Source organism: Suricata suricatta, chromosome 5 (assembly GCF_006229205.1).
Source record: "Suricata suricatta isolate VVHF042 chromosome 5, meerkat_22Aug2017_6uvM2_HiC, whole genome shotgun sequence".
NCBI classification, from domain to species: Eukaryota; Metazoa; Chordata; class Mammalia; order Carnivora; family Herpestidae; genus Suricata; species Suricata suricatta.
In genome coordinates, this window is record NC_043704.1 from 40,878,754 (window position 1) to 41,008,728 (window position 129,975).

General features: G+C 34.8%; 1 protein-coding gene across 7 annotated transcripts; it reads left to right on the forward strand.

Moving 5' to 3' along the window:
• Window positions 1-20,342: 20,342 nt before the first annotated feature.
• CSNKA2IP (casein kinase 2 subunit alpha' interacting protein) lies at window positions 20,343-121,666 on the forward strand. Of its 7 annotated transcripts, none has more exons than XM_029940659.1 (4): window positions 20,343-20,502; window positions 21,338-21,500; window positions 94,023-94,196; window positions 118,537-121,666. In XM_029940659.1, exon 4 carries the CDS (start codon window positions 118,796-118,798, stop codon window positions 120,953-120,955), a length of 2,160 nt encoding a protein of 719 aa, XP_029796519.1. In that variant the 5' UTR covers window positions 20,343-20,502; window positions 21,338-21,500; window positions 94,023-94,196; window positions 118,537-118,795; the 3' UTR covers window positions 120,956-121,666. The 7 variants fall into 7 exon arrangements, 5 of the variants coding, with proteins under 5 accessions (XP_029796519.1, XP_029796522.1, XP_029796521.1 ...); XM_029940662.1 differs by having other exon boundaries at window positions 21,369-21,500; XM_029940661.1 differs by having other exon boundaries at window positions 20,343-20,498.
• Window positions 121,667-129,975: the final 8,309 nt, after the last annotated feature.

A 129,975-nucleotide genomic window follows, 5' to 3' on the forward strand; every position in this document is an offset into this window, starting at 1 on the left:
GCAGAAAAAAGAGAAAGGAATAGATAAGAGTAGAAAAATTCCGAATGCAATATGTAGGGTTCTGTGTAACCAATGCCACTAATACATCCTTTACGTTAATTATAGGATTTGGAAAGCTCTGGTGTTTTGTTACCCTGATGTAAAGTTAATTCCATTAGAATTTGAAGTTTTCTCTCAGTTTTAGTGGGCTATCAGTTAGATTAGGTCAGTTTACATAATATCCTTTCTTTGCCACCAATTTTACTGACTAAAATAAATTCAATGTAGTATCTGTTACTGACATGGCTCCCATTTGTCACTGGTAAATGCATATTATGTCCCTCTCTGTGACAGTGACTTTATCCACGGCTCCTTGGGGAACCAGAGTATATCACTTACAGTGCTTGGTGAGCTCATAAAGCTATTTATAACGTGTAACACAACCATTAATAGTTTGAATATTTATAACCATACTTAATAGCTATATATCACTGGTCCAACAACAAAAAATACATATGGGAAAAATGGTTTCTTTCTTAAAGGCAAAACTAATATCTTTGCCTTTAATGCACTTGGGAAGAAAACTAGATTTGTGCACAAAACTGGAAATGGCCCTTCAGGAGAGAGAAATGTGTCCTAGGACTTTTGTAGTATATCCTTATGGCATTGTTACTTACCTACACGCTTCATTTTCTGGTTGCTTGTTTTACTTTTCTTACCATCTTGTGTCCAATTAGTTCAGGTTGGCTTAATTTCCCTAATAGACATCCCAGGGTTAACCCATACGAAACCAAAAACTTGAGCCTCACAATCTGAGCTCCACATGAATTTCTCAGATCCATTTAAAATCATCCTTTCCTGGTTGATGACATGTTCCATTCCCTCTGTTTCTCGGGCCTCAGATTATCGAGTCATCCTTCACTCTTGTCTTTCCATCTCTCCCTCTCTGGGTCCTCTAGTGCTAAACATGCTCATCAGCATAAAATGTCTTACAGTTTCAGGAGTTTCACACATGTACTGAAGCTTAGACATTTTATGGACATTAGGTGTACAACTCCTATGTAATGCTGCTCCCACATTTGTAATCACATTATGCTTTATAATGAAAGCTTTTATTGTAAAATGATACAAAATAAAATATGACTTGTTTTCCAACAAATATATCCTACTTTAATAGTTTCTTTCAATCAGTAGAAAAATAATATCTTAATTTGGACTTTTCATTCTCTCTTCAAATATTGGCAGTAAGAAAGTCTTACATAGAAAATGTGTCATGATTGTAGGAAAGTGGATGGACCTTGAGGGTGTCATGCTGAGCGAAGTAAGCCAGGCAGAGAAGGACAGAAACCATATGTTTGCACTCATAGTCTAGCAGGAAAACAAGAGACCTAATGGAGAACCAGGGGGAGCGGAGGAGGGAGAGAGAGTTAGGGAGAGAGAGGGATAAAAAACTTGAGAGACTATTGAATGCTGAGAATGAACTGAGGGTTGAAGGGGTAGGGGGAGGGGGGAAAAGAGGTGGTGATGATGGTGGAGGGCACTTAAGGGGAAGAGCACTGGGCGTTGTATGGAAAACAATTTGACAATAAAATATTATGGGAAAAAAAATAAAAGGTTGCCCTTCAAAAATAAATAAATAAAAAAATAAAGTAAAAAAATAATGTAAAAAAAAAAAAAGAAAATGTGTCATGAAAGAATTTAAGGATCAGATAAAGGACTTCAGATCTGCCTTACCAGATTCTAAGAACTTAGATTTTCATAACATGATCAAAACCAGGGTTGCTATGCCTCACTGAGCTTTAAACATTAACTTAAAATTGCAATATTAAAAGAATGCCACCTATCATGTATACAAGCAAGGCCGAGAGAAACTTGGATTTTTTTTTTCTCGAAGACTCACTGGGAATCTTATTCTTTGGCAAATTAACTAATAGTGATAAAGTAAATTTTCATTATATAATTAGAAATTGCAATGTTATCATACAGTTTGTCAAATGTGAAAAATCCCTGCCTGAGACTCTAAGTTCTTGACCTTAGAATTATAACAAAGTCTACCTATTGCTCTATGAGTCTGCTTGTCATTTTTAAGTTTTTGTTTTTGTTTTTTTTTTGTCATTTTAAGTTTTAAGCAATAGTGAAGGGTGTGGTTTTTACTTGTCTTTATCTATCTCTTTTCTATTCCTTTTATAATATTCTTATTTCTAACAAAATTGTTTTTATTTTAAGCCTTTAAGCTTTAATCATTTGTAAGTGAAAAAATTTTAACTTTTAAGTTAATGATCCCAAATTTAAAGCAATAATTGAAACATTTCAAGTGAAATATTGGCTATTAACCCTTTGAGAATTTACTTGCTATGAACAGAACAAACTGAATTTAGACTCTTCTAGGTGTACTTATGTGTTTTTAGGACAAAGTCGGTAAGTTCTAAAGACATTTTAGTAATAATTAATATAATTTTAGAATATAGCTAACATACTTGGAATTCTTGGAAGAATAGATAGTTTAAGGAATTAACTGATTTTTTGAAAGTCCTATTGAATTAGGAATTTGTAAGAAGCTAAACAACATTTATAGTTTCATAAAATCATTTTGAAACATGAGCAGCAAAGTCAGAATTTGAATTTATAAAATAAATAAAATACAATAAGCTCATTGTATTGTTAAAAATGAAAGAAATATTTCTACATACTTAAAATGACATTAGGGTAGGTGGCTACTATAGAATCATAAACTTCTCAAGATAGAAGGAACTTTAGAGTTTATTTCATTTTAAGTTAAGTTCAATAAACAAGTGTTTAAGAGTTCTCAATATTGATGTAAAAAAATCCAAAAATACTTTTCATTATTACCTGTGCTAGGCACCATCTAGTATAAAAGAAATACATGACACCATTTTATTATAATCACAACAAAGAGGGAGATATGTAAATACTCTGCTACTGTCCTCTTCTCCCTTACCACTGGCCATCACTGCATACATCTGCTAAACCCTGAGAGAGGCCTCAAAATACTTCACAACACATTCATTAAGAAGTCACTTCCTATTTATCTGAGTTGGCTAGCAGGTGAATCTTATTTACCATTTTCTCCCTACAGTACAACTGCCTCCAGATAGCTTATGATCTTGACTGGCTAAGAGTTATGTCTTTTTATTGTTGTTGGAAAGATTTGGCAATATATTTATCGTATAACTTTTTCTTTGGGAAGGACCAGTGTACGGGTGTGAAATATTTCAGCTTTCTTCTTAAACTGGCCTATGTCTTTTGAATAAATCCAAGAATTTATCTTTCATGTTTGAAGACAGTATATCTGATAATTTTCAGGAAGCCTAAAAATTATCAACAATCCTGAAATTCTGAGCATACTTTACCTAGTTCTGGAAATAACACCAATTAACTTCAATTAAAGATATTAAAAGATGAGGGCACATTTAGATATATCCTTAGTAACCAATGTAGCAGCCAGTCCATTGTTAATAAAGATATATATCCTTTTCCTTATTATTACTGTTGCAATTTAAACACAAGCCCTCTAGAAGATCAATATGCTATTAAAAAAAGAATCTAAGAATAAATAGCATGCATATCTTCATTTTAATATTCTTTGCTTTCCTTAACTTGAAGCATAAAAGCCTTTCAGTAACTGATGTTAAATTCTTAAAGTAGACTACATTATCTTGAACCATATATCTATTTCCATATGTCATAAAATGACTAAATTTCTACTAGAATACCAGGAAATATACAAAAGGAGTCAGTAAGTGGTATTTTTTCCTCTAATGCCTTTGAGAGAGATACTGAATTTGATTCTGATTTTTTTAGTGTAAAATGATAAAATAGGAGAAGAAAAATATAATTTACTTATTAAAATAATCATAATTTAGGGTAGACTATGTTAAATTTTCTCAGATTTCAAATACCATATAAACATGTAAAGGCAGATGTTCCATTTCCACTAATATCCATTCATCCATTGAACGAATGTTTTGTGTGTCTTGTTGATGCTAGTTATTCCGTGCTGCAGCAATGAAAACCAAACCAAACCAAATCTCTGTTGGTAAGCAGCCTCTAACTGGCCTCCAGTGAGCTCAGCCTCTTGATATTCACAGTCTTATATAACTACCTTCCTTGAGTGTTTGCTAGACTTAATGATTCATTTGTAATGAACAGAATATGGCAAAAGTAATGAGATGTCATTCCTAAGGTTAGGTTACAGAAAGGCTATGATCTCTGTCTTGCTCATACACACTTGTTCTCTTTCTCTTTTTATCCAGGACCTCACTCTGGGAAAAACAATCTTCTAGATTGTGAGCTGCACCATGGAGAGATTCATGTGACAAGGAACTGATAATTCTGTCTTATAGCCAGTGGGGACCTGAGCTATGCCAGCAGCCATCTTGAGTGAGCCTAGAAGTGCATTTTGAGACTTCCCAAATAGACTGAGCTTGGAAATGGATTCTTCTCCAGTTGAGCCTCAAGTTGACTATAGTCCCTGCCAATACCTTGGTTGTAGTCTTATAGGATACAAGAATCAAAGGTATCCAGCTAAGCTGTGCCCAGATCTCTGACCTACAGAAATGGTAAGATAATAAGTATATATTGTTTTGTGTTGCTAAGCTTTAGTGATAAATATATTAACAGCAATAGATAACTAATAAATCTTCCCTCATTGTTTATATTCAAATGTATATATCTGACATAAGGAGAAAACATTTTAGAGTATGGTGCACGTAAGAACTAATGTGAACAGTATGGGGTTCCTCGAAAGATTAAACACAGAATCACCACAAGACTCAACAATTCCACTTCTGAGTGTCTACTCAAAACAACTGAATACAGGGACTCAAATAGATATTTGTCACACATAGAAACATATTCACCATAGCTGAAAGGTAAAAATAACCCATATGCCCACTGACAGATGAATGGATAAACAAAATGTAGTATATATACACAAAGGAATACTACTCAGCCTTAAAAAGGAAGAAAATTCTGGTATATGCTACAACATCAATAAAACTGGAAGATATTGGACTAAGTGAAATAATCACACAAATACTGTATGACTCCACTTATATGTTTTACCTGAAGTAGTCAAGTTCACAGAGACATAATGATGGCTGTCAGGGCCTGGAAAGAGGGGGATGGGGAATAACTGTCCCGGAGGAATGGAGTTTTAGTTAGGGAAGATGCTAAGAATTCTGGAAATGGGTGATAGTGATGATTGCATGACAATGTGAATGTACTTAATGTCACTGAACTGTAAATAATTAAAATGTTAAATTTTATGTTATCTATGTTTTACCCCAGTAAAAACAACAAAACAAGATCAAACTAACAGAAAAAAATGGAAAAAGAAAGAACTATGAAAAGGAAAACCCTCCCTTCACTCCTATACTTTCCTTAAGCTCAGACAATTGAGGGTGATTGAGTAAATTTCAAAGTGGGGTGTGTTCTAAGTGGGGTGTGTCCTTAAAGTGTGATGGGAATGCTTTTGGTGGTGATGGAAGGCATTGCCCATACTGTTCCACCTCCAGAGAACTGAGAAGGCTGGGAGTTGCTCAAATGCACATGGAAACGGTAAAACCCCATGCAGTTGAAAAAGACCTGGAAGACGTAGAGGGGAAAGATGGCAGTCCAAGCCAGTGTGGACTTTATGGAGCTCGAACAAGAGAAGGTAAGAGAGAGTTATGGAGTGTGTTGTCTCGAAAATACGTGGCAGGGCCTTGATTGGTCACTGATGAGGTGGGGATGTGAGAGCCCAAAGATTATTCCAACTTTTAAAATCCCCTTTGACCACACTCTTAGAGAAGCTTATGTGCATGGGATTTCCAGGGCTAGGCTATCACCACACTTCACGTAAAACTGAATCTTTTTTATCACATAGTCAGTAAAGAGAAGGTAGAATGAGAGTTGAGTGTTTGGGGTCAGACTGAGAATTTATTCAGTCAGAGAACATGTAGATACATATATATCTGAGTACAATATAAGGCCTTTGGCTTTACCCTACAAGTAAGATTTAGAGGACAGAGGTAACCAAAGGATATCAGGCTCCCAGGTGGAAGTTCCCAGCTGTGTCCTTCTACTGCATGGAAAACCAGGTTATGAGTCTGCTCAGCAGATTCTATACTAGGCAAACTCATGGATAGTATTGTTTTCTCTAAGTCTAGAGATGAAAGTCTCCAAATCCTGGGTCCACTTTCCTAGACTCTAGGTTTTTTGGTTTCTTCAATATCAGACTCCAACCAAAAAGTTGTATTATGGCTTATTCTCAGGTCTTTGGCGCCAAGTGTTTTGTTTCTCTGTTGAATTCAGAGCAGTGCAATGACAGTGTAGGAACAGTCTTCTACCGGAGTGCCCAGTGACAGCTCAGTGCGGGCTCAGGGACATTTGAAAACAGTTTGCCAGTGTTCTGAGAGGTAGCTGAGAAGACAAAAAAGTGGGAAATCACGGTGGATAGAGGACTCAAGGTCAGGAGAAGCACATTTCCCTCCCTACCAATGACCTGCCTAGTTTTATAATTTGCACTTCACATTTGGGTGTTATTTATATCATCAAATACTGACAGTTCAATTATTAATAAATGTTTCATTTAGATCATATCAGTATAATTCAGAAGTGAGGTGGATCGTAAATTTGCTATCTTCATCCCTTTATATTATGAAGTATATATTTGATGCTGCAGTTGGCCACAAGGAAACAGATGATTAACAATAAACTTTCCTTCTGAAGTCTGAAATAAAATGGAAGGAAATAGTCATTTGCCTTCTGGCATGATCATCAGGATAATAAAGGTATGTAAAGGGTGCAGAGAAGAAGTGCTTGTGGGGGCAAGAGAATCCGTCTTAGGAAAGGCGAACGTTTGTTAGAGAAAGATTCACCTGTGTAAGTTTTAAAGGCCATAATGGCTTTATTCAGCAATTTACAAGCCTGGCAGTATTCAATCTAGTAGACAGAATGGCACTCCAAAGAGTTGTCCAAGGAGACATGTTTTTACAGAATGAAGTGAGCCGGCACATGGAAGTCCTACTGGACATTTGCTGATTTGTTACTTTCTTTATATGGAGCAAAGAACTGTCTTGGAGCTGGTCAAGTAACTTGTTCTCAGTGGGCAAGTGGTTGACCCAGGCCCCCCTTTTCTAGGAGAGCTCAGCAGTTAAATTTTGGTTTGCTGATATAAGGGCTGAACGCAAGAGCCTCCATTTTGGGTCTAACCTGGCCACGTTAGCATGTTAAACAGTCTTGAATAGGTTCTAGCTCATGGAAAAGCAGGGGAATGTGAAAGATTATGAAGCAAGCAGGCAAATGTTTTAATACTGCTTTCATAGTGAATATGGTTGGCAAGAGTCTGAGATGTGTCAGGAGAGGCAGCTAGAAGCCAGACCCTGTGCTGTGTGCTCCCTGTTGAGTATCCCAGCAGACAATGGAGACATCATCATTGTCATTATCATTATCATCAGTGATATCCTGACAGACAGTGGAGGTATTCTTGATAGAATTAAGATGATCAAAGTTGTATTTTTTTTCGTAGAAGAAAAATGCCCAAAGGAATTGTTTAAGTATAATTTTAAATGGTATCAATTGCATGAATTAGGCAGACCTTCTTCCTCCACTTTCTCTTTCTCTACCAACACATTTTGTAAGGTCTGTTGTGATTACTCACATGTAGATAATTCCCCCACCGTCTCATTCTCTGTTCACTCTACCCCTCACCTGTGAGATAATAAATGATTAGGGTTTAACAGGAGGTAGAAAAGTAAAGCCAAGTAGTTGATTTATTTGTAAATATTTATTTAATATTACTATGTTATTATTTTTTTAATGTTTTTGGAGACCTTTCTATCTGGGAAGCAAAACTGATTATTAGAGTTCCTGGGTTGTTACATTTCCAAACCAGAAAGTAGTAAAAATGCATTCTTTCTTTATTTTCTTCAGCATTTTAAATTCCCCCTCTTACTGTCTCCCTTCTTCCTGAATATTATATGCACTATTCTTTTTATTTTCAGTGATTTTTGAAATACTATCAAGTTAATGATGCTACAGTGAAAGTTTTATTTATGAAAGGACAACCACAAAAAACATACATGAGGAATGTTTCATAGATAATAGAAAAAATTAATTTTTGTCTTCTTAGATTACTTTCTTAAGTATATCTTTAGACAGACTAATTTGGTTCCATTAATTGTATAGTATCTATTGAATTATTTCAAAAATAAGGCACTTATAAAATGGAACATAAGATACAACACTTGTCCTACCATGAAAATTCTGTACTGTAAATGTAAAAGTAATATAATCATCAAAATAAAAATAGCTTGGAATCTTATAGATGAAGCTTTGTTTTATGATGAGCCTGAGACAGATTAGTTGCAACTAAATTATTTTGAAATATTTGATAGGGTCTTCTGTTCTAAGTTTAGCATTGATTCCTAAGAATGTTGTAGATGGAAAATCAGTTTGAAGATTTTTTTTAAAAAAATTACGTGTGGTGCCTGGGTAACTCAGTCAGCTGAGTGTCTGACTTTGGCTTAGGTCATCGTCTTGCAGTTCATCATTATGAGCCCCACCTCAGGCTGCCTGCTGTCAGCACAGAACCCATTTCAGATCCTCTGTCCCCCCCCCCCCACCTGCTCCTCTCCCACTCATGGTCTCTCTCTTTTTCTCAAAGATAAATAAACATTTTTTTAAAAAATCCTCCCTAAGATCCAATGAAAAATATATTGCAAAATCAAGTAGCAAATAGCAACAGAAAAGTGACAAAGACGACACAAAACTAAATTCAAAGGTATATCTGAATTTGTTTCAGATTGAAGTCTAAATCTTTATTTTTCTTTTTTTTTAAAGTTTGTTTGTTTGTTTATCTATTAGAGTTCAAGCTAGAAAAGAGAGGGGGGAGAGAGAGCACCCCAAGTAGGTTCCAGGCTGTCAGTGCAGAGCTGGATGCAGGGCTCAATCTCATGAACCATGAGATCATGACCTGAGGTGAAATCAAGAGATGGACCCTTAACTGACTGAGCCACCCAGGTGCCCCTAAATCTTTCTTTTTCAAGAAACATGTTTTTCTTGCTAGAAACTATAAGTTAGGTAGAACTGTCTCTTTCTCTGTTTTTCTGTTATTCATTCTTTAGGCAATGGATTTTTGGGTGGGTTCTATGTGCAAGTCATAATACATAGGTGCCCTCATAGAGATGACAGTTCAATGAGGGGCACAGACCAGAAAAGAGTAAACCAGAAATGAAATAAGAACTGAGACGTTCTTATTGGATATAGCAATGAGGAGAAAGCCTCGCTGAAAGCTGCTTCAATAAAATGTTAGTCATTGTGTGGGTTGAGGAAAGATGGACAGAGAGATGTTGGAGACTGACTATAGATAACTTTAATCAAACTTGGCTCTGCTGGGTGAAGAAGGATTGGGGGGTGGTGGTTCAATGAGGACTTATCAGTGGGGGGAAGCCTTGTATGTTCAAGATTGAAAGAGAGTTAAGCTTGTTCAAATGCTTACCGGAGGGAATTAGATGACAGGGAGAGGTTGAAGATACTGGACAGACAGTCGCAATATCCGATGACACACTGATGTATGGAAATGAACAATGAAACCCACAGGTTAAAAAGGGTAAGGATTATGTACCATTTCTGAGGTAGGGCATAGACGGAACATCTTTTGGGACTCAGTTTCCAGGTAAGACTTGTTGAGGCAGGTGGTAGGACTTATCTATCACCCTCCTTGCTTCTCTACCCAGATTTCTATAATGTGAGAGGTGGCGAGGCAAAAATAACTGAGGAAAGGGCCATTTTTGTCAGACTCTGCCTCCCTGTCATTTCCCTATAAAAGCTATCATGGCTAGTTCTAAATTAATTACTTAAAAAAGCTCAAAAGCAATAAATCTGGATAAGCCAATAGAATTTTCTTAAGAACCTTCACTATATACTCCAAATTATTTCAGTGAAAACAAAAAGTGAAGTAATACCCTTGTGGATTGATAAAATTTTAGGATGTTAATCTATATATTTTTTCTTACATTCTGTTTTTTTCCCCCTTTTGTTCATTAAGGAGATATTATTTATCAGGATCATCAAAGCAGGCATGGATAGAATGGAAAGGAGATTACAAGTCTGTCTGGATTTAGTTTTCTAAAAACCATGGTCCTTAGAAAAATTTGGAGGGAGAATGGAGTTAAAGGGAAGAAGTATCATGGGTGTAGACAAAATGTTTTGTCTAACATATTGTATTGAAGAGTGATATTTCCTCTCTAGACTAACAAAATTTCTCCATGCTTTATGAGTTCAGGGAAGGAGCTGAGGAGGAAAGATCTGGTCCTAAGATTAGTAACAACCTCTCCTTATATCCAATAGCATTGCTGGTAAGACTATGAGATCTGAGGGTAGAATGGCTTTTTGGTGTCTTGGCAGGGGAGAATATGGGCACGGACAGCTTCAGCAAAGTTTCCTGTGGAGCCTAAGCAAGGCTTAGAAGCAGCAGAGCCATTAGATCTGGCCAGGCCATATAGCAGGAGCAATGGGGAGCTTAGCAGAAACTTGTGGTGACTGAAAATCAGACCAGATGCCAATGTGGCCTCAGATGCCTTGGTACTGATCTGTCTCAAAGTCACTAGAAGAATTCCGTGTGCTGTGATCTTACTGCTCCAGAAGGGGCATTTATTCTCACTTTGGTGAATTTTGAAGGACAGGAAGGGCAAGCCCCACAGGCCTAGGGAGACCTAGTCAGCAAGAAGTAGAGATTGAAAGCTGTAGAGTTGCCTCTTTTCTGAAAACTTTGTGTATCTTTAACCGGTGTATTCATACTGAAGTTTTTCCCCCCCCTCTTTGGGCTCACTTTAATATAGATTTATGATTCACTAGCACAGAAAGTAACCTACACACTGGCTATATGACCACATTTCTGGGTTCCTGCCGTGGAACAAGTGAGTATATAGCTTCCTTATAAAGAATTTAAAAGACTTAGGATACCTGGATACAGTAAAGTTCAATAAAAAAAGAGACTGGTAGTAAATTACCTTTCATTTTAGTTTCAAAGTAAAAGAACTCAGTATTCTATAACTATTTTACATGTCCTTTCTCATTACTCTTATAACAATTAGAGGAGAACAATGATGCTTAAATGGTAAGTAATATTATTTTAAGGTAAATAATTTTTGAAGGTAAGGCAGTTGGGTTCTAGAGTTGCTTTTTGAATGCAGGTTCCTCTCTTTTTTTCTCTCCCTGTATCCTTCTCTTTCTACCTTCCTTCCCTAGTAGGGAGTGTTGATTTTTGACCAACTTACATAATTTACAGATTTGAGCTAATATCTTTTGTTTCTAAAGTAGTAGCTTTGGGCAGATATGCCAATAGTATTACTTTTTTACAAAAACCCCCACAAACTTAGAACACCTTTTGGCATTTGCCTTCAAAATCAGTTCATGTTCCATGTGATAAAAAGAATTTTATTTCATGTCTTGTCATATCATTCATGTCTAACATTGACCCTGGATTGGTCACTGATAATTATGATGTTTGGTCCTGTATACCCAGTGGGTAGTTTAAGAAACTCTTAATGTATAAAAAGACATGGCATCTACATTGACTTTTGAAGAAATGTTATAAGCTCTTGAGGCAATTAAAAAAAGGCTTATAGTGTGAGATCATAGCTGGACCAGATCTTTGTCCAACTTCCTTACTCAGCTCAAAGTTACTTTTAAAGTGGTTTAAGTGTGGTTTAAAGATAACATACAGATTATCACGTTAGAAACACAAAGTTATTCAAGAAAATGTTCACCACAAAGATTCATTTTCCATCTTTACACATTCTTAAGACATTTAATTCCAAGAAGGATATTTAATGTCTACCACTAGAGCTAATGGAACAGTGAAGAGATTTCTACTTAATCCCCCTGAACCAAGGAAAGCTAATTTATAAGGCTTCATATAACAATGAAGATTAAGGATTTTATGAAATCCAGATGGACAAACAATATCTATGTTATGTCTTTAAAAATGTATACCTTTTCTTTAGTATGTTTCAATTTCACTTTATAATATAACTGAAGATTCAAATACTCTGGATTTTAATCATTATTCATTACTATTATTTTTACGATGCAGAAATAGTGCATGTTTTATGCTTCTTGATAGCAGAGTTAAATGTGTTTGTATTGTTTCATATCATTTTAATAGAGAGTCACTTCTAAAATTTTGAAAGTTGTTTATAATGGAATTCCAATTTTCTTATGAATAAGTACTTTTTACTGACCTTACATTAGGAGAAAACCTCTCAATACTGTACAGTTGTCTTATTTTATTAATGAGGAAGCAAGTAGCATGTACTTTTATTCAGAGATGCTAATAGATAACGGTTTTTAAATGTTATAATATTTTTATATCTGTAATATTCCATGTAACATTAATAATTACTCAAGAGTTGACAGATGGAGGGGTGCCTGGGTGATTCAGTTGGCTAGGTGTTCCTCCAACTCTTGATTTCGGCTCAGGTCATGATCTCACACTTCTTGGAGTTGAGCCCCAAGTCAGGTTCTGTGCTGATAGCACAGAGCCTGCTTGAGATTTTTCTCTGTCTCTCTCTGCTCCTCCTCAGCTTGTTTTCTCTCTCTCTCTCTCTCTCTCTCTCTCTCTGTCAAATGAATAAACGACAACAAAAAAGAGATGATAGATGGTTTAAAGTAAACATTTTAAAAAAGGTGCTTAAGAAGTGCTTTTTAAAAAAATATTTTGTTTTGTTTTGTTGTTTGGCTTTTTTTAGGCACAGAGAGAGTATGAGTAGAGGAAGAGGAGAGAGAGAAAGAGAGAGGGGGGGGAATCCGAGGCAGTCTTTACGCTCAGTGAGGAGCTCAGTGTGGGGTTCTATCCCATGACCCTGGGATCATGACCGAGCTGAAATCAAGAGTTGCACGCTCCACCGACTGAACCAGCCGGGTGCCCCGAAAGCGCTTTTAAACATCTTCAGTTTCCTTCTCTGGAGCATGTGGTCATTAACAAAGATTCTTTTTTGCCACATGTAAGAATATATGTTATTGTGGACAGAGCATTATTAGTTTGCTCAGTAGAACACATTATAACCAAAATTGCTTGTGCTCTCCAAAGCTGCCAAAAATTTACAAAAATATAAAAATTCTCATAAAAATATGAATTAAGTCAAATATTTGGGTCATAAAATCTCTATTAAAGTGTGATATGAGATAAAGTATTTTCAGATATCCACATAATATTTAATATTGCCTGGAATTCAATATATATATTTTAAAAGTTCATTTAAAAATATTTTGTTCAATGTTTATCTAATTTGCCTAATTAAGGAATATTCTTCAATAAGGCCTTTATATAGCCCTTGAAATGACACATGGATTTTTTAGCTTTTCACCAAGACTTGCAAACTTTCTGAGGCAATGTTTTATTTTAAGAGTATGTTGATTATAATGTTATTTGAGTAAGCTGTAGAAAATGTGTCTTATTCATCCTGGTGTCCTTAGCACTTAGCACAATAGTCACAGGACTTGGCCTATTTATTCAGTCTATTGAATATAGATGAATGGCAAGTTTTTCTTTATGAAACATATTAAGGATATCTATATCTTTAGTATATTGTATTTTTATTGTTCCAATGAAACATATCTTTTGACTTTCCTAATACAGCTCCACTCATTTAAAACTGCATTAACAAACAACACATAAATCAACAAGTTATTTATTGCTTACATATATGAAAATGAAATAAAAGTCAGTATCTAGGAATTTTGTCTATTTGGGGAGATACTGAATAATGGCATTGCTTAGCGAAGATAAATCTGATTGAAGATAATGAAGCTCTTGAAATTGAGAAGCATGAAATTTAAGCTTAAATCATTGAGGTAGGCAATTGGATACATTTTAGGCCTTAATCAAGGGTTTAAGTGTGATAAACTCAGGATTTAGAATAAATGAGCCTCATTGCACTCTAAAAAAACCCTAAAAGATGATAATGTTGAAGACAGGGATGTCAGTCAGGAGAATATAATTCTTGTGTGAGCTGTTGAGTAGAAATGTGAATTGAGAGAGATGTGCTAGAATATATCTAGCAGGAAATATTGACAAGAAAGGATATAGGCCAAGGAGAAGTTGAATTAGAAATTTCAAGCTGGTCTGACTGACAAATACATTGAATAACTAAGGCATGAAGGGGAGGGGACTGGAAAATTTGATGACTGGTTTTAGGCTCATTAAATTTGAAATGACTATAGGGAATCAAAACATCCACATGGAAATATCTATGTATCTATGTATCTATCTTATTCTATATCATACTATGACAGCTATATTACATATCATACATACTTATATATAATCTAATACCTATTCTAAATATAAATATATTTAATACTTAGCAGTCTATTTAGAAATGTGAATGACAATGCAGAGCAAACTATACAGTTTTGAGCATAGTCAGCAGTGAAGGTGTAGTTGAAGTTATGGTCAGAGAGCATGCTGAGATGAAGAACAGAGTGACTTTGAACCCTGTAAATTAGAAATGAGAGTAGAAGGAACTGCCTGAGAATAAATAGAGTTGAAGAAGAAAAAAAGCACCAGATGAAAGTAGGAGATGTAGAGGGTAAAGAGAATTTCAAGGGAGGAGTTAGAGCAGGCATGTGCAGAAGCCTATTCCTATCAGTGCAGGAGAATAGATTGTTAAATTTGGTGTGTGTGTGGGGAGAGGGGGATTTTATAGGATGATTCTTAAACACAGTGATTAGAAACTAAATTATATAAACTTAATTTAAACAAAATACATTAAGAGCAAAGTTAATCAGTGCAATTTATCACTTTCTCTTATATAATATGTAGTTGTATGGTGGAAATACTGTGCACTTATGTTATGTCCTATTGTCCAACTGCTCCCAACTCAGCATGCAGTGATATCACATTAGTAGCTTGAAATAACAGTGAGGGAGGGTGTGAACCATGAAAATGGCAAGTGCTAAAGTTTAGGCTCAGTTTATAGTTCTGTTGATTATGTAGGCAAAAGATTGGCAAACTAAGTGCCTCAGGCCATCTTCAGCCCATTGCTGGTTTTTATACATAGCTAGACTGTTTGTACATAGTTGGACTAGTATAAATAGTGTAAATTTTATTGGAATACAGGCATACCCTTTTGTTTACATACTGTCTATGGCTGCTTTTGTGTTCCAATAGCAAATAGGAGTAATTATCATAAAGAGCATAAAGCCCAAATAGTCTAAAAATTCAGTATCTAACCCTTACAGAGAAAGTTTTCTATTCCTGGTCTACTCATGAGAAAGTGATGGAAAATATCTGCAAAATGCAAATTAAATTTAAAAGTGTGTTGTGTGTACAGGTGTCACATTGTGAAGACCACAAGAATTTGAGAAGATATTCTTCTAGTATTTGAAAACAGTTATCTGAGTCAGCAAAAAAGTTGCTAACACCTTTGACAGATGTGTGAAGTTTGGACATGTGCTCATTTTTGTTGTACTCAATAACATTAACCAAAATGTCAGCTAACATCCAAATTGGAATTGCACTCATTTGTCCATCTCAGATACAGATTGTCTGTGGATACAAGAGTTTGACAAATATCAACAAAATCCATCGTCTGTGAGAATCAACTGGCTAGATGGAATTTTCAATGAAGAATATTATATGTTTTATTAGTATTTGTAAATTGTATCCTATTATCTTTTATGTTAGTAAAGTTTAAAGTACATAAATACACAAAAGTTAGTAATGTTTATATACACGTGTGCATTACTTTTCATGTAGAGAGCAGGTTGTTAATGATTTCCCAGATGGCACTGTACAACAGTTTTAGGAGCAATGGAGTTTTGGGGGGAAGATAAAAACAGAAAAGAGTGTTACCTTTAATAAGTACTTAATGACTTAGGGCATATTTGTCATCCAGAAACTATGAATCACTTAAAAAATCCTTAGATAGGGCATCTGGGCTCAGTCGGTTAAGCAGTCGGCTTTGGCTCAGGTTATGATCTTGCTGTTTGTGAGTTTGAGTCCCTCATCAGGCTCTGTGCTGACAGCTTGGGGCCTGGAGCCTGCTTCGGTTTCTGTGTCTACCTCTCTCTCTGCCCCTCCCCGCTCACGCTCTGTCTCTCTGTCTTTCAAAAATAAATAAACGGTAAAAAAAATCCTTAGTTAACTGAAAATTTTATTTCTTTCTTCTTTTATGCACTTAGCAAATATTAATTGGTTACCTGCTCAGTACTAAGCCTGTGCTAAGTGATTGATATACTTTCAGGAATTAAGACACTGCTTGTTTTGTGGCATTTATAATCTGATGTAGAATGCAGGTGATAAAGTAATACCTAAATAAGCATATAATTACAAAGCAGACTATAGAACTAGTGAATAATAGAAATGAGATAGATTGACCTTGGTAAGGGGACATCCAGGAGGGTCTTTGAAGAAGTGCTATTTGGGCTGAGGCAAAACCTGGGCTGGAAAGACTGTGCCTGGCAAGGGGAAAAGACTGTACAAATATCCTGAGGACTTAACTTAAAAAAAAATTTACTCCCTTGCAATAAAAAGGTAATCACCTTCAATTGCTTCATTAATTATAAAAGAAACTAAATTTTAAATAATATTACTTAGGATATAGGCCGTTACTTTCCTTTAAAAACCTTAAAGTTAATCATGTGTGGAAGTTAATTTCCCAAGTTTCCTTTTAAAGCTGGTGTGGAATTCTCTGTATGTTTACATATGACCTTCATTAAGGGTAAGAATTTCTTCATTTAGATTTTGTCTTTATTTGATGCTAATTTGTTATGTCGGGTTGTTTCTCAATACTTTATGTCAAAGGAATATCATTCATTTTCTTTCTTTACTTATGTGTTCCTGAATCTCTAAACATATTTGGGCTCAGGCAGACAAGCATTCACACTCTTATCCAGTTTGAACTTTTTCTTAATTCATCAAACCTCAGAGGTAACATATGATCCTTAGTTTCTTGAAAACACTGGTTAAGTCCAGCCTTACTGTGGGAATATGCCTTGTGAGAAAAGATTAATTGCGTTCTTCTCATTATCCTTTGTTTGTTTCACTACATGATCATTTTTTTTTAACCAAAGTCTGAGTCAGGTATAATAAGTTCTTCAAGTGATAAAGATTAGAACTAATATTTGTGAATATTTTGAAGTGTAGCTTGAATTATCCTCCTTACCACCATTTACTTCCTTCTCTGCCTGACCTAATTCCCTTACACTTGAAGTACTTTGATTTCCTTTTCTTGGGCCTTGAGACCCTTCATTCCAATGTACGCATCCAGAAATTAGTCAGTGAATATTATCATTGGAGGATTGGAAGAAAAAAATGAAAGGCAGCAAATCCTTGGCTTTTAAACTCAAACTTCACTTCCTATGCAAGAAGGAAGTAAGAAAGAAGAATATTTGTTATCCAGTTCAGAAGTCCCTTCACTCCTCCCAGGAGCTCCTCTGAACCGTAGAAGGGAATAGAACAGACAAGAAAGCAAGAGAGCTTAGTGCTGGGCTCATGCTCTGCTTCTGTTTTCTACCCAAGGTTATTTCAAAACAGGGTAAGTGGGTATTGATAACTGTGGATATCAAAAAGTAGAGGAGGCTAGTTCTGGGGTATCAGCAGGCACTATTCTTATAATACTTCCTATATTGACCAGGGTGTGAACCTGATGGCTTTTTGTGTTATCTAAGACAATAAACTCTTGATAAAGATTGAGGGATTTTGTGACTTCAGAGAAGCATGGGAAAGTAGCTCTTCCCCCCCCACCCCCACTATCTTCAAAGAGGGTAAAAAATTTGCTGACAGAAAGAACCAGCAGTCTAAAATGACTTCTATGTTTTAGTTGCTTGATGCTATCTTAGACCATAAAGTAGTGACAGAACCTTGGAGAATAATGGCACTGATAATAGGGCCAGGAATTGGTGCAGAGGTCGTCCTGGCACAGAACAATGTAGTACAGTCAACAGCTACAGGCCAGACATCCCCTTCTGGCCTCCTTCCCTTCTGTGTAAGCTGTTTAAAATTAAATACCAGGTTGAAGAGAAAGAAGAGGGAGGGAAATTTTGAACAACTTCATTTAAACCTGAAATGACCAGGAAGAGCTAGAAATGACTAAGATTTTCTGTCTATTTTCTACCATTTAGGCAGGATGGGGCTTGACATTCATTTATTCAGCATACATTTACTGAATAGTTATTATTGCCAGCCACTGTTCTATGTACTTGAGACTCACTGGGGAAGAGATTGAGGCCCTCATGCAGCTGTGATAGGAGATTAGGAGAGTGGGTTGGGGTTAGATCATTGCAGTGTTAAGGTAAGATTTGAATAGACATGTGATAGAGGCTAGGAGGTTAGCAAACCTGGTATTCTGGGCCAGAGTATTCCTGTGAGAGGCAGCAGCCAGGGCAAAAGTCCTAGAAAAAGTAAAAAGAGTTGGAGCAACAGGAAATGGAGGTCAGAGGGGTAGTGAAGGGCAGATCACTAGGCCTACAACTCATTTTATAAAATTTATCTTTTACTTTGAGTAAAACAAGACTCTTTGAAAATGCTGAAGAGTAAAGTGCTGAGGAATAAAGTGATCTTTCACAGTTTCAAAAGATCATTTTGCCCACTGTGGTGAATATAGACGGAGCGGGCAACGATGGTCACAATGAGAGCAGTCAGGACGCTATTATGTAATCGAGACAGGGAACATTAGTGGCCATTGTGAAGATGAGCACAAGTGATTAGATTCTGAATACGTTTTAAAGGTGGAGCCAGTAGGATTTCCAACTGGACTGGATGAAATAAATGAGAGAAAGGGAGGACTCAAGAGAACTATGAAATTTTCTGTCCTGAGGTACTGGAAGGATGTAGTTGCAGCCTACTCAGATGGGGTTGGAGGAAAGATCAAGAGATTTATCTTTGACATATGATGTATTAAGTTTGAGGTGTTTATCAGACAGCCAACTGGAATTTGAGCAGGCAGTTAGCTACATGAGTCTGGAAGGAACTCTAGTAGTATGTTGGAGTAGTCTTCTAACAGATCGGCATCTTGGAAATAACAACTATGAATTCTAAACAAAATACCAAAAGCAGCTACTATGAAGACTCTGAGCATTAAACAAACCAGGTGGGTTATGAAGGAAAATGAAGCTTGTTAGAAGTAACTGGTATTTAGAAAAAAAGTGAAGCTTGTTAGAAGTAACTCACTAAATACAAAGACTTTTAGCTTGAGTACTATCCTCAGCGGTTTCTGCAAGGACTGTTATAAGTTGCAATAAGGTTACAGTTTTCTGGCCTGAAGAATCGTAAGACAGAGTTTGGGGCAACCACAGAGAATAAGAAACGAATGAGGAAACAGAGCTAGGAGATCCCTACTCCCTATGTATGAATTCTATATCTCTGGCTGACCCTTGAGCCATCCTTGATTGAAAAAACTTTCAGCTAAAGACAGAAGAAATGAACTAATATTTGAGCCACCTCTGCTGAGACAGTTTGTAATTTGAGTCCAACTAAATTAACTCTCTGATGAAAATATTTTTCTACTTTCTGGAGGAATAAAATAAACAGCTTCCACAACTTGGCATTTACAATGCCCTGAATGCAATCTGAAATTATTCAATGTAAGAAGAATCCGGAAAATGTGACTATTCTAGAGAGAAATAATAATCAGTGAAAGCCAACTCTGAGATAATGCAGATGCTAGAATTAGTGGGCAAGGAATTTAAAGTAGCTATTTTAACTGTGCTCAGGGAAGTAAAGAAAGATCCTTATACTGGGTGAGAAAAAAATCTTAGCAGAAAAAAGAAAACATAAAAAAAGAATCCAGTGAACATTCTAGAACTGAAAAACAGTGTAATTGAATTAAAGAATCCCCTGGATGAGTTTAACAGCAGATTGGAGATAGCAAAGGAAAGAGTCCAAAAGCTTGAAGAAAGATCAGTAGAAATTATTCAATCTGAAAAAATAAAAAATAAAGATCATAAATTTGAAGAGAGATTTAAGTCTGTGGGCAATATCAAATAGTCTAACTCAATTGTAATTGGAGCCCAGAAGAGAGGAAAGAGAATGGGCCAGAAAAAGTGTTTGGAAAAAATGGCTGAAAGTTTCTCCGATTTGGTGAAAAAGACAATGCTTCAGATTCAGGAAGGTAAGCAATCCAGGTCAAGGTAAATATAAATCAAACTGTGGTCATCATTGTCAAACTTCTGAAGACCTATCTTGAAAACAGCAATAGAAAAATGAGTCATTACCTAGAGAATGGTAATGATTTGTAAAATCACAAACTTCTAATCAGAACCCATAGACACCATAAGATGATGGAATAATGTCTTTTAAGTACTAACATAAAGTCTTGGAACTAGATGGGATCACTGAGGAAGCAGACAGAGAAGAAGAACCAAGAAATGAGATGAAGTGATAAGAAAGAAGGAAAACTGTGTGTTAAGTATTCTGGAAAATGTTCTGAGAAAGAGGCTATGGTCAACTGTGTCAAATGCTGCTATTATGTCAACGGCACAGACCAACCATTGGATTGAACAACAAGGATGTCAGTAAGAATCTTGTCAAGAGTAGTCTTGATAGACTAGTGGGCTTAAGGCTTGATCGGAGTGGGCTTAAGAGAATGAGAGGAAAGAAATTGAAAATTATAAGTAAAGGCAACTTTCAAAGAGTTTTACAGAGTAAAAAAGAGATGGAATAGTTGTTAACATGGAAACTGGGGTCAAGAGAAGGTTTTGTTTTGTTTCATTACATGCTAATTAGCATAATCCAGTAAAAAGCAAAACAAAAGTGATAATTTGGATAAGAAGGGAAAGAATTGCGCAGTGTTATCAGGTCTGTAGAATAAAAACAATGCAGCCAGTTGAATTAAAATAAAAACCATGCACACGAATATATGGTTTTATTCTCTTATCTCCTCTATCTTGTATAAAACTTGTTATTCCAAGGCTTTACTATTTATAATTGTCATTGCAAATATTTGAAAAAATATGTCCGCTAAAAATGATGTAAAATTCTATGATTTTACATAATAGTGACTTTGATTTCTTTCTCTTTGTTTCTAATTATGGATATTCCCAAATTTTAACACTACATGTTTTAAAAAATGTTTTTTAAGTGATTTCAAAACTCCAAATATATTTTTCTAATACCATTAATATTAATGAGGTAGTTTCTCCTGACCAGTTCAGTTTAATTCAGTTAAAGTAACTGAATTGTAATCCTCACTATCTGAGAAGTCTCAGCTATTCAGACTTTTATTTCTATGGAAAAACTTATTCTAATTTCCATCCCAAGATTCTGGAACACATCTTCCATTGTGAAGTGGGCTTCAAGGTGGGAGTGGAGACACGGCTACGGGTCACACTCCCCACCTTCACCTTCCAGCAGTGAGGGTGGTCCATCAAATTTCTCACAGCACCAAGGATTCAAGCAATGGGGTAATGGAGATGCTGGACATTGATTTTCTCACCAGTGAAAATTAATGAAGACTCAGGAGTTACTACAACAACAGTGATGAGAAGGAAGTTTCGGCAGCTAGAGTGTGTTGGTGAGTTCTTGGTTACATGGCTGTTTATACCATATATATAGGGTGTGTTAAAGCATTTGTGTGTGTGTGTGTGTGTGTGTGTGTGTATTTGTGCACACATGCACATGTATGTGTTATTATTTCTGTGTACCCTAAAGTCCTGTTGACCTGAAAACCCAACATGTGAAGCATGCCAATTAATAAACTTTTGTACCAATCTTTGATTTTATGATTAAGAGATAAATGTCCAGTAAGTAAATGAAGATCAGATTTATGCCCATATATATTTTAAAGTATATACAGGAAAACCCCATTTCCTATACATTGTACACCCACAAGATTGTGCAAGATGATGATGTATGTGTTTAATGATGATGATAAGGGCAGAGAAAAAACTCTGAAGGGAATTCTGAATCACCCATAGTTAAATTATTTTCATCATAGATTCAGTGCTCTTTGTAAATCTTTGAACATTGACAAACCATATAATTCTTGGAGAAAAGAACTGTTAATCAGAACAGCTCCCAGTTATGGGGGTGAAAACTTAATGTTGTGTCCTTAAGTGGAGAGACACTTTATTGAGACTTATTGAAGTATCTTTTTTTTTTCTTCTTCTTGATCTTCTCTGGGTCATCATTATAACTGTCTTGAAATGCAAAGCTGACAATTTTAGACATACTTTGGACTTTAAGAATTGGAGGTGCATTTGCCCATTTGTGAGGACACCAAGTAACTTGAAACTTGCTGGATGGAATATATATATATTTATCTCAAAGGCACTGGAGTACTTGAGCTCAAAAGGTTTAGAGTCATTGTAATTACAACTCACTGAGAGTAAGAATTATAGCCAAGTAATTTTCTTTTCTTGGTGCAAAAGAAATGGGTACACAGATGTATATCCTGAATACTTACGGAGTCTTAATTGCCTGCCAGGAGGTAGTATTTAAGAGCATGATTAAATGGGTTAAGACACATCTAGAAAGGAAACCTCTAAGATTAGGGGATGCACTGGTTAATGCTGCTTCTGAGATTGAATTTAAGATTTATAGTATCCCTCCATTTAAAAGAGAAAAGTTACATATGGCTTATGCACACACTGTTAGTAACTAAATTGTTTACAAATTATATATTTTATGCTGATTCATTGGCATTGTTTCTAAAATAATGGTTGCTACTTCAAATCTTTCTTTCGAGAAAACCACAAAGACATTCTTAAATGCCAGGATCTCTTCTCTATAATCTTGTTCTTCTAAGATATCACTGGTGCGGTGATCAGGAGCTGTTTGTTCAATCATGACCTGTGGGGCTTTCATAACCTCTTATAAACTTAAGTGCCAAATCACCAGGCTGGATATAATTACGTTTTAGTGATTTCTCTGAGCTTTGAAGGCTAATGGATAGCCTCAAGTATTTAAATAACTGCTTGAACTTTCTTAATTGACACAAACTGTCTGTACTAATTCCACTTTGTCTAGTATGCCACATGAACAGCTTTAAGTTTATATACCTAACTGATAGTGTTCAATGGTACATGATATTTATATGAGCCTTTGTCTCATTGAATTGTATATGAGATAATCATTCTAAGTTATATTTTAACGCTATGTACTAACTTCATGAACTAATACACTGGAATCAATGTTTGTATGCTAGATCAGCAAATTTAGTAGTTCATATCAAATTTTGTTAGTCTTTTGTAAACATACTAAAACTTATATACCCAAATGATTTTTCCTTTTTTTTTTCACATTGCAAATTTATATGGTCACATATTTATGTTTCAATTAAAAGAAAAATAACCATGTTAAACTTATGAAAACCATATCAAATGATCTAATATCTAATTATAATGAACAATTATTTGAAGACCTTTAATTTTCACTGAAAGGTTTTATTGATTTTCCACATTAAAAATAATCAAGATGTGTTTTGAGGAATAACTGGGTTCATATCTTGTTTTCCTTTAAGAAAATTCCATCATAAAATGTACAGTATATATTGACAGAATCAGGACATAATATAAATTGTTATAACATAAATTGTGGAAAGAAAAAGAATTCTAAAAAAGAAAACCTTTTTTGGAATTTCTCATTTAAAATTAACCTTAGCATCCTGGGTTTGCAACTACATGTTTCTGAGTCTGAATCCTTGTTGCACTGTGACTGCCACGTGACATTTGGCAAGTTCTGACACTTTTGTGAACAGCCGATTGCTCATCTATAAGATGGGGGAAAAGTTGTGAAGACCACCGATACTCAACACCTCTTGATATTTTATGCACAGTCAATAAATGCTACCTTATCATGATCATTACTATTATTATTGTCCTTATCGTAAGAAATGCCTTATTACTTTTTAGTTTCACCTTGATTATCATCTGAAGTTATGAACCAGATTTGGCTTAAGATGACCTTAAATTATTTTCTAAAACAAAGTAAGTCCCAAAATATTAAGATATGATACCATTTGTGTTATTTACAAAAATATTTTAGAAATTCTCAAGGTAATTCATTTTTCTGACAAATAACTACTTGAGGCAAGTACCATTTATTTGAATGTATACATTTTGGTATGTTTGAAAACAATGGTGATATTCTATAATTAGTTACATATTGCATATTTTTATTCATTGTATTCTGCTCCTTAATAAACATGTATATATGCATATATGACATATCATTAAATGGGTTTTATTAAATCTAAATCACCAAACTCAGCTCATTCTCAGATTTCTTGCTTAAATTTTAGCATAAATATGTTATTTTTAATATTGGTTTTGTTTGATAGTTTTTATTTGAAAAGATATGGTGTGTGTGTGTGTGCATGTGTGTGTGTGTGTATGTTTATATGTATGTCTCTTTTTGGGGGCATTAGCAACTAATATACCATAGTAAAAAATCTTCAAAATAAATCTTTCCTGCAGTGTTGTATAGATATATGATATGAGGAAATCCCCATGATTACTAAGAAACCCTTTAGTATTGGGAAGCGTATATTATACTCAGAATTTTTTTTATTAAAAAGGAAATTGAGTCATTTGCATGTGTCTTGCCCCATTGTTAGAAATAAAAAAGAGTAAGAGTCATGTTTAGAACAAGACGAAATTGCATATAAATGACTCTGCTATGTATATTAATTCTTAGATACATGTTGGCAATTTTGCGGTTTGATGATTTTGGTGTGTATTATTCCCAGTTTCAGAAATTGATGGGTACAGTGTAGCCGTTTACATGAAATTCTCTTTTCTACTGGTAGCCATTAGCTGCATGAGACTATAAACATTTGAAGTTTGGCTTGTGTGACTGAGAAATAGAACGATAAATTTTATTTACTATTTATTTATATGTGCACTTAAACAGCCTAGGGGATGCCTTATGGGACAGCACAATTCCAGATTCATGAGCCGTGTTCTTATATGGCCATGTTTATGCCACGACTTACTGCTGACAATGCCCAGGGTACAGGGCCTCGGAGTGGCTTACCCTTAACCCAGTCTTCTCATCCCACAGACACGACCCACGCAGAAGATTACAAAGCACAGAGTGACAGAGATGAGACTAAGATCTCCAGATACTGTGCCCCAGTCTCAGAATCCCCCAAAGAACTTAATTTCTGATTTCCTTATGACAAGTGATAAACTTGGTAGATGATGATAATGACCTTCAACAACCACAACAATTAAACTCTGTTTCCCTTCCTGTGGTGCACTGATAAGAAATGAGAATAAAGGAGACAGAATAAAGGGAACATTTTTATAACTTGACTCTGCTTCTTATCTTTCCAGTGAATCCATTGACAGAAATGACCATATTCCTAATAAGCATTATCCCTGGGCTTGGTTACAAATCATTAGTTGAGTTCATTATGTGAAAGTCACTAATTTGAGTATAACACAGTGCTATTTGATAATGAATGACATTGATATATAAATCAAAGAGGGCAACTCTTCAGAATTTTCTGATAATAAAATAAAGACTATTTTAATCATAGTAAACTCATGTTACAATGAAGTACACAGGGTCAGTAATTTGGGGATCAAAAAGCCACTGCCCATAAGTTGCTAAATAAATGCCCAAAGCCATCTAGAGACTGAGACAAGAATCTTGATGTCTTCTTTTCAGTTATATACTAGCTGATATGTCACCGTTTGCTAGAATAGAATATCAACCAGCTAGCATCTAAGAAGCAAATAACTGCAGTGTGAACTTCAAAGTTACCTTACCTGTAACGAAACACAGAAGAAACTGCCACATAGTTGTTTTCATTTTCCCAGTCTAGATTTCACAATGGAACTCTCAGGTCAATTAAGGATTCTTCTCTGTTATTAAGATTTATTTAGAGGAGGGTGCATAATAAGAAATTCTCATCCTTGACATTTTAATAAGAATAATTTTGGCAATGTTTTGCAGGATTACATATTTAAGATTTCATGACTTCTATGCCCAAAATGCTAGAGGCATTTTGGTAGAATTTTAGTAGATACTAATAATATTTATGCTAGAAATTGGAACTAGGCTCAAGTTCTACTGAAAAGATATTCTTGAAATTAACAGTAGTAAACTGTTAACTGTCTGTAGGGGTGCATCTTATGTTCAAAACTGTTTATAATATTCTGGAGGTCCATATGAAATAATTCCTGTCACCAATAAAATTTTGTTTGTGGAAAAGGCAAACTCTCTGAGCTTCAAATGTTTATATATTTTGAACTTGCTATGAAAGCATGTGCTTTTTATTTCCTTGAGACATTGTTTGAAAATCCTCTGTTTAAAGATGTTCTTCTCTAAGCTTTAGTAATAATTATAGGTTCATATTGAGCAGCTCGTCAAATCTGGAGCAGAAAACAACAGAAATAATTGCAAGAGAGATTCTGAGTTTGGAAGAACTGAGCCCCAAACTGAGTTTAAAGTTAGATAAATGCAAATTTGGGTATCTACGTGGATTTGATATACTAATTCCTTTCTTGATATGCAACTTCTTTTTAACTTTGTGGGTAACCTAAGGATATCAAACTGACTGACGCTCTTTTAAATTTTCTCTCTTCTACTTCACTGGAAAGGTCCCTGTTTAGGACTACAGGGTATAAGGGCAAGCACACACATTACTCCTAATAAATTAATAATGAAGAGAGAGAGCTATCATTAGTACATTGTAAATTATACAGTAAGTCTTAGGTGATTTATTTAGTAGCTTAAACACCTAGGAAATTTCATTGGCACCAATTGGAAATGCATATTAATTGCATTCTCCGTCCCACATCTGAAATAAAAGGAGAATGTCAGGAATAGATTAATTCTGGGTTTTTTTTGAATATCATATTTTAATTTCTTTTATGTTTCTTTAATCTTTTTAGCAGTGCTTAAGGATTTGGAAGATGTTGATTAAAGCATTTCCTCTGATTAATTATATTTTGGCTTTCAACTGTTTTATTTTATTTTAAAATGAAGTGCACACACATTGTCTGGATTATATGAGCATCTGCTCTTCCCAGTCTCTGCAAATATTTATATAAATCTTACTGCCACCCTGTTCCCTCCAAGTTCTCACTGCTTAGCTAATCCTGATTGCATCTTCTCATTAAGCCATCTTCAGGATATAGAAACATAAATAAAACAGACTAACAGCCCACATTTCAGGGATATTTGTGTGCATGGCTTACCATTTAACTCATGTTATTAAATTCTCAGAATTCATTCTGAAATTATAGGGTTCCTTTACCTCTGCTTTCTCTATTTATACATCTGATTATTATTAACTCAAGAACTATTTTGGATATAATGACTAGGACTTTATCAAAAGGATACACTATTTTTTAAGAAAGGTCTATGAGACTACTATGACTAAAAATTTAGAATTTAGTAGGTGGTTTAAAGATGATGCATAAATGTTCAGTATCTCCTGTTTTTTTCCCCCTTTACAATCCTTTGTATGTGTTTCTTCCTTTGTTATGTATCTGTGGGCTCAGAAAATAAAAGATAGTACTGCTGCTCCACAGGAATGGAATGCTGGGACTTACTATAAAGATTGTCCTTCACCTGGGTTTCCTTAACTAATTATGGCTTTCATTTGAGGACAGTACTTTAATCTGGGGTCTTAGCTTTATTTCATGCTTTGATACAGAGTGAGAGACATCTCTTTGACTTCATTTTACAAATTGTCCTTTGACCATGTAGTTTCTGTAGACAGAATGATTTTTTCCTGATAGTAAATTCTAAGACTGAGATTTCTCTTCTTGCAGCTTTATGTAATTATGTTCAAAGGGGTTTGAATTAAAATGGAACAGATGTGTCCATCTTTAATTATGGTGTAACAAATTGTGTTACTCTAAAGCTTTATTAAGCGAAACGCTCATCTTTATGTAATAATGGGTCAGACAGTTTCAAAATGATATCAGTGAACACAGTGTATTGCCTATTTCACTTAGACTTCAAAAAGACTGTTAAAATTCATAGCCTCTGCATGTAGAACCAGAAGAAACTATAGAAAATGTGCATAATTTTTTTTATTTCAAGTTAAGTGAAAACAATTGTTAGAAACATATGAATTTTAATGTCATATAAATAAGACAAACAAGGTAACATTTGGCATGACAGGGATATCTAAAGTGTAATGGGAATATTCAACTCTATATTGGAAAATGCAGTTTTTAGATTTTTTTGAAAACTTTTGTATTCTTTTGTGCAGAGTCTCTCCTATAAATGAGCATCCAGTACTTTTTTTGGGGGTGGGAGGACTACTTCTAAGTCAGTACAATAAAGCCCTTTTTAGAACTAGCTAACAGCTACTTAACCAAAAATTAGCAAGCAAGGAGAATACGGATAGGCACAAATCCCGTGACATGACTCCCATTCCAAGGTTTCCATTTTCTGTTTTTAGTACCATAATCCTTTAATGCTTCAGGACGTCTTCAGCTCCTTATACTTTTTCCATTCCCATAACCCAATCTGTCACCAATTATTAACTGTATTTTTGATTTTGTCTTTACACACTCTATCATCACCACTGGAATCCAGGCTCCACCACCTCCTACCCCAATTATTCCACCAGTTTTCTAATATGTTTTCTTGACCTTTCTCTCCTCTTTCCATTCTCTTCTTAAATTCATTGCCAATCTAATATAAAATAATAATTTTATTATGACATATTGTTTTCTAAAAAATTGTGGTAGATATAAATTGTCTGTTGTATAAGGCCATACTTTTTAGGTCTGGTCTTCAAGATCGTCCATAATCTATAATCTCCTTCTCACTACTCATCAAGAAAGCTGGTGATATAATCATCCTTTCATCACATCTTTCAGTAACAAAACCCAGCCTCTTCCAGGCATGGTTCTCTGCGTGCCAAAACACACAGCTTTATGTTCATGTTCGTGCTCCTTCTCCAGCCTACCCTGCTGGTTTCCTCATTAAACTTTCCCTTTGTTGAATGGTCAGATTCATCATAATGTGGGTTTTTTTTTTTTTTTCGTTTTTTTTTTTTTCACTTTTCCCTGTCCTTGAGTTGTCAGTTCAGTTTTGGCTTATACTCTAGTTATTTTCTGAACTAGCATTGAGTTTTCATAAATATCGTAATCTTGTGAACTCAGGTCTAATTCACAGAATGACTCAATGAAAAGTATACATACATTGGTTGATCAATCGACATGCCTTCTTTGAGGGATTCATTGCTAAGACTGTCTGTGTTTATTGGGATGGGCAGAGGCCAAAAACAGGAGATGGGTAAAAGAAAAAAATGGGGAAACTAATATTTTATTTTATTACAATGCCTGTAGAATTGTTAGTTAAGTAAACAAATACACTAAATTCAAAGATGAGGGGAAAAATGAGTAAACTTCACAGAGATGTAGTAAACACCTGATGTTGAAAGAGGATCACTAGACTAGCCATCTTCATCTTTCATCTCTAAGAGACAAATTACAACAAAGAACCAGAATAAACACTAAGAAACCATAGAGGACATTAAGTGACAATCCAGAGCTATAGATTTCAAAACAGAAGACCCTTCCAGAGGGCCATTCATTTTGTCCCTTCATTATCCAAGTCTGCTGCTCCATGTCCTTCTGCCTCCATAGGGATCTGCTGGTCTCTGTCCTTTGCTTTTCCCTCCCTTCCTGCAATGGACATCCACACTCACATTTTCAGGATCCAAGGAAGGGAATAGAGCTTGATGTTCTGGGTCAATCAGATCATCAAGAGATGCAGTTCGATACTTCCTTTTTTAAAATTCTCATCAGAAAACTCTGGATTCTCATTTAAAGACTAAGAACCTCTTTAACTCTGATGAATTAAAATAAGACAAGAATTAAAGCTGAATTAATTATCTAATATTAGAAAACAAAGAAATGGTGATCATTGGCTTCCCTTGGTTCACTTTTTGACTTGAGCAAATACAGTATTGGTTTTTTCTTATCCTTTAGTAACCAATTTAAAGCAACACAGATATCATTTATATTAAAAAACATGGAGTACAATAAGTTAAAAGTAATATACCAAAGTGAGATGCTACAAATGAGTAACATCTTATGGTATCAAATAAATGGAGCAAAGTGGACATGGCTTGAAAGATATTGATATCTTGTACTTTATTTTTCTAATATCAAAATTATTACAATTATTATTATAGAAAATTTGTCCAGAGAGAAAAACACAAAATAAAAAGCTTACCCTTATTCATCTACCACCAAGTGATAACCGCAGTCAGTATGTTTGTAGACATCTTACCAAGAGGTAGCTTTGCATAGACTTTTTAATTACAAAATGATATCTGATTTATGCTGTTTAACAAAAACTTTTTACTTAACAATATATGTCATTTTTCATGTCAGAATAATATTATACTAGAGCTTTTATGCCTAATTTAAAGCAACATTGAATGTAAGGTAGCTCCCATTTGCCCTATTAGAAGGTCAATTTATTTGGTTACAAAGACATTTACCATCATATATTTTAGCAAATACTAAGTTCATTTTAAAATGCTATTTTTAAAAAATTTCATATTTCATGAAATGCCATTAATTTTTCATCATTGGAGACATTCTTTTGAGTCACCACAGTTTTAGAGTCCATCATCTATACTTTGTATCTGTTTATGATCTTGTTACTGGAAATTTTATGTCATGATATAAGTGTTTATTTACATTACATTAAGATTTATAGTACTTTTGTTAATCTCCACAATATAATCATTTATCATACTGCTTTTAAAAGAGATCTTGACCACAATACCAACACTTGGAATTGTGTGGTCAGAATCCAGGAATAACTATTAAATGTGTTAATTTTCTATAGTTCTAATTTTTAATTTAAGTCTTATTAACTTCCTGTCTATATCTATCTCTCTATTTATATCTATCTATTCTATCTTTCTATCATCATGTATCTAAATATATACACACATAAAACTAACACGTGATGAAGGCAATTTTGGGCTAATGTCTTCTTCTGGTCCCTGCAATGCCATTCAAGACAAAGAAATTAAAAAAGCAGCATTTGGAAATACTGATTTTAAGCTAATTCATTTTTTTGAGGGATCATTTTGAGAAAAAGAAATTTACCTTATATTTGAGCATGTAGGTTATAGGAAAGGATATGGTAGGGGAAAATATAGAAAATATGTGTTTAAGGGTTTTTTGTTTAACACTTGGTAAAAACTTTTTATACTCTACAAGTAGACAGTTGGAACATTTTTTAAAAAGACATTGACTAGAGGTCAAAATAAATAAACATTGAAAAATTTAAAAATAAATTAGGCAGGTCTCCAGACAGTTTATTGAAATGTAGACTTTTGTATAAAATTCAGTAAAAGGTAGCTCCTATTATCATTAATTATTAGTCTGTATTTGGTATAGAATGGCTGATAGTGATCCAATAATGCTGTGTGATCATGGTGTAAAAGTAGAGTGGGTGAGTGTAGACCATAATTCAAGAGGTTTGGCTGTAAATAATGGAAAGGGAAATGCCTTGGTGGCTCTGTTGGTTATGCATCCCACTCTCTTGATTTTGGCTCAGGTCATGCGTGATCTCTCAGTTTATGAGTTCGGGCCCCATGTCCCAGTCTGTGGCTTGTCTTCTTAATAGTCATTTGAAGAGCAGAAGGTGGTTGTTTTGTTTTTCTTTTTAATTTCAGTAAAGTTCAATGTTGGCCTAACCCAAGATCACAAATTTAATAGAAATTTATAGAAATTTTATAGTTTTGTGTTTCATGTTTAGGTTTATGACCCATTTTTCAGGTTTTGTTTATATTAAACATAAACTACATATATATATATGTATATATATATATATATATATATATACATATATATATATTACAAAGAATGGATCAAATTTTTGGTCTCTTTGGTTGAAAAGACAGCCCTTTCCCATTGAATTGCTATTATACTTTTCTCAAAAAAAAAATCAGGTGTTTTTGTTGGTTTGTTTTTATTTTTTGGTAGAGATCTATTCTGTTTCATTGTTTTGTGTGGCTGTCTTGAAGGCAGTACCACACTATCTTGAACACTATATCTTTATAAGTCTTGAGATCACATAGTGTCAGCTCTCCAAATTTATTTTTACATTTCAAAATTGTTTTGAGTATTCTAGGTCCTTTGTATTTCTATATAAAGTTTAGAATTGGCTTTACAATTTCTACTAAAATGCCTGATGGAATTTTGATTGTGATTGCATTGAATCTATAGATCAATTTGGGGAAAATTAGTATCTTAATAATATTGAATCTTCTGATCCATGAACAACTTTTGTCTCTGCATTTCTTTAGATCTTTTAATAATTTACTCAGCATCATTATGCTGTTTCATTTTATATTTCACATCTTTTGTCAAATTTATACCTAAGAATTTCACTTGATAATATTGTAAATAGTTTTTTAAATTAGTTTTCTTTTATTCATTACTACTATTTAGGAATACAGTTGATTTTATACATTGATCTTGTATCTGACAATTTTGAGAAGAAATTTATCATGACTAGCAGCTCTTTGGTAAATTCCATTCAAATCTCTTCTGGACAATAATATCAACTGCAAATAGACAGGTTTATTTCTTTCTTTACATAAAAATTCCTTTCTCAGGTAAATAATTATAATAGCTAGAAACTCCAGTACAGTGTTGAATAGATGTGGCAAGAGGAAGCATGCTTTTAAGCAATACTTAAAAAAAAGTATTTAGTTTTTGTGCAGGATTTATGTTAGCAGTATATTTTAAAACTCAGGAATGAAATGAATATTAGATTTTGTCAAAGGTTTTACTACTACTTAGATAAATTTTTTATTTTGTTAACATGATGAGTTACATTGATTTTAAAATGTTATAACAACCTGCCTTTTTAGGATTAATTCCTACTTGGTTATGATACATTAATCTTTACATACATTTGCATATCTATATCTATATGTAGGATTCTATTTTCTAAAACTGTGCTTATAATTTTTGTAACTATAATGAAGAATACTGGTCTTTTATTATTACTTCTACTTATTTTAGGCTTTATTCACTTTTCTTTTTCTAGTTTCTAAAGGTGGAAACTGAGGTCATTGATATGACTTCTAATATAAGCAGTGCTATAAATTTAATATAAAATCTAATATAAATAGTGCTATAAATTTCTCCCATTAATATTGCTTTCAGATATTTTAAAAAATATTTAATTTAAAATACTTTCTAATTGTTGTTCAAGTTTCTTCTTTGATTCATGGGTTACTTAGGAGTTTATTATTATTTAAAAATATTTGATGTTTCTAGAGATTATTTTATTATTGATTTCTTTAAAAAACAGAGCATGAGCAGGGGAGAGGCAGAGAAAGAGAGGGAGAAACAGAATCTGAAGCAGGCTCCAGGCTCCGAGTTGTCAGCACAGAGCCCAACACGGGGCTCAAACTCATAGACCATGAGATCATGACCTGAGCTGAAGTTAGACACTTAATCAACTGAGCCACCCAGGCACCCCAGGTTTTGATACCATTGTGGTCAGAGGAGATTTTTATGGCTTGAATGCTTTTGAATTTATTGAGATTTGTTTATGACTTAAAGTATGATCTTTCTTGGCAAATGGTCTGTTAGCTCTTGAAAAGAATGTGTATTTTGATATTGAATGGAGTTTTTGTATCTTTTAAGTGTGTATACTAGGTTGCTTGAAGTTGTTCCACAGTTAATTGATTCTCTTAATTTTTTTAATGTTATTTTTTTCTGTTTCATTTTTAATAGTTCTATCATGTCCTCTAGTTTACTAGTCTTTTCTTTTATATTACCTAATCTACCTTTAATTCTATTCTGTGTATTTTTCATCTCTGTCACTGAAGGTTTTATCTCTAGAAAGTAGATCTGGGTCTTTTTCAGATCTTTCATGTTTCTACTTAATTTTTACATAAACATAGTTATTAAAGACATTTTATTGTCCTTCTTTACTAATTCTAACATCTGAATTCATTCTGGGTCAATTCATTTTATTGATTTTCCTTCTAATTTTGGGTCATGACTTCCTGCTTATTTGCAAGCTTGGTAATCTCTGACTGAAATTCATACATTGAGAATGTTACTTTTTGAGTGCTGGATATCTTTTGTATTCCTATAATTATTCTTGAACGTCATTCTAGGATACAGTTAAGTTACTTTGAACCAGTTTGATGTTCTCTGGTTTTCCTTTTCATACTTGTTTGTTAGAGCTAATTTAGGGTTAATATTTTTCCTTATCATTGAGGCAAGACTTTCCTGAGTGGTCCACCTCATTAGCCTGTAAATTATGAAGTTTCTTAGTCTTGATGATGTTAAAAGGCCTCTTTCTGACCGTGTGTTAGTTCCAAGCATTGTTCCTGATGGTTTTTCTCCATACTTTTGGGTAATTTCCTCATGTGCATACATTGATCATTTCTCTGCTGAATAGTTGAGGGGATCCTCTACAGACATCCAGGGTTCTATTTCAGTGAAATTCTGTCCTCTCTGGCTCTCTGTCTAGTGAACTGTAACAGTATTATTATTTCGGTACTCTTCTTTCTGTCTCCTCAATTCAAGGGGTTTACTTTGGTCCTCATGGCTTCTTTCTCCCCATATTGTGGCTTGAGAACTCTCTCAAGACAGTAAATTAAAAAAAAATTGTAGGGCTCACCTCATTTGTTTCCTATCTCTTAGTGATCACTATAATTGGTTGACTGGTGTCCAAAGTCTTAAAAATACTGTAATGTATATTTAAAAAATGTTTTACATGTTTTGTCTATTTTTTGTTTGTTGTTGTAGGGGAGATTGTTTTAGATGGGGTAGTAAATCTGGTTGCTGTTATTTCATCTTGGGTAGCTTGATTTATCATTTTGAAATATTTTAAAATATTGTATGTGGGCCTCCAATTGTACTGTTGCCCTGGACTCAGCAAATATAATAGTGGATATGGGAAAAAGAAAGGAATTAAAATAGATGGGGGGGAAAAAGACAGATAACTCATGTAATAACAATGTCTGAAAAATAAAGGAATTCTTATTGCTAAAATATTTTTTTAATGTTTGTTTATTTTGAGAAGAGAGAGGGGCAGATAGTAAGGGAGAGGGAATCCAAAGCAGGCTCCATTCTATTAGTGCAGAGCCCCGACGTGGGGCGCAATCCCATGAACGGTGAGATCGTGACCTGAGCCAAGATCCAGTATCAGGCGCTTAACCGACTGAGACACCTAGCCACTCCATTTACTAAATTTTTTTTGTTTAATTTAAAAAATATTTATTTTTGTGAGAGAGAGACAGAATGCAAGTGAGGGAGGGGCAGAGAGGGAGACACAGAATCCAAGCAGGCTCCAGGCCAAATGTGGGGCTTCAACTCATGAACCACAAGATCGACCTGAGCCGAAACTGGCCACTCAACTGACTGAGCCACCCAGGTGCCCATGTTCCTAAAGTTTTTATATAAAATAGGTAATATAGGATATTTGAAGAATGTGGTTTATAAAACATGCCATCAATATTTAGAAATGTCATTTGTTGACATGTAAAAGGCTTACTGAACCTTAGCAATAGCATGATTTCTTTTGGAGGTCTTGCAGTTTTGATGGTTCAATCTAAGTTATGTATTTTCCCATCGATTTTTAGCAGACTTGGTGTGGATTAATTAGAAGAACCGGTTGACTAAATTTTCCTGTGCCTTATTTCGGATAAAGAAAATAATGAAGCACAGATTTTAGGCTGGATATGAAAAAAATTAAATGAAAATTAACAATTTAAGGAATAAATGAGTTAAAAAAGAACCAATATTTATTTATCATCTACTATGTTCCTTACATGATGTTAACTGTTCCAGATTATCTCATTTTATCTTCATAAAAACTATATTAAGTGGGCATGAGCATCTGCTAGATTAAACATAATTTCATTTTCTGTAGATGAGGAAATTGAGGCCCTTGTGTACATAGCCAGGAAGCAACTGATCAAGGAAGTGGATCCAAGTGGACTGATTTAAGAGCCTGAACACTTAATCACTGACTGTAGTGCCAATGAGGTTAAAATGGAAATGGATTAAAATGCACGAGAGAGGAGAAGGATTGAGGGTTGTGGTCAGAAGGCAGGATATTAACGTTAAAGATGTCAGACAGAGTGATACTTTGGGTGGCGTTAGATCTAAGGTGGGTGGCTGAAGTCGAGTTGAGGCAAATGTAATTAAGTTAAGGTAATTTAAGAATGTTTAGGCAGGGTTTTGGGTAATTCATGTTCATGGCTGAATTTAGGTAGAAAGTAAGACTAATGAAATTTTATTTTCCTATTTTGTCATACTGACTGGCTTTGTCTAAGTCTTTAAGAAAAACTCAAGCAGCTGAGAAACCGTAGCATCAAACCTTATTTAATTAATCAGGAAAGGTCCCCAGGTTCACAACCTGCCAGCAGACAATCTAATAAATAGGCATATTTGCTTTTCTGGGGTCCACTACTTGTCAACGACTCCTGAAGCTATCTGGGTCTCAGTCATGTGGGCCTTTGCCAAGGAAAGGTCTTAATGTCATTGTTTGGGACTTAATCTCTATGCTGTGGGCCTTTTGGCCTCCTTGGTCAGGTACTTCATCAGTGTCAGAAAGGAATTCCAACATACTAAGAGTTAGTTCATCAGAAGTTTCCTGCTGTAATAGGGGAATTCAGAATAAGTATATATTAAAGTGCCAAAACTTAAAGAATCTCTAAGTTTTGTGGCTACTTATTTAATAATTGTCACATAATCTCATGGAATATCAGCTCTCCAATGTCATCTTAATTCATGGTATTATTTTAATATAACATTATTATTATTTTTTTTATAGCAGACTCTTTTATGAGGCTTCTTGTTTATATAAATTCTCTGTGGGGACTGAAAGAAAAGGTGGTGCCAATTTAAGCCGATGAAAGGAAACCACTATAGATTCTATACGGTGCCTAACAGAACTATAATGTGAAAATTAGTCCAAAAGTAACTGCATTTTGGCAATACTTTACTTCTTCTGATTTTGTTTTAGTTTGGGTTTCCTGTTCTGCAGCATTTGGTCCTCAGCGGAGGGTTTTGAACTCTAGCACTTTGAGGTCCCACAGACCCACAGACCTGTGTTGGGTCAAGGGTTTCCATTTGTGGCCAGTTCTATGATTAAAGTGCTTCTAAGCATCTCAGCGACAAGGCAATATTGGCATTCTAGTGCAGTCAGTTTGTGTAATGGTTAAACCACAGATGTATGTGGGTATCACATTGTCATCATGTTCTAGAGTGAGCTGACCAAAAACCAAATGAGGCAAGGAAGGCATAAAATGAAACTATAAGGCAAATTAGGAAAGAGAAATTTGTTTTTCTAAAAGAGATTTGAAGTTTTCATGTCAGCGAGTCTTAAAGTTTGGTTTATAAATGAGTCCGCAAGGTGAAAACAAAATACTTGGTTTCCTCAAGCAATAATTCTACGTCCCGCAACACGTTTATATTTTAATAGAGAATGGGCACATACAGGATAATTTTAATTAGAGTGTTAAAGTGATCAGAAATAGGAAGTAGTTATATTAAAGGGGGAACATGAGGGGCTAAGTAAGAGTGAAATGCGTAATTGGAGCCAATGCAAGCAACAAGGGAATCTTTCTTAAATGGGCACATTTAATACTGTAAGTTAAAGTGTTCTTTAAAAAAAAAAAAAACAGCTTGTGTCTCAGCCTGACCCCTTGCTATTCTCAAGAGGAACTTTCTAATTCACAGGAGGGAATAGAAAAGGAAACCAAAGTGAAAAATAGGAGCCAAACCATTGCTGAGTACAGTAGGCTTCATTTATGAAAGTCATGCTTAGAGTTGAGACTTAATCGGTGATGGGACAACTAATATTTAAAGTTGAGGCAGAGAAAGTGCCAGGTAGGGAGAGAGACAGGGAGTAAGGAAAGGATACATTGAAGATCGCATTGAGCACAGCAGCTTAGGACACGCTAAGTTTTATATTTTATGTATTGTTACCCTGTATTTGTACCCTTAATTACAAATACCCTGTATTTGTAATTAAGATAAAAAAAATTCCAAAGCTTTTAGAGATAAAAACAGAGAGTTTGAAGATAACTCCACATTTAATACTTACATTTCCTTGTCAGTTATATTCTGTTTTCAAAACTTTAACTTTGTTGCATGTAGTGCTTTGGAGAATAGATCTCTAAGTCTGGAAAGGTCAATGCAAACCCTCCACACCAACAAAACTTTCCTTTCCGACACCCAAGCATAGTTCTTTTGATGCCATTGAATATTAAAGTAATGAATTTCAGTGTTAGCTACATTATTTGTTTTGTTTTCTGGGCATATGAACTAATGCTAATTTGCAAAGGCTGGTTGAAAAAAAACGTATTTGGATAGCATTTAATAAAAAACAATGCAAGTCTTTTGACTAATGGTAAGATTATAGTATTTGGTTCTTCTCCCAAGCAAGTAAACAGATTTGTTTCCAGGAATTTGAATGATGGAAAAATGACCTTTAAGACTATTTTCAAGTGGAAGAGACTGTTCTATTGTGAAAATTAGTATACAAATATTTTGGGAAATACAAATCTCTAAGGAATTATGGGAGGCAAAAAATTATGAGACAAACCATATGGACTTAAGCTGATATTACCATTTTCTCTTATGTGTAAGCTAGTTGTACAATATAAATTTGAAAGATTTCTATTCTAATGAATGAGTTTTATTGTTAAAACTATTTCCAACTAAACTGACTCATTTCTGCTAGGTTTTTGGTTAATAACCATTTGTTGAGGGTCTAATAGCTGCCAAATCCTATTCTAGGCACCAAACATACAGTAGGGAGCAAGAAAATGTTTGCTTTCCTAGACTGATATCCTTACTGGGAAAAGTAGATAATAAAGAGAAAAGAATGAATAGTATAATATAAAATCATGATAAGTTTAAAGGAAAAACTGAGGAGCACCTGGGTGGCTCAGTAGGTTTAACGTCCAGATTTGGCTCAGGTCATGATCTCACGAGTTTTGAGTTCAAGTCCTGTGTCGGGCTCTGTGCTGACAGCTCATAGCCCAGAGCCTGTCTTCAGATTCTGTGTCTCCCTCTCTCTCTAACCCTCTCCCCCTCCCCCTCTCAAAAATAAATAAAACATTAAAAAATAAAGGAAATATTGAATAGGAATGTTTCCAAAATTGAGAGGCTACTGTAGCTAGACTGGTTGGGGAAACACTATCTCAAAAGTTTGAACTTGAATTGGAATCTGAATGATGAAAATGATACAGGTAAATTAAGATCTAGGGGAAGGTCTTAAAAAGCAGTAATAATAATAAAAATAGCATGAAGCCACGAACATGCTTGGCTTTTTTGTGGACGGGAAAGAAGGCCAGTGTGCTTTCTTTCACAAGAAAGAGAAAAAAAGATTCCAATAGTTAAAAATGATTAGGATACTTTTTGTCTCAAATAACCAGAAGTGCAAAGGTCAGGTAGTTGTCAAGATTGATTGATCCTGTCAACCATATGGCATCTGTTGCCTGTTTTATCAAGAGTAGAAGTTCAAACATATCTGTGTACCATATCTCGGTATTGGAGTCATCAGGGAAAACCATGCCGCCAAGTACTAGACTAACTATTAGAGAAGAGACAGTGCAAGACAGTTTCTTTAGTGACATTGGTCCTCATTGGTCCTTTTGGCAGCTGATGGAGAGTGCACACACCCCTTCATGCTGCAGCCTGTGAGGGGCAGATATGACAGTGGGTTTGCTCAGGTGCTTTATGATGCATAGGCGTAAGAACAAGGGAAAATACTCCCCCACAAGGTAATAAACCCAGCAGAGACTGTGAGGACTCTTGATCTCTTGGTAGAGAAGTATTCTAGGCGGAAAGCCCATCCTTCAGCAGTTGATGGGATGGAAAAACTGCAAGCATAAGACTGCTTTTCCCAATAGATACCATTATTAGGAACCCAGTTTTTTCCTTCTTTTTGTTTTCCTCCCCAATATGTTTGCACTAACCTTTGATCTGTACCTCTCGAAAGCCAGTTCACTTTGTGACTAGAGGGTAGATGTCAGTAGCTATCAGGGTTTCCTCATTCAAGCTCAGGGAACAAGAAAGTTAATTTCTGTCTCTTAGAAGAGAGGAGGGAAACTTTCTCAGAAGCTCTGTCAACTTCTCAAATGCTACCAAAATCTTCCAAATGATCAATCCTGAATTAATCATGGATGAGGGGAAGAGAATTACTCTTCGGTAAATAAGACCCACCTCTGCATATGTCTGGGAATCTGGGAAACCCTGTACTTTTCACATTCCTGAGGTATGTAGCTTACATGTAAGAAAGAATATGAAAAAAACATTTCAGGGGGATGGGGCAAACTGTTGGTTAGGTAAACTGCTGATTATCCGATACAGCTATTATGGTGGCTATAGTGAGCAATGAGAATGGACAGGAATGAGGCCCGGCATTTAAGCAGAGGGTAGATGCTGTGGAGTCTTACAAGATATTGAGTTTGTATTCTATTCCAGTTAAAGGAATTCCTGGATTTTTAAAATGGTGTGTGTGTGTGTGTGTGTGTGTGTGTGTTATGATCTGATTTGTGTGTTAAAATGATCACTGATAATGGGGGTGTGATGCACTGCATCATGTAGAAAGTATAGTGTTGTGGCTTTTTAAGAAAATCTCAGCCTAAGTGACTCAATTGCAGGGCAGCCAAATCATTGTGATATTTAAGGGAAAATTCTAGAAGCAGAAGCACCACAAAAGACCCGAAATCCAAAACTCTGAGTATAATATTTTGAAAATTCCTAAATGATCAATAAAATGTGACCCCAGGCAGGCTGATGAAAAAGTAGGGAGAAAAGAGCTATGGATATGCTCTCCAATGACAGAATTGCCTCTGGTGAAATATTATAGTTTGTTAGGTCTTTTTATTGAGTGTATTTCCTAGTCCATGGAGAGCTTGGATGGCAGAGAAAAGAAATCATATGATTGATTTCTCAGAAGGCAGGATTCTGGGATGGAAAAGCAACTGGAAATTTACTAGGGGAGCCTGGAGGCAAGAAACCACCAAAAGAGTGAATCCCCAAATCTGAGCATTGACTCAATTAAATTTCTTGGCAGACATCTAAACTAAATAGGAATAGAGGAGACCAACATGGAGGCTAGGCTAAAAAGCAGCAACTGGAAGCCAAGAAAACTTGGCCAGCAGTATCATCTTCTCCACACCATGGGGAAGACAAATTTTAGTTTAGATCTAGGCGGGTTAGTGGTTTACTGGAACCAAAAGCCAATAATCTTAAGATGAAAAGAGATTTCAGAGTCACTACAACACATTATCTGTTATGGACTGAATGTTCTTTCCCAAATTCATATGTTAAGGCCTCATCTGCCAGGGTAGTCATATTTGGAGATAGGGTCTCTGGGGATGTAATTAAGGTTTAACGTGGTCTTAAGGGTTGGGAAATGATCCAAAAGGCTTGTTGCTCTTATTAGAGAGAGTAGAGAACCAGCATACACCCTCTCTTTTCCTGTCTGTCTGTCTCTTTCTCTCTGCATACATGCTGAGGAAAGACCATATGATGACATAGTGAGAAGATGGCTGTCTGCAAGCTGGGAAAAGAAACCTCATCAACTGAACCTTGATCTTGGACTTCTAGCCTCCAGAACTATGAGAAATGGAAAATAATTTTCTGTTGTTTAAGGCACCCAGTTATAGTATTTTTTTATGGCAGTTTGGGCTAACTATTACATTATCTATCATGACAAGTTTGTAAAAAAAATTACTAGCCATGGAAATAAATTAGAAAATATAAATCAAATGCAGTAAAAAAATCCATCAATATGAACTGATGTTAAGTGGGTCAGGATGTTAAATTAGCATAAACTTCAAAGTCGCTGTTCTATTCAATGAATTAGAGAAAAAATATGTTCAAAGATCAGAAAAGGTATTAGTACACATTGAATTATTGATTTTTAACATACAAATGGAAACTAAAAATGAAGCCAATGGAAAATCTAAAACTGAAAATTATAATAACTAAATATAAAAATTCCCTAGATGAGCTCAAAAGCAGACTGATATAGCATAAGAAAGACTCAATTAACTTGAATGTAGTTCACTAGAAACTTCACACTCCTAAAGGCAGAAATAAAAATATATCAGAGAAAAATGAACAAAACGTCCTCAGAGAACAGTGGAGAGTATGATGTGGTACAACATATGTGTAATTGGAGTTCACAGTCAAAAAGAAAGAGAAAGGGACAAATATTTTTAGAAATGAGCAAATGCTTCTCAAATTTAAGGACCCTAATCTGGAAAATAAAGAAAAACTGTACCCACATACCTCATGCTTAAGATATTGAGAGTCAAAGATAAAGGAGAGAACCTTGAAGACATCAAGAGAGAAAGTGACTTATTATCCACAGTTAATGATACAATTACAAGCTGACTTCTTATTAAAATAATGTAAATATGTATTTATACTTTTAGTTACTAATTTCTCTAAGATACCTATGACTACATAAAGGAAACTTTTAACACTGTATTATTTGGCTTATAACCTAGATGATGCATTACACGTAACAATGGTGGCACAAAGGATCTGGGGGCGTTAAATGAAAACTACACTGTTGTAAATTTCCCATATATCATCAAAGACTGTCAATATATAAGTCGTTTAAAATAATTTAAAGTTTAATGTTTTAACTCTTAAAGCAACCACTTAAAATGTAAAGAATTATAGCTAAAGAGATAAATTTAAATTAAAGGAAAAATTAAAGAAAATGAAGAAAAGAAAGTGGGAAGGAGGAACAGAGAAAATGAGGTAAACAAAAGAATAGCAAAATGTCAGAAATAGATACAACCACATTAATAATTACATAAAATGTAACTCGACTTCAATCAATAAATATTGTCACATCAAATAAAGAAGGAGCCCTCATATTTTTATAGAAGTATGTTTGAAAATAATATAATAGAAAAAGTGTAACCTGCAAAGAGCAACATATAAATAGAAGATGGCTATATTAATAGAAGTTGAAATAAAATTAACACAAGATTATTACTAGAAACAGAGGTAGCAATTTCATAATGATAAAAGGGTCAGTTAAATGGGAAGATATAAGAATTATAAATGTGGGGGCGCCTGGGTGGCTCAGTTGGTTAGGCGTCCGACTTCAGCTCGGTTCATGAGTTCAAGCTCCAGGTTGGGCTCTGTGCTGACAGCTCAGAGCCTGGAGCCTTCTTCAGATTCTGTGGCTCCCTTTGTCTCCGACTCTCCTCTGCTCACACTCTATCTCTCTCTTAAAAAAAGAATTATAAATGTGAATGCATATAGTAACAAAATTCTAAAACTTAAAAAAAAACTATAGAACTGCAAAGAATAATAGGCAAATTAGCAATTATAGTTGGAGATTATATTACCACTCAGTAATTGATAGAATAATTTGACAGGAATTCAGTAAATGTGTTAAAGAATTTAAAAATACCCTTATCTAGTTTGACCTGATTGATATTTATAAAATTTTGAAATTATATGAAACATTTAGCTTGTAGATCATATTCTGGGCAATAAAACACAGTACCAATACATTTAAAAAACATTTAAAAGTCATAAAAAGTATATTCTTTGACCACAATATTACCAAATTAGAAATCAATATTAAAGGTATCTGAAAAATCCTCATGAATTTGGAAATTAAATAATATACCTTTAAATAACCCATGAGTTAAAAAAGAAATAAAAGGAAATGAGAAAATATCTTGCATTGCATAAAATTCAAAATACAGCATATCAAAATTTGTGTGATGCAGCTAAAGTGGTGCTTGAAGGAAAATGTAACAGTAAATGTTTTTCTTATAAAAGAAGACAGGATGAGAGTTAATTGAGTTTCTCCCTTAAAAGGCTCAAAAACAGAAGGGGAAATTAAATCTAATGTAAGTAAAAAGAAGGAAATGGTAAATGTAAGAGTGGAAATTACACTTAGAAATAAAAATAAAAAGTAAAATAGAAATAAAAAATAGAAATAAAATAGGAAAAAATAGAAATTAAATGAATGGAATAGAGATAAAATGAAATAGAGAAATGTGATGAATCAAAAAGTTGAATTTTTGAAATGAGAGAAAATTTGATATTGTAAGGACACAAGTCTAAGCCAAACAGACTCCATGACAGACTTTTAGTTTTCCCTCTGATCTAGAAGGCCTAGGTTTCATTTCCCCGAAACTAACAGGCAGTTACACATTGCCTAGAGCAAGAGAGACAACCCTTGCAACACCCAGTCAGGGAAGGCCAGCTACCACTCTCCACATTCCTACGGGTGAGGCCTGCAGATGGAAACTTTAGATAGGACCCTGTTGCCTAATGTTAAAGTTAACCCGATAATCCCTGAACTAGACCCTAGGCTCGCCCTGTAATTGGTTGATTTTAAAGGTACTCTAAATGTTGTAATTGGATCCCGCCAAAAGTAATGAATACTCTAGACAATGTGAATGGTTAAACCTGCTGTCAATAATATTGTGTAATAATGATTGGATCACTGTACCTATGTCACAATTTCTTCTAACTGCCCCTCCCCAAACCCCATAAAAACCCTGCTCAGCCCTTGTTTGGGGCCCGGGCCCTCAGCATGCATCCACTGTGCTGGTGAAGTCTGTAAGACAAGTTTAGGCCTGGCGAACCTAAACCCATAATAAAGCCCTTTGCTTTTGCATGTGTGCTTCGGTCTCCCTGGCGGTCTCTGGTTTTTGGGGACGATACTGTAATCTTGGGCATAACAATATCTAGTTCAGCTAATCAGGCAAAAATTAGAAAACACAGATTGCTGATATCAAGAATAGAAATTGAAGGGTGCCTGGGTGGCTCAGTTTGGCATTCGACTCTTGATCTCAGCTTAGGTCTTGATCTCAGAATCATGAGTTCAAGACCTGTGTTGAAGTCTGCACTGGGTGTGAAGTGTACTGAAAGAAAGAATGAAAGAAAGAATGAATGAAAGAAAGAAGAAAGAAAGAAAGAAAGAAAGGAAAGCAAACTCTTATGAACAATTTAATGCAAATAAATTTCACAAATTTAACCAAATGGAAAAATTCTTGAAAGACAAAAGTTCCAAAGATTCAAGATAAAAGAGGAAACCTGAATGACCTCATATCAATCAATAGAGATCACTGAAATTTGTACCTTAAAATCTTTCCATTAAGGAATTTTGGGCCCTTATGGCTTCTCTGGCAAATTCTATCAAGTATTTAAGAAGTACGTAATTCCAATTTTACACAGATTCTTTTGGATAATGACTACCTTATAGGCTGCTTGCTGGAGAATGGATTATAGAGGAGCAAGAGTTAAAACAAGGAGACTGGTAGGAGTTTGTTTAAATAGTGCACATTAAATTGATGAGTAAAGTTTGAGTTGTAGTATTAGCCTTAGTGAGAGTGGTTTATATTTTGTAAGAAAAGGTAGAACTTACTGAGTTTTGACAGATGTGGGATATGAGAGAGCAATCAATGTGCCTCCTTAGTCTTTGTCCCAAGCAATCAAGTGGATGAGAGAGCAATTAGCTGCAATAGGGGATATGTGAAAGAAGTGTATTTGGGGATGAAGGTGTAACAAAAGAATTCTATCTTGTATGTGTTGCTCTAGAGATGCTTCTGCGTTCCCAAGTGAAAAATTGATGGACTGATCTTGTGTTCAGTGGAGAAATCCTGGATGAAGGCATGGATTTGGGAATCATCAACATTTAGAAAATGTTGTTAAGGAACTGAATGAGATTACCTAGGAAATGAGTGTACATGGAGGTGTAGAGATTTTATGAACTAATTGCTAAGGTCCACTAGTCTTTTAGAAGCAGATGTGAGCAAGAGAAGGCTGCAAATGATGTGACTCTATTAAATATTCTTCATTTCTTTATATTTCTTCTCAAATGCTTCTATTTCACACTCAAAATTTATTCTTGATGACTATATTCACCCAAGACACCATGCCTTTTTCTTCACTTTGACTATGCAGTGGCCACCCTTTGCTCTTCCCATCTCTCCAAGCTAACATTATTCCCATTGTAGATCTTTATATTAGTTATTTCCTCTTCCTGGAGCATTCCTTTCACTGGTCTCCCCATGTAGTATGTTTGATCACATTCAGAATTTAGCCATGTTATTCTCAGAGGTACTTCCCTGTCTTCCCTTGCTGACCAAAAAGCTACTCTATAACTCTTTATCCCATTTTCTGATTTAATTTTCTCCAAAACGATTTCATTATTTAATTATTTTTATTTTTAATTGGCATTTTATTTCCTCTTTTTTTTCTTGTTGTCCTCTCTTTCTAAATATTTGTGTTCTCTAGGATCTGACTTCAGCCTTCTTTTATTTTCCATTGTATTTCTTCTCACTCTAGAATGTATTAATTTATCAAGTTTAGGTTGCTACCTGTGTTGTTCATTTCTGTTTCACCAATTTCAAGAACAGTATCCAGCACATGATAGGTGCTCAGTATACATGTTTTTGAATATATGAGTGAATATTGAGGACTTTTGATCTTAGTTACATAAAATGACTAATTTCAGTTTGACTTTCCATATTTTATCTACCTTCATCTATCTTGTTTTTCCAAGTGAGAAATTTCTTAACCTTCTCCGAGACCAAGAGCTCTTTCAATGTTTTCTTAATCCACTATCTCACTATCTTCAGGTGCTTGCTCTTTGAATTACATTCTCTGTTTTCGTTTTCAGTCACCCTTTATATTTACAACTTTTTTCAGCATACTGACATATTCAAAATAAACGCAAGGACTTTACCTTGTTCTTGCCATTTCCTCAAGCTTTTGTGGCTAAACTTATTGAAAGACTATCAACATTTGACCCTAATGTCAAGCTCAAGCACTGATTCTGACCTACGCCAAGGTTTTTATTCTAAGTTTTTATTCTATTTTATCCTCAACTAGTCTACAGCACTTAATACTCTTGTTTCTCCTTCCCTTTATGTAACTCTTTGTACTTTGGTTTTCATCCACATCTCTGAATTCTCCTATCTCCATCTCAGTCATTGTCTTAGTTTCCTCATTTAACATAAAAAGAGAAGATATCTAGAGATCCTTTCTTCCACCCTTTTCCCACCGGTGACCTCATTTTGTGTCATGGTTTTAATAATTAACAACGTGCCAATGGTTATAAACCTGCAGTTTGAATTTTTTTGCGGAGCTCCAGGTCCTTATTTCCACTGTTTTTTGGAAACTTCAACCTGAAGTTCTTGCCATAACCTCAAAGTCAATATTTCTGAAATGAAACCTATCATAATTCTTCCCAAACATCTGCTTCTCACTATATATTGGTGCCCCTCTACCTAGACTTTGGAATTCTGGTATTTCCTTTGACCTCTCTCTTTCCTTCTTCTTCTTCTTAAATTATTTATCAAGTCCTATTTATTCTAGCTCTGTTATATCTATAAATTTCTCCCCTTCTCTATATTTTCTTTGCTGCTACTCTGTTCAGGCACAGCACTTCTTTTGACCTTTGAAGGATCGAATCTGTATTCTGTTATTTCCAGATGCATTGTCTCCTCTCATCCATGCTGTAGTTTGCTGATGGATTAACTTGCATAAAACACATATCCAATAATGTTGAAATTTTACTATTAATGGTAATATTAGCAAACACTTATTAAGTGCTTGCTACTTGCTAGGTACTCCTTTAAATGCTTTTCAATTAGCCCTTACACAAATAGTGTGACACAGATACTCTTAATATCTCCACTCTTAGTATCTTTCTTCAGAAGAGGAGACTTCATGAAGCACAGGAAAAGTAGCATGCCCATGGTCACAGAGTGTTAAAGCAGATATCTGATGGTTTTAGCTAGCACACCATGTACTGCCTTTGCAATAAAACCATAAGATTCCTCATTGTCTGCACAGTGACCATCTGTGGATTTGATTCAATTCACTGTTTTAATTGAAAAGAATTCACTCCTGTCTTAAGCAATATTATCAGTGATATAACAGATTTAATGTGCTAATAAATTTTTTCCACATACTCAAAAAATACATATAAAGTTAAAATAAAAAATGCCATCAATGTATCATTTAAAATCATATTGCATACCATACTTTAGAACATATCTATCTGCAAAACAAAGTTGAAATCATTATGTTTTTGCAAAATTTCTGCCAGTCAGATTAAAATTTTTTATGTTTTTATTTTATTTTTGTGAAAGAGAGAGACACAATGCGAATGGGAAGGGGCAGAGAGAGAGAGAGGGAGACACAGAATCCAAAGCAGGCTTCAGGCTCTGAGCTGTCGGCACAGTGCCTGACGTGGGGCTCAAACCCATGAACTATGAGATCATGACCTGAGCTTAAGTTGGAGGATCAACCAACTTAAGCCACCCAGGCTCCTCCCACTCAGATTTTTTTTAATGATGACAATTCCACCTTAGGAATGTAATTTTATTTCCCATTCCTAATCTTTATTCTCCCACAGGTAAACAATCAATACGTGAATAAATGCAGCTCTTCTTCCCCATATATATCCACTACTTCTGGTTTCTTGACTTTTGTTCATGCTATTGCCTTATCTTTCATACTCTATTAACTGAACTTTTGAATTTTTTTAAGTTTATTTATTTAGTAATCTCTACATCTAATGTGGGGCTCAAACTCAAGACCGTAAGGCTCAGAAGAACATGCAACTCTGAGTTGCATGTTTTTCTGACTGTCAACCAGGCTTCCCTGAATATAAAAAAATTATCCATTCTTTCCACTTGTGAAGACTCAAGCAGTTTAAATAGATTCCTGAAGCTGGATAGGACATTTCTATATTCTAAACCAGTGCTTTCCAATGAGCCTCTTCACAATGATGGAAATATACTTCCAATACAGTAACCATAACCACATATGGTTACTGAGCACTTGAAATATGGCTAGTGAGACTGAGGAATTAAGTTTTTAGTTTTATTTAATTTTAAGTAATTTAAATTTAAATTTAAAAAGCCACAGATGGCTAATGGCTTCTGTAGTAGATAGTACAGCTCTAAACTGCCAATTCAATACATTGGTATTGCTGAATGACCAATATATTTAAAAACTTCATGTTACTGTAGCATGTAACTGTATTATCTTATTATTTATTGCTTCCTGGAAGGAAGAATCTGCATTTTATTTTTGTGTGTATTCTACAGCATCTAGCACATTTCTTTTTATGTAAAAGAACACAATAAATAGTTGTTATGTCACTAAATGAATGGATGACCATCTGTTAACTTTGTTTAATTGTGTTAGTATTAGTGATTATCAAAAGCTATTTCATAATTTAATTTTTTCAAAATAACAGAGAAAATAAATGCTTATAATAAACAACTGGCCTTCATCTTTGCAAGTGCTTATTTGATTTTTTAATGTAGAGTGTTCATTTCATCAGTTTATCCTTATTTTTGCCTGACATTGCTAGAAATGAAAAACATCTATTTTGTTAACAAGCTCAATTTCAAGGTCGACCAGACTGCAAGGCCCCAGATTTACTATAGCTCAGTCAACAAACCCTGGAACATGTCCGCCTAGATTCACTATGGTTCTAATCAGCCTTTTGCACATGGAAAGCTCCCCATGTGGCTCAGACCCCTGTGACACTCATCTCTTTCTAATGCAAGTGCCTGCTTCTCCCTCTGCTGGTTTCAGAATAAACGCCTTGTCAAAAAAAGAATTAGATTTTGACAGCTTTTTTCTGATGGTTAATTGAGGTGATAGATATACTTGACATTTATCTAAGTGTAGAATAGAAGATTAAGACGTATTTTCTACATACATTCTCCCTTTTAGAAGAGGTCACTTCCTGGGGTCCTTTTAATATGCCCATGCAATTAATAGTAGTGATAATTCTGCTTCATATCACAGTGTCTTTAAAGTTCTTTCAAATTGACAAATAAACTTTTCTTTGTAGGGTTTGCATTATTTGGATCATCTTCAAGTTCACCCTCTTGGTCTTCTCCCCACCGCTTTCAATATTGTAAATTAATAGTGTTGAAGCATACAAATGATAGTGTGTAAACTCACTCAGTTCAAAGAGAATTGGGAAAGACAGTTGGATTTGAGATTATCTTAATTATTGTCCCTAAATTTATGAAGGCAGTCCCTAGCATTGTTAGGCTGACAGTAATAATATTTGAGTGTTTGTTTGTGTGTGTGTGTGTGTGTGTGTGTGTGTGCATATTAAAAAGTTCCTCAGCATCTAGTTGTGTTTATTGTTATTTAAAGAAATGTAGGCTATGATTTTTTATTTTCTAGGGAGGTTGGTTTATTTTTTTATTTTAGCATGCCAAGGTTATCTCATGTAACTACTGAATATTCAGTAGTGATTCTTATTATTCAACTTAATGTTTTGTATTCATTTTTATAGCTACTATTTAGACATTATATTTGTAGTATTTCATTTTTGTCTGTAAAACATTTCAATGAAACTAAAATGTATTAGTATATTTTTAGTATATAAATATGTGAAAGGGATTTTAAAAATATGTATGCTTTTGAAACTGTTAATGAAATTATTAAATATGTTATAGGTGATGTTAATATTTACTGGGAGAAGACAGCACAAATAAATGGGAGATTAGAAAAATGTATTTAAAAAGGAAAGCGAAAATAATTTTCAACCTAAAAAATGTAAACAATTCTATTTATATTAAACTCTGAATACAGAAGGTTAAGGCAACTAAATTAGTAATGCTAACTAAAAAGCAAATGTTTGCAATGTTGGAGGAGACAAAAGGATTATCCAAAAAGAATATTCTATTATGTCAGTAATACTAGTAGCTTACAAAAAGAATCTGGCAGCAAGGACATCAAGCTACATGTTAACTCTTTCTTAAGTATTGCATTTGATTTTTATATTACTTATTAAGATCATTAGGGACAATAGCACTATTTAGAAAACTAAATAGCACTAGTAAGAACTCTAAAACCACTTTAGAAAAATATTGACTATTTCTAAATAGCATTGCTTAAAAAAATAAGGCTATTAAGTCATATTTCTGTTGACTGGCATTGCTCACGTAAAAGGGAGTGAAGAGGTTAATACTTCTAAAATAGATTCAGAATTAAGGCAAGAAAGCAATACAATAACTGTAAGAAACAGAAGAAAAATAAATAAGAGTTTTATGCTACACGAAGAAAATAAATGGTATAGACTCACTATCTAAAGTTTTTAGAAGGCAAAGAATTCATGGATTTATTTTTATTCCTTTCACATGTTGAGCTATTAAGAATTAATGTCTTCCTGCTAGTGTTTAATTTATTCCTGCCAAGGAGCTTAGATATTAGAAAGTTTGGGCTTAAAGTATCTCCTTTATAGATGTGTAAACAGGGTGTCAGTCAAAGTAGAGACTGAATAGATTCCCCATGGAAGAGGATACTTAAGATGACAGGCTCTTGCTTGTTCAGGTGGAGACAAAAAGGCTCAAAAACAGAAAGACACCTCAGTGGTGCTGCAAGTTTGCCAAGGCAGTGCTAGGATCCAGCCACTACCAAGTTAGGGTGTGGCCGAAATGTTGTTTATTAAGGCTACCACTCTCAAATTTCCTTGGTCAGGAAGGGTGTTCCTTGAGGGAAAGGCATACTTGTTTGTAAATGAAGACCCTACGCCTTCTGGAAGGAAAGATGTCAATTGATATTCTAAATAATCTTATTTGGAACTCCTAGTATAGGACACCAACTTGACTGGATCAGAATGGCCCTGGCCAAGATCTAGTGGCAGAGAGGGACAGTGAGAGCTCTGAAAGAAAATTTCCTATAGGAAAAGAGTAGTAGGGGCTGGTTTTTTAGATGGTATACGATGAACTAACATTTTTGTTGTTTTGGGAGGGGGGAGGTTTTACTGGCTAGGATACAACATGGAGTTGGGTCAGGAAGTCCCTCACAAGCTCAGCCGGGGCTATGTGTGGAGCAATTGCTACAGTATATGAGTTGCTCTTAAGAGAGGTTTATCTTCAGACTGACATGGAGATCCTCTGTGTCCGTATTGGCAGACAATAAGCATCCATAAGATTGGGCAAAAGTAAACTTGAGTGGTATCACAGTTTAAAAAATGAGTGGCCATAGCAGTAATGGAAGGGTCAAATGTGAGATCCCTATAAGCCTGTTTGCAGAAGATAGTTGACTTTCATTCTTTGGGTTTAGCCCTTAGTGTTCCTGGGCAAGAGTGGGTTATAGTTGGAAGAAATCAGGCCTCCTCTGAGAAGATCTATAGAGTCTCAAACAATGAGTTAGAAAAATAAAAGGAGATATAATTATACATGGTACTCTATAACAGCTCAGATATAATGATAGAAGTAACTATTATTCAATTAATTAGAATTAAAAAGATAACATGTACTAGCTAAGGATGAAAATGGTCACAGTTCCCTTATTCTTGTCCTCTTTGTTTCTCCTTCCACCTGCTTCTTCCCCCAATTTTCCTACCAAATGAGGACTTGCTCTGTATCCCTTTCATTCAGACATTCATGAGAGACGACCTAACTTGTTTAGTCAGTCACTATTCAATATAACACATTTCTATTGGATATGGTTCTTGTGCTAAGCAGTATCAAAGCTTCTGACTTGAAAGGTGGTTGCCTTAGAGATTGGAATGGAGCCTTGGTACAGTGCTTTGTAGTCAGGATATCAGTACTGAAAAGCTGAAGGGCAACCTGGTTCCTATGAATTTGCAATAGAGAGATACAGAAGGATGATACTATTGTAACCCCACCAGATTGCGGATGGCTAGGCAGAAGCTGCCAATAGATTGGACTTCAATAAGTCTCGCAGAGACCTTGAGCACTGAGAGCATTATGGTACCTCTGAATGTGTTATCAGATGTGTTACTCGGGCACCTGAGAGGCTCAGTCAGTTAAGCTTCCGAACTCAGCTCACATCGTGTCCTCACAGTTAGTGGGATTGAGCCCCACGTTGGCCTCTGTGCTGACAGCTCAGAGCCTGGAGCCTGCTTCAGCTTCTGTGTCGCCCTCTTTCTGCCCCTCCCCTGCTTGTGCGCGCTCTCTCTCTCTTTCTCACTCTCTCTTTCTCTCTTTCAAAACTAAATAAACATTAAATAAAGTTTTTAAAACATATATTACTCTGAAAATAGTACACAAGAATCTATGACTAAAATAGTTCTGATTTTTCCTATCCAGCATTCTTTTTTAAAAATGTTTGTTTAGGGGCACCTGGGTGGCTCAGTCGGTTAAGTGTCAGACTTCAGCTTAGGTCGTGATCTCACGGTTCATGGGTTCGATCCCTGCGTTGGGCTCTGTGCTGACAGCTAGCTCAGAGCCTGGAGCCTGCTTCAGATTCTGTATCTCCCTCTCTCTCTGACCCTCCCCTGCTTGCATTGTCTCTCCCTGTCTCTCAAAAATAAATAAAAAACATTAAAAAATAAAGTAAAATGTTTATTTATTTACTTATTTTACTGCTTTTTCTGCCATTGTGACTTCTATCTTGCAGGAACCTTTGGAAACTCCTTAGTCTGTCCATGGATAAAATACTTTTGAATGAGTCTGAATGCATAGTTGGGTAGGAGAGGGGTATTGGGCTCAGCAGTGAAGACCTGAATATGGATTCAGGAGAAATAAATCATAGATTTGTCAATGCTCTGAGCATCTTTGTCCCCATGATTAAAGCAATTCTGGCCTTTGAAGGCTCATATCGAAGAGGTCTGATACCAGTTATTTATTTATTTTTTAACCAATAGATTTTATTGCTGATTTGGTTCACTTGTGCCCAGTACAAACCCAATATATTGTTTATATTATTAAGCTATTTGGATGAGAGCACTGGATTAGGTCTAGAGGCCAGTTTCTGACACTTCCCATTAACTAACTTAGTGCCACTGAGTGACAGCTTACCTTTGTGGACCAAAAATTAGTCTCAAGTGTTTCCTCTCCCCCGTTTTCTCCTTTCAGGGAATTAAAAGTAGGGCTTCTCTAAGTCTGTTTTGGGCCTATACCTTAATTCTTAGATTCAGAGGCATTTATTTAGATTCATTAGCATTTATTTATTTGTGAGAGAGTGTGCGTGTGAGAGCGTATATATACACAGATTGGGGAGGGGCAGAGGGAAAGGGAGAGTCTTAAGCAGACTCCATGGCCAGAATGGAGACTGACATGGGGCTTGATCTCACAACTGTTAGGTCATGATCTGAGCTGAAATCAAGAGTTAGATGCTTAACTGACTGAGCCACTCAGGTGTCCTCAGAGGATACTAACTTCTAAATTTATTGAAATAGAGAGCAATAGAGGTTATGTGGTATTGTAGAAGGAATATAGGCTTTGGAACTCAGCAGACATAATCTCTAATCTGAGATCCCTCATTCACTATTTATGAAATGTAAGGCAAATTCTTATGGTTCTGAGGTCAGAATTTTTATCTGTAAAATGGTGATGACAACGTATACTTCAGAGTATTGTACTAAAGGGGGTAATATAGACAAAATATGCTGCACTATGTTTGGTACACAGTTAATTCTCCTTATTGTTTGCTCTCTTTTCAGATGGACACTCAGGGAGCACTTTACTGGTTACTCACCAGCATATGGCCTAAGTGGTATTTCTTGTGCTTTCTTACTCACAGGCTTTATCCTGGGAGTTGTCCATCATTTTGAACAGCCCATAGAAACCTGTTTCTTTTCATGTTATAACTTTGCTTTTGACACTATATATTCGTGCAGAAATAGAAAAAAATCTTTCCCAAGTTAGCCCTTATTTAATAGCTCATATTTATTATTTCAATTTGTTCAGAAACATTTACCAGAGAGGTATTTTGTGCTCTTTTCCAGACTGGGAATACTATGATGAGTAAGATAGCTAAAGTCCTTTATAAAAATTACATTCCAGTATCCTGAGATGGACAACAAAACAGGGAACAAATACATAGAATAAGTATTTACAAATTGTGAAAAAGTGGTAAGACAGAAATAGTATATTTAATTAAAGTCTCTGGAAATAGGGTCCATTTTTTATTATTTGGTGAAGGAATTTTTTTCTTTTCTTTCTCTTACTTTCTTTCTTCTGCCTCTCTCTCTCTCTCTCTCTCCCTCTCTCTCTCTCCTTCTCTGAATCTTTCACTGAAACCTGAAATTTAAAAAAAATAGCTAGGTCAAGAGCCAGGGGAATAGAATCACAAGCCATGGGATTAGTAAGTGAAACACTCAGAGGCTGGAAATAACTTGGCAGGAATGAGGAAAGTAGAGAAAGCTTGTGTGGCTATTGCATAGTGAGATGTCATAGAGGGGTAGAGTGATATATTATGAGATAAAGCTAATGTGACAAGAGTCATTTTTCCCCCTCAAAGAGCAATAGGAACTCCTGGAATCATTTCATACAAGGAAATGAGATGATTCAATTTACATTTTAAAAGTAAATCATTTTGTAGCCTATAGTGAAATAAGAGATCATAGTGAGACTGTAGTTGTTCAGGTAGAGGCGATACTGATGACTTAACTAGGATGGAAACAATAGAAGTGGAGAGAAATGGACAGGTTGAGATATATTTATTAGGTAAAATGAAAGTGACATGGTGGTAGATTGGCTGAAGGCAATGGGGAAAATGGGAGAATGAAGCCAGGATCATAAGCAAATAAGACAGTATGTTGATTTCTGAGATGTAAAAGATTGGGGAAGAGTGGGGGAAAAGTAAAAATTATTTTTTTTCAGATAAGATATATTAGAGAAGCCTAGCTTAAGCCATCCGAGTTGGAGATATAAAATGGACAGTTAGATATAAGAATATAGAGTTTAGACAGTTAGCAACAGGGATTTGGAACTGGAGAAAATGTTAGATGGAGATGCAGATTTGGAAATAGCATAAGGTTATTTCATACTATAAGATTATCTTGGGAGAAAGTATAAGATAAAGAGAAAAGGTGATTCAAGGTAAGATCCCAAGGCAATCCAATAATTTCATGCTGGACACAGGAGGACTGGTTGGCAGAGGAGGCTGAAAAAGCAGCATTAGTGAGACAGAAGGAAAACTCAGGATGTGTAGTGATACAGAAGCCAAGAGAAGATGGGTGTTTCAGAAAGAGGGGTAAGAAACTATCTTCAGTGTTGTGAGCCATCATTAGAAGAGACTAAAGAGATTGCACTGATTGTGGGGATGTCCAGGTCTTTGGTGACTTGAGAGGAAGACTATGCGTCATGCTGGACAGTTAGAGATTGTATTGAAGGAAGTTGAAGGGTAATTGGAATACAAGAACCTGGAGATACCAGTAGTGAACAACACACTAAATAATCTGTTGAAATTTTATTATTTTCTTATTTAGATGAGTTGAAAATGATATGGTACCTGGAAGGAAATGTGGGATCAATAAAGTTTGTTTTTAAAATATGGATGCTAAGAGAACGTATTAGTGAGTTGACTGAAAATAGTTAAAAAGGGAGAGAAATTGGTACAGCAGACAAGGGAAATGCAACTAATATTGTAAAATCCTTGAGGAAATAAGAGCAGATAGAATCTGGGGCTCAAGCTGACTTGAACATAGTAAGTCACAGTCATGACTGACATGGTCATGTCACTTGTTCCATTCCAACAGGAGGAATAAAAGATTTAGAAGATGGATATATAAGAAGATGATTTTGTAGATTTGGAGGTGGGAAGATGAGGGAGTTATTTTTCGTAGCTTCTACTTTCTCAATAAAGTATGAGATCATTTATGGAAAATGGAGGAGGGTAGCACATGGGTTTGTTTGAAGACACTGGAAAAGGTGTGAAATATGAGCTTGCGAGTAGGAAAATGGATTTACTTGGCAAATTTAGTTAAGACTGAGAAATACAGAGAATTCAATTTGGGTTGAAATTTATGAATGGAAAATGAAATATGCAATCTATTTGTAAAATATTTTCACAGCAATGTTCAATTTTTTATATAGGAAGTACAAAGAAAGCAGATATTTTGGTTAACCTAGGTGAAATTTGGTTAAGTAGGTATGACAGAGAGAGGACAAAAATAATTGAAACTATTTTTAGGAAGTGATTATAATCACCATACACCTATTCCAAACTGGATTAAGAAGGTGTGAAGATGGGAAGAGAGGAAGAATGACATGAATTAATCAAGGAAAACTGGTAGGGTTAGTCATAAAGAGGTTGGATGTTGCTATAGGGATACAATTGTAAATAAAATGGAGTCACCAAACAAGATGTTTAATGCGGTGTAGTTATTGGTGATGATGAAGTCCAGGGTTTGACCATGTGACTGTGTGGCTAATATGGGGGAAAGAAAAAGGGTCAAAGATGAGGACTGAGCACTGAGCATCCAAGCACTGAGATAGATGGAAGATCTGGGACAGAAACACAGCAAAACAGAGGCTAAAATTATCTACCAATAAATAGGGGTAAGAAGTCACTTGGAGATGAAAATGAGTCAGAAACTTGGAAACTCTATTTTTAATATAGTAATTTCATATATCTATTTTTTAAATGTCAGCATTGTAACAACCACTGTCCTTTAAATATAACTGGTTGACTGAACATGCTTTTACTAAACTCTCCCCTTTCTATTTATAGGCTACCCTGTTTGTATCCCACTGTGGGTACTGGCGATAGCCCCCATGATTCTCGTTCTCTGTTAAACCATTTTTGTTTTTCATGAGAGTGCATTGCAGTTCTGTGTGTAACTCATTGTTGCTACAATTTATCTCTAGGATGAGATTGCTGTGTGAATTTTATTTCTTTTCATCTTTCCTCACCTATACGAAAGCCTTGAGACAATCTATAAGCCTTATTAAAATCCTCCTTTCAAGATTGGGTTAATTAACTCTTTCCTGTGTTTCAGCACAGTACTTATCCTTTTTTTCCCCTGAAGGCAGTTGTATTATTAGACGTCCTCTTTTGCCATTCCCATTTTAGGCTCCAACAATTCCCATTATTTCTCTGCTGATTACTTTTTTCCATATAAATTCCTGATTAAATCACACACATGCACACAAACTCACACATACTATTAGCATCTTACACGAAAGAGTGGTCTGTTTAATATCTATGTTTTTAAAAATGTAACTCTTCTAGTCATGTTGGTGCTAGGCCAATTATGTTAATTAGAGTATATTGAGCAAAGTACATATTTCCAGTCTCTGCACATATATTATTCAATTTGATCAAGCTTCAATATATAAAAGCTTTTTGCAAAATGTAGTGTCAAAATGTTACAGTCTTTGGTCAGAATCTTGGCAGATTAAGTCAATTAAAAAGGTCAAAATAATGGTCCTTTATTTTACAGGAAGTGTAAATGTTCAGAATTTATTATCTAATTAAATGCAAGTCTGAAATTCAGTACTAGGATAGAGAATATAAATGCATCCAAATCAGGAAGTGGAAAGAGTTGGTTTATTAATAGTAATCAGATATAAGATTTGCTGTCTGGTTTATTATCTTATTTATTGCCCTTTATTGTTCTGGAAAACCTTTATGTCCTCGTAGAGACAAAAATATTGTCTATTTAGTCAAATTGTCTTCATTTTAAATTTTTGGTTATTTGAATATCTGTCAAATTAAGGTTGTTTTGTTTAGAAATAGAAGGGGTCTTCCATGCAGGTATATATAAGATTATTTTTCCTTCTGCCCAGTTCAATACTAAATAATAGTATAGAAGAATTCATTCATTTAAAAGATATTTCTTATTTTTAGTGTCCCATACACTGTTATAGGAGCTGAGCATACGTTAGTGAAACAAAAACAAAAAACAAACTGAAACACGCTGACCTCATCTTCTTACATTCTAGTGGGGAGTTATATAATAAAATAAAAATATCATTTGACTATATCAGATGGTAATTTGTGTTCTGCAGAGGGGGAAAAAAGGAGAAAAAGGAACAAGTGGGAATTGGCAGTACTAGGGTAATGATAGAATTTCAAATATGGTGCTAAGAAAGGCCTCTGGTATTACGAAGCGATTATTTGATTAAAAACTGTAGGGACATGAGAAAATGAGGGCGATATTTATTGAGAGGAAGGTTGTTGGAACAGTAGTGTAAAGGCCTTAAGACAGGAACTTGTCAGGTTGTACTAGAAGAGCTTGAAAAATAGCATGGTTGCAGCAGAGTAGGGAAAGATGAGGGCAGACGGAGGGATTTTAGGTCATGGGGACCTACAAGCCACTGTAATGATGCTGACTTTTCCTGGTGCACCTGAGTGACTCAGTTGATTATGTGTCTGCTCTTGATTTCAGCTCAGGTCATGATCTTATGGTTTGTGGGATTGAACCCTGCATCAGGCTCTGGGCTGACAGCATGAAGCCGGCTTGGGATTCTCTCTTTCCCTCTCTCTGACCCCGCCCTGCTCAATTTCTCTCTCTCTCTCTGTCTCTCTCTGTCTCTGTCTCTCTCTCTCTCTTTTCCTTTCTCTGTCTCTCTCAAAATAAGATAAATAACCATTAAAAAAAATAAAGGTTTATATAGCAGGTCAAATCTAACCTAGAATAGTTTTGTTGTTGTTATCAAAATTATATTTGACAAAACCATATGATTATATGGGAGCTATCCAAGTGAAGAATGGAGAAGAAGAGTATCCTAGGCACTGGGAATAGCAGGCACCAAGAGTCAGAGGCAAGATTTTTTCAAGAAACTAATAAATTCCTCATCATTGGAGCCTTAGTGGTAAGGGGGTCTTACATTGAGGAGGTTGTAGAGGTAGAAAAGATGAAACTGTGTATAGTTCTGTAAGTTATGCTAGAGATCTACAGCTTTCCCCTAAGAGTTAGGGGAAGTCACCATGATGACTTACAGCAACATGCTCATATATACATTTAAAAAAGGTTAGTCTAGAATCACATAGTGAGGGTGGAGGAAGGGAACTGAGGGTGGTTACAGCCCAAGGAGACCATTCAAGAGATGATGGGGGCTTGATGATAGTTTAAATGGGGAAAAATGAATAAAATAAAAAAATCTTTTAAGATGTATGATCCAAGAAATTTGTAGTTAGTTGGATATGGGAAGAAGTGACAGAGAAAGAATAGCCAAGAAAAAGTTCCAGATTCCTGGGTGGATTGCCTGAGAAGAGTGGGGTGCCATTTACAATAGGAAAGGAGGAGGTGGTTCCGGGCAGCCTGGAGCAGTGGGAGATGACACGCGAATTGTGAATTGTGAATGTGTTAGTGTCAAGGAGGCAGTTGGATATGTGGTTCAGAATTCAGGAGAGAATTTTGGACTGAAGATAGCTGTTGCTATATCCAAAATAGTAATTAAAGCCCAAAGGGAAGAATAGATAGTCTCAGAGATTAGAGTATTGAATGAGAAGGCTTAGGATGAATCTTGAGGAAATTACTGACAGGGAACAATAAACAATGAAAAATGAGGAATAGTCAGAGAAATAGAAAAAAATAGGAGACTTACAGGGACAGAAAAATTTAGGAAAGACAGTTCAAAAAGTAAGAATCAACCAACAGTTCAAATTCTTCCAAAAAGTTAAGCAAGGTTAGACCAAACATTATTCACTGAATTTTGGAGCAAAGAAGACATTAGTGACTTTTATGAAAGCAGTTTCAATGGATTTGTGGAAGTTGAAACCAGATTAGAATGGACTGGAAACTAAAAATAGGATGTAGAAATGGAGAAAAGTGCAGGTGACACCTATCAATTAGGATGGAATGCAGATAGAATATTAGCTGGATTAGTGGGTCAAAGAAAATATGCTTTTGTTTTATTTTATACATTTTACAAGATGGGGGCAATATGAGCATTCTTTTTTTAAAACTTTTTTAAATGTTTTATTTATTTTGATACAAAGAGAGACAGAGCATGAGAGGTGGAGGGTCAGAGAGAGAAGGAAACACAGAACCAGAAGCAGGCTCCAGGCTCTGAGCTAGCTGTCAGCACAGAGCCCGATGTGGAGCTCGAACTCACAAACGTGAGATCTGACCTGAGCCAAAACCGGAGGCCTAACCGACTGAGCCACCCAGACGCCCCAATATGAGCATTCTTAAAAGCAGATGTTATGGAGGTTAAAAACAATCATGACAGAATGAGAGATAGATTAACCATACAAGGTTCGGAGAAGGGAGAAAGAACTGGAATCTATAGAATAAATAAGAGGATTGGCCTTGAAAAGGATGAAGGGTCTTTGTTTCCTTTGAGTCAGGAGAAAGGGGGAGTATGTTTCTGTTGTACATTGGATTACATCTTTGGTGGTAAAAGTTGGAAGAAATCTCTCATATATCTGCAGAGGATGTGAAAAAGAATGAAGGGTTTTATCTTCAAGCAGATTAGAGAAGGTTTAATGTCATTAAGGGACATGGTGAAGAAAGAATTTTAAGTTAACACTAAGAGTCATGGAAAATTTTGAAAGCCCAACTGAAGAATATTAAATTTTTTTCTACCAATCCTGTGGCTGATATTTCTCCACCTAGATGATAGCATGGAGAATGTACATAGTGTATTCATCTGGAGTTAGATATTTATGTGTGGATAAAGAAATTCTAGGAAAGAATGTAGTGAGTAACAAAGATCAAACCAAAATAGATGAGAGGCATATAAATAGAGATATTGATAGATATAGACAGGATAGGTAGATATAATAGTAGATAGAAAAGACAGTGGTTTGAGACTCAGCAATATTTTTTTACGTGTAATTATAGTAGCACAGTGACATAAACAGAATTTTAGGAGCTTGTGGCCAGACAGCGAGATTTCTGAAGTGGCTTAATGTGATTGTTTGGTTTATTCTGTGGTAATAGAAATGTGTGGTTGACATGGAATGGAGGAAAATGCTATTTCAGAAGTAATATTCAGATGTAATTTCAGATGCAATAGACTTTCGGATGTAATATTGAAAATGTGGAATTCAAAAATAATAGTACAGTTTGGCCAGAAAGTAACAATGTTGAGCTGGCTGCCAAAGTTTATTAAAACAGAACTAAAAATGACCAAGGAATAACTAGATACTACAGCGGGTTAGGAGGATTGAAGAACAGAAATGATGAAAGCCACAAATGAGCAAGGATAATAGTCTGAAAGTCGTATGAGGAACAGGGAGGACACTGACACACTGACACAACTCTTGTCTAATTACATATGGCATGTGGGATAATGTATGGCCTTGACAAAATTACCAGGGATATGGTGTTCTCAGAAAATAACAAAGTTCCATGTCAGATCAGGAGATGTAGAGGACATTCAGTGAAAAATTTAACAATATACAGGAGATTGTTAATCAAGAAATATACGAGCTGAACTACTCTTGAAGGTTTTGCTTGGGGTAATGGTTAAATACTTTTAGGTGGGGAAGAAGTACAGAGTATCATCAAGGAAAAAATAGGAGAGAGAATACAGCATCATGGAGGGGGGGACTTCTTTTTTGGTATTTACCAAAGAAAATAGGAACATAAGATAATTACTGCAAGTCCTCTCATTTCCTTCAGGAAGGTGGGACTGTCACTTCCTCACTTTGAAATAAGACATGGTATCAGTTGTGTTGGGTAAGGCGTTTTTCTCCCTTGTAGGCTTTTACTTATTTTTTATCCTATAGTACTTAGTTTTTCAATTAATTTTGTTGAAGTATAATTTACATACCAATAACATTCACCCTCTTTAAGTATAATTTTATGAGTTTGAAAAATGTATTCATCCATGTTACCACCACTACACTCAGGTTACTGAACATGCCCTTCACCCAGACAAGGTCTGTGTCCCTTTGCTATCAATGTATCCACTCACTCCCCGAGTCAACAACTAATCTAGGCTTGTTACTATAGGTTACTTTTGCCTTTTTTAGGACTTCCTATAAAAGAAATATGAATATATGTGCACTGTTTGTATTAGAATTCTTTTGTTCAGTATAACATTTGAGATTTATCCATCTCCTTTCATGTCTTGATAGTTCATTCCTTTTCATGGATTAGTTGTACTGTTTTGTATGGATATACCAAAATCTGTTTACATATTCACCCATGATGCAAATTTCAGTTTTGTTCAATTTGGAGCTACTATGAATAAAGGTGCTATTGCACATTTGAGTAAAAGTCCTTGTGTGGGCATTTATTTGTCTTGGGTATTATATGTTTATCTTTATATGTATATTTACTTTACTTTGTAAGAAAATTGCCAAACTATGTCCCAAAATGGACATGCTATTTTATGTTACGACCAGAAATTTATAAAAGTTTAATTTTATCCATATCATCAATAATATTTAGTATTTTAAGAATTTTAGCCATACTAGTAGCTAATGGTATTGGCTAATGATATTGAGTATCTTCTTATGCATTTACTGGATACTCATATACTTTCTTTTGTGAAAACGCTTTATGTCTTTTGTCCATTTTTAAAAAATAAAATTTTTTTAAGTTTTTATTTTAATTCCAATTAGCTAACAATACAGTTACATTAGTTTCACATGTAAAATACAGTGATTAAAATTGTTTTCTTATTGAGTTGAAGTGATTCTTTATGTGTTCTGGATTCAAGTCCTTTGCCATACATGCTTATACTTAACATATACAAATACCAAAAAACACACACACACGCACGCGTGCGCGCACACACACAATTTTCTCTTATTTATCTTTTCACTTTCTTAATGGTGTCTTCTGCAGAGGAGGTTTTATATTTTTGTAAATTCCAATTTTTATGGTTTGCCTTTTGTTTCATATCTAAGACATCTTTGCTTATCTTAAGATAATAAAATTTTTCTTTTATTTTTCTTTTAAAAGTTTATAACGTTAGCATTTATATTTAAGTCTATTATCCATTTCAAGTTAATTTTTAAGAAGTATGTGAAATGTCAAAGTCTACCCCTTCTCCTCCCTCCCACCATGGATTTCTAGTTGTTCAACATCATTTGTTGAAAAATATAATCTTTTCTCATTTAATACTGTGGCATCGTTGTAAAATTTTCTCTCTTCTTCTCCATTGGTCTAGATACACTTATAGGTAATATGTCTTCCAACTTTTTCTTTTTTATTATTTTTTAAATGTTTATTTATTTTTGAAAGAGAGAGAGCACATGTTGGGGAGTATCAAAGAAAGAAAGAGACAGAGGATATGAAGCAGGGTCTGCATTGACAGTAGAGAGTCAAATGTGGGGCTTGAACTCATGAACCTGAAGATCACGACCTAAGCTGAAGTTGGCTGCTTAACTGACTGAGCCACCCAGCCACCCCATTCTTTTCTTTTTCAAAATTGTTTTAGGTATTCTAAATCCTTTACATTTCTATGTTAATGTTAAAATCAGCTTGCTAATTTCTTTAAAAAAAAGTGTTGGGATTTTGATTGGGATTGAGTTGAATCTACAAATTTGAAAATTAACACCTTAATAATATTGAACCTTCCAATCCACTAAAATGGGATATCTCCATTTCTTTCTTTCATTTTCACTTTGCCTCACAAGTTTTTCTAGTTTTTAGTGTATAGGTTCTTCACTTATTTTGCTGAATTTACCCCTAAGTGTTTCATATTTTTATTGTTTACATAGTATTGTCTTTAAAATTTACTTTGTAATGATTTATTGCACTTAATTAATTTTAATTGGTCATTATATTAAACTAATATTTTTTGAACATCTACTATATGCATTCACTTGCTTATCTTGGAATCATTGTTATGAATAAAGTCATAGACTCTCTTGTTCTTTTCAAGTTTACAGCCCAGTGGAGGAGACAGACATTGGTAAGACAGTAACACAATAAGTGTAATAAAAGAGAAGTGCCTAGTTCTTTAGGACATATAATCTACACTTTGACCTTGCCAAGAGGCTAATTTGACCTTTAAAAGTGCAGGGGGTTGAGTTCTGAAGGATGAATAAGAACTGATGAGATGAAGAGGGGAGTGAAGAAGAGTCTAATGAGAAGAAAGAGCATGAACAAAGAGGTTCTGCTGTGGGAGGAAGTATAAGTGAGGATGTGTACTGAGAGATGATCATGGTAGTTAGGAGAGAGCAAGGAGAAGCATGATGTTAGATTTGATTTGAGAGATATCTTAGTAGCTACATCACGATCTGGAAGTCATGTTTGTGTTATCCTGAATGTTTTTAGGCAGGAACATAACATTATTATTATTACGTTTTAAAATTTCATTGTGGCTGCCATGTGGATAACAGATTAGAGGAGACTAGTAGTAGAATTAGAAAAGTTAAGCGGATTTTGTCAGAAATGGTGGCTTGGAATAAGGTAGTGAATTATAAATGGAGAGAAGTGAATAAATATACCAAGTAATTCAGAGAAAACAACTAATAAGTTAGTGATGGATTGGATATGGCAGGTAAAGGAGAGGGAAGGGTTAGGGATGTTATCAATGTATCAAATGTATGGCAGTGACATTTTTAAGACAAGCAAGAGGAGGCATGAAATAGATCATTGATAAGTGTGTTTGGAACTCAGAAAAGAGGTCTCTGTGGTAGAAACATTTATTGCCTAAAGGAGTATAGTTATGCATTGAAGTCTCATGTGAAGAGAAAATTATCTAGGTAAGGATTGTGGGATGAAAAGAGAAGAGGGCCATGCTCATTTCCTATTCTTCTTTCTAATCCAATATATTTTAACTATAAGTGTGTCTAGATGGTCCTGTTTATATCTTTCTTTTGTCCCACCAAAATTTCCAATTTTGTCAATTTTTTCTCCTTTGATTTCTTTCATTTTGTCTTACATTTGTAACAATCTACTTATGATGTTATATCATTTTTATTATAATTTGTTTTCAAATTTGTTTCCATACAACACCCAGTGCTCATCGCAACAAGTGCCCTCCTCCATGCCCATCACCCACTTTTCCTTCTCCCCCACACTTATACCATTATTAATCTTTTCTTAATTTTATCCAGTTCTACAGAATAATAAGAATGATAGAAATAATTTTCCAAATGCTAATTCCTCATGTAATGCTACAAAATTCACAAATAATGGGGGTTTGTTGAACAAACCTCTGAGTGGGCATATTTACTTTGTAGGTGATCACTTGAAAGATAAAATGTGAATAGGCTGGGAAAGAAAAATTGAGAATGAAGTAAAAGAGATGTGTTATAGTATCTATATTCATGAAATATTAAAATTGTCCATGGATCTGAATACAGATATTTCCTTCTTATGACAATGTGTGACTGACGGTTTTTCTACTTTCTGCTGGTATGAAAGTGATACACATTTAGTAGAAACCACACTTTGAATTTTGCAATTGGGCCTTTTCCCAGGCTGGTGATATGGGTACCCTCCTTTCTGGTGATGCTGAGTGGGGCAGCGAGCTGCAGTTTCCTCAGCCATAGGATTACGAGGGTACAACCAGTCCACTTAGAACAGTTCTGTACCCAGATGGCCATTTTGTTTTCACTTCCAGCACAGTGTACAATCAATTCCATGAGGTATTCATTGCTTTATTATAAAACAGTCTTTGTATTAGATAATTTTGGCCAACACTAGGCTAACGTAAGTGTTCTTAGCACCTTTATGGTAGCTAGGCTAAACCATGATGTTTGAGAGTTTTGGTGTATTAAATGCACTTTCAGTGTTTGATATTTTTTAATTTATGAAGGGTTTATTGGGATATAACCTCATCATAGGTTGAAGAAGATCTAGATTTTATAAAATTAGCTTTTCAATTGTTTTAAATGATGATGATGATACCTAGAGGTTTTTTATTTTGTTTTGTTTTTGGTAAAATATCACTGCAACTTGAGGCATCCCAATTCCAGATAATAACCATTTTGTTACTAAATGTGAAAAGTAAGAAGTAGTCTGATAATATATAAACTGTCCATTCCCCTTTTAGATGCCATCTATTATTTATTCATAAAGCAATCCTTAATCTGGGAGTAGAGCCAGTAAATTGATTTCATTTTCATGACTTATAACAGTTTTTTGGATAAGAACCATTGTTATAACTTACTAAAATTGGGTAACTGTTTCCTGACAACCTGCAGGAAAAAATACAATTTCCTATAATAAAACACTGAACTTCATCCAATTCAGAGAAATATGCTGAATTCATAAACAGAAAATTAAATTCTCTAACGTAGAATGAGTATAGATATTATGGCCACTGGAATTTTTCTTAAACTTGAGCTGCTATTACTTATGCAAAAAGTCCAAGGAAGATGAATGGCTCATTGTTGAACCCATTGAACAAAAAGCTTTGATTTCCAATGGCGATTTTAATTGGGATTCATTATATGACTTAGAATAAGATATTTAAACAGTCCATGCCCCTGTTTCATCATCAGTGAACTGGGATGAAAAATATACTTTTTCTCTATTCTTGAACTCTTAAAGTTGTAAAGAATAATAATGCTAGTGCACCCTACCAATGTAAATACAAAAATATAATAAAGGAAAAAACTGTTTAAATCCAAGCATCAGTTAGATAAATTCTTCCAAAAAGAAACTAGAGGTATATAGGAATAAACATTTTTAAATGCTTATATGCCAAAATATATGTTTCTTCTTTCTCAGTGCAACACTTTCCACCCAGCTAGGCTTACTGTTAGGAATAGAGGAACACAGCATTTTGAATATGAAGAGAAACCATAGATATCAGATCCAAGAGCTAGGAGGCTTTATTTCATGATTGCAAGTTGCAAGCTAATCTGACCATGAGGTCTTGAGATACTAGGAAGGACATCTTGATTTGTCTATAAGAGCCTTATATATGGTGACAGATAATTCTTTATTTGGAGTTCTCATTCTTATTAAATAATGGCAGGGAACATGTATTTCCTCAGTCCTTTGCACATATTAATGTTTGATAGTATCTGAGGAAGGAATGATACCAAGTGAGATGCATACCCATCAATTTACTTGCATTTTTAAGAAAGAAATAGAAACTATCCTAGGTTTTAACGATACAAAGTTGTGTCAAACACTCCAAGAAGTTCAAAATCTGTGAGAGAAGAAAGACATACAAAAAAAGTGTAATGAAATACTAACTTTATAGGACATTAGTGGTGAGATATGTTGTGTTTTTGAATAAAGTCATTTTAGAGGGAGGCATTCTTTAAAAATAGCATAAGGACTAAAAGCAATTTTTTTTATAGTTTACTGACAATTTGGTTTCTATGTAACACCCAGTGTTCATCCCAACAAGTGCCCTCCTCCATGGTCATCGCCCTTTTCCCCTTTCCTCCAGCCCCGTCAACCCTCAGTTTGTTCTCAGTATTTAATAGTTTTTTATGATTTACCTTCCTCCCTCTCCTTAACTATTTTTTCCCCTTCCTCTTCCTCATGGTCCTCTGTTAAGTTTCTTCTATTCCACATATGAGTGAAAACACATGGTATCTATCCTCTGCCTGAGTTATTTCACTTAGCATAACACCTTCGAGCTCCATCCACATTGCTACGAATGGCCATATTTCATTCTTCCTCATTGCCACGTAGTATTCCATTGTATATATAAACCACATCTTCTTGATCCACTCATCAGGTGATGGACATTTAGGCTCTTTCCAGGATTTGGCTATTGTTGAGAGTGCTGCTATGAACATTGGGGCACATGTGCCCCTATGCATCAGCACTCCTGAATCCCTTGGATAAATTCCTTGCAGTGCTGTTGCTGGGTCATAGGGAAGTTCTATGGATAGTTTTTTGAGGAACCTCCACACTGTTTTCCAGAGGGGCTGCACCAGTTTACATTCCCACCAACGGTGTAGGAGGGTGCCCATTTCTCCACATTCTCGCCAGCATCTATGGTCTCCTGATTTGTTCATTTTAGGACTAAAAGCATTTTTGAAATGCTTTTGGAATAATTCTTTTGGAATAATAATGTTAGAGAAAACTTTACTACCTAATTCTTGGGCCAAAATGGTTGTCTTGGTTTTTTTCTTAACATTTTTAGAAGATAATTTTTGGCCTTTGAGATTTGAAAAAATCACATGTATATCCTAAAAAAAATTTATCCCTAATGCAAGGGATTTTGAGGAATAAGTATCCAGAGTGGGTTGAAAAAAATAGGGTAACCAAATTTATTTACCCATTCTGCTCCTACATCCAAAACTTAGACACACTAAGTCAGAGTCCAGTTTTCATGCCAATCTTTCATTCATCCTTTCAATTATTCATTTGGTAAGTGTTTATTAAGTGCTTACTATATGCAGGGATGCTCTGGACATTGGACTAGCAGTGATGAATGAAACTTATTCTTTCTGGTAGAAAAAAATAATGTAACGGACACATAGTCCTGAGACTGATGTGGGGCTTCATACTACTTCATAAAGTCAAGACAGCTAGGCCCAAGGTGCTAATCCAAGCTGAGGTGCCACACCAGCTACAGTCAGAAACTTTGGAAAAGTAGAGAAAGCATGGAAAATCTGTCCTTATGCCTTCCCTGCCCTAGTACAGTTTTTGGCAAGGAGAATTACAAAGGTGAGTTGAGAAGGAAAATAAACTAAGGAGCAGATCTTGCCTTTAGGCACAGAACTGACTCAGGCTAATACAATGTGGCACATAAAATATGTAGAATGCACAATGGAAGGAATAATTGAAAAATGAAAAAGGGAAAAGCCTAAAACATAATCATATAATAGAAATCTAAAATGAAACATATAGTAAATATATATCTAACAGTAGAAAAGTAATATTTATCTTTGTATACAATAAATGATAGAATACAAATTAGTGGTCAGATAACAAATGCTAGAGAAACTTTGGGTGATTAATTTAAGCTATCATAATTAAATGATGCTTCAAAAAGTGTTATTATCTGAACTGGACCTAGAAAGGCAAGTTACTTCAATTAGCATTATAATTTTTTAAAATTTTTTAATGTTTATTTATTTTTGAGAGAGAGAGAGAGAGAGAGAGACAGAGTGTGAGCAGGGTGTGGGGGAGAGAGAGAGGAAGACACAGAATCCAAAGTAGGCTCCAGGCTCTGAGCTGTCAGCACAGAGCCCAGCCTGGGGCTTGAACTCACTGACTGCTAGTTCATGACCTGAGCCAAAGTTGGATGCTTAACCTACTGAGCCACCCAGGTACTCCTAAAAATTTTTGTTTAATGTTTATTTATTTTGAGAGACAGCACAAGCGGGGGAGGGAGGGCAGAGAGAGAGGGAAACACAGAATTGGAAGCAGGCTTCAGGCTCTGAGCTGTCAGCAGAGTGCAATGCTGGACTCAAACTCATGAACCATGAAATCATGACTTGAGCCAAAATTGGATGCTTAACTGACTAAGGCACCTATGTGCCCTGACTTCATTTAGCATTTAATAAATATTTGCTAATAATCTGTTATTGGCAGCAATGAGGCTCTTGGACATACTTGTAAGATAAGAAGTTGAATTGAATGAACTTTTTCAGTCTGAAAGACTCAGTGCATGCTCTAATTCTATGCAGAAAGAGGTAACTGCTGTTAGGAGGCAGGAAAAGATGAAAATTGTAGCACGCAGAATAATAGTTCTCAAAGATTTCTGTGTGCTACTCCCTGGAACCCATAATGTGTCATTGTACGTGGCAAAAGGGACTTTTCAGTTGTGATTAAGTTAAGGACCTTGAAATGAGGTGATTGCCCTGGATTATTTGGGTAAAGTCAATCTAATTACATGGGTAGTTAAAATTCCAGACACCATCATAACGTGGTAGGAGATGGGGAGATATAACTACAGAAGAATGGTCAGAAAAATGTAACACTGCTGGCTTTGCAGTTGACAGAGCAGGCCACAAGCCAACAAATATGGGTGACCTCTAAAAACTGGAAAATGAACACAAGGCCCAGACACCTTGATTTTGGCCCAGTGAGACCTGTGTTGGACTTTAACCTATGGAACTGTAAGATAAGACATTTGTATTGTTCTAAGCCACTAAGTTTGTGATAATTTGCTGTATCAGCAATAGGAAAGGAATGTAAAAGTGTTCATGTACAGGTTATAGTAGGTCCTTGATGCAGAGGGAAAGCAAATCAAGGGTTTTTGATGAACAAAGATAAGAAATTGGTAAGAAAATTGGTGGAGGTATAGAGTGTGGATAGAGAAATAACAGAAGGTCAATCAGTACAAATGGGTTGGATTAAATTATCGAGGGCCTTGAAATATAGGCAAAACAGTTTTATTTATTTAGTTAGCTAGTTAGGTTTTTTTTAATGTTTATTTTTGAGAGAGAGAAAAAGAGAGAGCGAGTTTGTGGGCACGTGTACATGAGTAGGGGAGAGGCAGAGAGAGGGACACACAGAATCTGAAGCAGGCTCTAGCCTCGGAGCTGTCAGCACAGAGCCTGATGTGGGGCTCAGACATAGACTGAGAGATCATGACCTGAGCTGAAGTTGGACACTTAACCAACTGAGCCACCCAGGTGCCCATATACTATTTGCTTTTTAACAAATCATTAAAATATTAGTCATAAAAGTCAAATATAGTCTTATAAAGTAACATAGTATGTATATTTAAAAAAACTATATTCTGATTATGTCACAAGAGCTTAAATTCTTTTTATAATTTTAAAAATAAAATTGACTCCAGTGAACTGTCATTATTTAAATAAAAATATGACCATATACATACATAATCTACATGATTACTTGAATATCAACAATAACAATGAAGTAGTTAACAACCCTTAGTTAATACAGTTCTTGCTGGTGTGTGGGATATTGCAGAAAGTTCCATTTCATTAAGAAAAAATTAATATTTTCTAGGGACTAACTTTAGGAACAAAGATACTTTTTGCAGAAAATTTTATTGGGAACAGATTTTAACCTTACGGTAGTGGAAATAAAATGACTGGATAAGTTAGCCTTATAGAAGAAAGATGGGTTTATTAGAATTGTCAAACTCCTAATGAAGAGTTAATGAAATCCTCAAATCCTGCCGGCTGTATTAATGAAAAGACTCAAATGCAAAACCTCTGTGGGAAGTTGTAGCCTTTGCCATGTTTAAGAAGCAGCTAACCAGTCCAACTTTACAACTCAGTGTATTTAAATGGGCTTTTCTTAAAGGAAGAAAAAGTGTCAAACAGGAGGAGAAGGAAAAGGAGAAGGTGTGGGACAAAGAGGAGAGGAAGAAGAAAACAGGATTTTTAAGAATGTTACTATTTAGAAAGTATAATTAATTTTGAAGGCTTCATTTATGGTTAAGTGAGCTTTTTTTCAAGGGTTTGAAAAAAACCTTAGGTAATTTTGGGCTTGAGGAAAATAATATGGAGCAAGCCTTTTTCTTTGCTTCAAAAAGAAAGGGAATCTGTTGTTTCATTTATTCTCTGTGCAATTCACTGTGGATATCACACATGTGAACAGTCTACATCGGTACGAAATGGGTTACATGGAAATTTAGTAAGCTACTTCAAATCCGCAACCCTGGAATTTACTGCTTAAAAGGCATTTACTTAAAAATTTGTTTTAATTTTGGCTTTTATGTAAAATTGAAACAATGTTACTTGATTTTGCATTCACCAGGACAATAAACATTTAAGAAATTTTGGCGATACCACGTGCTGGTGAGGATATGGAATAGAGGGGACCCTTATGTTTTGGTAGTGGTTGTATAAACTGATACAGCAAGTTTTCAGAACAATTTGGCAATATCTGGCTAAGTTGATCAGGGTCCAGCGTTCCACTTCTAAGTGCTGTATTTACTTCAGAAAAACTGTTGCATATGTGCACAAGTAACTATGCACAAGAGCATTCAATGCGACATTGTTTCTAGAAAAAAATTAGAAAACAACATAAGTATCCATTATTAGAAGTGGATAATTTTGTATTCAGCAGTCACAATGAATAAAGAAAATAAACAGGAAAATGTTGAGAATAAAAGGCAAACTCTTAACTCAGACAATACAAGACCTGTTATTTAAAACATTGAAACATAAAAGAATAATAGATGTTGGACATAGACACACACAACATATTATACATTTGTGTGTAAAAAGCTTAAAAACATGGATGGAAGGGATACATTTCGGTGTGTCTGGAATATGGTGGGGATGGCCTGGAACAGAATGAATCAGGCTGTACACACACAGAGAACTTCGAGCAAACCGTTACTGTTTTATGTCTTTCCACAGTGACCCAAGGAAAATGTGAGAACATGTTTATTAAATCTCAGAGTGTATAAAAGGTATTTGTTAGATTATTTTTCTGTATTTTCAATTATAAACCAATTAAAAAGTAAAGGATCATATTTAATTATTTTATCATATATGCTAATCATCTTATGAATAATCTGATAGTGGTTTTAATTTGGGTGGTTTTGTATAGTTCTATTAATTCTATTTCAGCCTCATATCATATTTTTCATTTCAGTCAGCTGGCCTATTTTCTTCCTTAGATTGTATTCTTCTAGCACAGAAGTCTTTCTAGTCCTATCATGCATTTAAATATCCATTTACAAAGCTATTAAAGATTTTCAAAATATCTCTAGAACTATGCTCTGCAATATTTCTCTTAGGTTTTTTTCAAGATTAAATTGAATGCCCCAAATACGATTCATTAAACTCAAGCTCTGGAAAAATAAAGTCACCAGGAAAAAGTGTAACTTTATTCTGGGCTGGCTAATCTGATTGATGGAGATAAATATGTGCCATTTCTGAGTAAAAGACTATCTTGTCATTAGAGATGATCTTAATCACTGATACCAAGGGATTCTAATGGGGCAGCATTGTTCTTTCATCTTTATCCTTGGGAGAGCAGCTTTGACCCCTTAGCTTGCCACATTACCATGCTTTGCAATAAATCATTGGCCCATCATGGACAGCCATTTACGGGGCAATAATAATAATAGTTAACATTCTAAGAGCCTTTATTATTTGCTGTGCTGTAATCAGCACTTTATATGGATTATCTCATATCATTTTAACAACTTATGAGGAAGAAGCTATCACAATTTACCTTTTATGGATGCAGGAATTGAGACTTCCAGGGTCCAATGAAATCTCAAAAAGAAAAGATAAATAAAAACTCTAGGTCAATGATAGCATAATCCTAGATTAAATTATAAGCACAAAATATTTCATTCTAAGTTGGTAAATGTCTTAACAAAGAAAGTCTATCTTTTGATTGACAAAGAAATCTGGAAAAAATTGGAAATGATGCTTTCAGGTGAAAGAAAAAGAAGAGCTATGAATAGGTGATCAGGGCCAAGAAACACAAGGACACTCCCAGCAAATGGAAACAAGTTCTTTTATTTCCCGATTATATTGGGAGATAAGTCCCACATACTTGGTGTATTTTTCTTCTTTGTTTTCTGTATAGCTTGAGGGTTCCTATGGAAGAAATCAAACCCTAAATAACCAGAAGTAAGACAGAGCAGTATCAGATGAAGATGGTAGACCAGGAATAGGTTTAGTACATTCATGGCCTCTGTAAGGGACAGTCCTGATGAAGATGCACACGGATGACTCTTCAGGAAGGATGGGGGTTGGTAGTAGGAGAGGCAGCACTGGCAAACGGGAATGCCTAGGAAGTTAGATAAGTTACGCAACATGCTGCAAGAGTTTTTTATGCCACGCAAGGAAAGGAAGAGGATTTCAGATGGAGTGAACATATTTCATCCACCGAGGTCATTTGGAAATTTTCAATATTCACATGAAGGCTGTGTATTTAGTATTGTATAATTGTTAGAGCAGAGCAGTCCAATAGAAACTTCTCTCTGGGGTACCCAGGTTGCTCAGCCAGTGTGTCCAACTCTTGGTTTTGACTTCAGTCATGATCTCAGAGTTGGTGAGATCAAGTCCTATGTCTGGCTCCCTGCTGGCAGCATGGAGCCTGGTTGGGATTCTCTCTCTCCCTCTCTCTCTACCCCTCCCCTGCGTTCTGTCTCTCTTGCAAAGTAAATAAATAAACGTAAAAAAAAAAAAAAAAGAACTCTCTAGCCCAGGCTAAAACGAAAAAAGAATTTTTTTCTTAAACTTTGATATGTTAATATCCATCGTTCTGTCAACCTTCTCTCTTTTGACCTCAGTTTTCACCTCTTCTTCTACATTCCCCACTTCTTCTACATTTCCTCTTCTTTTCCTCTTTCCAGAAACCTGAATTTACTGTCTATTAATTCTCCCATACAACTTTCTCATTTCATACTATTCTGCCTTGCTTCTATAAATACTTTTTTGCTCCTAATTTTAAAATTGATTTATCTCTTTATCTGCCTGTCATTTCTTCCTTTGTTCACATTTTATCTGCCTGTTCTAGTTTACTTTTATAGATCCCTACTTTGCCCTTCCTACTCTGTTCTCTGTCTGGGGAGACTGGCCTACATGGACCATCTATCAAGAGGCCCTCTTGCCCTCTGGTAGCTTACTGCAAGGAGTGTGCTGCAGGAGATCAGACGGTGGGGAGAGACATCAGTGAGTTCAGGCCCCTGCTTCCCTCCCTGCCAGATCACTTTGACCACAGCTCAGAGCTCCTGTCCTGGTGGCCCTTGTCTGAGGACCCTTGCTTTGCTTTCCAAGAACCACACTTTCTTCCTAAGTTTTGGTCTAGGAATAGAAATAGCTCAGATTTTCTAGCCTGGACTCTGGCCGTAGCTTTTATGACTTTTTTATACTTGGCCCACACCTTGGTAAATACTTCATTTATTATCCAATTATCCTTATTGGAGCGTGTCATCTGTTTTCTGTTGGGACCAGCTTTTTTTAAGGTGCTTCTCCTTTATTTCATTCTTACCTGATTTAGTTGGTCCTAGACACTTATTTATCTATTTATCTTGTAATCACTATCCTATTCTAATCTTTATTCTATACGGGAGCTTATAGAGTAAAAATATTTCAGGATTGAAGTAATCTGGTGTCATCTTGGCCATCTACTAGTCATGTGGTCATAAACAAATCACTTATTTCCTCTGAACCTTACTTTTTTATTATTTTTGTCTTTTTCTTCCGGAAAATGAGGAGAACTATATTAGATGATTTCTAAGATTATCTTCTGATTTTATGATTCTATGATTTCATAAAATGAGCAATATATAATTTTTCAATCTCATTGATTGCTCAACTCTAGCCTTTGCCTTATTGCGACTTTATTTGAAGGCTGTTTCCTTATAAAAAAAAATCATCACTTTTTATGTGTAAAGACTTAAATATAAGAAAATAAGCCTAAATAAGATATAAAAATACCAATATAAAAGTACAAAATAAATGACTATCTCAATTGTGTAGTTTTGAATTTTAAATTGGGTGTTGTATGGAAAACAATTTAACAATAAAATATTATGAAAAAAAAAGAAAAAAGAAAAAAAGAAAAATTCTAAAAAATATATATATATATAAATAAGAATTTAATGTTCTCTAAAAAAAAAAAAAGAAAAGAAAAGAAACAGTAAATTTCTATCCAAAGCTAGAGCCGGAAGAAAGTTAAGTGCAGGCAGTTAATTATTTAATGAACATTGATTATATGCTCTTTGAACCTTTAGACTGAATGGTACAATTTACTTATATTTTCAGACCTGGGATATGGGAAGAACAGGTTCTTTAAATGTTATCTATAGAAGGTTTAGCTGGCAGTTGAACTTTTCCATTTTATTTGCCTCTTAATCTCTTTAGATGTAAAGAGATACTGTTTTGGAATATGTGACATTCTAGAAGGGGGAAAGAGACACTCTACATTGAATGGTCAGATCTCAAGGAATATTTTGTCCTTATATAGCTGAGAGATATAAGTTTGAACATACTTAAGATAGAATTTTTGGCCACTGTTTCATTGCACTTGATATTAAAATACCAAACGATAATGATATTAATATTTTCAAATAACATTGTGCATCTTTTTTTAACTAGAAAGTGTTTTCTTCCAAAGAAGTCAAGGAAACACACCTGTTATTAAAGTTTTTATTTTTGATAGCCCCAGAAAAGAAAAAAAACTGTACATAGTATTCAATATTTAAATTCTTACTGGAGACAGACCCATGCCGCCATGCAATTGGCCACAGAGTTCAGTTTCTGTCACGGAATTTGCCCTGTGGAGATCCCCGCGCAGCTCCACTCTCATGTGGCGGACAGAGAGGCGAGCGGGGGCATTACATTGCTTTGCTTTGGCTCTGGCTTAGGAAAATTGCTCAGGCAATTGCTCTTTGTAGCATGTAATGCTGTTAGTTCCTACTCCACTGCTAATAGCCTCCCGCCCCCAAGTAGACCACAAAGAGGACAGAAGAAAGAAAAACTACTACATCTACTAACTATATTGACCCGTGTATCCATAGAGGAGGGTAGTTTTTCAGTCCTACCTCTTCAAAGTGTGTGGATTTCAAGGACGCCAGTGTGGAGCCATTTACTCAATATTGAGCTAGGTATTACCCTGCATTGTGCCGACACTCTTCTAATTCAGAGATTGTAAATTTCAGGAAGAAATAAAGTGAACATTTCAGCAAAGGCAGGAAAAGGAAGGGAGATTCTGAATGCACATTTATGCATTTCATGTAATGTTCGTTATGCTAAACATGGCAATACGTATGCTTTATGTTTTTAAGGACTGATACAAAACAAGATTCTGCTACTAGACTCAGGCTAGCAAAACGAGGAGCTGACGTTAAAACTTGGTCGTCTTCTTGGTGGCACGTGTAGTATTCACAATAATGTCTTCTTGTTTTTGCTAACCTGGTCACTGCATCCGATGGAGGTCAGCATATCATGTCCACCCACAGTGTAGGTGATGACACAGGTGGCCATGCAGACTGAGAACATACACTTTTTTCTTTTTAACGGTTAAGAGGCTTTTTTTTTTCTTCCTTCACAGGCAAAGCTTATTTACTGTAATGGTAATATACTTTGGAAGAGATTCAGAGAAATATCATGGAATCGAATTACTTTTATATGTAATGGATTAATTTTAAATATACATTAAAACAGTACATCCAGTAGAACAGAAAGAAAAAGCACTTTATTTACCAGTATTAAATTCACTTCTTAATGGGCATATTGCTAAGAGATAAGGAATAGAAAAAAAAATGTCACATCTACCAAGGTAGATTTTGCTTCTGCAGCAGGGTTAGAGAGATGTCAGTTTTTCCTCATAGGAATAAAGACAATAAGTGGAAGTTGCTTATTTTTATTGTTCACTGCAAGTCTGCTTATTTAATGAAGGTGGTAATGAAATTCAGTTTTCTTGTTTACCAGACCAGCTTGGGGTTTTTCCCTCAGACTTGACCTTATAGAAATGGTAATCTCTCAAGATTTTGTAGAGATGGAACAGAAAAAGTGTAAAGACTTTCTATTAAATCAGATGATTAATCTTGTAGTATAGCAACAAGAAAAAATTGAATTTGTCTTGATAATCTGAAACCAAGTCAGTGTCTGAACGTGCCCTTAAGACTATTACCACAAAGAGAAGCTCCTCATTCACTTTATTTTACATGGAATAAAACACTCTCTCATGTTCCTTACAGGGAGACAGTCTAAATTTTTATCTCCCAGCATGTATATGTTCAAGGTTGCCCACTGTAAGAGGTATTATGCGATCTGGGAACTGCCTGTATACTAAACCAGATGCCTCCATTCCATTATTAAAATGTGCCAAACTATGAGAAAGAATGATATATGGCCATTTGTAGGGAAGTGGATGGACCTTGAGGGTGTCAGGCTAAGCGAAATAAGTCAGGCAGAGAAGGACAGATACCATATGTTTGTACTCATAGGTCTAACAGGAGAGACCTGGCAGGAGACCATGGGGAGAGGAAGGGGGAAAGAGAGCGGGGAAGAGTGAGGGACACAGATCAAGGGAGACTACTGAATACTGGAGACAAACCATGGACTGAAGGGGGAAGGGGAGGGGGAGGGGGTGATGGTCATGGTGGGGGGCACTTGTGGGGAGAAGCACTGGGTGTTATATGGAAACTAATTTGACAATAAACTATTATTAAAAAAATGTGCCAAACTATTCATCCCAAAGATCTGAGCACCCAACAAGTTAACTGGAGGACTCCTTTTTGTTTTATTGTTCTTGTGGATTCATTATCAGAACCAGTTTTCTTTAGCAAATACATAAATTTATCATAACTTCAGACCCCTGAAAGTGATTCAAAATAAATCAGCCACAACCATTAATGCCAACTGAGACCATTGGAAAGGGGCCCTGGAGTAGTGTAATTAGTTCCCATTACGTGGCTGCAAGCCTGCAGTTTTCCTACTGACTCTGACCCACTGCCTTGCTTAAGTAAGTATTTGCACGCAAACTCATGATAGTTGATCCCCTTCTGTGTCAAGTGTCTTCATAACTTTAAAAATTAAAGATGCAGAGTGTCTCAAGTGGTTTGGGTAGGCAATTTTATTCCAATTTTATTATCACAATGGGTCCATAATATGCATGGAGTGTCCTTTCTGATTAGCCATGCCTCAGCAGTTATCCACTCTATTTCCGTATTTGCCTGTCTTTCCCCCTGTTCCTCCTCTTCCAATCCAGGCTTCCCCTCATCTTCTGAGAAAGGAGAAGATGCTGCCTGCAGAAATTAATGAGCTATTCAGATTAGTTGCCCAGAATGAGGATTGGCTAAGGCAACGGCGTGTTGTTCTCTGCTAAATTGGTTGTCTCTATTACACATGAAAATGATTTCTTCTGTCATTTCAGAGATTGGGGCAAAAAATGTCTGGGTAGCCAGGTACAAATGAAAACTTTGCTCTAAACATTAAAAGGTATTTTCTAAATGCTCTCAACACCAACTTACAGAAAAGTGAGTGTTCTGCCTAGGTCTCAGCCTACCAATAGTGACGCTGTTGACCAGGAATGCCTGGAACACTCACCTGGCCCCTGTAGTTCGTGGTGAGCCCCACAGACATTTGTCCGAGTAGCGCCAGAGTGTGGCTGGACTGCTTCAGCTGATTCCCCTCAGTCCAAGACACACCTCGGCAACCACTGTCCGAGAACTTTAATGAAACAAGGCTTATGATTCAAAAATCCTGCAGGGTACGTGGTGTGTTCACAGCCACACAGCAAGGCTTCAGGCAGAGGGAGTGCTCATTCAAGGATCTAGAATCTTGCCTTATTAGGCTCAAAGGCGGGGTTCCTATGGCTTTTTGGGGTTGCTCTTTATTGGTTAATTTAAAACAGAAGAGCAAGAATTAAAACACGGGAAGGGAAAAGCAGGGTCACTCTGGCAGTCAGTAATCTAGGTCACCCAAAGCTTTCTAAAAGAGGAACCTCCTGAGTGGAGCTGTCTGGCTCTTTTTCTCACTGCATCTCTGACAATATGTTTATTTGAGATGGAAGGCTTTGAAGTCAATGCCTTGGCAATCAACAGTTTAATGTCAGGTCCTTGCATTACAACCAAAACTAATTGTCAGGCACTTACACTGCAATGAGGCAAATAGAAAAAAAAAAAAAAACCTAAAAAACAAAAACTAGCTTATTTGGCAGAATGTAAAGTGAGAAAAATTATTCCTAGGACAAATTGTAGCTCACAGGCTACAAAAAATTTGACTATAATTTAAGGAGCAAGTTACTTAGTTACAAGATCATTTTGTTTTGTTTTTTTTTAGATTCTTTTTTCATATTTGTATTTTTCTAGTAAAGTCAGTGGTCTTGTCTTTAACTGTATATCGAGATGTATGTCATTCTTTTTATTGGCTACTTACAAAATGAAACAATAAAAATTCAAATTATCCTTTACTACAGGAACAGTTACACAAGCAGTGATAATATCCTGCTTCCGTAACAAATGCATCAGGGTGCTGTATTTTTAGCTCTCCTTGGGCCATTATCTGAGCCTGAATTAGGACCATTGTGTGTCACAAGAAGCCTTTTACCCAACAGTAGTTAAGAAATCCTATCTAGCCCATGTCAATAAATCAAACTCCAAAGTCTTTAAGAGAAAGAATCCAAATTTTGTCACAAAATGACTGAAAACGTATGGGTGTTCATTTTATTTCATGGGAAAATGTGGTTCACTGATCTCACATACACACACAAAAAAGCTCTGTAAGTGGAATCATGAAAACTGAACTCTGCGTTTGGGCAGTAACTTTAATCAAATTGCAATGTTTAGAATATCCTGAAGTTGACCCACCCCTACATATTTCCAAAATTGGGAGGGTTTTCTTTTATATAGCGAATTATTCCTATAAATGAAAAGGGTCTGTTCCTTTGTAGTGCATGTAGAAATTAATGGAGGTATGTGAAAATCAGACCCATACTTGAGATCACCAGGAGTCTGACATTTATAAAGATCTCTAGTTACAGAAGCCCAGGCCGTCCCTTTGATTTGTTGCAGTGTGAACCATTGGCCCATTCATGAAACTCTCGGAGAGTCGCTAAAGTCCTTTAAAGAACTTGTCATTTGTGGCTATTTGATTGACAGCTGTTCAATAAATCCTCAGGAAGATTGTTCATGAGATTACAGATATTGTTTATTACCTCTAAGACATCTTTTCAGGTTAAATATAAATTGTTTCCTATAAGTTTACTAATTTTATTCTTATTTCTAGTCTCTAATTCCATTATTGAAACATGTGAAATCTAAGTATGAATTTAATTATTGTCAAATGCTGCCATTTGATTATTTCCTGGACAAGGATTATTTATGGACAAGAAGACAACTTCACAATGAGTTTTTAGCACAGTGGTGGCTTATTGTATGAATTTTGGTAATAAACACTTGACTTTGGTGTCCAAGATTACTCATCTACAAAACACTTCTGTTATGTTCAGAGAAAAGGAGCAAAACAAATAGCAATGGAATAAAATGTTCATGTTGTTTTAAAAATGAAGCTATTTCCCATTTTAACTGCTGATTAAACAAGACATATTTAATGTTACAAAATTACAAATGTTTGTGATAGAGGGGAGGGAAAAAACAAAACAAAACAACAAACAATAAAACCCCACAAATGTTTCTGGTATAGTTTTGGAAAACATATTTTTGTTACCTTAAATTATCTACAGCAAGTTTCCTTATATAATGTAACTGAATATATTTATATTTTATATTTTTATTTATTACTCATTTTTAAATGAATGAGAAGGATGAAAATTTTTTCTTCATTAAAACTAATGAGGAAAACATCAGAGAATGAAGTCAGATTAAAAATGTGTTTTAATGTTAATTAAATGTGTTTTAATTTCAATGTTAATTTTGTGTGTGTGTGTCTGTGGCTGGGGACAAATCTCAAAACAGTCCTACTTCTGATGCAAAAGTAAGCCATCTTGCTTCATCTAATTCCAGATTTTTATAAAGTCTAAGTGACATGAAATTTACTGCACATTTTAAAGTCTGTCTGTCTATCTATCTATCATCTATTAATCATCCATCAACATCACTTATACTTTGTCTCCCCTAAGTGATCAAATTCTTATCAGCCTCAACTATGAATTTTACTAAACTATATTGTGAGTACTATATATTAAAGAAATTCATTAAACTGAATGTCTACTCAGCCACTAAAATTGATACGGATTCTCTAGATGGACTTGTTTGATACTACAGCAACTAACCCCATGTAACTATTAAGAACTTGAAATGTGTATTGTGTGAATAATTAGCTAAATTTTTTTGTTATTTTTTTGTTTTTATTTTTGTTTTTAATTTATTTTTGAGAGACAGACAGAGGCAACATGAGCAGGGGAAGGTCAGAGAGAGAGGGAGACACAGAATCTGAAGGAGGCTCCAGTCTCTGAGCTAGCTGTCAGCACAGAGCCCAATGCAGGGCTTGAACCCATGAACTGTGAGATCATGACCTGAGCTGAAGCCGGACACTTAACCGACTGAGCCACCTAGATGCCCCAGAGCTAAATTTGTAATTTTATTTAATTTTAATTAATTTAACTTTAATTTTAAAACTGATACTTGATGCGCTTATTTGAAAACTTATGTATATGAACCTCTTTTAAATTATAGATTTATTAAATCTAAATACAAGCTAAGTGGAAAGCCTGGGTGGCTCTGTTGGTTAAGTGTCTGACTCGGTTTAGGTCATGATCTCACAGTTCGTGGGTTTGAGCCCTGCATCTGGCTCTGTGCTGACAGCTTGGATGGAGCCTGGAGCCTGCATGGGATTTTGTGTCTCCCTCACCCTCTGCCCCTCTGCGTCTCATGCTCTGTCTCTCTCTCTCTCTCTCTCTCTCTCTCTCTCTCAAAAATAAACATTAAAAAAGATTTAACTACATGCTAAGTATTGCAGGTGAATCTATAGAGTCTGTAATGAGATGTTTTGTGAGTGTATAATACAATACAGATAAAATACTTGGTATTAGTAAAAAGAAAATTTCAGATCTAGTTGGCTTTTTTTTTAGTGATTCATGAATTGGGAAGCAGACAGTCTAGAAAACAGAGAGGAGCTTCAGAGAGTTTTACACAATTAGAGGGTTTTATAGACCAAAGTGAGCAGAAACAAGGAAGTTACACTGGGCATGTGCTTACAAGGAGCAAAGGGAATTTTGAAGCTGGTTGGGTGATTTGTGCTGAGCAAGCCAGTGCTGATCAGTAGACGAAGGCCGTCCTTCACGAGAGAGCCAATCACAGACATTTACTTTTAGTTTGATGATGTGCAGCTTGGCATGAGCACCACCACCTTGGACCTAGTTTGGACACTTCAACAGTGTGAAAAAAGAATAAAATATTTTGTTAAATACTAATTTCACATTGGTTAAATGTTGAAATGACAATAGTTTAGAAAGATTGAGTAAAATAAAATATATTATTAAACTCATTTTACATGTTTCTCTTAAGCTTTTTAATATGGTGATTGTAGCATTTGATCTTATATGTGTGGCTTACATAGATTTCTATCTGAGAACACTGTTCAAAGAATACCCCAAGAGAAAGAGTAGTATAATCTGTTCTGTATATGAAAAATAAGCTTGAAATAAACAGTTTGATATGAAAAAAATTAGTCATAAACAATTATGTAATAAATATTCATTCTATTTTTGGATCAGTGATGGTTTTTATCAGAATTAAGAAAAAGGAAGAAATCATAAATAATGTATTGGTCATTTTGACTATGCAGAATAAATAGCCTGTGGATTTCTGTGTATTTTAAGAATGCGTTGTGAATAAAATTAAAGAGTAAAAGTTTAGTATGTTGTGGAGTCAGTTTTTACCTTTTTTAGTGGAGAGAAAATGCTCCTGCTCATTCCTGAGAATTGGATGATATTTGAATTATGTTTATGACTGGATGACGAATTTTGCTCATCTGATGACATGGTCTTTATCTTTCTCTACTTGGAGGAATATATTGTCTTTATTTCTGTTTTGTGGTAATCTTACCAGACTGCTGGTAAAAGTACATTATATTGGGACATCTGGGTGGTTCAGTTGCTGAAGTGTCTGATTCTTGGTTTCAGCTCGGGTTGTAATTTGATGGTTTCATGGGTTCAAGCCCCATGTCAGGCTCTGCTCTGGCAGCATGGAGCCTGTTTGGGCTTTTCTCTTTTCCTCTCTCTCTGTCCATCCCCCACTCATGCTGTCTTTGTCCCTCTCAAAATAAATAAACTTAAAAAAATTTTTTTAAAAAGAATACAATATATTGAGAAATTTGTTTTGAGTAACATAGCCTAAGAAAATCAGAAATATCCATAAAATATCTACAAAGATTTTTTAAAGCAGGGTTTTTTTTAATGTTTATTTTTGAGACAGACAGACAGACAGACCGAGACAGAGTGTGAGTGGTAGGGGCAGAGAAAGAGGGAGACACAAAATCTGAAGCAGGCTCCAGGCTCTGAGCTGTCAGCACAGAGCCTAACAAGGAGCCTGAACTAACTGAACCATGAGATTATGACCTGAGCCGAAGTCAGATGCTTAACCAATTGAGCCCCCCAGGTCCCCCTAAAACAGGATTTTTTAAATGCACAGTATTATAGATTCTGGGTTTTATTTCCTCATTTTTATAATAGAGAATATTTAAAATTCCTGCCTCTTGGTGAAGTTATAGCTATTGGATTAGATGATAACTAAAATTAAGAGGGTTAAAGAAGATAATAAATGCATAGTAAATAGCACTTAGTAAAATATTCAAATAAAAATGACCAATACATACCCAATTAGGGTATTATGAAAATAAATAATTTCTATACAAATGGATACAATGTATTTATTAAGATTGTGTTCAAAAACTTTTAGTTGAGTTTTTAAAAGAAAAAAATCATGTGTACCTTCCAAAAAAGTATTTAGTATGATCTTAATTTTATTACAAAATACATATATCCTTCAATTTATACCCATGTAAAAGCATAAAAGGCCATGTAACAAAATATTACTAACAGTAATTGTTTAATGCTGTTATTCATAGAATTATGAATAGTGGTTTTTCTTTTCCACTCTAAATTTTTCAAAATCATTTCATTTACAATGTAGACAAACCAAGCAACAACATAACAATATTCTTGTCTGAAAATGGAATATGCTTTCTATTTCCCAGTCTAGATTCAAAAGATAAAATTAATAAGGAAGATGAGCTCACGTTACCAGTAAATAGGCGTTTAGCATCATGGGTGGTGTCTTCCTAGTCTTTTGAGGCATTCTACACAGTAAACACAGTTAGGATGGTGTGGTCGAGTCAGATGGACTTGGGTAAAAACTGATTCTGCTGTCCATCACGGTATAGTTGGGAAAAAATTTAACACCTCTGAATTTCCATTTTCCCACTTTTAAACTGAGAACAATATTCTCTATGTAAGAGTAGTGTGATCTTTAAATGAAATAATGAAAGTTAGGGGAAGGAATGGAAAAGGTAGCAAGAAACCAACATGTATCTATCCAGATACTGTATTACAGACTTTAAGCTATTCAATTGACACGTATATACTCTCACTTAATCTTCACAAACCAGTGAGGTGCTCTGGACATAGCTCCTTGCAAAATTCATCTGACTTCAAGAGACACACTAATGTACACAGCTTGCTTTACAAGCCCTAACTCCAGATCCTGGATGAATAATGTTCCTTGATCTTACAGCCTCAAGTGCACCGCCCTGGCAGGTGTGATGACCTGGGAGTGTAACATTTTCCCAGCAGACCTTAAGTTTCATTGAGATGCCTTAATGTGAATCTATGCCAACATTCAGAAACCCGGAAGCCAACGTCAGCCTTGTTGCTCCTCAGAAGGCTTGGATGAAGCAGGGTGACAGAGGCCTGAGCCCAGCCACAAAGAATTGGAACTCAGAGGGATTCAAGAAAATGCCACTTGCATTTGCACTTTGTTTATAGCTTTTGCATCTTTCTAGTGAATCAGATTTTTCCTTACAGATTCACAGGCTTAAGTTCAGCACACAGTTGAGATAAGAAGACCGAGTAGCATTCTCAACCCTCAGATAAACAGATCAAGATAGCATTACAATGAAGACAGAGAGAGACAGTAATACATCGTTATAGCTTTGAGGGTGGATGGAAATTATTATACTTCTTTGCTCCCGAGACACTTGCTGTTCCGTATCACTGAATTATAGACATTTATCACCCTTAACACATTTACTTCTCCTAGGCAGCTTCTGGGTTTAGAGGAACAATGGTCAGCTTAAGACAACATAACTGTAAATCCTAAAGCGTTAATTTATTTCTTTTCAAGAAAAGTTCTTGGCAATTCAAATTGCTTGATTAAAGAGCTGTTATATTATCATTCAAAATAAAAGCAGATTTTTTTTGTTGGCTTAATTGCCACATTAGGTAAGAGTTCTCCATTTTAATTGTTCATGCTAACAGTTTTTAGTGTATGGGCTCATATGAAACAGTATGGCATGAAAATAATGTGGAGCACCGTGAGTGTCTTCCTGAATTCTCTCTGGTTTATTACATTACTAAATATTACATAAATTATTTAATGTCCTTTATATCAAACAAATATTTTTTTCTTGCAAACTGGATCACAACTAAGTCGTATTACTTAAGATTACTAGACACAGATTATCCAATATCTTTTTTAAAACTAAAAAAAGGCCTGCCCTTAATTTACATACTTCACTGATTGAAGCAAGGAGAAATGTGGTGGCAGAAAAATAGGGAGGCAATTTAGTTTATTTACACAGTAAATAGCCACATTTGTTGGTATTTAACATTTGTTTTGTTTTGTTTTTGTTTTTTTTTTTTAACTACCTCTGTGCTTTGAGATAAAGATTTGAGCATGTACTTTATTCTTGGTTATCTGGCCCTAGCAGAAGGTTGCCTGGGAGCTGGAAGGGTAAGGCATTTAAAAACCCAAATATTTAATTACCTCTCCTGGCCTGGTTCAGAAGACAGTCTGTTGTGCAGAGAAATAAGTGCTTCTGCTTGGGCTGGTGCTTGGTTGTGTCTGAGAATGAATGTTTGACACTCTCTCCATGGGATTGGGAAAAAGTCGAGAACTTATCAGCTTTGTATCATCTCCCATTTGTAGCCCTATTATTTTAAGAAATGGTAATTCCTGGGGTTCCTTGGTAACTCAGTCAGTTAAAGGTCTGACTCTTGATTTTGGCTCAGGTCATGATCTCATGAACCGTGAGATCGAGTTCCATGTCAGGCTCTGTGCTGACACTACAGAGACTGCTTGGGATTCTCTCCCTCTCTCTTTCTCTGCCCACCCCTTCCATAATCTCTCTCTATCTTTCTCTCTTTCTCTCTCTCTCTCTCTCTCTCTCTCTCTCTCTCTCCCTCTCTCAAGAATAAATAAACATTTTTTTTTAAATGGAGAATTTCCGCATTGGGCATACCAAGAACCAACTACAAGTATAATAGGCATGCTAAACAAGGGGGGCATTTTTCAATCAGATCTGATTGTTCATTCTATTTTATATTGATCTCAAATTTGCTTCCATGTCACTACTACACATTCGTCCTCCTTCTTCCTGAAGCAACGTAAAAGAGTCCCTGTTCTTTTCTACACTATAGTTCTTGTCTGTTAGAATTTTCTATGATACACAAAGGTCCATGTTAGACCCTGTGATATTTTGACTGGTACTGCCTAAAACAAGCATGTATTTACACATCTGCATTACAATAGAAGATAGAAAATTCTTTCTTACAATATTTTATCATAGCATCTTTGTGGTACTGTGAAGAATTTGAAAATTGGTAAAAAATGTGATTATATATTTTAAAAATGAGAGAAATTGAGACTATAGTAGGTTTTGTAGATGCATTTGTGAGGAAATCCCTTGACCAAACTGAATAATGAAACATATACTTTTTAGAGCATTAGAATTCTTATGAAATCAGAATTCATTGGTAATTCCTTTGGAATGTGTGAGAGGGTGCATGTCACTGGGAGGATGAGAGGTGCTTTGATGAAAACCAGTGGAATATTCCTAAGAATTTCTTTTTAAAGGAAAGGAAAAAAGACCATGGTGCAGTTAACATATTGCATGCCTGTCGGCATCTTATTCTAAAGCAATCTCCACACAAGAGTAATTTTAATAATTAGGACTGTCATTATGCTACTGCTGACAACTTCCAAATGTCTACAGAGAGCTAAAGGCCCGAGAGAGAGAGAGAGAGAGAGAGAGAGAGAGAGGAGAGAGAGTCTGTGTGCATGTGTCCATTTGTGTACCTTTATCCTGTAGTTTTTAGCAGCATTTAGTATGGCCTAAAATCAGATTTCACTAGTTACACTTAGCTGTAGTCAATGAGGGGAAGGTGAGGGAAAGGAAAGGGGAATTCTAAGATTAATGTTATTTGAAATTAGGCATTTGGTTCATTCTTATGGGTTTTTTGTACTTTAAAATTTCTTCTCTTGAATATGAAGAAGACTTAATGGCAAAGAGAACTTTTATAAATCTTTTTAATAAGACAAACACCAACAAGAAGTCTTTTGCTTTAAGTGCCAAGTCTTGGTTGATGTTCCTTTTAGAGAAGTTGAAAGGATGTTCTGAGGTCCAGAAGGCTCTGTAAGGCAGTATGCAGAATCAAGGCAGAGGGGGAAAATCATGCATTATCTCTTACCCTCACACCTCATCAGAATCACCCGGGAAGATATTTGAAAAATACTGATCAAGCCCAGGCCCCTCTCAAAAAATTTTTATTTTATTAGTCTGAGTTGGGGCTTGGGCATTGGTATTTTTTAATATCTCTCTATGTGATGCTAATGTGTAGCTAGGGACTGGAACTATTTTAGAACATCATAAACGTAAAATTTTTACCTGGAAAGTTCCACACTTGAATTAGGCACTTTCATGGAGATACATCTCACTGTCTCTAACTAGTTGTGATGCTTTATTCAGATCAAAAAATATGGCTATTGGTTAATAAATGGTTAGCTTAATACTCCACCCATTTAACTTCTGTCTGGCTAATTCTTACGAGTAAGACTGAATGTCTAACCTGCCTTGCCTGTGCTATGACTGTCATTCCCACATCCAAGGTAGGCATTTTTAATTGTCCTCGCTTGCCCTTTAACCTACATAAAGCATCATAATCTTTCTCCATGTTGCATTTAAGGCAGCCGTGACTAATGAGTCAGAGTTGTTATGTGGTATTAAATCTGTATACCACTTCTGCCCTAAAGTTAAAGCACCAGGCACTTCCTTGGAAAGACATTTGTAGTGAGATTTATAAAAGTTGTGTTCACGGATTGAAGTATGTATAATAATAAGCTATATTTTTGTTATTTATTATGAACAAATGAAGATAAACATTCGTAAAATTCTACAGCCAAGGGGCACCGGATTAGCTCAGTCGATTAAGCATTAAACTTTGGCTCAGGTCATGATCTCACAGATTTGACTTGGAGCCCCACATTGGGCTCTGTGCTGACAGCTCAGAGCCTGGAGCCTGCTTCAGATTTTGTGTCTTCCTCTCCCTCTCTGCCCCTCCCCTGCTTGTGCTCCCTCTCTCAAAAATAAATAAATAAACATTAAAAAACTTCTATAGTAAAAATAATGTCTAATCATGAGTAGATTCTTTCATGAGGGTGACATAAGGTAATTTAGAGCGAGAGTGAAATGTAAAATTCTGGAAAAGCAAGATTGGATACCTAGGTTGCAATTGCTGCCTGACTGAGGACCATGTATGGAAATGTATGTTACTTGGGTTATGACATAATGACCACAGATAGGAAAGAGTGAGTTAAGAAGAATACAAAATGACTCGGTAGGAGCCAGTAAACAAATAATTGTTTGATCCAATCTAAAATGATCTCTTGTTTATTTGTATAGGATCCATCTTCTAACAATGAGTTGGGGAAAGCACTAAAGTCACAAGCAAAACATCTGACAAAAGGTTAAAATATTTTAAGTAGAAATTGTTATTAAAGCTCTAAAATTTAAATCTTAGGGAATATATAGATATATACATACATATCTATATATTCCCTAAGGTTTTATATATATATACACACATATATAAATATATATATATTTAATGTTTATTTATTTTTGAGAGGGAGAGAAAGGGAGAGACAGACAGCATGTGAGTGGAGGAGGGGCAGACAGAGGAGACAAAGATTCCGAAGCAAGCTCTAGGCTCTGAGTTGTCAACACAGAGCCCAATGTGGGGCTCGAACCCATGTACCACAAGATCATGACCTGAAGCCAAGTTGGTTGCTCAACAGACTGCACCACCCAGGTACCCCTAGGGAATATATTTAAAGAGAATATATAGGGGCCCCTGGGTGGCTCAGTCGGTTGGGTGTCTGGCTTTAGCTCAGGTCATGATCTCACGGTTCGTGGGTCTGAGCCCCGCGTCGGGCTCTGTGCTGACAGCCAGCTCAGAGCCTGGAGCCTGCTTCAGATTCTGTGTCTCCCTCTCTCTCTGACCCTCCCCTGATCATACTGTCTCTGCCTCTCAAAAATAAATAAAAAAATTAAAAAAGAGAATATATGTAGGGGAAGTTTGTGCAGGGTACGTGTAGAACTTATCTTATTCATCATATCCTTTTTTTCCTCCTCTTATCTCAGAATTAGCTCTCTAAGCTCTTTCTTTTCAATTTCTTCCTGAGTATTGGACCCACCTGGTTTGTATACTTTATTTCTCCATAGCTTATGTCCTTAATAAGTGAGAAAAAACCATTTTCATGATTGCACTCAAAATCATTTGAGCCCTTATATTCTGGACATGTTAAATGAGAAAATTTTGTTGGAATAATCTACCTTTGAGGTAATGAGACTGCAAAAGGAGGAGCCCAGATTTCACTACTGAAAGAGACTCTAGAACTGAGAAGGAAAAAAAAAACATGGAAGAGAAAAACTCTATAGGTGTTCATGTTAATTTTCAGTGAGAAATAAGGAAGAGGTGTGGGTTTTTTTGTTTGTTTTTTTTTATAGGGACTGCACTAAACTGATAGATCAGTTAGAGAGAATTGCCAAGTCAAAAATAATAGATATTGAGTCTTCCAATCCATGAACATAAAATGTGTTTTGATTTATTTTGGTCTTTAATTTTTCAATATACTGTAATTCTCAGCGTACAATTCTTAACCATTTCCTATTAATCTCTACATATTTTATTCTTTTTGATGATATTGCTAATGAATTGTTTCTTAATTTTATTTTCTGATTGTTCATTGCCAGAATATAGAAATACATTTGATTTTTATATTGGTCTTTATTTCTTGTGTACTCAGTAAACTTATTAGTTCTAGTAGTTTATTATGAATTCTTTGGGGTTTTTTAATTTCTTTTTTAATATTTATATATATTTTTGAGAAGGACAGAGAGACAGAGTGCAAGTGGGAGAGGGGTAGAGAGAGAAGGAGACACAGAATCCAAATCAAGCTCCAAGCTCTGAGCAGTCAGCACAGAGCCTGATGAGGGCTTTGAACTCACAAACCATGAGATCATGACCTGCGCTGAAGTCAGACTCTTAACGTATTGAGTCACCTTGGGATTTCTATATACAGGATTATATCTTTGGTGAATAAAGACAGTTTTTCTTTATCTCTTTCAATATGGATGCTATTTAGTTTTTTATTTACAACATGGACAGTCTTGGCACAGATTTTTTTTGTGTGTGTGGATTCTTACTTTCTCTGTCACAATAAAGTAGTAAATTAATTCTCAGAGGGACTTTCTAGTTTTCAAAATTTGAAGTGGGGGTTGGACTCAAAAGTCAGCTAGGTAAGCACACCACTTACGTTGCACACAAACTTACCAGGAATTTTCATTTACCTGTGGAATACCCCATGATCTTTTAAAGGGTTCTCTTTGTCATTGGTTTTTATTTTCCACCTCTACTAAATTCTTGTTTTTTCTACTATCTTGGAATTTTTAGTTTATGGTTTATATTCTGCCTATCCACTGGTCTGTCCCTTGGTCAAATGAACTATAAAATGAATCTTTTAATGTAATAGAACTTTATTTATTGTAAAGATTTTTTATTCTTTCTGAGGGAAAATTATGATACACATAATTCTCAAGTGAAAAACAAGTAAGGAAACTTAAAATCGTATATTAGAATTCTGTTGTTGACATCCTTTTGACTATTTAATATAGGTGACTTCTAATTGGCTTTAGGATACCTGGGCCTGGCCACTGTCACCATTGTGATGGTTCCTCTCTCATTTCAACTCTGATGCATTCATTTAACTCTTCCTTTAAATTCTTACTCATCTGCTATGCAGAGAATTTCAGCTCTTACTTGTCTCTACTTTCAAACTTAGTTCCAGGCCTAACTTTTCCTATGGAATGGCCATCATGTTTAGTTCAATGAATGTCAGTTTGCTGAGTTCATAATTCTTGAATGAATGTTGTACTCTGAAATAATTTTTTTCTATCTTAAATTGCTGTAACATTATGGACTGAGTTCATGTGTCAGATTCCATAGGAATAGACTTGGTAAGCTTTCTGTAGAGTGTTGATGAACTTGAGTCATGAGCTGCTGTAATGGAGGTGTCTCCACTGTCTGGTATAGTATGATCTTGTACAAAGTTAATATTTTATTCCTCCTAAAGGTATTCGAGGGCAACTCAAAAGGGACATTGTACTTGAGAGACACCATTTAAAAAAAAGGACTAAAAATGTCAACTTTACTAGTGATAAATGTTTTAAAGAATAAAAATATAATGTTGTATTAGAACATCAGTGGAAGAACGTCTGTTATTTATTTAATATCATTGTCCTAAAGTATGCAAATTTTTGTCATTGGCTTTTTACATGGATATACACCTACATCTTTAAAAGTCACTCATCAAGTGTTGGTATTTATATTTTAACTCATCAGTTAAGGAGCATGCAATTATTGGGCCATGTCTTCCTGGATTTAGTGTATCAAGAAGTAGTAGTGTTTAACAGCTTACCAGTTATACCTAAATGAATTACTTGCTTCCAGCCACAATATTTAACAAAACTTTTTTTCCTGCATGTGAAAATCCTGTAACCTAAACCTAAAGAAGTGTAATGATGTAACCTTTTAAAGAACAGTGTGTATAAGTTCCTTATATATAAGACATAAGAGATGGAGAATTGAAAATGTTTCCAGTTTAAGGAATGGACCTAAAGAGGCCGACAGAAATGCGGATTGCTGAGTTTCAAATGCATGTTATACATTTAATTTCTTTTTAGAATCAATCTAAAAGTACAGCAGAAACTTTTTATAAAGATCTGTATAGACAGAGACACATTGTTAACATTTCATTTCAGAAATGTTACTCTAGTAATAGAAGTATTCACCTAAATAGTTTTAAGTATTATGTATTTAACTGAGAAAAATTATAAACTACATAATCATAATAAAAATCATATTTTCTGGAGACTAGCAATAACTGTATTAAAACATACATGACAGGGGTGTCTCTCTCTCCCTCTCTCTCTCTGCCCCTCCCCTACTCACACTATCTCTGTCTCTGTCAAAATAAATATATAAATAAAACAAAACAATCATACCTGATAATGCTGATTTACTTTTAAAAATACTTTGTAAATGCTGTTTAAATCAAATGTAATTAGCTGTTTGTGTCATTTAATTATCCAACTAACCTCTGCTTCTCTCTCTTTTTTTGTATCATGATGGATTAAAATTAAACCAAGATATGCTCTTCTTTCATTCCAAATGTTAAGATGGTACCAAACCTAAATAAACAATAAACATAAATAGATATAATTAATGTGTTATACTTCGGACTTCTAAATTTTAACTTTTGGAGTAGATTTGTCCATTTATATCACTACTATCAAATCCTAAATGACTGGAAACTGACTTGATTTCCTGAACTCAGGTTTCTCATTCTTTTTATAGTGATATGCAAATTTGGCTGTAGAAAATATATTCTTTCTATAATAATGCTACCTGTGTTGAGTGTTCTAGGTGACAGACATAAAGTTACTTAATTGCTACAAAATGATGGTAAGACTAGTTCCAATAATAGTACTTATAGTAAAAGTAGTCATAGTAATGTAATGTAATAAGCATTTATTTGTATTACACTCTCAGTTTTATAATACATTGACATATTCCTTATGACATTTAATATTGAAATCATTATTATATCTCCATTTTACAGATGACTGTTTAGAGACTCAAAGAGTTTGCTCTTCCACCAAGATTACTGGTAGAACTCCAATTAACATTTCCAACCTTGAGACTTGCATTCCCCTTGTTATGCTACATGTTACAGAGTGATAGGCAAGTTTACCAGTCTTGATTTTAACACATAAAGAAGCTGAAATTTTGAGAAGTAAGTGATGCATTCATTAAATATTCACTTATTCTGTACAAATACTGTGTGGGCAACTTGTTAGTTGCAAAGGAACCAAGAATATGTGAGCTGAAGTTTCATAACAGACATTCTAAATATTTTCAAATAACAGACACCTATTTTTAAGGGAAAGTAGTCCTTTGCTAAAAAACAAACAAAACACAGAAGACTTTCTAAAATGTTTCTTGATATTTTATAGAACTAAGAAAATCATGAATATTTAAAAGCTTGCTTATGCTTTGTTTGAGTTAAGATCACCATATATTTTTTAGGTATCATAAATGTACTAAATGTTGTCCTAGTGAGCAGAGTTAAAATGACTTTCTAAGTATCTGTGTCAAGTGTGTGTATAAATATTAAGAAGAATGAATACTCCACAAAGTCCTCCTACTTAATTTGTGGTCCATGGACAACAGCATCAACAATAAATGAGAGCTACATAAAAATACAGATTCTCAGACTCTACTCCGGACTTTGTGAATCAGAATTTGTTTTGTAGCAAGACCCCAATGTTATTCTTATGTTCATTTTACACTAGTTCAAGTAGATAAGGAGGGGATAAATCAAGGATTTATTGAAAATAGCATGATATAAAACCACGTTGGAAATTTTAAAAGCCAGTTGTGAAGGCTGGATATGGAAGTAAAATGCTATATGATGTATGGCAAAGAATGCAACCAAATGAGACTTAGCAATGTCATCTCTAACACAATATGAATTGACTAGATGTTCCTAGCTTATTTACATTTTACTAACAGCATTGATTTTTCTAAGTTAATTGGTACATAATAACTGAAAAACATTTTCAGAGAGGCATATAGTACATATATACACACACATACACACACACACACACACACACACACTATGATTTTTCCTATATATATATACCTATGCTAAAGCTTAATGTATAAATTAAGCACTATAAGAGTTTAAAACTAACAGCTAATAATAAAATAGAACAACTATAACAATATACTGTAATAAAAGTTATATAAATGTGGTCTCTCTCTCAAAATGTCTTATTGTATTGTACTTTTCTTTCCATGATGACATGAGTGATAAAGAGCCTACTCAATGAAATGGAGTGAGGTGAATGACATTAACACAGGTGTTGTGATATAACATTAGGCTACTCTTGACCTTCTGAGGATTTGACAGAAGGAAGATCATCTGCTTCTAGATGATGGTTGACCAAAGGTAACTGAAATTGTGGAAAGCAAAACTGCAAATAAGAAAACGGGAGAACTCCTGTAATATTTGTGTGCATTTAAGCAATTTATAAAATAATTAGCCCTTCTGAAGTCAGAACTGTGGTATAGTTTATATCCCCTTGGGTCAGAGCCCCTGTTAAAGGTTTGCAGATATTGGCCCTGAATTTTAGATTTAGGGTTCCATTGGTAACACATTTCTTTTAACAATCTCAGGAGGCTCATGCTTTATTTGCATTCTTTATTTCCATGGGCCAGTGGTTAATAACCAATACCAGAGCTCTGTCCAAATATGGTCTTCAAATTCAGTCATTACCTAGAAAGTTTGAAGCGTGACCTTTGGCACTTTGCTTATTCTCATTTCTCTCAGCTTTTCCCTCTTTATACAGTGAGCCCGGACAATGAGACAGGGAGATAAACCTCTAAGCTCTGTCCCTGGAGGGGAGTCTTCATATTCATGTTACTTACTTTCCTGCAGGACATGTTTGAGGAATCCAATAGGAAGTGGCTGGGAAACACCAGGTGAAGGTTCCTTTCCTACTTTACTTACTGGTCCTTCCCTTTCCTAATCTTATTTCCTGCTGTACTTTTTATTCCTATGGCTTGGCTGACACTAACTTCCATCGAAGGCAGAGAATTCATCATTGGCAAGCCTCAAAATGGTCTGATATTCAGTCTAACTGATAGCCCGCTCTCTGAACAAGACTATGCTGTCTTTCCCTTTTTGTGTCAGATGGAATAGCTGGGCTAAAGCTTGTCATGTGCTAGTAGGTCTTTACTTAAGGCTTTTAAATTCCCCCAACTCTATAGAACTCGACAATCTTTTAATTAAGCCTCTACACTCTTCCCTTCATAGGTGCATTTTCTAAAAAAAATTTATACAACAGGTGGCAGTTTGACATCTTGACATTCTGTTTTACATGCCAGGCTAATTTTGCAATGAAAGACTAGAAGGACTCTTTCCTGCTCAGCACTGAGCCCTCTAACTAGTGTTAACTCTTCCTGTAAGAGAAGTTTGAGAGTGTATTGCATCTACAAACAAGAAAAGCTGCCATATATGTATACAGATATATTTGTCATATAACAAGATAGTGCCCCTAAAAAGTAAGTAAAAAAAAAAAAAAAGGAAATTGCTGTAGAGTCACATTCAGTAGAAGGACTAAAAAAATCTAGTAGTCATCAGGAAGAGAACTTGATAAATTTGAGAAAATATACCAGCATACAGAGGAGAGACCAGGATACAGAAAATGAGAATAGGCAAGAGACACAAAGACAGAGGAACCAGTGTTAGGATCCAATACTAGGTTAGTAAGAATATCAGAGGGAGAGAGTAAAGTCATAGAGGAGACCGATTATAAGAGAAATTTTCCAATTTTCAGAAGAGCCAATCGAATGGAAAGAGCAAATTAAATACCAATGATTTAAAAGTACATGGGAAAAAGCTTCACCCACCTACATATCATACTCCTCCCCCGATACACTCACCTTAGCTACATAACGGTGACATTCAGTCTTCCAAGAAATCAGCAAAAGTTTAAATGACTTCAGAAAAAAAATGAACTTTATTTTTAAATAGAGGAGTGACTTTATTTAGAAGTCTGTTTAGACCTCATTTCAGCAATATTGAATAGTAGGAGATAATAAAGCTAATAAGACACCAAAATTTGAGAAAAATTATTTGAAGATACCCTCTACCAAAAAGGTTCAGAAAAATAAATGATTGGGCTTGAGGAATTAGTGGAAGTTATTCAGGAATACGATGCATACAATTCCAGTATAACAGCAAATTCAGAAAATGTGTAATGAATTGGGTTAACTCATACTATGAAGTTAGAAGTTTTTGAGTAAGTTAGGAAACTTTAAACCAATTTTTGGGATATATTGTAGACATTCTTGATAAATTGTAGGTTTGTGTCTTCTGCTAATAAGAAAAATGAAAATTAATTGGCATTCTTGGAAAGACGAAGCTCTAGAAAACTTTCCCAAAGTGAAGCAAATAAGTATGTGGCATGCTTTTAGAAAAATAAAGCAATTATGTATTGAGTAGATGATTCAGGAGAGACAATACATAGTATAATTCATGTAACATACTTTAGAATTTTAATAGATAAGGGTTCTAATCATTTCTCTGTGATGTGGTGTTGTATTTCCTCTAAAAGTGTTATTGTATAGGATATTTTAATCACAATATAATATTTATCTTACAGTTTCTCTAAAATTTTTATACTTTAATAAAAATAGGTTTTTTTACACAGTTGAGATGCCTTCTAATTTTTAATAACATACTTTAGCTTATTTTTGCCAAAAAACAAAACTATGTTCATTTACAAAACATATGCCTTCAAGAAATTACACATGAGTGACCCCAACCACTTAATATTTTTTCAATTTTCAAATTTAGAAGACGGCTTTAGGAGAGGATTTTTATTACCAAGAAAAATATTTATCTAAGGTTTAGTAATTTATCTAATTTCATATGTCAGTTGATTTCTATTTAACCAAAATTAATTAAATTATATATATAATACACATAGGAGGAAATAGAAAATATGAAACCTATCTATCATCTCTCTGAAATTTAATAGATGAAGAACTACATAAAAATTTTCACAATACCTGCAAACTCATTTGGGGCAAAACCCAGTGAAGTAAAACATAAACTATCTTGAAATCTTACTAATAAAAGGTAATTATGATTTAAGTTTTAATTAAATTTAATTGTTTCTTTGTACTACAGCATTATCAGAAAGAAAGCTGAATTCTCCCAGCTAAAGTTAGGGCAGGTAAAGACAGGGAGATAGCATTAGCTGGAGGAAAAACAGTCCTAAATTTTCAAATTTCTATCAAGCATCTTCTCTTAATCATTCTCTTTCTTGATAAAAGAGAGTCAGGGTTGCTGTGAAAAAACAAAACAAAACAAAAACAACGTTGTTGAAAGGTAAAAGCAGGTTGCAGGTAATGGATCCCTCACCAGAGCTATGTTTACAATTCCTTCAAGCCAGAGACTCAGGGAGTCGGGCCCTTCTGCGAACTCAGGTTTGACAAGGCACAGACATCTAGATTCAAAACTATAACAATCACTTTGAACACAGATACCAGGTCATGAAATTAGGGGAAGACCAAAATCTGCTAAGGTGTTTATGGATTTCTGTATCGCCAAAGAAACTCCAAGGCTGACTGATGGTAGTCTCAAAAGTTCAATCCTTAAGGCGAATTCTATGTTACCAAACTCCACCTAAGAGGAAAAGGGCTGTTAGGGCTCTCGCGTCTCATCTTAGATGTGGCCCTAGCGGAGATCAGGGCCCATGGAGATTAATGGGGAGGAGGGTCCTGAAAGCAGAATTCTAAGCAGGGTCTTTTGTTTGCCTATAGTATCCATTCGGCTTCACTTCCTACTTCTTAATGAATATTGTTGAACATTCTCAATATTGTGAGGTATCCACCCCTGTTCTTTCCAGTCCGGTGCTCCAAACTTTTTTGTTCTCAACTCCAGGAGCTAGAAGTTGCATATGTTATTCAATTTTGGTAATTCCAGTTTTTTTCCCAGAAATTCATTTAGTAATAGACAAATGATTTGACTCTGGCCGATGAGATGAGAGGCGAAGTTCACTGGTGTGCTTTTGGAAGGACTTAAAAGTTCTTAAGAAAGAGACAAAAGAGAAAAACTCTCTTGACTGTCTCTGAATGTCCTCCTGTGTGCCAAGGTGAGATGCTAAGAATATAGAATATAAAATCATCTGGCTATTAAACTGAGAATAAGCCAAAACAGCAAGAAAGCAGAGCCAGTTCACAGGTTTACAGAGAAGTGGATCTTATCCTCACTTAGAATCCATTACCCCTCTGGATTTAATGCTCTGTGAAATATTCCTTCATTTGTTAATGAGGCAAGTGGGATTTTCTGTTGCCTGTCCCTTTAAGAAATATCCTGACCATTCTCAAAACACAAACAGTATTATATAGACACAGCTCAAATTTCATTGTTCTGTGGCAACGGTTCTAAGTAACTTATTGTGGGTATTCTCTTGCCCAAATTGCTAAATGAAAAAATCTGGTTCATAAAGATTGTAGGTCTGAATAAGCAGAACATCTTCAAACTTATAATATGGAAGACTTTTTGAGATAAATTTTAGTATCCATATAACGTATACCTCAAGGAAAGGGTGAAGAGAAAAAGAAAAAAGGAGGGAGAATCAGAAGATAAAAGAAGCATATTGAAGAGAAAAGAAGAAAGACAATCGTGTTTGCAGCACAGCATTCCTTAAAAATCTGCATCGCTTTACCCAAATGAGCAAGGTGGAACACATTATATTTAAAACTTGTAAACACTTTATCACTTTATATAATATGCATTACCACATGCCAAATATCTTGTGAATTTTAAGTGGTAACATTTGCAAGAATGAAAGGTTAATCTGTTATTCTGCACTGAAATACTAGATTAAATGGAATTTAAAAAGTCAAGATCATTAAGGGAGATTCCAAAATAGAGAGGTCGAGTGACATACCACCAGGATAACTTAAGGATTCAGAGAGGCTGATATGAATGGAAAAAGGGTATATAAGCTGTTTTCCCTCTTAAAGAACCTCTTTTGATCCTTAAAGGCACTTCTGGCCACATTTCATTGTCAAGCTGATGGTTGAGTTATATCATGGAAACAGGATGGCTTTTTCATTAAACATAATCCTTTCATGAAATTTAAACAAAATCTAAATTTAATTATAAAATACAAAAATGTACAAACTTTTAAAGGGAAAGAAATACTACATAAGTTCACAATTAAAATAATTAAAGCAACATTGGGCTGTTTGAAGCTGATGAACTATATCTACTGCAAATGCTATCTGATCATTCAGGAAGAAGGAAAATCCCCGGATGGTCGTGACAGCACATGGAATCTTGATATGTCAGTTTGCTGGGTAATTATGTACTGTGTTGCAGCAGCAAGAAAACAAAAACTGGAGTTTGTGATATTCTGTTTTTACCCTGAAAATCTTGATCTCATAAAATGGTCAGTATTTAAAATTTGGGAGCAAAACTGTTTCTAATTGTGTGTGTGTGTGTGTGTGTGTGTGTGTGTGTGTGTGTGTGTGTTTACAAAATTTTTAATAGAAAAGCATGAGCAGGGGCGCCTGGGTGGATCAGTCGGTTAAGCCTCCGGCTTTGGCTCAGGTCAGATCTCACGTTTGTGGGTTCGAGCCCCGCGTCAGGCTCTGTGCTGACAGCTAGCTCAGAGCCTGGAGCCTGCTTCCGGTTCTGTGTCTCCTTCTCTCTCTGTCCCTCCCCCTCTCATGCTCTGTCTCTCTCTGTATCAAAAATAAATAAAACATTAAAAAAAAAAAAAAGAAAAGCATGAGCAACACTGTCTTCCAGTCAAACTTTTTAGTGTTTATGATCAGGAAAAATTTATTCCAGGTTGGAATGAAGTCCAATATGTTTGAAAGTAAAACTCAAACTAGTCTTTATTTATTTGAAATCTACTGCTTGATTCAATAAATGTACTATTAATTAGATCCAAAAATGATTGATGCCTTTTTATTATCAAGCTGTAACTATTCTTTTTAAAAATTGTAAGTAAATGCCAAGTTTAGTTTTTTCATACTAGTTTAATTTTCCATTTTTCTATGTGGTGTCTAAGTAATATAATGCTAATGGTACCATAGCCTCCGCCTGCTATCTGTCAATCGCTTTGAAGATCACAGCCTGCTTCGAGGGTACCTAAGAATTTATCTTATTGGAGGGCCATTAACAGAGAACAAATTCAAATCCCATTAATGGTCTTGCTCAATTAGTGGCAGATGTTTCAGAATTCATGGCATTCTGCCCTCAGTTAAATGGAAGCTACTATATTTCAAGTTCAGCTGGAGTTTACCAGGAACTAGAAAATTGTGCAATACCTTCATTATGGGCCAAGAAGGAATTCTTCAATCATAATATTATTATAAAACTTTTCTTAAACATCTTCAATCTTGTATTGTATATAGGCTATATATTATATTAGAAAATGACAAATTTATGATATTTTTCTAAGTCAAAATAATTGCCAATATCAGAAATGCTAAAGTGTTTTAAGAATCTTAGCATAAAAACAAAATAAAGTTCAATTACTATTATAAAGGATTGATTCGTTACTCATGTATCTCAGACCAGTTTTAAAAATGAAGGGCCATCATTATTTGCTTCTTTAATATCAATTTTAATAATATTGAGTAGTTAGTAAGTTCATACTATTTTCTAGGTCCTGAACTAAATACATTACACTTTACTTATAATAACAGCAACTTCCATGTTAATCTTTCTTGGATTACAAAGGTGGTATATGGAAAGAAAATTATAAGGGCTAAGAAAATTATTCAAAACACTCAATGAATGGCAGAAGCCATTTCAAGCACAGACCTAATTTCCAAACTCCTGTTCTTACTGATTCTGGCAGAGCATTTCTGTCTCTACTTCACATCTAGATATTTCAGCAACAAGTTTCAAAAATAATGTCTACTCTAAGTCTATAAACTGCTATCAGATTGTCACAAAGATGTATTTATCATCAACGTCTCTGAAACTTTTACCAGCTTCCTGCTAGCTACTAGTTTACATAAAATGATTATACATCCACATTCCTTTGTATTGCCCCCAAACTTCTGTCTCACCATGCCCATACCCCTGATTTCCTCCTCCACCTGCCTCAATGACTTCATATTCCCTGAGCGTCCTCATGCTTTTCTCCCTACTTTCCCTCCCTCTCCAGCATTCTGGTCTTTGAAATTGTGTCCCCTTAATGGTTTTGTACAAATACGACATCATTCCCATGAAATCCTTTCTTTCTTTTTTTTAAAGTTTATTTATTTTTGAGAGAGAGGGAGATTGTGTGCATGTGTGTGCATGAGCAAGGGAGGGGCAGAGAGAGAGGGAGGGAGAGAATCCCAAGCAGGTTCTGCACTATCAGTTCAGAATCCAAGTTGGGGCTTGATCTCACAACTGTGAGATGGTGACATGAGGTGAGATCAAGATTTGAATGGTCAACTGACTGAGCCACCCAGCGTTCCCCCATAAAATCTTTTCTAATAGCCACTCTATCTTCCAGTCTCCTCCAATCCTTAAGTATCTTGCATGTCCCAGTTTTGTTTGACATTCTATCCACTGCCCTTTTGAAGCCACTGTTACTATGTATCTGTTGAGTAATGTCTCATCAGTAAGTCGAATGCAGATGCTTCGGAAGAGTGCTGCATGTGTCTATGCCAATTTCTTTTCATAGAACTTTTTTTGAGGTCTATAATGTAAGTTAGAATTTAAAAAAATTAAAAAGTAATGTGATCGCACTCTGTAATAATAGTTTTTATATGTTAACTGGTCGATTTAATTTTAGTTTAGTTGCTTTTGCAAATCAGAGTTAGCCACTACCAATAACTGCATGTGCACCAGGATTCAGTGCTTTAAAATTTTTTTTGCTATGGTGTGGAGAGGAAAAGTTTGAAACCAAAAGCTGACCTCCACTTTACATTTGCTGAAGTGGCTTGTGGTTTATTTTCCAACCTGGGACAGTTTTGGGAGATAACAAGGTAACTATAATTTAGGACAGTCTTGGGAAATCCTGGTTTCATTAACTAGCTAGGCAAACTTAGGAAAGCCATTTAATATATTTAGATTCAGTTTCCTCACTGTGGATGACAAGTTTGAACTACACATTTGAGGTTTCTTTCATTTCTAAAATTTGTGAAAACTGTAAAATATGTACTATGCTATAGAATGTACAGCACATTGCCAATCTGTGATACTATTAATACTTTACCATGTGTTTTGCATTTTGGATTTGAAATTCAGCAAAATGTGAACGCAGGAAATGGTAGGGCAAAGAACCCTTCTGGTATAAAGATAAAATTTAGAAAACTATTAGTTGGAGTTAAGGAGATTAACTCAAAAAGAGTTCAGTAGCAATAAAAAAGGAATAGTTAATAACAACAACTAGCCTGTTATCGATGAATACAGATACTAAACATAATCTTCAGGTTTCAAAAAGGAGTTGTGTGGGAGAGGATTTTGGAATCTCTAAACTCTGGTAGATAAGACATAGGAACTTATCCAGAAAATATGTATGTGGCAGTGGACATGAAAAAAGGGTACACATCTGTTTGCATTAAATGTTTTAGATTTTGGGGCACTTGGTTGGCTCTGTTAGTTAAGTGTCAGACTCTTGATTTTGGCTCAGGTCATGATCTCCCCCTTAAGTGAAACATGTCTCTGCACTGACTGTATGGAGCCTGCTTGGGACTCTCCACCACACCCCCCTTTGCCCCTCCCCTGGTTTTGTGTGTGTGTGCATGTGTGTGCACTCCCAAAATAAATAAACAAAAGTAAAAAATAAATATTTTAGATATTCCTGGATAATCAACTCCCAGGGTTCTAGGAAAATTTTTTAAATGTGTTTAATCCAATTTAAATATTAGCATTGATTTACTTTTGATTTTTTGTTTGTTTTCATGTAGAAACTATACCTTTTGTGTCTAAAATGACTTTAGAGGTGTGTGGTCTGGTTTTATATTGTAAACTCTAATGCCTAGAAGTTGCCTGCTTTTCTAAAGTCACCTCGAGATTATCTCAGCCTCTTTATGTAGCATTTTTATATAGTCATCCTGTTACCTCATCCCAAATGCCAGGAAATAGCCTGACCAGATGCAGATAAAAATATTACATTCTGTTTTAATGCCACTATTTGAATTTCAAAAAAGAGGAAATGATCCTTAATTGTAGATTCGGTTGTTATTTGCAGGTGCAAAAGGGAACTTTGGCTGCTTCATTTAATAACTTGTTCCAAGAGTTCAGAGGTGAATTAAGAGGATAGTACAATTTAATAAATGCCCAACTTAACTAGGTGTTGCCTGGAGAAGTTTATGAGCCCTTCAGGGAAGGAGCAGTATATTCTATTAGCAAAAGGACTTCTATTAACTAATCACACAGCATCAGAATGGTGTAAACTCATTTTTCTTTTTAAAGATATCCCTGCTTAATTTTTTATCTATTGCCAAGAAACTGATTAAAGTTTGTTGTTATTCATGGTTTGGGTTTGGAAGACTTAGGTGTGTTTGAAACCTGCCTAGTCCACATTTCCACTTAAATAATTTAACTTCTGCAGAGTGGGATATTTTATTACTGTGGGAAGAAATATAAAGAAACTTAGGGATTAAATGGAATATGTTTCTTGGTTTCCTACATTAACTGATTTTGAGGTTATTTCTTCCTTCAGCTGTTGTACCAGGGAAAAAAAAAGCAATAAAAAAGTTATATGGTGCATTTTCATGATTGATTATCAGCTGGGTCAAATCCTTAAACAGTAGAAGTGTTTTCTTGTCAAATTCTTCAGTTTCAATAGTGTGATATTTTGCTCAACATTCTTATACATTTTAAAAGTCTGATATAAATTGGAAGATAATCTTTCAGTTGGAGAACACGATTTTTCTCCTTAATTAAATAGAATTGTCTTATACTTACTGTGAAGTTATCTTGCTACATCTACATAAAATAGTTTTGATTTCGTTGTAGGTTCTTCCTTTCTCATTTGTTGTGAACTGATTGTACATGGACTTTATATTTTTGTCCAAATGCGTGCTTCCAGTAGACAGATCAGAATGAAATGTGATATGTAGCTATATTTTTACATGAGTTTTCTACAACCCAAATTTAACTACTTGCTTATCATCTTTATAAAATGTAGTGAGTTCAGTTTTAAAAAGATCATCCTAAAAAGCAGAAAAGAAGGGTTACGCAAACCTTTTTTTAATAAGTTGTGAGTTTTTAAAAAATTCTATAGTTCTTGGGAAGATTTAAAAATTAAATAGCTAGACAGTAAAGCTAACACCAGAATTGGAAGGCTGAAACCCATATATCTCTTGTACACTTGCCATGATAGATTAGGATATACATATTTCCTACATGTAGGATACACACATTGCACACACACATACACAATCAGGTCCTGTTAATTTGCATTTGGCCTCTGAGATCTTTATTGGGTATTCATATGTATATCTCAATATGCTGTATTTCATTTCCTTATAATTACATAGCTAATGGAAACATCATGGGTTCCCATAGGCAGGAACACTCAAATACAAATCAATTGTAATGGGTTATGGGAGAGGTATCTACATAATTTAATTTCCCACCATATAATTAGGCTGTGGTAATTATTTTATAATAATAAAATGATAATTTATTAATCACACATGCTTTACTAGACATTCTACCAGGCACTTGAACAGCATTTTCCCACTTATTCCTCACAGCAAACATGAGATAACCCACTACTATTGTCTTTATTTTATAGGTGAGAAAACTAAGGTTTCCAGAATTTAGATAATTTATCCAAGATTATAGAGCTATAAAACAACATAGTTGGAACTATAATTTTAATATACTTCATCTAAACTAAAAAAAATTACTGAAGTATAATTGAGATACAATATTAGTCTTAGGTGTATATCATATTGATACAACAATTCTATACATCAGTCAGTCTTCACCACTAGGTGTAGTCACCATCTATCACCATATGTTTTCACAGTAGCACTGATTATATTCCTTATGTTGTACTTTTCATCTCTGTGACTTACTTGTTTTATAATTGGAGGTTAGTACCTCTTAATCCCCTTCATCTATTTTGCCTGTTCTCCTAGCTACCTTCCCTCTGGCAACCACCAGTTTGTTCTCTGGATTTAAGAGTCTGTCTGGTTTTTATTTGTTTTGTTTTTAGATTCCACATATTAGTGAAATCATCGAGTATTTGTCTGTGACAACATGGATGGACCTAATATTATGCTAAGTGATCAAGATTTTTTAAACCGTCTTATCAAAAATATGAAAATTATTGGGGGCACCTGGATGGCTCAGTTGGTTAAGAGTCCCTCCCACTCTTGATTTTGGCTCAGGTCATGATCTCATGGTTTGTGAGTTCGAGCCCTGTATTCTGCCATCAGCACAGGGTTTGTAAACATATTGTTTATATTAAGTGTCTGTTTTTTGGCACTGCTGTTCAATATAAACATCTTGATTTTACCTCAAATGCTTAAAATTGTTGACCTAGCAATTTTTGCTTGGGATTCTCCCTCTCTCCTTCTCTCTCTGCCCCTCATCATGTGTGCACACATGCACATGCATTCTCTCTCAAAATTAATAAACATTGAAAAGAAAAATATGAAAATTATTTTAACCCTGTTTGCATAATTTTTTCCTGATTACAATGAGTTCTTAAAAAGTCTTGTCATATTTTTTAATACACAGAAACCTGGTTCAATCACTAATCATATGTTATGATTAGTTAATTAAAAATTGAGATATTTTCACTGTACTTTTATAATATAAACAAGCTTTTTTCTAATCTAATTGCTTTCATAATACCCATTTTAACTTGTATAAAAAGAGAAATAAATATATGTTTGCTCTTAAACAGAATAATGTTAATATACAAATTCCATACTCAGGTAAATCCATCCTAAAGAAGTTGTGAAAATAATATAGAACATGATTTTTCAGATTTAATTATTTTAATGATTTTTGTTTCTTATACACATTCAATACTCTGGCTAGTTATATAAGTTAAAATATTCTGTTCAGTACAAGTGGGTTTGTAAACATATTGTTTATATTAAATGTCTCGTATTTGGCACTGCTGTTCAATATAAAATCTGGATTTTAACTTGAATGCTTAAAATAGCTGATTTTTGATAGTATTCTAAGTGAGGAACCATCTAAAAACAATGAGCTTGATAGGAAATAGAAGAAGGGTTTAGGAGTAGGAGTTAGGAAAAATGAGAGCAAATTGAGAAAAGAGGTGCGTAGATGTGGGTCAGAGAGAAAAGGTCAAGAAGATGAAGAGAAAAGTCTTGGAAGGTATGTAGAGCATGACTGAAAACAGATGCTGCCAGCAGTCGAGGGAGAGGCAGAGAGGTGATCATGATTCTGAGGGTTATTTATCTTTTAAAGATAGAGAAACAGAAATCAAATGTCCTTCTGTATCCAGAGAGAACCTGAAAGGATTTCTCCTGAAAGGAGAAAAATCGTGAAGTCAAAACTAGTGTGTGTGGCCCACAGGGCAGGCCACTGTTTTTCATAAAAATGGAATTACTATCAATACTTACTGAAGAGGGTTGTAATAGAGGAGTAAAAGCGTTAATGCATATAGCAAGAACTGGGAGAAAGCTGTCTATTATTCATTTCACCACAATCGTTTCTATACCGCTTCATTTGCCACTCCTCAGTTTTCAATGAATAGAAATATTTGGGGAATAGAGGGATAGAAAAATAGTAAAGGGGTAATGGAGTCATTTTGATTTATTTGTGATATCAAAGGTCTAAATAGAAATTTTCATTTTTTTGTTTGTACTTTCAATGTCATGTTTTAAGAAGTATATGTGACAAAATTCCTTTTGTAGTATCACAGACAATGCTTCCAAGAGAAAATATTGGAGGATAGACTCGTAGGAAGAATTTTAAAATTTGTACATCTTAAAACAAGATATTAACTAGGTAAATGAGAAAACCAAAAGTTGATTTATATTTATTTTTATTAAGCTTATTAGAAGAAATTCTAAACAAAAAGTAGCACTGGAGCTCAGACAAAATTCCTTTAATCATAAAATCAAGAGCATAGAAGAATTAGATTCATCTTTTTGCATGGAAGGCTTTTTAAAAATTATCGAAACTAGTGAAAATTTAGGTGAAGAAATTAATAGTAGCTTATTTCAAAAGTCCTCTATGCTTATGAAAATAAGTAAAAGGTTATGCAGTGCCTATATGCAGTAAATTATAGAAATGTTACCTGCCTTCATGACAATATTTTGGTTTGTCGTCATGAGAAAACTAATCTCTTGAATTTGGAAAAGATTAATATAGCTATCTATTTGCCAAATAAGATATTTTAAAATATCTTATTTCATTCTTATCTTAAAATGGTTAGCATTGGGCTATTGTCAAATACATGAAGGTGTAGAAATGTTATGTATATGCATTAACTAGTTTAATGCATTTGGAACAAAATCTGCATTACTGAAATCTGATCATTTTAGGTTCAGACGGTAAGGGGTGTTCTGTTAAGTGAAAAACACAAATCAAGCAATATGAAGGCAATGTGTAACCTACCAAATTATCCATTGGAGGCTATGTTCTTGATTTTGTATAAGCAAAATATCTTGAATTAGACATGCAATGTAATCAACAGGTCTCTTAATGTGTCATGGTTTTCCATAAAGTCCTTCCCTTTGTTTGCACAGCTGCTTTCTAGAGACCTGTATATCACATTTCCCTTATATTATTGTCACTGCTATTTTAAACCTAGTGACTATTTCCAGGAAGAAAGTTGCTTGTACAAACGTTTGATCTTATGAAAACTTGATCCATTGTTTCATTATCATAGATAGTTTTAATTTTTCTGTAGTCAAGATATTTGGATTGTCCAATATACTGTTAAATTGTGACTTCATTAAAAAGAAAGACATGTTTATGTAAATTTATCCCAGAGAGTATAGTATAGCATATTCCAACATCTAGTCCCATTCAATCATTTTGTTAGAAATATTATGATATAGGGCAATTGTTTTAAGATGATTTATTGACTTTGAAGAGATACCTTAAACCTCAATTCAAAGGCTATGTTGATTTTAAAATAAAATTTATAAGCCAATAATGCTATGAGCTTAATACCAAATTACACAACTGACTTATTTTATTTTTTTTCACAACTGACTTTTAAAGCATAAACACTTCTAATAAAACACATTGACATCAATAAACTTTGTATTAGCAACCAGAAGCCAATTAGCAAGACACTGTGCTATTTGGTTCCTACCTATACAGTCTGATTATTCACGTTCATCTTAACGGTCTCACTTCTCTAGTTGATTGTTTCCTCTACTCAACAGTTACCTCCAGGATAAGTTTTATATTTTTTAGGACTACATGCAGAGCCCTTCTTCATCTGCTTCCATCCTCATCTTTCTAAGATGCCCTCATCCAGTAACCTGTGTTACTGCCACAGTAATTTCTGTCCCTGAATGTTTTAAGTTCTATCATACTTTTGTGCCTTTTCTTAAGATGCTTCCCCCGTGATTTTCAATGGGGAAATGATTGTTCAAAAATCTAGTTCAGTTGCCTCTTCTTTGAAACTTACTGGACTTCTTATCTGACTGAGAAGTTCATACATTTCATAAAACCATAACTATGATAGTGTAAAACATTCTCTATTTGACAATACAAACACCTACATATGCACACAGGCTTTTGTTACTTGAAGGTAACATGGAAAGAACCTCAAAACTTTTAAATTGTGCCTTTATGTTGAACAGCTTGATGATTATTATAATTAATCAAGTTGATATTATAAGACATCACTGTCTTTGGCATCTTGTGGATTTGTTGTACATACTAACTTTATTGGAACTCCTATTTATATTATCATATAGGTCACAAGTAAAAACTGTTAAAAATATCAATCTTGAATGAAATGATCATATTGGGTGAGTCAGGGTCTATTTTCCAGGTGTGATTAATTTTTTAAAGCAAACTATGTAAGGGAAATATTTGCAGTATTTGTGATTAAAAGTAGACATAATATATAAAGAACCCTTACATTCAATAACAAAAAGATGAACACACTTATTGAATCATGGGTAAATAAAGAGACCACTGACATAACAAAAAGAGAAATATAGGTAGCCAAATTTAGTTGATATTTAAAATATGGATATTAAAATAAATGGTCATGGGGTAGAGGCCAGCAAAGAGAAAAATAGCTGAGATATTCTAGATCCTGAATTTGTAAAGTAGGCAAATGTCACTTATCTATTACTGATGGGAATGTATTTTTGGTTTTACTTTTTAGAAATTCACTGGAGGAAATTTAGCAAAATATTTTAAAGTCTTAACATCTAAAATTTTATCCTGAAAAAGTAATCTAAAAGAAGCAGAGATGTACAAAAATATTGGTTGGGATAATGATCTTCAAAGCCTTGCTTTTAAATAGTAGAAATACAATAATGCCCTTATGAACATCAGTCAAAATTATATTTGGGAAGAATATCCAAATACATGGAAATACCTATGTTATTTCACTAGCCAAACAAAAAAGAAAATAGGTACAACATATTTGTATAAAAATGAAGATACATAGAAACATTGGAATGATATACACACAGTAATTCTAAATGGTGAGATTATGGATGATTTTTGTTTTCTTGATCATATTCTTTTCTAAGTTTTCTATAGTAAGTATGAATTACATTTATCATCAGAATATTTAAATAATTAGTTTTCCTGAAATTGAAACAGAAAAAATCACAAGCATAAAAGTTAGTAGATTTTTACAAATCATATTATCTAAAACATGTCTAGACTGGGCCCATGTTTCTTTAGTTATCTAGGACATGACAACAGAAAGGATAGACAGTGTTGAATACAGCTGCATAATGGATGGTAATGGATAGATTTCTGTAGAACTCATGGTAGGGTGGCTTAAAGTCCATTCCACTAATGGCGCCATGTATTTGGGTGACAACTTAAAAAAATGTATTTATTTAAATTCAAGTCATTTAACATACAGTGTTGTGTTGGTTTCAAGAGTAGAACTCAGTGATTCATCACTTATATGTAACACTCAGGGCTCATCCTAAAAAGTGTCTTGATTGCAGGTAAAAAAATGACAATTTTCTCAAAGCTCTTACATTGAATGGAGAATTGTAGAGCTCCTTCAGAAAAATTATATTTATTTTTCTGTGCATTAGAACATGGCCTTTTCAGTATTACTTCTCCTCACACAGAACGCAAATAGTGTAGAGCCTACAGGATTGTCTAGCATGGAAGTAGCTCAAGTTTCTTTACTAAGAATCATTGAAGCAGTCATATTTCCAGTTTTCATGAAACTTCTCTTGGGGAAAGGCACGTTGACAATCAGGAGTGTGTATAGATGACCATGCATGTATATGCGGGTATAATAGAGTTCAGAGAACATAGCCCCGGAGTATGAATCTAAGAGATTTCTCATGGGTTTATATTTGGAAAAAGATGAAAATAGAATGTCTGAGTTCAAAGTAGAAATGTCAGGTACTAATGTCAAATACTCATGTCAGGCTAGAGATAAGCCTTGGATTACGGAGATTTCTTCTGAAGTCTTCTGTACATTGAGCCAGTGCGTCTCATGCAGTGGGCTCCCGAAAGAGGATTATCCTCTTTGAGTGATCAATCCTTACTCTGACTCTAGTGCTTAAGAATTGACTTCCCAGAAATTCTCTAAATTCAAATCTTTTGAATTGCAAAAATGATTTTGACATAAGGATATTTTAGATTTTGAGAGTTTGGCAGACAGGAGACACCAACCATTTAAACAGATTAAAACAGATAATGCTAGGTTACTCTAGACTAAAATTTAAAAAATAAACAGACATTACATGGTCTATTAACTCAATTTGAAATCGCTGGAATATTAATATATATGTACAACAAGGATGCTGAATATTTAGAAATGCCAAACCAATCTTTACCAATTTTAAGGCATCTATGCATTTACATTTTTATCGCACGGGTTTTCTGGGGGCCTCTTTGATTTTTTTGAACTTGTTGTATACACATATTTCTATTTTGATGGTTTATTGAGAACACAAAGCATTTACCTCATTATATTGTCTTTGTTCAGAGGTCTCACATTTAAGATATTAAATGCGGTTGGTTTGTTGTACTCTTTTTGTTTTATGTGTGTGTGTGTGTGTGTGTGTGTGTGTGTATAAATTTGTCATAATTTTGCTCCTAAATTCTCAACTGAAGATGGGATATCTGAGATGAGAAGTAGTGGTATTATTCTGGGGTGCCTGGGTGGCTCAGTTGGTTAAGTGTCCAACTTCAGCTCAAGTCATCATCTCACAGCCTGTAGGTTCGAGGCCCGTGTTGGGCTCTGTGCTGACAGCTCAGAGCCTGGGTCCTGCTTCAGATTCTGTGTCTCCCCCTCTCTCTGCCCCTCTCATGCTCATGCTCTGTCTTTCTCTGACTCTCAATAATAAATAAAAACATTAAAAAATTAAAAAAAAAATTAGTGGTATTCCATTATATGAAGCTACTGTAACTTGTTGACTAATTCACCTGCTAAAGAACATAGATTATTTTCAGTTTTGGACTATTAAACTAACATTGCAATGAACATATTTCTACAGGCCTTTGTATGGACTGGTAGTTTCTTTTCTCTTGGATAAATACAAGGAGTGGAATGGCTAGATGGTACGATACATGCTATATTTAGCTTTCTAAGAAATGGTCAAACTATTTTCTAACCTTCTTGGGCTGTTTGTCTGTCTGTACGTATATATTTACTTATTTATTAAATGTTTATTTAATTGATTTTTATTTAATTGATATTTCTCCTCTGAATTGCTTTTGCACATTCTAAAAAATCAGCTATCCATATATGTGTGGGTGTATTTCTGAACTTCCTATTCTGTTCCAATAATCTACTGGTCTACCTTTATGCCCATAGAGATCATTTTGAACTTCCTGTTCTGTTCCAGTGATCTACTGGCTTACCTTTATGCCCACAGAGATCATTTTGATTGTTGTTGCTTTAAAAATATATATATTTATTTTTGAGGCAGGGGAGGGGCAGAGGGAGAGGGAGACACAGTATCTGAAGCAGGCTCCAGCCTCCGAGCTGTCAGCACAGAGCCTGATGTAGGGCTCGAACACATGAATCCTGAGATCATGACCTGAGCAGAGCCAGATGACCAACCCATTGAGCCACGCAGGTGCCCCCAACTGTTGTTGCTTTTTAATAAGTCTTAAAGTCAGGTTAATTTTTACCTTCCAATTTTCTTCTTTTTCAAAGCTGTTTTGTCTCTTCTAGTCCTTTTGCATTCCAACTCTTCACCCAGATTTTCCTAATATTAACATCTTACATCACCATTGCACATTTATCAAAACAAAGACATTAACATTGGTACAATATTATTAATTGAACTATAGATTTTAATAGAATTTCATCTTTTTTTTTCTACCTTTTTGCTGATCCAGGATCCAATCCAAGATACCACATTGCATTTAGTCATTATGTTTAGATTTTTTTCTAATCTGTGACAATTTTTCTATCTTTCCTTTTTTTTTTCCTCCATGACTTTGACACTTTTAAGGGGTATTGATGAAATATTTTATAGAATTTTTCTTAATTTGGGCTTGTTTGATATTTTCTCATAATAAGATTGGGACCGTGGATTTGGGGAAAGTATAATATCGTTTTTATATTGTTGGATTCGACTTGGTAAAAGTTTGGGGTTTATGCATTTATCTGAGAAATATAAGTCTATAGTTGTTTTTGTTTTTTTTTACATCTCATAATGCTTTTGTTTGGTTTTGGTATTAGGGTAGGACTTGATTCATAGGATGAGTTATGAAGAAAATTTTCCATTTGAATTTTCTAGAAAAGTATGTACAGAAATGGAATTGGTTCTTCCTTAAATGTTTGTTTAAATGCACCAATGAAGCCATAAGAGTCTGAAGTTTTCTTTGTGGTAAGGTTTTAAACTGAAATTCGATGTTTTTAATAGACATAGGGAGCCATAGTTTTAGAATTCATTTTTAAGTAAACGTTGGAAGTTTGTGTCTTTCAAGAATATGTTTCTTTCATCTGACTTTTCTAATATATTGGCATAATATATTTAGTATTACCTTATTATTCTTTTCAATATTTTACTAGTTGGTAATATATTACTAGTTGGTAGTATTATCACCTCTCACTCCTGGTGTTTGTAATTTATTTCTCTCTCTTTTTTTTCTTCCTGACATGTCTGACTAAATGTCTTCAATTTTATTGAAATCAGCTAGCTTTTGGTATCCTTGATTTTCTGGTTTCTATATTATTAATTTCTTTTCTAATCTTTTATTTTTGTTTCTACCTAATTTTGACTTAATGTTCTTTTTCTCTCTTTGCTTAATAAGCAAGCTAATGTCATTGGTTTGAAAGCTTTTTTTGGGGGGAGCGCCTGGCTGGCTCAGTTGGTTGGGCATCCAGCTTCAGTTCAGGTCATGATCTCACAGCCTGTGGGTTCAAGCCCCAAGTCAGGCTCTGTGCTGACAGCTCAGAGCCTGAAGCCTGCCTCAGATTCTGCGTCTCCCTCTTTCTCTCTCTGCCCCTCCTCCACTCACACTCTGTCTCTCTCTCTCTCTCTCAAAAGTAAATAAACATTAAAAATATTTTTAAAAAAGAAAGCTTTCTATTTTTTTTCTAATATAGTCATTTAATGCTACAGGTATATCCCCCTCATAAGTTCTGCTTAAGCAGCATCCTAGTGTTTATACAGCCTATTTTCATTTGTTGCAAAAATAGTTCTTAACTTCCATTTTGACTTTTTTAGCCAATGGGTTATTTAGAAATATATTCTTTTATACTAAATGTCTAGTTACTTTTCAGATATTTTGTTACTGATTATAATTACTTTCATTGCCAAATTCAAGAACATATTATGTATGATTCAAACCCATTTGAATTTATTGAAATTTGTTGTATGGTCTGTAATGTTTTGGTGCAATCCCACGTGCATTTGAGAAGAATGTTTTGGAGTGAAATGTTCTGTGAATATCAATTAGGTCTAGTTAATTGATAGGTTTTTTTTCAAATCTTGAAATACAAAATCTTATTGATTTTCTGTTTGTTTCTATCCATTAATGAAAAAGTTACTGAAATTTCCAATGATAATTTTTCTATTTATTAGAAATATGTTTTGAAAAAAAAGCAGAATGAAGGAGCACGGAGCATTTGTGCATTGGAAAAAGAACTGAAAGATGCAAAAGAGGCAAATGCAGTAAACTGTTGGCTTTCTTTATTACTAGGAATTTTTATTTCTTCTTTATAAAATTTTCAAGTAATTGCTCATTTTTGAAATAGGGTATTTTGTTAGAGCAAATTGTATATAAAGTATTTATGGTCATCATATATCCTGTTAAGCGTTGATATTTAGAAAAATTCTTGGTTCATATATACAAATTTAGTAAAATGATTCATTGAATTTTCTGAATTTTAATATATTATTGACTCATTCAGGTTTTCCATATTCTAAATTGAATTTTTAATTATATAATATGCTAGATACTTTAATTTTTGCCTTTTCAATAGTTATAGTTCTTTTCTTTTTCTGTTTTTTTTCTTTATTACATTGCCAGATCTTCCTAAACAATATTAAAGTGTAATAGTGACTGCATGATGAATATGCTGATCTATTATCAGCCTGTAATGGGACTGGCTCATAATTTGATATCAACTGAATGATTTAATTGTGCTTTCAGATAGAAGTTTGCTTTCATTTAATAACTAGTTTTTTCTTAGTAGTTTACTGAGTTTTAAGAGGAAGGGAGGTGGACTTTATAAAGTGACTTTTTTGAGCATCTATTATGATTTATTTTGAATTATGAACATGATGAATTATAACATTTACTAATAAATCATTACATTGTATGAATAAGATCCATTTGGTGATAGTTGGTAATTACTTTATTGTAATGTTAAATTAAATTTTTATTCCTTTTAGGAATTTTGCATATGAAATAAGTGATATTTTATTATTTTTCTTTTTGAACTTTTTTGTCATGGTGTAATATCAAAATTATGTACAGCTTTTTCATAGGACAAATTTAGACTATTTCTATATTTATTATATTCTGGAAAGGTTTATATAACACCATGTGAATCCCTTCATTGAACGTTTGAAAGAACTCAACTATAAAGAGAATTTGGGCACAGAGACTATTTGTGGGTTAATTTTTTTCTTAAGTGGTATTCATTTTCTTCCATAGTTAGAGCAAAACACATTCTCTGAAATGAGAGTGCCATTTACTATGTTAGTCTGAAAGTGGAAAACATTCAGAAATGCTATTTTTCTCTGGTTTTTGTCTTAAATAGATTTTTGTTAGTTCCATTTGTTTTGAATTTCTTTATTCCTCTATATATGATAGCAGGATTTCCACATCACATTCTTCTTCTTTTTTTTCTTCAAGTTTTCATTACATCTGGGTGCCAGATCTTGGTTCATCCTTTAATGTTTCACCTTTCAGTGCAATTTTGTTTCAGATGTGTCTTTTCAAATTAGCATCAAGTTATGTATTTTTTAACTTTTTATTGAAGTTAAGAAACATACAAAAATACACATAGTGTAAGTGTTAGAGCTCAATTATCACAAGATGAGTTCATCCATACAGTCATCATCCAGGTCAAGACACAGAATATCACCACCACCCAAAAGTTTTGCTCCCTTCTCATCTCTACCTCCCAAAACATATTCATTGGCTTTTATGATCATTGTTAGCATGATCTTATTTTGTACTTTCATATGTAAAATTTTAAAATATTTTTTGGGCATATTATTCTTTTCATTCAACATTTTGTATGTGAGATTCATCTATGTAGTTGCATGATGCTAGACTTTCTGCTAATTTTCATTGTTGGTTGGTATTTAATTGAATGAATATATCATATATATTTATATGTATTTATATATTCTGCTATTGATTGATAGTTAATTCTAGTTTGGAACTATTATGAATAATGTTCTACTGGACATCCTAGGCATGTATTTTGGTGCAAATCTTCATTCATTACATGCCTATTGGATTATACCTAGGTGTGAAATATAATGTATGTGTGTGTGTATATATAGTATACTAATTAATCTATATAATTACAAATTCTTGGCTTTATCTGTTTTTATTTCATTTTATTTTACTTTAGTCATATTCTGATAATGTGTTGTAGTATCTCTCTGCCTTTTAATTTTTTTCTAATGTTTATTTTTAAGAGAGAGACAGATTGCGAGCAGGGGAGAGGCAAAAAGAGAGGGAGACATAGAATCCAAAGCAGGCCCCAGGCTCTGAGATGTCAGCACAGAGCCTGATGTGGGGCTCGAACTCACAGGTGAAAATCCCCTTCTAAGGGAAGGGGAAGATTAGGGAAAAACCTTCTAGCAGTAACAGAATTGATAATTAATTGGATAAGGTGGCATATATGAAGAATACATTTGTCCATCAGAAATTGGGTTGGTAAGTCATGGAACCATAAGAAAGAATCATGAAACCAAAGTTGGACAGTTTACATCATCAAGGGCCTTAAGGCCAATAACGTTATTGGCTGATCCCAAAGTCTGTTGCAATCACTGTCAGTTTTTGTCATATCATGTGTCTTAGCCTTAAAACCTGAAGAACAAATGCTTGACCATGAAAATGCACTAAAATACTGTCATAGTCTATTATGTGTCATCTTTTGAAAAGCAGCACATCTATCTTTTCTGAGCTTGCATTACTTTTGGCCAATGATATATTTCTGGGTGTGTGTGTGTGTGTGTGTGTGTGTGTGTGTGTGTGAAGTTCTGTAGTTGATTTTTAAATCATAAACATAACAAGTGTGATTGCATAGGACTAAAAAAGAGAAGAGACCTGGTTTTTGAACACTAAGAACTATATTGAGCTGAGAGGAAAAGAAGATAATTTAATGAAGGCCTGGAGAGAAATGAGAGAATGAATGGAGAAAACCAGAGTAAAAGGAAATAATATGTACAAAAACATTCATTTTCAAAGGTAGTAGTCAACAGTTTAAAAAAATACAGTGGTGAAAAATAAGAACAAGACTAAAGGTATGCAATAGACTTTCAAGTAGGATTATGAACTTTTAGAAATAAGCAAAAAGATGATAATAATAGATAATTGAATCTAAATTGAAAACCAGTATTTCAGAATTTCCATTTCACTTTTCTCTAAGATTCTTTTATTTCATGTAACAAACTTATTATAGATTATTTTTTTTTACTTAAGTCATCAAGAAAGGAGTACCAGAAATGGCCATTGCCTTTTATTTGAGCATCTATTATATCCTGGACAATGCTATTCATTTTGTATCCTATTTAGTCTTAGCTCAATAAGTTAAATATCATATTTATTTTATGGATATGTGAATGGGGTTTAGGAAGTTTAATTCAAAAGTTGTACACAGAATAAGTAGCTTGGATTTAACATAAAGCCCATGCTCTAGTCACTACAACAAATTGTTTGAGAAAATTTTAATAATCCTATCAGGATCTATTCTGAACTCTCTTCACTGTTTTATTAACAGGCACTATTTCCTCAAGAGAGAGAGAGAAAAATAACTCTAGGAAATGAAAGAGAAGACAGAGGAGAATATCAAATGGTGATAATTTTTTCAACCTCATCTACACTTCAATTTTGAGACACTTTGTAATATTTGGGAATTAACAGAGAAGAAACAAGATAGAAGTTAGAAACTACTTCTATGGAATCCAGATAAAAGACTCAGTTACTAAAATATCCCACAAGCCAACTGTTTTCAAATAGACCTCCACCACTAGCACAAGATGGTGCCATTGGCATATTATGATCAAAAATTTGTGCCATTAGAACACTCTTACCAACTGGCCACAACCAATTCATTGACATGTCAATACACAGGTGAAAAACTAAATCAACCCAATAATCAGCCTGTAGTCAAAGTGCAATCCCACAGTAATCTCCTTGCAGTACCTCCAGTTAACTCTAAAAAGATGGTACAGAGCTGCTCAGTATTGCCCTTTGCCAAGACTCAGGACACAATTTTACAGGACTTCTGTAACAACTCTCCAGAAGCACCATTATCCCAATCCAAATGTCAGGCCACACCTTCACTGGACCAAAAATCTTTACTGCGACCTAATCTGAGAGCCCTGAGCTCATCTTTGATCCACCCTAAATCCCTGACAACAGCTTCACTTGACCTTAATAAGACATCTCCATCACTGGAGTTCAGTCAAACAAACTTGAGCTCACGATTACCCCTCCCCAAACCTCAGACCACATCTTCCCGAGACATTTGCTGGACATTAGTTACACAGAAGTCTAATCAAAGAGTCTCAAGTTCATTATTATTTCCACCCAAACATCAAGAAACACCTTTCCTTTGGAAATCATCTTCTTTGAGACCTAATCAAAGAGTACTTAGCACAGCATTACCACAGTCCAAGCCTCAAAAAACATCTTCATTGGATGGCCTTTGGACATCTTTATTAGTGTGCAGTCAAACACCTTTGAGCTCACCACCACTCAACTCTACATCTCAAATACATGACTTGCTTCAGTCATCATGTTCATTGGAGTCCAATAAAAATAGTTCTGAGCTGTTACCTGACTCCAGACCTCAGACAATAGCTGTATTGAGCTCTAATTCCAGTGTTCTGAGGTTACCAATGTCCCACTCAAAACCAAGGAAATCACCTTTAGCACATTCCGTCCACCAGACTAAGAGTTTGCTATTATTCTCACCTAAATCTCAGACGGTGCTTACACTTAATCAGGACTTCGGGACCCTGGGCTCACCAGTTTGTCACTCCAAGTTTCAGAACACCTCTTTACCAAATGACAAACACAGAGCCCCAGATTTACCGTCACCCCAGTCTAAACCAAATGTCTCAGGTCAATCGTTATCAAGCTCTAAACACTTTATCAGGAACATAGCCGCTTCAACACTGGGCTCCAGATTCCAGAGTAAAGGCGGCTTTGATCTTTGTGAAAGGACAGCATCAAATAAAGAGGTTTCATGGAGTTTAGATTATATTCATCCCTGCATTGTTAAAGGTGGAACTGTCCCTGATGATGTCGTAAATAAAATTGTCAATTCTCTCTCCAAGACCAGAATCCAGAGGGATCTCTGTAGGCAGATTCTCTTTCGAAGGATGAGGGGAGGGCCAAATCCTCATCCTGGCCCCCGCCTTTCATCAAATTACATGGTATGTTTAACTTGTGCTTCCTGCATAAAGTCTCAGTGTAACCATCTTACAGGAAGGAAAGACCCTCGTGGCGCAACTCTATTTGTCATACCAACACCTGAGCTCAGCTCTGAGGGGGAGATAGAAGTGAAATTGGTTTTGCTCCTTTCCATACCCAAGACTTTTCTCTCATCTGGTCTTCGATCCTCTGTGAAAGAAAATCAGCCTGATGAAGTCCCTGAAGACAACATTGAAGGAATGGAGAAAATGCAAATTCTCTCCTCATCTGAACCTGATATCACCCAAGAGCTACATAGCAAAAACAAACAGCTGACAGCAGCCCCTGGGGACAAAGTTTTAAGCCAACAACCCCAGGCTACTGACTGGCTACTTTATATTAAGAAAAGTAATAATTTTGAGCCACAGTCCCTGCCTATATCATCTTCATTCTCTACATCCTCCTCCTCCTCTTCATCATGTTCTTCCTCCTCTTCCTCTTCAACTGTGCCCTCTTTACCTCCTCCTCCCAAAGAGTCTACCACATCTACTCCTTCAGATTGTGTGTTCACTAAGGTACTTACTTACCACCGGTTGCCTCCAGGGGTCTCCTGGCTTGAATTTATACTTAGTAAAAATCATCAGCCACTTACTGGACAACCCCAACAAAACAAATCACCATCTCCCAAAACAAAGCCTATGAGGAATAGCACCACAGTAAAAGGGCCAAAGGTACCAAAGATACTGTTCAAAATTTTCCAGACAAGGTCTCAAAAATGAGAGAAATATTGATTAAATTAACTTTTGTTTCTTTGAAAGCAATTGACCTCTTAGTTCTTTGAAACTAGAGTTTGATTTCCTATCATGCTTATTAAAATTCTTAGTAATAACTAAGTGTGAGTGTATATTTTACCCGATGAAGCACCTAGTTAAGGGGAACTAATTCTCTTAAGTCTATTTTCTAGTTAAATAATAGACTATGATTTCCTAGAAGGCAAAACTGAATCCCAGGTTTTTAACCAAAGGCCTGGCTTATAGTAGCCACTATATAATCATTGTTTACATGGATTAATCATAATTGGCCATAGCCTAGAAATACCTCATCTATCTTGCCCTGAACAGTATCCATCACACTGTTATTCTCCTTCCTCATAGAATATGCCAGTACAGTATCCTTAAGCCAATTCATGCTCATCTGTTTTCCTATCTCTAAAGAAAATTTAGATCATGTTCAATAGATAAGAATAGAGAGGAACCTTTGCTCTAGTTATGTGCTCCTTGGGAAAATTCTTCTATGCTAAGATCCCAATACTCTGAAATCCAACCATCTATTCAACCTTTGTTAACAAATCTCAGGAGAGAATAACTAACTGATACAAATAACTTTACCTATTGTCTGTGCCAATATTTAAATTATAGGTTCCAAAGTCACCTGTTCATCACTTCTATCTATACATCCAAAATGGGTGAATAAAAATGTTTTGAAAATGGTTTTGTTCCACTGGGTCTACTGGTCATGGGAAGAAAAGGGAGTTTTCTTAATCTACTCACCTTAAGTGATCATCCCCAGGGGCTAGAATTAGTATCACTTGCATGCACTGAGGACTCACAATTCTGTTCCACCAGCATCCTTCTGACTATATACTGGACATTTCCAAGTGGAACTTTGCACAGGTATCCCAAACTCAACATGACCCACTAGAATTTATTATCCTTACATAACAGCTAGAGTCGTTACACTGACAGTCCTTTGCCCCCCAGCGCTCCTATTTCAATGGATGAACCGCCATTCATTGCAGAGTTATGTTTGTTTTCTTTTCTCATTGCCTGCCCCTCTCTACATCCATGAGCTTTATGGCCTTATTCCTGCAGCCCAGTATCGCCACTATCCTAGTTGTGGTCACAGCCATTTGTCACCAGGATCACTGCAATAACTCCTAAACATGCACTTCTAACTTTTGAATGCAGTTGTAAGACACAGATATGATAATGCCTCTCCACTGCTTAGGGTCCTTTCATCATTGGCCAGTGTTTTCTTGGGAAAGTCTAAATTTCTTTTATGCTTAAACTATGATAACCACTCAAAATTTATTTCTTGTTCTCCCATCTCCTACTGGGTGCTTCAGCCATACTAATTGCTTTAAAATGCACTGAATGTGCCAGTTTTTAAACTGATTAAAAAAAATAATTGATTTTTCATTATGTTAAGTTCACTTTTTAATCTTCATCTCCTATTTCCTTCATTGTCCCACCCCCTTCCTCTCTGGTAACTGTCAATTTGTTTTCTATATTTAAGGGTCTTTTTCTTGGTTTGTCTCTGTCTGTCTCTTTTATTTTCCTTTGCTTATTTATTTTTGTCTCTTAAATTCCACATTTGAGTGAGATCATATGAAATTTGTCTTTCTCTGACTGACTTATTTTGCTTGCCATTATACACGCCAGCTCCATCCATGTTTTTGCAAATGGCAAGATTTCAATCTTTCTTTTTATAGCTGAATAATATTTCATTATATAGATATAGATATATCAACTCTTCTTTATCTCTTTATCAATTGATGGACACCTTGGCTGCTTCCATAATTTGACTATTGCAAATAATGCTGCAATAAACAAATAGGTGCATATATTCCTTTGAATCAGTGTTTTTGAAGTTTTTGGTAAATACCCAGTAGTGAGATGACTGGATTATAGGGTAGTACTATTTTTATTTTTTTGAGAAATGTCCCTACTGTTTTCTACAATGGTTGTGGCAGTTTGCATTCCTACCAACAGTGCAAGAGGGTTTCTATTTCTCCACATCCTTGCCAACAATTGTTGTTTCTTGTGTTTTCTATTTGAGTCATTCTGACAGATAAGGTGATATCACATTGTTTTGATTTTAAATTCTCTGATAATGAGTAACATTTTCATGTTTCTGTTGGCCATTTGTATGTCTTCTTTGGAGAAATGTCTGTTCATGTCTTCTGCTCATCTTTCAATTGAATTATTTGCTTTTTGAGTATTGAGTTTTGTCGGTTACTAATGTATTTTGGATATCAACCCTTTATCAGAAACGTCATTTGCAAATATCTTTTCCCAGTCAGTAAGTTGCCTTTTAGTTTTGTAGATAGTTTCCTTGCTGTGAAGAAACTTTTTATTTTGATATAGTCCCAATAGTTTATTTTTGCTTTTATTTCCCTGGCCTCACATCCTACACTTTTAAATAGAAAATTCTGTTGTTCAGAAAGGTCTTCACATGTACACATTTTTATCCTACAGGGCTCTGTTTTGTCCTGACATCTTCTGGAAAGCCTTTTCCTGATGCACTTACAGAAGGGTTAGTTGGCTTTCCTATTTTCATAAACTGTGTTAGCTCTTTACCACATTGTAAAGTAATCATTTTTTATCTGTTTTCACTTACTATACTGAAAACTCCTTGTTCACTATTATTTTTTTAAACTGTCCTTGGCATAGAGTGCAGGCCCTAAAATAGTGTTGATGTTGAATTAATGCTTTTGAAGGTCTTTACCTTCTTTAATTCTCTAAAATGAGTAACATTTCATCAATTTGCTTCTTTCCCATAAGTTTGAATTATTCTTTGTACCTTTTATCTTGGTAAGAACATGTATAAAACTATTATTGATGACAGCACTCATCCTTGTCTTATTTCTTATGTTAACAGTGCTTCTTTCTAGTATTTCAGTATGAAATGTGATGTTGCTGATCAGTGATGATGAGGAAAAGGTTAGTGATAATGTACTCATGGCCTTCTCCTTGACATATACTTGAGAAAACGTTTGACAGGTGTTGTATTCATCCTGAACTTCTCTTTTGGTGACACACATCACTTTTGTCGTTTCTTGTTTAATATACTCTCCACTACACTAAACTTCAGGAGTGGAGGTCCTGTGTCAATTTTGTTTACCACTAACTCTTCAGGACTGTATTAAATATCCAATATATATTTATGGAATTAAGTTAAACTAAGGAGCTCAAATGATTTTTATTTATTAATATAATTTGCATGTTTAATTTTCTGTCTCTGAGCTTGTTTTCTAAACTTTATACATCATTTTAGTTTCTTTTCACTTCTTTCCTTTTTATTTTGGACTATAATTTAGTTGCTTTTAACTTCTCAGTGTATTGGCAGTTATTTATCTTTTCATAATTATGACAGTGCCTACTTTCAAATTTTTTTCAAAAGAAGTATTTCGCCAGTGTTTTGTACTTTGCAAATAAAATTGCATCAAACTTATGGGGAAAATGCATAAGCAATGTTTATCCAACCCTATCTCTCTCCTAGCTTCTATTAAGATACCAATAGAATTTTAAAATAAGGAAAAACATGTGTCATTTCAGAAAGGCCAAAAAAATTTTGCCAAATCTTATTTGGATTTGGATTTTAAAATTTGGATGAGACCAAATTTTAAAAAGACAGAAGGACTCAAAAATTCACTACATTTGAAAAAAGAGATCATCTGAAAAGAAACAGAAAAGTTTTGCCTCTTACTAATGCCTTTCTCCTTAAGTTGAAAGGGGTAGACATGAGAACATACCATACTACAGTTGAAAGTGGATCCTATGAGGAGCACATAGGTGGCTCAATCAGTTAAGCATCTGACTTTGGCTCTGGTCATGATCTCAGAGTCCGTGAATTTGAGCCCAGTGTTGGGCTCTGTGCTGATAGCTCAGAGCCTGAAGCGTGCTTCAGATTCTGTCTCCCTCTCTCTCTGCCCCTCCACCACTTGCTCTCTCTCTCTCAAAATAAAATAAAGACATAAAAAATTAAAAAAAAAAGAAAGTGGATTCTATGAATTGTTTCAATTTGATCCAATTAATGTAAAGAGGAATGACACATCTGGATGATAACTTGACAATAATATCAAAACCTTAATAATATACAAAAGTGTTTGCCTTATGGTCATCTTTCTTAAAAATTATTTTAAAGAAATCATCATGACTATGTAGAGTTATAAAACAGGTAAGCTTTGTGTTTCTTTATAATAGTGAAGGATTGGGAAATAATCCAGGTGTCCATTTATAGAAGTGTTTAAATACACTACGATGCATACATGTAATATTTTTCCTAGTGAAAAAATAGTAATTTCTAATATTGGACCTACATTCATTTTAGGACTAGAACTACTTTCTTTAGGAAAGTATCTTGTTGAGAACTGCTGGACATAGTGATCCTGAGCATGGGCTGGAAGAACAAAGTTGAACAAAGAAGAGATAGTTAAACTATTTAAGTTTCAAACAGGAACTTTTAATAAGAGACTAATGAAAAGAGAGAGACCATACAACATCTATGATTTGTTTTAAGTGAAAATATACTTGGATTATCACATGCAGCTTATATATGATTTCACCGTGTAGAATATTGAAATTCTGCATGTAAGTATATGTGTGTCTGTGTATTTGTGCAAAATCTACTTCATAAATATGAAAGATGGAGTGACTGGAAGTAAACATCAAAATGATGAATAGAAATGGTTATTACCAGAAAATAGTTATAATAGAGTGTTTAGAAAATGGGTAGATTTTTAATTTTTTTCCAAAACTTTACTGAATATGAATTACTTTTATAATCTATTTAAAATAAATTCTTTAAAAATTAAAATTGAAACTTATTTTGTTTTCCCTATTTTATTTGTTTTTTATATGTTTATTTATTCTGGGAAAGGGAGAGAGAGAGAGCTCATGTGAACAAGGAAGAGGCATAGAGGGAGGGAGAGAGAGAGAATCCCAAGCAGGTTATGTGCTGTCAACACAGAGATCAATGTGGGGCTCAAACTCATGAACCATAATCATGATCTGAGCTGAAGTCAGAAGCTTAACCAACTGAGCCACCCCGGGGCTGTTGTCTTCTCTACTTTAGATGAAATATGTAGCACACAAGTTTGCTATTCTATTCCTTTACACTTATTGGTCTCACTTGTGGCACTACAAGTTCACAAGAAATACATATTTCTATGAGATACATAGTTTGTTCAGGAGTAATGAATTTCCATTAAGTTTTAAAATCCATTAAAGTATTAAAAATTCCATATTTTCTATATCAATATTAATTGATAGACTTCTTACTCATTCTTTTATTTATATGTGCATTTGTTTATTTTTAATTATGAGATATTTCATACCTATGGAGAAAGTCAGAAAACATGTTGGTAAAAGTCTTTAACCACCATCCACCTTTAGCAAATCATTTCCTTTAGTTACATTTACTTCATATTTTAAAGAAATAAAATGTTGATATAAATGCTAACCTTTGTGTGTATAACCATCCAGGATCCCAAACCTATGTTGTACCACCCAAAAGTAACCACCGTCATTAATATTTTTTTGTTAGTCATTTTTTGCTCTTTAGAAATTTACTAAATATTTATATAAGTATAAAAATCTAATTTTCTGGATGTTTTAAAGATTGGTGTATATTTTACCCCAATGTATTTAACATTTTGAAAGTGTAACTTTTGATCTGGAGTATGTTTTTAAGGTTTATCCTTATTTTAAAATACTGTTATAGATAGGTCATTTCATTTCCACTGCTTTGTGTGTGTGTGTATATACACTCATATATATTATATACATATACATAATGTAAAATCACATGGTGATTTTATTACAATTTATTACAATTTATGTGAATTTATTACAATTTGTGTGAATTTATTACAATTTGTGTATTTGTTCTTTTAGTTGAACAGTTAATATACATTTTTATTATCACATGTGTGTTGCATTGGCATTGCTTAAAGTTTTTTTAAGTTTTTTTTTTTTTTTCCCAAAGTGAGAGAGAGCAGGGGAGGGACAGAGTGAGAAGGAGAGAGAAAATCCCAAGCAGGCTCCACACTGAGAGTATGGGGCTTGATCTCATTAACCATGAGATTATTATCTGAGTTGAAATCAAGAATTGGAAGCTCAATCAATTGAGCTACCCAGGTCCTGTCCCCAATTTTTTTTAACAGAAGCATAATTGACATATAACATATTAGTTTAAGATATACAACATAGTGATTCAATATATGCATATATTGCAAAATCACTACCACAATAAGTCTTGTTAACCTCTGTCTCCATACATAGTTATAAAATTTTTCTTTCTTGTGATGAAGACTTTTAAGATGTACTCTTTTAGCAACTTTCAAATATGCTATACAGTATTATTAACTATATTCACCATGAACATTCTTTTTCATGTCCTATTTGCACTTGTGGAAATTTTAGAGAGTCATGTGGTGAAATGTTTCAGCTGTGGGTTAGCAGCATCTATTTAACCTAGGATCCTGTCAGGAACACAGAATCTCACCCCATCTCAAATATGCTAAATCATAATCTGAATTCTATAAGATTCTCAGAAAAGTTTTATGCACATTAAGCATCTGGAAAACACTGTGTTAGAGTGTCTTATTTGGAGTGGCATTGATAATTGCAACAATGCTGTCCAATAATACTGTGAGTCTAAAATTTCTTGTAACCACATTAGAAAGTAAAAGACAAAAGTAGGTAGAATTTATTTTGATGATATATTTTACTTAACACTATCTAAAAGCTTACCATTTTCACATGTAATTAAGACTTGTTCTCCACCAGGGTTGATTTTACCAGGGGAATATTTGCCAATGTCTGCAGATATTTTTGATTGTCATCACTGGGGAGATATTTTAGGAATTCTAGGTCTTAACTTAGGAAGAGACCAGGGATATAGCTAAACATCATGTGACTTAAAGGATAGCCTCTGACAATTATCCAGTCTAAAATGTTAATAGTGTCAAGGTTTCAAACCTTAAATTAATATGACAAATATTACTGTGAGATATATAAATGTGTGTGTCTATACATATATTCCCAAGTCCTTAAAATTTGTTGAATTTAACTCTGAACAGCATATCACAGCTCAGACTAGACACACTTCAAGTACTCAGTAGCCACATTGAACAGTATAGGGTTATAGTGTGAGAGCATTTTAAAATTCATTGGATATTATGAAATTGCTTCCTAAAATGTATATACTCACAATTAACGTGTGAGAGTTTCCAATGTTCCATAGTCTCAATAGCACTACATAATTTTTAGAGTTTTTAATTCTTGGCTTATACTAATAATATGGTTCATACTAACAAAATAATATCCTTGTATTTTAAATTTGTACCTCTCTTATTGCTAGCTACCTTAAACATTATTACATGTTTGTTAACCTTCTGGATTTCCTTATTTGTGACTTACCTTTCATAAACATTGTTCATTTCTCTGTTGACTGTTCTATTTTTTTATTTTTAGAAATTCTTTTTTTTTGTTTATTTATTTTGAGAGTGGGGGAGGGGCATAAAGAGGGAGAGAGAGAATCGTAGGCAGGCTCCCCACTGTCAGTGCAGAACCTGATGTGGGGCTTGAATTCACAAACTGTGAGATTATAATCTGAACCAAAGTTGGATGCTTAACTGACTAAGCCACCCAGGTGTCCCTTTGTAGAAATTCTTTATATGTGTATTCTAAACATACGTGCTTTGGTATAACTTGATATTAAACCACCCTTGCACTATCAATAAATGCTACTTGGTCATCATATGTTGTGATTATACCTACCACATTCAGTTTTCTAAAACTGTCATTATACATCTATGTTTGAAAGTATTGTGGGGGGAAGCACTGGGAGTTATATGGAAACTAATTTGACAATAAACTATTATTAAAAAAATTTTTAATAAAAAATAAAAGTATTGTAGAAATAAATGAAGACCAACCAAATGAGAACAAGTGAAGACTATTTATTCAAGGCTTATTGTAGCAAGGGAGTCAGCCACTGCTACTTGCTTTTGGCAGAAATTTGAAGGCAGGCAGGACAATAGGAAAGTTTTGTAGGAGAAAAAAACAGGATTCAGGTTTACCTTAAATGAAAACAGTTGGCATAGCAAAGCTGTGGGCAAGCTTATTAGAAGTGGGTCATCCTACTTAATTGGTCAAGAGTGCACATTTGACTTTCTCTGACTGGATCTAAGTTGGAAGTGAAAGTAGGGACAAAAATTAGTGAACTGGTACTTATTTAATAATGTCCTGGTCATTTTGGGTGAATGGTTTCAGGTTTCATTGTTTGTCTTCCTGGACCATTACTAGAGATGATGGTCTGACTTCCTACAAGCCTAACATATTAATAGCAGGCATGCTTCCAATTGGCTGCTTACTACAAATCATGAGTTGATTTCTTGGGCTGCTAGTTGCAGGTTATAGATTAAAGTTCATGTTTATATATCGTCACTGTATCTTCAGTCTATTGACATGACCTGTCTAACTTTCTCTCATACTGTCTCGATAGTTATTTTATAGAATTATAAATTAGTTGAATAGATTTTCCTATAGTTTCATGTTTTAAACAATTTGTATCCCATATTTGTAAGGCAGTAATTTTTTATTTGGTTCTTCCATTAATCTTAGAAATTTCTGGATAGATTTCCTAGTAATAAGTAATTTAGGTTACTCTGATATTTATGGGTACCTGGATGGCTCAGTTGGTTAAACCTTCAACTTTGGCTCAGGTCAGGATCTCGGGCTCCTGAGTTCAAACCCCGTGTTGGGCTCTGTGTTGACAACTCAGAGCTTGGAGCCTGCTTCAGATCTGTGTCTCCCTCTCTCTCTGCCCCTCCCCACCCCACTCACATCCTCTCTCAAAAATAAATAAACATTAAAAAATTTTTGTACCCTGCGACTTTACTGAATTCATTGATCAGTTCTAGAAGGCTTCTGGTGGAGTCGATTGGGTTTTCCATGTAGAGTATCATGTCATCTGCAAAAAGGGAAAGTTTGACTTCTTCCTTGCCAATTCT

Bases quoted from the DNA above. Each gene is read 5' to 3' on its own strand.
- CSNKA2IP (XM_029940659.1), top strand. From the start codon at position 118,796: ATGGTGCCATTGGCATATTATGATCAAAAATTTGTGCCATTAGAACAC.